The 132,443-nt window shown below is 36.7% G+C and overlaps 7 protein-coding genes, 1 long non-coding RNA gene and 2 other non-coding genes across 14 annotated transcripts; 4 read left to right on the forward strand and 6 right to left on the reverse strand.

Annotated features, from left to right (window-relative positions):
* Nucleotides 1-882: 882 nt before the first annotated feature.
* On the reverse strand, nucleotides 883-47,996 carry LOC139978478 (sugar transporter SWEET1-like). 2 transcript variants are annotated; one of them, XM_071988743.1, is made up of 7 exons: nucleotides 47,674-47,988; nucleotides 44,206-44,308; nucleotides 42,889-42,966; nucleotides 42,041-42,164; nucleotides 39,925-40,086; nucleotides 33,504-33,623; nucleotides 884-3,938 (listed from the first exon to the last, which is right to left on the reverse strand). In XM_071988743.1, the coding sequence occupies exons 2-7, from the start codon at nucleotides 44,271-44,273 to the stop codon at nucleotides 3,858-3,860; spliced, it is 633 nt and encodes a 210-aa protein (XP_071844844.1). In that variant the 5' UTR covers nucleotides 44,274-44,308; nucleotides 47,674-47,988; the 3' UTR covers nucleotides 884-3,857. The 2 variants fall into 2 exon arrangements, with proteins under 2 accessions (XP_071844845.1, XP_071844844.1); XM_071988744.1 differs by lacking the exon at nucleotides 33,504-33,623 and having other exon boundaries at nucleotides 883-3,938; nucleotides 47,674-47,996.
* LOC139978477 (uncharacterized) lies at nucleotides 7,160-12,706 on the forward strand. The gene is made up of 6 exons (XM_071988742.1): nucleotides 7,160-7,969; nucleotides 8,618-8,764; nucleotides 10,581-10,680; nucleotides 11,238-11,523; nucleotides 12,033-12,275; nucleotides 12,402-12,706. Exons 1-6 carry the CDS (start codon nucleotides 7,813-7,815, stop codon nucleotides 12,615-12,617), a joined length of 1,149 nt encoding a protein of 382 aa, XP_071844843.1. The 5' UTR covers nucleotides 7,160-7,812; the 3' UTR covers nucleotides 12,618-12,706.
* Nucleotides 13,439-33,109, reverse strand: LOC139978476 (uncharacterized). 2 transcript variants are annotated; one of them, XM_071988739.1, is made up of 12 exons: nucleotides 29,849-33,108; nucleotides 28,784-28,937; nucleotides 25,984-26,087; nucleotides 22,660-22,959; nucleotides 20,568-20,689; nucleotides 18,331-18,531; nucleotides 18,007-18,117; nucleotides 17,060-17,284; nucleotides 16,147-16,414; nucleotides 15,305-15,459; nucleotides 14,654-14,901; nucleotides 13,440-13,814 (listed from the first exon to the last, which is right to left on the reverse strand). In XM_071988739.1, exons 1-12 carry the CDS (start codon nucleotides 29,912-29,914, stop codon nucleotides 13,525-13,527), a joined length of 2,244 nt encoding a protein of 747 aa, XP_071844840.1. In that variant the 5' UTR covers nucleotides 29,915-33,108; the 3' UTR covers nucleotides 13,440-13,524. The 2 variants fall into 2 exon arrangements, with proteins under 2 accessions (XP_071844842.1, XP_071844840.1); XM_071988741.1 differs by lacking the exon at nucleotides 18,331-18,531 and having other exon boundaries at nucleotides 13,439-13,814; nucleotides 29,849-33,109.
* A 3,477-nt stretch (nucleotides 47,997-51,473) lies between the features above and the next one.
* LOC139978479 (uncharacterized) lies at nucleotides 51,474-54,728 on the reverse strand. The gene is made up of 2 exons (XR_011796966.1): nucleotides 54,091-54,728; nucleotides 51,474-51,621 (listed from the first exon to the last, which is right to left on the reverse strand). It is a non-coding gene; the product is annotated as an uncharacterized lncRNA (long non-coding RNA).
* A 771-nt stretch (nucleotides 54,729-55,499) lies between these two features.
* On the forward strand, nucleotides 55,500-73,802 carry LOC139978398 (WD repeat-containing protein 41-like). 2 transcript variants are annotated; one of them, XM_071988608.1, is made up of 10 exons: nucleotides 55,500-55,766; nucleotides 62,202-62,314; nucleotides 62,842-63,100; nucleotides 64,712-64,820; nucleotides 65,313-65,483; nucleotides 66,156-66,307; nucleotides 67,183-67,304; nucleotides 67,889-68,029; nucleotides 68,677-68,851; nucleotides 70,999-73,802. In XM_071988608.1, exons 1-10 carry the CDS (start codon nucleotides 55,671-55,673, stop codon nucleotides 71,083-71,085), a joined length of 1,425 nt encoding a protein of 474 aa, XP_071844709.1. In that variant the 5' UTR covers nucleotides 55,500-55,670; the 3' UTR covers nucleotides 71,086-73,802. The 2 variants fall into 2 exon arrangements, with proteins under 2 accessions (XP_071844709.1, XP_071844710.1); XM_071988609.1 differs by lacking the exon at nucleotides 55,500-55,766 and adding an exon at nucleotides 60,049-60,595.
* Nucleotides 73,803-75,211: 1,409 nt separating this feature from the next.
* LOC139978397 (junction-mediating and -regulatory protein-like) lies at nucleotides 75,212-90,369 on the reverse strand. Of its 2 annotated transcripts, none has more exons than XM_071988605.1 (10): nucleotides 90,215-90,369; nucleotides 86,374-87,328; nucleotides 85,540-85,712; nucleotides 85,036-85,201; nucleotides 83,622-83,803; nucleotides 82,501-82,587; nucleotides 81,855-81,950; nucleotides 79,409-79,511; nucleotides 78,034-78,321; nucleotides 75,212-77,150 (listed from the first exon to the last, which is right to left on the reverse strand). In XM_071988605.1, the coding sequence occupies exons 2-10, from the start codon at nucleotides 87,293-87,295 to the stop codon at nucleotides 76,933-76,935; spliced, it is 2,235 nt and encodes a 744-aa protein (XP_071844706.1). In that variant the 5' UTR covers nucleotides 87,296-87,328; nucleotides 90,215-90,369; the 3' UTR covers nucleotides 75,212-76,932. The 2 variants fall into 2 exon arrangements, with proteins under 2 accessions (XP_071844706.1, XP_071844707.1); XM_071988606.1 differs by having other exon boundaries at nucleotides 90,147-90,369.
* A 100-nt stretch (nucleotides 90,370-90,469) lies between these two features.
* On the forward strand, nucleotides 90,470-90,543 carry Trnat-agu (transfer RNA threonine (anticodon AGU)). Its single transcript has one exon. It is a non-coding gene; the product is annotated as a tRNA-Thr (tRNA).
* A 2,043-nt stretch (nucleotides 90,544-92,586) lies between these two features.
* On the reverse strand, nucleotides 92,587-110,367 carry LOC139978849 (sodium-dependent phosphate transport protein 2B-like). Its single transcript, XM_071989379.1, has 6 exons — nucleotides 109,889-110,367; nucleotides 103,073-103,169; nucleotides 100,333-100,608; nucleotides 96,602-96,903; nucleotides 96,132-96,225; nucleotides 92,587-95,387 (listed from the first exon to the last, which is right to left on the reverse strand). The coding sequence occupies exons 1-6, from the start codon at nucleotides 109,889-109,891 to the stop codon at nucleotides 94,456-94,458; spliced, it is 1,704 nt and encodes a 567-aa protein (XP_071845480.1). The 5' UTR covers nucleotides 109,892-110,367; the 3' UTR covers nucleotides 92,587-94,455.
* Nucleotides 110,368-119,940: 9,573 nt separating this feature from the next.
* Nucleotides 119,941-120,124, forward strand: LOC139979270 (U2 spliceosomal RNA). The gene has a single exon (XR_011797134.1). It is a non-coding gene; the product is annotated as a U2 spliceosomal RNA (small nuclear RNA).
* A 2,493-nt stretch (nucleotides 120,125-122,617) lies between these two features.
* LOC139978942 (sodium-dependent phosphate transport protein 2B-like) lies at nucleotides 122,618-130,303 on the reverse strand. The gene is made up of 6 exons (XM_071989526.1): nucleotides 130,146-130,303; nucleotides 127,766-127,859; nucleotides 126,504-126,779; nucleotides 126,008-126,309; nucleotides 125,447-125,540; nucleotides 122,618-124,322 (listed from the first exon to the last, which is right to left on the reverse strand). The coding sequence occupies exons 1-6, from the start codon at nucleotides 130,146-130,148 to the stop codon at nucleotides 123,418-123,420; spliced, it is 1,674 nt and encodes a 557-aa protein (XP_071845627.1). The 5' UTR covers nucleotides 130,149-130,303; the 3' UTR covers nucleotides 122,618-123,417.
* Between the last annotated feature and the right edge of the window lie 2,140 nt (nucleotides 130,304-132,443).

Here is a 132,443-nt window from a genome sequence, read left to right on the forward strand (position 1 = left end):
CCTGAATGTTCTTTAGTACTATAACATTAATGTTAAAAATTGTGATTTATACTGCATTTTTCTTTGTTAAAAATAAAGATTTCGAAACTTAATTTCGTTACTTGCGGACACGATTTAACAGATTCATTTCAGTCTGTAAAGATACAAAAAATGAAAATTGAAAAGAGTATTAACAATTTCAGAGCAACGTTGTAAGATGGATAAAAAAGAATGGTAATTTGTAATTGTTTTCGAAATCTAATGTCATACAACTTAGAAGATGAAGATATATTTACATACCTTCATGTATACAAAGCATTATAAAATGTTCTATTCTGTCTTTAAAATGACAGACATAACAAATTGCAACCAGTTTCTCCTTCAAGAGGGGAAATGACGTCGATTGAGAGAAAGAAGTCACGTGTGAAGTTCATCTAATACATTAAAAAATAACAAAATTCAGTTTTAAAATCTCAGAACCTCGTTAACAGTATGCAGTTTTATCACACCAGCAGCATACTATAGTAGACCTACAACGCACAATCCATAACCCACCATGCTGATTCACTGATATTTAGTAGTTAGCCATTTCAGTATTATGTATATACATAATATATATATATATATATATATATATATATATATATATATATATATATATATATATATATGTGTATATATATATGTGTATATATATATATATATGTATATGATATATATGTGTGTATATATATATATATGTATATGATATATATGTATATATATATATATATATATATATTTATATATATATATATATTTGTATATATATATATAAATATATATATATTTGTATATATATATATATATATATAAATATATATATATATATATATATATATATATATATATATATATATATATATATATATATATATATGACTATGATGTGCTGGATTCAGTAATTATGAATTTTCGACATCATGTCAAGCAGAGTATGTATAATGCAAAAGGATATGGCATCGCAGTGAGTGTTTGAAATTATTTCCCCTAATTAAAAAATCATTTACTCTTATGAGACGTGTTGATAAGTGCCACTTCTGAGAAAGATCACCTTCAGCATAAATAAATCAATATCAACAGACAACACAGCTGTCATTCAACCACTAAAAACCGTCTCTACAACGTGACATTGGCAAATAACACACCAACAATATCCATAACATCTGCAATGCCTCAATTGTATAGACATACACTAATTAAAATTTACAATTCTTATAGAACATCATAGCCTGTCTTGCTAGAATGAAATTTGAGTGCATTGAAATGCTAATAAATGTTGTTACACACGTCAGTGCAGACGCTCCTTCAAATGAAAAGGCAGAGAAATGAATACCGCGTAACAAATGTTATATAGCACAACACTTGCATGTACTTATTACTTTCAGCCCCCCCCCCACCCCCACCTCACCTAAAATATATGACAGTTATGAAGAGTAATCCGTACAGTAACGTTGTTAATAAGATAAGGCCATGTCTGCATATAATTAACAAGAACGATTACGTGATTAACAAAACACTGACCAACATCGAAATAGTAAAAACCCTGTGTACAATTTAGATGCAGCATCAATAATACGACCAATGTCTTAGTCGTATGTTATTGCTATTCAATTGTGATAAACATTTAATTAAAACTAAACAATCAACCCTGTAGATGAAAGCCATAGACGTAAATTCAGTGTTTAATACCCGATCTTACAATACTAATACCAAGCCACTTTTATTTCTCTCTATCTCTTTATTTATGTTTTATTCTTTATTAGAGAGGCTGTTGTGATTACGGTACAAACAGTAGATAATTTAAGACAAAATATAGAAAGGTGTTAATTATGTTCGATAAATCCGTTAATATCTGGTAAAGGGTGTATAAGACGAGAGTGATTATTATGTGAATCAAAAACATTGAACCTAGGTGCTCAAAACACTTTATTTAATTTTTTTTTATTATTATTTTTTTTTTTATAGGAAATGCACTTCAGCAAAGCATAAAGTACTGTATTTTACACATAAGAAAGGGCATGCTTTACTAATTTATTGATTAATTGATTTTTGATATGTAAAAGTAACATCAATGTTCAAACAAGGACTCTTTTGAGGTGCATTTTTATGAAGTATTAGACGTTGAACGAAATACCAGTATGATACTGCATTTTGTTTATAATGATACATCTTACTCTTCCTCCACATACAGTCAAATGAAAAAAAGACCCTGAGTTTTGTAATAATTCAACCTTGAAGAAAAAATAGAAATTTCTCAGTGACATGCTATAAAGTACATGTTCTTCTAAATTAGCAAGTCTCTTCATTAAAGCGGAGAAATTCCTGTTAATGAAAAAAGGCATAGTTAAATTATCTATTTACATCAAAGAATTTAAAAACTGTTACATAACTGTTTCCGCCTACACCACACTCATTTCACAAAAGGCTATCATGCTGAATACTACAAAAGTACAATTGAAAGATGTTTTCACACAATGATTATTGCTTGAACCAAAAATATCTGTTTGTTAAAAACCATTTTATTAGATTAATATTTTCAGAGTCTAAGGCTTTACGGAGAATACTCCTGATATAAGCTTCTACTTGTATTTTGCTATATATTACTTCCACTTTGTAATTCATATTGTCTCTATATATATATATATAGTAAATGTAATTGAATGATATATTCCGGTAGTAGATATAATAAAACCTTATTTTGAAAGGCAAAGTATTCCTCACTGTCAGTTGAATATCCCAGATTCAAATATCTTGCTACCTCCTGGATATATAATTGCTACAATGTAACCCAGTTGACCAGCTAAATATTGCCCTTAGGAAGTGAAGCACAGTAAGCCCCTTACATATCTGTGCAAAGGCTGATATAATGTGTCTTGTTCATTTTATCTTTGAAACAAGACACATTTGGAATGTTTGCTTAGCCATCAATATTCTCTGCATTTACAATTTCATCAAAATGCAATTATTTTTGTAGAAAAATTACTTTCCTCTGTGGATAAATGATTTAAATATTAGAAAGACAAACTAAAGACGCTTTATTCTGCTCAAGTGCCCTAATGACATGATTCACTCTGTTGGTACCAGATGCAATCACAATATATCACCAAATTTAAACAAAAAATCGTGACTCTGTCATACAAAATGCTATGACAATGTGTGGGTGTTGATCTAAAGTTGAAGCACATTTCTAGTAATTTTGCTAATAAAAATAAGCTTTAACCACCTGGAGATACATTTCAAATGATACAATAATAATCCCGGCCAGTGCCTTCACTTAATGGCACTAGCATATGTCAAGGATAACATTTCAATATATAGCCACCTCCAGTTGATTAAACCTCATGTTTTGAATTGCTCTTTGCGGTCCAATCCCTATTGTATCTCTCACTGATTACTGCCTGATCTAATTTCACCTAATTATACATAACATTGTAGTTCCATGTTGACAATTTACGTGTCATATTTCGTACTCTCTTTCACAATCTTAGGGAACTAAGCCTTCAGTTGACTTTACTTTCAAATTAAAAGTAAAAACATGACAACACAAATGTTCTGTCCAGATGGAAAAATCCACCATAAGAATCAAGAGACCAAGATGAAAACAAATATATTATAACTGTGAGGATAATAGTTTTTGTGATGGCTTGATGGTATTTGCTTAATAATTCAGACTATTGTGAAACATAAATGTCAATAATTGTTCCTGTGATTTCCGACATGAACCTCATGGGTCTAACTCTTCAGTTGCCTTCAAGTAGGGATGAAACATCTGTACTGGGAAATTCATCCTTCAACACAATTGCAAAACAGTCTTGAATTACAATAACGACTAGAGTTTAGTCAACTTTCTTGGCAGGGTATTTGAAAAGTAGATAAAATTGTAGAAGGCTGGAACATACTCCAGGAAGTGACGGTATCTATGGACAAATGAAAACAAACATCAGTTACAAGCATCTTAGTAATCTAAACTGAAAAACATTACATACTTAATACAAATAAGGAAGATATGAAATAATATGTAAATTCATAGGAGATCAAAGCTGTGTCATGTAACTCATACTGATCAAAATCTGTAAGTTTTAGTTTGTCCAAAATATTTTATAAATTTATGAATAGACTTTGTCAAAACTTTTCTCAATAACACTGAAAATTAGTGCAATATATCTGTCTTACCATAATGGGGTATAAAACAATGGTGTATAAAATTTGACAAGTAAGATAAAAATCCAATTTTTCAGTATTGCACTGGTCAGTTCCTCTAATCATACACACAATTATTATGAGTGTCTTATTGCTTACTAGTACTTACACACACTACACAGGGACGTAGCCAGGGGGGGAGCAGGGGGAGCGACCGCTCCCCCCCTTTCAGTGTCGATTTTTTTTTTAAACTGTCGTTTTTTAGCATGGTATTTGTCAGTGCTCTTTTGATCTTGAATACTCGTCAGCTCCGTTAACTCGATTGTAATCGTAGTAACATTCACGCCTACTGATTCAACTACTTACTTAGTTTGGCAGATGCAATTAGCTAAATTTAGCTTATAGCCAATTACAAGCCTACAGTTGGCCACTGCGTTATAAAATACATATTGCCTACCTAACCGCACTCTATGGAATGTCACGAACTGTATGCACAACAACGTCGACAACGTTCGTTCAATGAGTCGTCCTAAGTTGTTGCACGAACAACATGTTATGAAGCTAAGCTAGCAATCGTACGTGATACGCACTTCCTATAAATAATTATTACACTGCTAATACACTGCGATAACGATGTTTGTTTTTAGGCCACTGCATATCTGGCTGTATTACAAAATACGAAATTTTATATAGACCATCAGTTAAGTTCGTCAAATGTATTAAAGTCCAGAGATTGGACAATAAACAAGAATCATCCTACTGGAAAACTTGTAAAAGAGCACTATGTTTGTCTTTCTGATATATTATGTAAAAGAACGTGTAAAAGAATTTAAACAGGAAAAAAAATCTGCTGATACTGATATTATATGATCAGGGCGTAGCCAGTATGTAGCACGATAGTTTCATTCAACACTCTACCCCCGAAAAAGACTATAGGATCCGATCTTGTCAGTTTTTTAACATGTAGTTAAGAACCCGTTTATGCAGATAATATTTCAGTTGAGAAAACACTTGAGAAATTTGCATCAGATGGCAATCGTCGGATAGCTCTCGCCTTCTCTTATTAGGCTAACTTAAACATTTACTAGCTACAGTTGTATCAAAGACATTTCTGGACTATCTTTGTATCTACAAGTATCAGAAGTTGAAAAGTAAGACTACTCTGTACATGTACCTTGAAGGGCGGCGGAACCGGGGGGCACAGGGGCAAGTACCCCCCACTTTTCCTCAGGTTAAAAATGTGCCCTTTTTCTACATAAAACTTGTACTCTTGATCACCTTATTAGGTCAGCGATATTTCAGTAAGAGATCTAATCCTAATTTAGAACTATCAGGGGCGTAGCCAGTATGTAGCACTGTAGGCCCGGGCCTACACTTTTTTTGGCCAAGTTATCTTTTTTATTAAAACACCCATAATTCAAATCCATAAGCTTGCTGGACGAGTTTAAGAGTCTAGACAGGAAAAACTATTGAAATGAACGTAGCAAGATTATGGCTAAATTAGGTGACCTATTCTTCTGCCATCTAGGCTGTCATTCATATCGTGTGCCGTTTCATTCAATACTCTACCCGCCGAAAAAGACTAGGATACGATCTTGTCAGTTTTTTAACATCTACTTAAGAACCCGTTTACGCAGATAAAATTTCAGTTGAGAACATTCCACAGTCAAATAAGCCTATCGTTGATTAACAGACTTTATATGTATAGAGCTGCAGCACTTTGTTGCCTGTTGTTGTCACGATCGGCGTTCCAAGTTCCAAAACAGCTTTTTCGATAAACATTTACTAGCTACAGTTGTATCAAAGACAAATACTGGCTATGGTTGTATCAAAGACATTTCTGGCTTATCTTTGTATCTACAAGTATCAGAAGTTGAAAAGTAAGACTACTAAGACGGGGGGGGGGGGGGGGGGCGTTGATGGAGTGATGTGTATACGCAAATAAGATAATACAATAAGATTTATAAAGGGTACTAAATATCAGGCTGCATCAGTCCAATCGAATTTCTGCAAAGTGCCCTTTGACATCGGTGCCCCCCCCCCCAGGTTAAAAGTGCTTCCGCCGCCCTTGTGTAACTTGCTAATTTTAAAACATTATGTATTATTGAATTACGTACTATTTTAACTCGTTTGTTTTTAGGGTTTAAAAGTGATATTGAATGAGGTGTCTCAAGTTAGCAAGAGGCCAGGGAACCAGAATGAACACTAGGGAAGGGCCGTTTCCGGCCATCTGGGAGGTTTGTAAAACCAAAAATTTTCTTGTACGCTCCGCGCCAACCGATGGTGGCGCTCCGCTCAGATAGTCGTGCCTATAACTTTGAAAATCCATATCAATCGCAAAAAGTGCTCCCCCCCTTTCAAATTCCTGGCTACGTCGCTGACACTACATACAAAGGTTTATTACATGTATGTGTGTGAGGTTCCTCACCAAATAGAGCGCTAAGTAGTAAGTACTATGTATTTAATCCATCGCAATATTTTCTCATGTATGAGAAACAGTTTCATGCAACTCAAAGGTTCACATCCACATATCCATGAGTGAATAAACTGTACTGGAATGAGGATTCAGTGTGATAAGGAAGTAGCTTGCTTTGTCAATACTTTGTAAAATGAATAAAAACAATAAAATGTCGCTACCAACATATATACTTTAGTTATGACCTAGATGCATAATGGACATGATTTACTGCATGCAAAATCCTCCCATGACCTTCAGTTTTATATACTTTAGTTTTATATACTTTAGTTATGACCTGGGTGTACATTGGACATGATTTACTGCATGCAAAATCCTTCCATGACCTTCAGTTTTCAGCCAGGGTTCTAGTATTCAGTGATTGTCACTAAAATTGACTTCATAATTTATAGGTAGCACAGGAATGTCAGGGTACGTGATTTCTCAGGGGAGACCTCTAAGAGGTGTCTCACATTACCATCAACAACATGTACAGTAACTTACTATGACATTTACACATCTACTGCAGTATAATAAGTGATGCACATCTTTATGGAACGCAAAAAGGGCAAAATCAAACAACAACAACGTTTATTACAATGATGACTATATAAATTCAAATGACGACGACGTGATTTGATGTAATGATGTTATACTTATGTGCAATAACGACATAAATGTATACAGCAGCTACGTAAAATAGTATAACAACGACGCAAAAGTATACATTAATATCGTATTTCAGTATGACAACGTCATTCTTTTCTGTAATGTAATCGTTAATTATTTTATTGACGGGTAAACCGCATATGATAACAGCATAAACACACGTGAAGCCTACGTAAGCTGCACTGATAACAAGCTGAGGACAGATGATGACGGCGCTATTTCACTTAACGTAATAAAGATATACATCGACGTGGTAGATCGCTACGACGACAACTTTTCAAACAACAACTTTTAATCCAACAGCATAAATTCATGCAACAACGTAATATCATGCAACGATGGCGCGCTTCTACGTTTTGAACTGGATTCTATAATTTGAACCAGATCCGAATAAGCGGGTCTGCTTTGAGCCAGAGCCCTTTCCGTATACGTTTCGAACTAAATGTGGTCGTTACCGTTGTTTCCGTGCACGAATTGCGGATCACTTCACAAGAGGATTTCTTACGGCAAAGGTATTATATTCGAGAATGTCAGAAGAAATAAGAAATAAGTTGAGGGGTTTAATTGAGAGAGGATTGAAAAACGCAGAAATTGCAGATTATTTAGAGGTGTCGGAAAGGAAAGTGAAATCTCTTCGCAAGGAATATGGATTGAGGAAAATGGATCTATTGAATGATATAAGCGGTGAGTCATATCCATGGTATTCTTCTATCATTCTGGTAGTCTATTCCGTCAAACAAAAAGAAATGCCTATATGTTAATTTAATTAGTATCATACTGTGTCGTTTGATGTTTGCAACTTACCACACTGGTTGATGAATATATACACATATAAATTATGTAGGCCTTTGGCCTAACTTTCTTTTAGGATATGTTCCCGTTGGTCGATATTTGGCGGTTGTGAGGTTTATCTTATTCTTGTGTGTACGGTGGTACTGCGAATCACTGTACATTAGTAAGGTCACTTTTCATTAATTTGTCTGCACGGGTCACAGTGAGCTGGTCTGAGCTGTATGTATGGGCCTACTACTTCTACTTTCCACATGCATACCGATCCAACCATCTCTCAACTAATAATTAACGATACATGCATTTATTGTTCCATAAATCTATTAGTCATAATTGCTCTGACACCGATATTGTTTATGATAATACTCTCTATACTGACACCTGATATCCGGGTGTTTTGTTGGCTAACGGCAATTAATATTAAATTGTACCATCCATTGTATCAAATACTTAATGTATTTCTCTTCGGATTATCAAAAGTCAAATAACATTATTTTAAATGATAGATAAAGATGTGACATGTGCACGTATTTCTCCATACAGACAACGATCTTGATGAAGCCATTGTTGCTGTAGTGGGGCGTCATCCAAACTACGGGGAGAAGATGATCCGTGGTAACCTGATTGCTAATAGGATCAACGTGTCACGCGACAGGATCAGAGAATCAATGAAGAGGGTTGATCCTGCGGGTAAACTTTTTTTACTTACGAGATGTCGAAAATTAAATAGTTTAGATATGTGTATTTATATGAAGCCTACCATCATAGAAATGTTACGAGTAAAAACCAGTCTGAAGTTCAAAATTCGTTGTGCTACACGTAAACAAATTCAATTCAATTCAAATGCAAATAAACTTGATTAAGCAACAAAAATGGTCAATTAAATGCTCGCAATAAGACAATACAATGATAAGATGGAATAAGAATAATACAAATAGTATATACATGAAAATACGCAAAAAGGATACCATACTATGAAATGCTATATTAATTTAATAGGAAAATAAGAATTCAAACTATTAAGATAAATAAGAATTGCAACTGATTGAAGGAAAAAGAATCAAAACTCTCGAAAATGGTCAAACTATAAGAATCGAAACTAACAGGAATTTAAACCTAAATATGAAAACATAAAAAAAAAACCAATACGACAGTCTAACAGCAGGATCTGCACGTGTTTACTTTGCTGACAGCTCTGAGGGGTGTGCACAGAACTAAGGCATTAGATCCAAAACCCAACCAACTATAAGACTAATACCAAAAAACCAACCATAGCGTAGCCACGGTCCGCCACATATTTCTAAGCCCCCCCCCCCCCCCCAATGAAAAAGTTTGTCTTAAGACTTGGGGTAAAAAAAAATTAAAATGTGCAACAAATGTATCATATGCCTGTATGTATTTTTACTCAATTCATTCTAGTTTTAAGTTACAGAAAACAAGTTATTTATTATTTTGTCGTTCTACATGTTAAAGATGTAGCGCAATTTAAAGGCCATGGCTATATTCATATTCGCAAGTACGCCAAATAGAGGACGACTTTTCATTGCAGAACTAAGGGAAATATCCATCGCATTACAGCAAATCCGTCTACCCCAAACGGGATTTCTATCTTAAAATTGTATGGTTAATAGTAAATGCTGTTGGTAAAGACAATGGTCCCTCTATGAATTATAGAAATGACATGTCATGTAAGTTCAAATGGTTTCAAGGAATTCCATTGATTCTTAATGGTGGGCGGGGCTTGACACTAAATGTACACACACAAGTTCAAAATCGTATGTCCGATCGGCCCCATACTTTGTGCAATGGTGCATCATTGATAGGTTCGTGCTCCTATGGCATCAATAAAGTTTTGTAACGTTGATTTCTGGCTCCTCTGGACCTCGGAATGAGAAGTTAATAATTATATGAGACAGCACTAATAACGACAAGACAAAAATTTCTGCGGGGGCAGTTGACTAGTTTATTTAGAATCAATTTCGTTCTCTGCTTAACGATTTCAGGCTACGTACTATTTACAAGGTTTCACAATTACTAATGGAGCACACAAATAGGCGTTGACCGGTGGATGTCACAAATATATCTATCTTTGTAATCTAATCTCGATCCTTACATGAGAAGGACTTCACATCATCTCGTCATTAACTTCGTTAGATTAAAATACTTTTAGCATTTGTTAGCTTTGCCATGTGCTAAAAGAAATGCTACATACAATTTAAATATTAAATATATCACAAAGTATCGCTCAATGCTAACATTGATAGTGTAACCGATGAAGAATACTTTCAAGAAATATGCATATTTCTTACAATTCTTTAAAGAACTTACCGCTTCACTGATGAAATCAGCGTGTAAACATGAACACTAATAACGTATGTGTCGAACCAACATAATAGTTACAATATTTGCCTTTTTCCAGCTTATCAATTAATACAACCAAGGTAGATGCGTATATACCATACTCGTAATCCGATATATTTTATTATTTCATCCTTATAACTATCAGGTGTTGAATTTCGAAGAAGAATCTCCTTACATCGTCGGGTGTACAGCGTTCCTGGCCCTAATTATCTTTGGCACATTGACGGGAACCATAAACTAATTAGGTAAATAATTAACTTATGAAACTGGATTAACTTATCGTAAGGACATTTACCACCTTTGTTCATCATAGTTCACATTGCCGTCGCCCTACTCTTTTAAGAAAGGGACACCGTAGAACCCCACATAACATAAAGGGCATGAATTTTGTTTTAGAAATTAATGTTCCTAGATAAAGGTAGCATACGCAAGTCAACCTGTTCATCAACATCACCTCATTACACATCTCATTTATGGGAAAATGATGTGTGTGCGAATATTTCACACAATCGGCATGACAACCCATATTCTCTCCATTGGTGACGTCAGTTTAAGTAATCCTATATAACATATACGCGAATCCCTGATATTGTACAGTCGTGTGACGAATGTTTACATAAGGGGAGATCCCAGCCGACTATGACAGTATATTCCGAGTATAGCAGAATTTTCTGCATGTTATTAAAGAGTGTCAATTTGCCAAATAAAATCTGCGATACCATGTAAACATTTACAAACCAATTTCAATGTGACAAGATTGTCCATTCGGCTTTAGCTAATTGCCCCTTTTTTTCGTATTTAGATGGCGCCTTGTGATCCATGGTGGAATTGACGGATACAGTCGGATGCCAGTGTTTCTAAACTGCGCAAACAACAACAAGGCCCAGACGATGTTTGATGCTTTCAAGATGGGTGTCATCGAGTTCGGGTTACCAAAGCAAGTACGATCGGACAAGGGCGGGGAAAATGTTCTTGTTTGCTCTTTTATGTTGCACCATCCGTTAAGACGAGATAACGCTGGATCATTCATTACAGGGAGGAGTGTCCACAATCAACGAATTGAACGATTTTGGAGGGACTTGTTTACAGTATGCTATATTTAACAATTACTAACATCAATGTTTTTTAATACACTTAATAAATACACGTATACCTTTAGTGGGTTGAATGGTATCCATGAATAACTAACCAAGATACAGTGCAATCAAGCTATCATTGATTATTAAATTAATCATGTAACCCAATATGTGCGCAAATTGTGTAAAAATAATACAAAACAATTATATTTACCAACTTCTGTAAATCATACGTGAGCGAACAAAATGTGAGCCACCGGTAAGAGGTATTTACCCCCCCCCCCCTACCCGAATGATATGCTGAAGCTGCACATGTATCCGTGTTTGGCCTTCGCTATATGTTTAAAATATCAGCCGACAGGAAAACTTTGGAGCAAAATATTTTAAAAATTGAGGTTTTGGCACAATGAAACTACAGCTCTCCTAATAAATATCTTTGTCACATGCAAATGTTCGCCAGGTTCTAGCCCTGTGATGTTCCATACCTTCAAACTGACATTAATTAATTAATTCTCTCACAGGGATGCGTCAGTAAATTTTACAACTTATTCTACAAAATGGAAGACGCAGAGGTTCTTTCGTGTGACGAAGAGGTGGATCTGGCAGCGCTTCATTATGTATTTTTGCCAATAATAAGGGACCATCTGGAAAGTTTCCGACAAAGTTTCATCCACCATAAGATCCGCACGGAAGGTAACAGTTCACCGTTGCAACTTTGGCAAACAGCAGTTGATGACGGATTTCCTATTGACTTTATTGAAGAGGTGAATATGGCTCCTAACACACGCATAATATATATATATATATATATATATATATATATATATATATATATTTACATATATTTATATCTATATTTATATATTTATATAAAAAAATTCTTACTGCAGGCTGACCTTTACACATACGGCAACGTATCTCCTCAACCAGATCAGAACAACCATGCACATGCCGTCAATGTCCCCGGTGGTCTTCAATTTACTGAAGAGCAACAAACCCGATTGCGGCAAGAGTTACAGGTCACAGAGGTGGAACTACATAGCGAGGAAGGCCAACTCGCGTACTACAACGTCGTTCGAGAGTTCATTCACAATATTACACAATAAGACTGCTCAACGAAACAGCAATTTGTGTCATTGTTTTCATTGTAATTATATATATATATATATATATATATATATATATATATATATATATATATATATATATATATATATATATATAATGAGTTGGGAAAATGTAAAAAATAGAACAGAGAATAAACTAACAATACTAGTTCTGCTTTTATTGACATATTTGCCTGACCATCAAACATGACTCAAACCAACTAGAAGTCATTTTGATATACAGAAATGAATGTGTAGCGAGTAGAATGACAGATTTATTTATAGTCAATAAATAGAGAACAAAAAAAACCCAGAAAAATTACACTTCACTATATACATATACATATATATATATATATATATATATATATATATATATATATATATATGAATATATATATATATTTATATATATATATATATTTGAATATATATATATATATATATATAGCCTATTTATATATATATATATATATATATATATATACATATAATATATATATATCTATATATTTATATATAAATATATTTATATATGTATAAATATATTTATATATAAATATATATATATATATATATAAAAATATATATTAATATATATATAGAGAGAGAGAGAGAGAGAGAGAGAGGTGGAGGTTGGTGGAGAGAACTTATAGAACTTTCGCTCTGAAATTAGAACGATACAAGCAGCAACACTAAACTACACTAGTGATGTGGTAGAGGTAACTATACTCCTACATAATAAACATATAGATACATATATAAATATATATATATATATATATATATATATATATATATTTATATATATATACATATATATATATATATATATATATATATAAATATATATATATATATATAGATATATATATAGATATAGGCCTATATATATTTATATACACACTCAAATTTTCCCGAATCCAGGGGAACCTAAAATTGCCTCCATCATGTCCCTCTTGAAAATCTCAAGGTCAGAAATTCCTCTGGGTAAATGGAGTTCCAGTCCACAAGTTGATGATGTAGGGAAATTCCTCCTTCCTTGAACCGGTGTAAAAAAGCTTATTTCCAACTGTTTGTGGAATCCAGTCGGTGGCACCACATCGGCTCCTGACACAAACCTCAATACGTGGTTGAGCCCAATGACGGAGGTGGCAGCTGCTCCGTCCTCGCCGATTACCATAGAACATTCACCCCCTGTTGAAAATTAAAACAAATATCTGATTACTTTTCATCTTTGCTTTTCTACGTAACGGAATCTCTCTTAAACTAAGTAGGAGCTTCGATCAGGCTGGACGTGCTACTAGAATTTTGATTTATACAATTATCTCACGGCACCGTGTTGGCAATTCCGCATATTGCAGTAAGTCATGTGGTGATAGAAACAGAGACATGTTAGACGTGATGAGAAGACTTAAAATTCTTTATATTATTGTAAACCTTTTCAATGTCAATTAGGAAAGTTATGTTCAGACACTTCGTGAGCAAAGGGTGCATTTTTAAGCTCAACTAGGGTCTTAGTAAAGTTAATTGTTCCACAGTACATTCACATTTGCACCACACCCCCATCAATACCATTGTTTAATACAAATAGGTTCGATATTCAGTTTGGAGTTCCTAGCGAAAATCACCCTGCCCCCCCCCCCCTCCCGCAGCCATCCCCTCCGCCATTTTAACGAAGATAACTTCGGACAACACACCTGCATACTTAAAACTAAGCAAACACGCATAAACGGAATCAGTTGGATCGAATTGCTATATGAAAGTTTACCTTGCTGCAAGGCATTGATCACTAATTGTTATAGCCAATTGTGGAAATGAAGAACAGTCAAACTATCGAAGTCTTCAACATCTAATTAGTTAAAAACTTTGCAAAATGTAGCGCAATTTCACATCTGAGCTCCCTTAAGGAAAAAGAAAAGCCTCCCTTCCCATACAACTTTTCCCCATGGAAACCATCGTAATTTCATCCTATAATCAGATATTTCGGGAATTTAGATATGGTCCTTTACGGTTATGAAAACTGTTTTACTTACTTTCACTCTGTCGTAGAAACTGTTCCCAACAGTACACCGTGTCTTCTTCCTCCTCCTTTTCCACACGGCGGTCGACATCATCTACCCAGTTAATTGTGAATAGTTTTTTCATCCCCATATACGTCAAGGGACTTGATATTCCCGCCACAAAAAGTTTCTTGTAAGGCCTGCTTTGGGCTTTGCATAGGTCCCAAAGTCCTCCCACGCTGCCCAAGCCTTCCTGCAGCTGGTCTATTGCAGCCTTACATCTAAATAAAATATAAAAGAAATAATGATAATCATGTAGCGCGATTTCCTGGTTCTGATATCATCATTATTTAAATGGGCATGTCTCGCATATGGGGCAGGGGTGGCGGTATATGTTACGCCATTTGACACGCAGGTATAGTCAGAATAATATGAGTTCGGAATCAGAATATCTTCACCGAGACCACCCCCCCCCCTACTCCCTACCTCGCCCTAGAAAGAATGAGGTCAAAACTAGACTCAAAACCCTGATGCACCGACGATCTACCGAAATGCAGCCTCGCACAATGCACTGGAATATAATAGCAAAGGTTGTTACGTAGGGTACATGTGGGTCGTGAGGGCATACTTCATTACGCAATAAAACATTACATTATTCATATTTACCAACAATATGACACATACCCATAAAACACGTGCTGCTGCAAGAGGCGCTGAATAATGTTGTCTTTGTCGGCCACTTTTGCACCGAAAATTTCCGGGCATCCTCGGCCCGCTGCCCATTGGCCAACGTTTTCCACAACGCGGTCCATGTCTTCCTGGGTGGTGCTGTCACTAATCTATAATATACAAAAAAAAAGTTAAACTACAGATTAACAACATTCGTCGGGTTGCCCACTGGCAGCCACCTCACAAAAAAAACTACGCAACAATAAATAAAACAAATTCTAATTTTTCTCTTTACTTATATTTTTATCTGAACAGATTGTGATATCTTGCTTTTTACGTTTTTAGTTTTAAATTGGCTGCCAACTCCAAAAATGCTAACATACACAATTTGGAAAACTTTTTGTCATCATAACAACATGGATACGTAGAATAAAGGCTTCATGTAGTTTTGTATATCGTATAATGTAGGTCGTTAGCACTATGGCGGATGGGCGTTGAATAAAAACAATTCTTACAATCTCGTATATTCTTACATTTCTTTGTTGTACATGGTGTTGTGACACATCCATTTCATAACGAAAAAAAAAAATCATCAGTTATTAGTACTTGCAGAGACGACAACTTACATAGCAACACAGTGATCACACTGTTAACGTTACATATTCAACGATCAGAACAAATATATATTCAACCTTTAGTGTACGGTCTGCTTTGGTTAGCAATACACGTTATGCGGGTACGTAATCACAAATTCAAATTGGTTGAACACCATCCAATACAATTTGACTTGCCGACTGCTGAGAGCCCAGGTCATAATCACACCTGATCCTGTATCATTGTATTGTGTTTTGACTAACCATTTGCAGGTTTTGTACAACTTCTTCATCTGTGACATCACGGATTTTCAGTTTTTCCTCTGATGTTCCTTGTGCGTCACACATCATGTTGTAAACAACAGGATGGAATACTGGACAGCCTGGTCCTCCGTGCAACAAACTCCACGCGATAAATTGCCCAGCCACTCGATATAAACCCCTATTCAGATGATTAATCGAGTGGGTTAGGTACAATTGTGGAGACGTCCCCTCGAAGATGCCCATGTCCGGTACATGTTGCATGAGTAGACTGTATCAATATAAAAAAGGCGGCGAAATCTATTCACAGTTTATGTAACACGTCTTCAAAATAGTGATCAAAATTTGAACGAATATCATTTAAAGGAGGATAGGTAGTTGAGGGGTATATTTTGCTTAACTTCTTGTACGGTGTCCCAGCAAATCTGCTATAAATTTGCATCCTGCAAGGATTTCAATCAAAACTGCCTCAGCAATACCAACTTCCACCAGTAAATTTCGTTGCAAAATAGTCGTTTTTATTTGCTTTTTTTCATAAGACTGGGGACGTCCACTGAGGCAGTTTTATTGTTAATCGTTTCTATTATAAGTACCCTATCTTCCTTTAAGAGTACGAGTTGTCATGGTATAGTGTACTTTCAATTCATCTCAGCCCTCTAAGAAGTATATTCCACATTCATGTTCTGATCTAAACTGAATGAAGTGTCAATTGGAAATTTAAAATGCTGGAAATGTCCAGCACGAAGTGAATCCAAAACCCAAATGCAAGTCGTTTGTAGCCCTTATATATGTGTTCGCAAAACGGATCACTTTACATTATAAAACATTCCAAGCGAGAGATACGATTGATATTAAGTCACTCAAAGTTACTGAAATTGTTAAGATCAACACAAATTGTTGTTGTTGTTGTAACTACCTGAAAAACTCCCTCTTTGGACCACCCAAGTCGTCCGCTTCTTCTCCTGAAAACACAACCTTTGGTTCTTTAAGGAAAGAAAAATCTGGACTTTTTGTAGCATCTATTGCTGACCTCAAAACTTTCCTTCTTCGCACCACAACAATCATAGGTGCCTCCAACATCTTTGCCTTCTGAAAATTTTCAAGTGATTCTTGAAGGCGCGCATCGAGGGAAGGTTGGTCGCTATTTAATGAAATAAATAAATGCAATGATTAAAGAAGTAAGCTCAGCACTTATGTAATTCTGAAGTACATTTTGTTATTCTTCCTCCGACCGCGGTCTTTACACGGTCATTGAAAATAGCGTTGTTCTTTTCCCTTAGCATTGGTTACTTCTTAAGATTTTGAAGTGTGTGTGATTTTGAGGGGGAAAATATGACCACCAAAGTATTGGTGAAAAGACGTCCGAATGGACATGTGGGGGACGCTACAGCCATCATTCCCCAGCCCCCCCCCCCCACCGTTCCACCTTTCCGCGGTCCCTTTCAAAATAACCATTATATACATAACACGGTCAGAGGTCAAGCAATGTTTAACTCAGTGGAGCTATAGAACCAGTACCATCTTTCACTGCATACATATTGTTTCGGTTCTTCACCAAACTGAACATAGCTGCATATTCTTCGACTAACATGAAGTAGTATGATTTTCATTTTGTTGGTAAAGATAGGTGATAAGTAATGAATATTCATATAGTAAGTTACGAACGCCTAGGTTAAATATAATATATGTTTTTATGCCGAAACCGAAGGCTTCACTATGATATATCCAGGGTATGTCAGTTCAACGGGGATTAAATGTGAGCCAGCTGCGAGTGTTTCTATAGAAAGAGGAATGCATACAATCGACTAACACATACATTGTAATAGGGTCTGCATAATATGCTGCAGTTGTTTATCATCTCACCTCGTATCTTGTACTTCCAACAAGCTTTCTTCAATCACAGCATTCAGCACTTCATCGTTTTCCTCCCTGCCATCATCCGGATCTACAATGTTAATGTAGTCACAAATGTGTCTACAGATAATACAAGCGTGAAATATAAATTAGACGTTTGTGACTACGAAGTTATAAACAGAACAGAACATAAAATGTAAACATAAAAGTAATCGTCCTAATGAAGACCAGAAATGCAAAGTTAACAATCAATTCCATTTTTGTCCATATATTGTTTTTTCCACATTTGGGTAACTGTTGAAACAAAGTATCCTTGTGATAAGAATTGCCTACCTATCACAGGTACTTGTGGATGCCGAGCTGTTAGTATTTCGACATCTTTGAAGTGTTGTCACTGAAGATTGACCTACTGAAGTGCCTGACTGCGGCCGTAGTTGGGGTGGTTGGGGTGTTTCGACGGTGTCAGTGAGAACGCTTTCGGACTCTTGGAAAGGGTCAACTTCGAGATCTTCGTCCGTTCTATGATCGCTGTCACTGAATATGTCATAGAAATGTTAAATATTACACGGATGCAATCAATTGTATAGTTTTTGGTGTGGTCATGGTATTATATTAAATTATCAAGTCATTTTAATGTTCATGGATGTAAAACGGTAAATGGGAAAAATAAAACAAAACATATCATATATAAAACAAACACATTTGTTATATATACATCTGTCATTTCAGGGCATTTGGGCAGCTACTTGTAGTGATGTTCACCGAGTACAAAACATAATTTCGGCGTAAGTGCCCATATGACATTTGACTTGTCAAACTTATAACCTAATCAAGGGCGTAGGAACCGGGGGGGCTGGGGGGCGCCAGCCCCCCCAGTGAAAAATATGGGGGGGGGGGCGGAAGTATCGTTCCGCCCCCCCCCCCACTTCGCAAGTCAGAAAACCCCTTTTTCATTTCCAAATGAGAAAAAAATCTCATTTGAAGCACCAAATTGCATCTAAGGCCAGGTGAAAATGCAAAATTCTTTACAAAATGGAGTGGGTGTTGAAGTGTGCTATATTGCACCAAATTGCATCTGAGGCCACCTGGAAATGCAAAAAAATTCCCAAGGGGAGGGGGACACCCCCTCCCCTTAAAACCCCTCCCCCAGGCCGGCCATCAGTCTTCAGCCCCCCCCCCCACTCAAAAGTACCTTCCTACGCCACTGAACCTAATTATTACTAAATTTTCAAGTAACCAATATTATTGCCAATGGATACCACAATAGAAGTTGAAATTGTGGTATGAGCTGGTTGTGCTGTCTAAACTTAAAATTGCTTCAAATGAACTATGCGCTTTTTCCATAAGATAAGACAAGGAGTGCGCTTCGCACCATCACTCATTCACATGCGACGTGACTCTGAGAGTGTTGCATGCGATACACGAGGGCTCAGTCGGAGTGCATCTAGCAATGTCAACCCCCGGAAGTATATTATCCTGTAAATAACGCACGCAAGACCGTTCGTTCATACAATATCATTTGTGTAAAACAAAATATAAAAATCTTTTTGGTTCACCAATAACCAAAATAAAATGTCCAGTGGGCAAACCTTAAAAAAAAGCGTATTGTAGCAAACATCAAAACAATGTAAATGTGCATAAAAGTATAAGTGAAGGTCTTGAATAAAAGATTCACTTTTATATACAAAACATAACAGTACTGGAACGGTAATTGGCAAATTACACTGTACACAATTAGCAATTAACTACTGGTCCCCGTCAGATTTTCTATAGCATGTTGTACACAAGCAGAATTCTTGTGTACAACATAGTATGTAAGAAATGCGCAAACAAACGTGCGCGTACGTTCCGTAAACACATTCATATTAAACTACACTGGTAAAACTGACCAAGTGCGCGTCCTTGTGAAATCAACCTCCTGCAGACTTTCGGACAGGATATTAAATTTATTTCTATCAAAACCTATAACTATGGAACACTGTAGTGTGATGTCCGGCTTCAGAGCACTCGTATTGTCAGTACGAGCAGTATGAATATCATGTTTCTATCAGATCAAGGTTAGGAATTGTTTGTACTGTTAATACCAGTGCTTTGAAGCATGATATTGGGGTACAGTTTAGAGAGGTATTAGCACTAGGAAATTGTCTGTTGCTGTATGTTGCTTGGGAATTACCATTGAACATGTCTGAAGTTTTGGACAAGAATGTTCACTGTGCTTTGCAATCTGAATTTTGGAAATCGTTGAAACGTTTTAGATGGCCTTGGCAGCGGAGAAAATCCGGGTATAAAATGAGGGGATGATTCAGTGGAAATTGATAAGTGTGCACGCGTTTGTTTTTACAAAGTACATATAACCGCACCTATAGCCATATCTGCGTGTACAAGAGATAGCAGTATATCTGCGAATTGGGGGTGTATCGCCGACCCCTTGGGTGTTTCACACTTTGACATATCGTCGAGCGCCTCCGTGTATGGTTAAATATAATAAAAATGGAAGGTATGAAAAACGTTAAACATTAAAGATGTGCAAGCGATTTACAACTCTGTGGGTTGCATGTTCATGCACTGACCTTGCGTCTTGTCCTGGCAGCCGGCAAGATCTCACGTGACTTCTCAGCTTCGTCTGGGGTATCATTGCATTACAGTTGTTGCACTTAATCTTTACTTCATTTTCATCTGTATTGGTTGTTGTCTACATAACGGTAGGAAAAAAGTAATTAATAGATGATGATAGATTGATTTAATAAAGCTACATCACAACAATCATTACCAAAATTTGATTGGAGAACTGTTGTTTTCATTTTCATTCTCAATCGTAATATTATTTTGATCATCTGGTAGGTACATGGTTTGGGGACTCGTTTCGTTCAAATGAACAGAAACATATCTTGCATGCACGGCACCAGGATTGAAGCATTAACGATTATCACTACATATTGGCTTGGGTGATATGTCTTTTGGCATGCATACTGCATCATGAAGCACCGGAAAATACGCTATTTACGAGTTGTTCGGCTTCTATAAACATATTTGCAACACAGTATGAATATGTACGCTAACACGAGAAGAAAAATCAAGTTATAAGAATAAGTAAGACAAATAATTCAGATAAGTGCAAAAAATTTACCTACTGAAGTTTTATGTTTCGAGAAAATATGTGATAAACTGGACTGTTTTTGAAAATATTTTCCTGCTTCAATTTTAGTAGACGTTGTGCTGCGCATGAATAAACCAAAAACTTTAATCGCCTAAACATTACCATATTGTACAGTAGCATGTACTTTATAGACGCACTAAACATTATCATAGGGGATATATAGTAACACACTCTAAATGCACTGAACATTATCAGGGCACACTAACACCATAACTGCACTAAACACATTCAGGGCACAGTAACACTATAAATGAACTAAACATAATCAGGGCACAGTAACACTCCACAAACGCACTACTAACATTATCATAGTGCACAGTAACACTATAAATGCACTAGCTAGACATTATCATGTCACAGTAGCACTATAAACGCACTAAACAGTATCATAGGGCATAGTAACACTCCATAAACGAAAAAACATATGATAGGTCATAACCGAAATTTGTTATGTTCACAAAACATGATGAGTTTTCATTAATCACCATTTCTGACCTGTTATTCCGTATATATTAGGAAATCAGACATTTATCTACCCTGTTTAATTATAACATGGAAAATGTTGTCGCTTCCTATATATATATATATATATATATATATATATATATATATATATAAATTGAATAAATTAATACATTAAAGAAATTGTACAACTCCCTGGATAGTTAATCCAAGCTAATTTTTTTCCATCTAATTAATGTTGCAAGTATGTTGCAGTTGCAAGTATCCCCTGACTCGGGAAATATTCCGTGTCGCAACCACCACATGTCAATGTACCCTCAGTGGTGCAATCAAATGCGGATATTCGAAGGCGACACGATAACAAGGTCAAGTTACCCAAAATAAGTTACTCTCCGGTTTGGGGAAATATATATTACCTCTCATTCATTAAAAGATACAGGATCATTTCTGTTTTATTTCGACTGAATCAATGACTAAAGCTGTTACCACACTAAAATGAAATCATTATGCCATTGTTCATCATGACAGAATAATTTATGAGTACAGCAATTTATTTACAACAAAGAAACATAGCCCACATCAGATTAGGCTAGAAAAGTCAATGAAGTGTGGACAATTAAAATGTTTGAATTGTGAAAATAGAATGTTATGAATATAAAGTAACTATTGAGGAGTCCTACCAATACATATTCACGTGTTTCATACATAGGCTTTCAGTGAAACAGAGGCACAACTCATTTCTATTATTTTTTTTTGGACACGAATAATGTTACTTTTACCTAAGCTGGATGAGCATATGTCTTAAAGTGGAGATGTCATTTGTTAAAGAGGGAATTAAATACATTTAACCGAAAAGAGATGTTGAAACCTCATTCAATTATTCTATATATGCAAGAAAACCACAGGACCAAGTTTCAAATCAATAACACCCCAGTTTACCAGAAATGGCCATGTGGAAATGAAAATACCTTGAACTGGTTTAAGCATAATACCGAATATTGGTAAGTCATTTGTTTATACGAGCAATTTGAAATGTTACTCACAGTGGTAGTCAATTCCAGATCGCACTGGATAGGTCGAAGATATATTTTTGCTTGTTTTGCCACATTTTTTAAATTTGCAGCAGTAAATCCTCCTTCTGGTATGGGGATCAAATGAAGGCGTTTTGACGGCCCATCGGCTTTCATGTATTCGAAACCACCCGCCTCTCTCAGTTTCGGGTAGTAGCGAGTAATAACGTCCATTACTTCCGAAGGAAGCGAATCCGAAGGAATGAGGACCTTCTTCTCCCCCAAACCACACTCAGTGAGTGTTCTCTGAGTAAAAATAGATGGTACCTTCATCTGGAACAGAAAATAGAACAAGTTATAATTCATTTTTTATTATCTACTACAGCACCGATACTATAGGACAATTAACAAATAAACATTTATTCATATGAACGAACTATGCTAGAGATTCAGTATCAAGGAATTTGTCAAAAAGTGCCATAAATAGAAACATCATTTTCGAATCAAACACTATGTTAGCTACACTTGTGTGTTTTGTTGAATTTGGTATTGAGAAAAAAAGCAAGGCGGGAGATTTGCGACAGTTGTGTTATTATCACAACTCACAAGGGTTCATTCTATACAAGTATACATATTGTTTACGTTTTAATGTTTCTAAATTTTATGTTTTCTGAACATCTTATCATATCATGTTATTTTGTTGGTCATCATATGCTCATGGGCGGCGATCATGAGGGGGGGGGGGGGGGCGGGGGACATGCCCCCAATATTTTAGGTGGCGGGATATACTATCTAATATCCCCCCAATATTTGGTAGCATAGTCATTTTTGTGGCTATAAATAGACAATAATGAGTGAGATTATTCATCCAAATCATTATTTGGCGGTGGCTAAAACTTTATCCAACACATGCTGCATGAGGTAAATTACTCTTCGTGGTCGTTTCTGTGACTTGTGACCGTATAGCATGTTGCCACTCATGATTATTGTCATAATGTCTGTATATCTCTCGTGTATGAGTGTAAGTACGTACAATGATATATATGATCCACATCGATATGGGTTCACTGCGTTTCCATTTGGCCTGTTCAACCCTACAAGATTTCTAAGGGGAGACCACCCCCCCCCCTCGAAGATTTTTTTTTTGTATTTTTTCACGATATCGTAGTTTTATAGTAGCCGTTATAAGAGGTTTCATATTTGTACACCAAGAAATTAACTGTCTGAATTTTCGAAAATTCCCTGACCAACATTCTTCATCATACTTCCCTCTACTCGTGCAATTTTGACCGGTCTGTTTGGGGTTGAAGGGTTTTTTCTATATTGATTGTCCATAGGTGAAATTTTGTGCAACATTATGGGTATGTTTTGAAGTGAATTTATTATTCAAATTCTGAACAAATAATGGGCTTAAAACCTTCAAAAGTGGGGCTGACGGGTATTGTGGGGCGTTACGTAGAATTACTACAAAAGCAATGATCCACAGGAGATGCGATGAGGTCGAACATGATGTGTGACTGGTGACAATCTTGAAACGGTTATGGATAAAAAAAAAAAAACTATTGGGAAAAACTTGGTTCTCAGCCAAGTGTACATCGGGTTGGTCATTTTCAAGCCCGAGAAGTGCCATTTCCGCTGATCTGGGGGGCTATCAAAACCGGAAATTTTCTTGTACGCTGCGCGCCAACCAATGGTGGCGCACCACTTTGATATTAATTCGCGCCCGCACACATGCAAATATCCCCCCCCCCCCCAATATTTCAAACAAATCGCCGCCCCTGATCATGCTTGTCCTAGTTAGCATGTGTTACTCATAATTTAACTGACCAAGGATGTATGTCACAAACACATCTATATATATGCTCACACCTAGCCATGTTTATTACCCCTGGCCTTGCTGTACCAGGCTTGCCTAATCTCTGGCTTTAGTTAGGGTTACCTCCCATGGAGTGGTCATCTTTTAAGTATTTTCTTTCTAATGTTGTTAGTCTGTAGAGTTTTTACTGGGAGCTGAGAGTTCAGTTCACTACCTAGCACTTCAGAGTACACAAGTACTATTATCTTCAGTCTTTTGCTTCTCTACTGTTCAAGTTTAATTTCTATTCGGTGAAATGTAATTTACACCCTTTGTTCTTAAAGCATTCCATTGCCTATAAAATATAACCGAAAGGAACTTTTGAAATTAATAAATAGTCTGCTACTATCCACCCTGTGTCATTGCGTTTTATTAGTGAAATGTATAGATATAAATGAATTAACTGTATAGATATAAATGAATGAATTAACAGATAAACAAATAGTTCAATAAAAAATATGGCAAGCCATGTGGGACAAACACTGCATAATATATCCGCGTATTAATTGTAATTTATACGCATATTAATTGTAATTTATACGCGTATTAATTTGAATATATACGCGTATATATTATTAGCCAATCATATGGCTGAAATATATCCGCGTATTAATTCGAATATATACACGTATTAATTCGAATATATACACATTTTAAATCGAATATATACACGTATTAAATAAAATACATATGGGGATTAAATCCAATATATGCACGGATTAATTAGAATATACACGAAAAGAAAATTCCGCTCTTGCTGTGTACATATACCAACGATAAATGTTTTGGCGGGCTCGGGAGATCCCTTCAAAAAGCGAAACTTTTCACATGTAGGCTACAACACATGTATATTCGAATTAATACGCGTATATATTCGAATTAATACGCGGATATATTATGCAGTGTTTGTCCCACATGGCTTGCCATAGATGTACAATTACACTATGGCATGATTAACACAGGTCAGTCTACTGTACCTGACACTACATACCTCCACCAAAAAGAAGCATATATATATATATATATATATATATATATATATATATATATATATATATATATATATATATATATATATATATATATATATATATATATATATATATATATATATATATATATATATATATATATATATATATATCAGCTTTACTGACGGGCGGTGCCGCATGGGGTTTGGTATTTGCCGTTACACTTGATTATACACAGAGTTTTATACACTGGCAATATTACACACGGGTAGAAAGTATCACAATGTTGTTTCATCCCTCTAAAACCATGCCCCTGTCAATTCTTTTTTATCTGGTGCCGAAACTTCAATGCCTCTTGGGTACTTTTATATGAGTGTTCAACTAACTGATGACATCTTAATTTAATAACATGTGTGATGAGTTCATTTTATACTATAAACTGTATATTGCTAATTCCTCTATGGCAATGAAAAAGTTTAAAAGGCGAACAAAATAATGCTTGGAACGGTGTAAACAGATAGTATAACTTACCGTTGCTCGATCACAAAGGCATAGAAACGTAAACGACAGGGAAACTGCTTTCTTTTTCCGATGACCTCCGTAAGGGGAAAACTTATCTCTTGTTTGTTGAGTAACTGCGCAAACAGATTTATTAAATAAATGAATGTTATTTTGTATGAATAATATGCATAAATGTATAGAAATTGGGAAAGTCGTTGAGAAAACACTGAATGAATTTGGTAAAATGTACGAGAGCAGCTCGATATTCATAAGGTCCGATACTCGTAAGGTTCATTGGTCATAAGGTTCGTTAGTCATAAGGTTCATTGTTCATAAGGTTCGTTATCAATTAGAAAAACGGTTATTTAGTCGTTTGTTATTCATAATTGGAAAAAAAGCTTCGTTATTGATAATTTAAAAGAAGGTTCGTTTTCCAAATTGGCAAAAAGGTTCGTAATTAATAAACTTCTAAAATAAGATCGCTATTCATAATCGTTTGGTCGTCACGCCCCAGTGCCCCTGCATTCCACTGCCCAAAAGTTGAGGTACCCACTGGCAGTCTCGAGCTGCGCATGGCCAGGGGAAGAGGGGGTCACTTGCGGCCCAGACGTGGGCTTAAGGGTTAACGAAGGCAACTATCGAAAATACGGCTACCGCATGAATAATTTGCTGACTAGTAACAGCTGCAGCATAACCAGTTGCCCACAGGATACTTTTTTTATTACTTTTTCAGGGGGGGGTGGGGGAGGAGAGGGAGGATCACTCCGCCCTGCTTTTTTGTTGTTGATATTAGTACCGTACTGTATGAATATCGAACCTTCATTCAGATTATGAGTAACAGACCTTTTTTGCTATTATGAATAACGAACCTTATCAACAATGACCCTTATGACTAATGGTCCTTATGAATATCGAGCTGACCCAAAATGTACCCTTAACAAACACCACCGTGGCCATGTGATTTGGGGTTTGGCATTACTTTTAACATGAGCCCAAGCAATGTTATTCGTTCGTTTTGAGATGTTACTGAAACTGTTCAAAGAAACAAGAAGGTTCACATGAAACTTGTCTTCGTTTTTTTAATTTTTATACTAGGTAATTGTTTTTTTCTTGCCGAATAAAATGTCGTAATTTGAGTTTCAGCTATTTCGTCGAGCAGATGGAACGTTCTCAATCCAGCTCGTGGACAATAAATGTACACGTTATTAACTCCTTTTCTGCGGCCTTGCGTGCGTTTGAATAGAACTATAAATTTAATTATGTAAAAGGAAGCGTTAAAGAGATTTATCCGTGTGACAGTTTATTGGTCACAAATTGGCAGTGAATTTTCTGCAATAGGTGGAAAACCACAATCTGTTTAAAAATGTGAAGTTTATAAATGCACCTGGTAACAGTATAGTGAGTCATGTCATCCATGTAATTTCTTTTACAAATGTCTTTGTTTTTCTTTATTATGTAACATTCGTCTATCCAAAGAAAGAAAATTTTTATTGAATAAAATTGCACATTCATGAAGCTTTAAACTATAGGGTAGATTGGTAGCTTATATTGAAATATTCAATAGCATTTTATTTCAACTTGGAATGTAAAACCTTTATAGGAGACATCTTCTAACACCATCAAAGACAACGTATAATGTGATCCATCCTGCAGTAATGTTTATCTGGCAAAAGGTACTGAGTCGCATTCAAACAACCATATAGAGATAACCAGAATATATAGAAACTTTCTTCCTGTATCATGTGTAAAGTTGCACGGAGTAACCCTTTAACACTCTGATTCCCTACTTGGCTGTTTTTAATGTTGTCTGTCGTCGTTAGTAACCATTAATGCTGAACACCTGTCGATTGTCCTTCTGTTTTTACCTCCATGGTTATAACAACGGTCATATACCCCCTTTGACCACCCATACCTAAATCGGCAATTATGTTGAAGGTTGCAGACATCTACTAAGTAACGTAGACCAGTGTAATACGTGCATTGGATGTGTGTGGGGAGGGGGAGTGTTAGAATAGCCAGCCTTGGCACTAATTTTGAGCAATTTCTTTGAATGAGACTTTTGTTTGAAGACATAAGAGCCATTCCGCGACAATCGACTGGTCTAAGGCACTTGTTGATTGACGGGAAAGTATTTGGTAGTTCTCTCCGTTTTCCGTGAATATTTAATAAGACATGCGATATCAATGGCAAATTTCATGGGGTGAACTATAGATGGCCGAATTATAGTGGAACTTCACTATGCATTATAACACATACGGCACAATATTAAACATCAAGTAAGACGAAAAGAATGAATGTGCGTACGAGAATGTTAAAAAGGCGACTACCGGTACGTTCTTTTAGTAGAAAGAAAAATGTGTCGAGGGATTCTACGGGTTCCACTTGAGCCGTTACTCATAAACAGTAATATAATTAATGATATGAACAGTTTGATGTTGGCAATATGTCACTGGGTCGCATTGCCGCTAATACTTTATATCTTATAAACTTAAGCCATTTCCCTATCTTCATAAATCCTAATACATTTACTGGAGTGGTATTACAAATCCGTTATGCTGTTCAAAGTACACCAACATGGGATTTGAGACAAAGGTATGATAATGATTTAAAACATGAGTGCTCAGTTGTCCATATGAGTAAACCCACTAAGCAAGGAGTAGACGGTGACCGGGCCGTTACAGCCTGCTTTCCCATATCCATGTTTGTTATCGATATCAAGTGAAACAGTAAATTTAAACGATCACCCACATATGCCGACTAACAAGCTTATACACATAAAAATGTGATGTGATGCTGACCAGAAATATTAACTAATTAAGCAACATTTTACCGTCATGAAATCTTGCTGCCGTTGAACGTGAGGTGCTTGGTCTATTCATATGCAGCCGACAACTGCGCCTTAGTATCGCCTGTCGTCCAATTCCGTGAATACCAAGGGAATCTAAATCAGACCCGTTCAAGCCTGACACAGCTTCAATGGTTACCTATAATATTAATGAGGAAATAACGTGTAATGATGCAAGTTAATATTAAAAATTAAGTAGTTAAGAGAAGCATTAAAATGCGTGTCTACAAACCTAAGATTTGAGGCCTATAAAACCCGCTGCATATAAAGAGCCAACGAACTACAAAACTAAGCCTCAACCGCAAAACTAAGACCCACCCCCCCCCCCCTTACCAACTGGAAACCAAGACTCCAAAACCAAGATCCTCACATGCATGTAAGGTGGACCACTGCAAGAAGGACCATGCACTAGGAATGTGGGAATTTAAAGTTTTCGATGATGCATATACAAATATTGATCAGTATAAATATTTAAAAAATAGCACCAGTTTTAATAAGAAAACTAGGCGTACTTGATGATTGTGCTAAGAGAGGTAGAGCGCATTTTCATCTGAAAGTACAACACAAAAAGCTATAAAATGTTACTAAATATTTTGCATTAACATCAGCCAATCATCCTAAATATAAACTTTATGATTTAAGAAGAAGACCAGTGTCGCAACCAGAGCGTCTCGGTCGGAAATGTCCCCCCCCCCTTTCCCCATTACCATCATCGACGGTGTCAGTTTGACTGCGTCTCTTTAGTGTAGTGGGTAGTTTATCCTAATGCACTCGGTGGGTTGAAATTCTAACACGTAGAGTCAAGTAAACCTATATAATAATTAAGGTTACCAGACATCCCCAAGGTTTCTCTTAAACCTCCATAGTATACCTTAATATCCTCAAAACGACTGAATATGCATAAAACTCTTATTTAAGCTAACTCTGTTGGACCTAAAAATTTAGCCTAAAGCTTTGAGACCTATTGCTAACTTATGAGCCTGAGGTTGTTGTATATTTCTCCCTAAAAAAAAGATATATTATAGAAGTTCAAATTACAGCAAAACTCACTCCTTCTCTTTCGAAATTAAGAATAACATCTTCCCCATATCCTAATTCTCGAAGAGTTGCTTCCATTTTCGACAGTTATGTATTTTACTTCAATTCCGTGTTGACTATTCAAACGATTATTCGGTGGGCTTGAAACAATAACTCCCGCTAGCTCAAATCAAAGCCGTATACTGAGACAGCTCTTGCCGAGAAAGTAGAAGCGCGCCATCGTTGCATGATATTACGTTGTTGCATGAATTTATGCTGTTGGATTAAAAGTTGTTGTTTGAAAAGTTGTCGTCGTAGCGATCTACCACGTCGATGTATATCTTTATTACGTTAAGTGAAATAGCGCCGTCATCATCTGTCCTCAGCTTGTTATCAGTGCAGCTTACGTAGGCTTCACGTGTGTTTATGCTGTTATCATATGCGGTTTACCCGTCAATAAAATAATTAACGATTACATTACAGAAAAGAATGACGTTGTCATACTGAAATACGATATTAATGTATACTTTTGCGTCGTTGTTATACTATTTTACGTAGCTGCTGTATACATTTATGTCGTTATTGCACATAAGTATAACATCATTACATCAAATCACGTCGTCGTCATTTGAATTTATATAGTCATCATTGTAATAAACGTTGTTGTTGTTTGATTTTGCCCTTTTTGCGTTCCATACATCTTAGTGGGAGTTTGTCACTATATTATCCAGGGTGAACATATATTAAAGTATTAAGAAAGCAGCAGGAGTGAAGGTAACTTGGTTCACTTGAAATTTAAGATCTTCCTTCTCAAATAGGTGGTCCAAATCCTAAGACAGAAGAACACTTTTATCTGAGCTTCTTTGAGTAAATAATTAATGAACATGTAATAATTGTTGCAAACCATGTACATTAAGAAAGCGAAACGAGGTTACTAACTTCTAAGCATGTCACTGGGCTGTACTAGTCTTTTAACTTGATGTCTGTATCCAGCCTGGTGTTCTATTTTCTTTAAGTAACTTAAGTTCTTTCTGTAAACCATCTACTCATCACACTGAAGGCAGCAGACGGATTTGAAACTTGTCCTACTTAAAATACAAATCATTCCACTTTGTTCCACAAAGAAAATAGTACTGAAGGGTTCAATCTTGTTCCTGTGCTTTGAAATATCTGACAATTAATACTTGCACATTCCTTTTAGAATGTTTTACATCTGTCTCGCTTAATGGGGCAATAGCTTTGTAATTGAGTTACTCCAGAATGCTCATTCCACATCACTTTACCATTAGGTGCATTCAACTTTCTAGAATCAACCCATCACCAGCTTATAAACTATACCAAACATATTAAACTGTTACCAAGAATGTTTCAGCACAAATTACTGTACTTGCATAACCATGCAAACAGTATGATGGTTTTACAAAGTATGTGTTGGATGCAAGAGTTCAATATTTTAAAAGTAAAATGCTCTTTCTGATACCAGAATTTTGAATTATCATGTTATAGTACTTTGACATAAGCTAACAGATGACTTTGTAGATAAATAAATACTACCAAGAAATAAAAATGTTATCTCTCATCAGTCATCACAATATCTTTATGAAGTAAATTTAATTTGCAGTGTATTAGTATAAACTAATGACATGGCACGGATAGCATGATTAAGGTCCTTTTAAACATTTCTACCCCGATGATGTGCAAAACTGATTCTAATAAACTTCGTCATATGAAATGCAATCTAGTGAGTCTAGTACAGTACTTGCCATGTTGAATTATGTTCCCAACATAATATTGTTTGCAGCTCTTCATCTCCCAATGAAAAGGAAAACTACACCTAACTGCTTTATGTCATTGCCCTTCCTAAAGCACCAGGCTAACATAAGGAATTGGAAACAACATAATATAATGTTGTTAAGCATCATCAACTCACAGGCCAGGATGGTAAGTGAGTAACCGAATGTGATCAATGCAAACACAGTATTAAACTGATCTCATTGTAAACCATCTAGGTACAGTATGACATGGCATAAAGTGTACAGATTGTTGGGGTATTTTGAAATGCAGTGCTTCATATATTTTGAAGGGGATTTGAGGTCAGTAGATGGCATTCCTCTAAATTCACTAAAAAATCTTCGTCTTTCTCAAATTGTTGATTAGATTGAATGGACATAGAAGAAATTTCTGACATAGATTTATGAGTAAACACAGTTTGGGGATTTTGATAATTATTTTGAAAAGGTTCAGTTTTGTCATACTGTACATTTAAGAATGGTACAGTAGATACATTCAAGGCTAATTATCATTAACTGTCTGATCTGAATACCAGCTAATTTAATCTATTAAAACAAAACTAAGAGCTGTATGTGGTGCATAAAAAACCCATCAATACAATGTGAAGTGAAATATTGCTACTGTATGAAATGCAGCCATATATACTTTTTATGTTTTTACATCTGATATGTAGTTGACTTCTCTCACTATTACAACTACCCTTCAAATGTTCTCTTCAATTCTGTACTCTTCATTTTTGTATTTATACATATATGTACAGTACATCCCTCTCATAATCAAATAAAGCTACATGTATACAAACTAATTTCATATCTTTTCTCTTATCGAAATATGCAGTGGCATAGGAAGGTACTTTTGAGTGGGGGGGCTGAAGACTGATGGCCGGCCTGGGGGAGGGGTCTAAGGGGAGGGGGTGTCCTCCTCCCCTTTGGAATTTTTTTGCATTTCCAGGTGGCCTCAGATGCAATTTGGTGCAATATAGCACACTTCAACACCCACTCCATTTTGTAAAGAATTTTGCATTTTCACCTGGCCTTAGATGCAATTTGGTGCTTCAAATGAGATTTTTTTCTCATTTGGAAATGAAAAAGGGGTTTTCTGACTTGCGGAGCGGGGGGGGCGGAACGATACTTCCGCCCCCCCCCATATTTTTCACTGGGGGGGGCTGGCGCCCCCCCAGCCCCCCCGGTTCCTACGCCCTTGGAAATATGTAAATATGAGATTTCAATCCCCTTGACAAGCATTACTGTAGGAACAAGAGCCCCAGTTATAGAACTCCAGCAGTGTCTTTAAAAATTAGAGAATCATCTAGAAACCTATGCACTAGAATGTACTTCACTATGAAAACTTCCATAAACAGCACTGGTTACTTAACTCTTTATCCCATGTAATATCATATGCACAAAATATGATATTAGATGATACCATAACTACAGTAGTAGAATTCCAGTGCTCAGTGTCTTTAAATATTAGAGAATCACCTAGAAACCTATGCACTATAATGCACTATAATGTACTTCACCATGAAGACTTCTATCAACAGGGGTAACTTAAGTCTTTATCCCATGAAATTTCATATGCACAAGATATGATATCAGATCATAACATAACTGTTACATTGAATTGATTTTCCCCTCAATACCTCTCCTGTTTACTTACATCACATTAAAACTATTAATGATGCCTGTAAGTTTCATATCATCAGTAGGGTCTACTATATATTTTGTGTTGTGATAATGCAAAAGTAGAAAATGAGAGTAACTGCAAAAGCTCTGAAGTGTTGTTCAACTACTCAGCTTTGCCTTATCATCACATATATGTATACTGCACAATAAACCAACATAACTTGTGGATGTAAAGTTACACTAACACTGAAAGTAATACTTTATGAACTCACCATAACATAAACATCTTGTATAGCCATACCATAGAGGCTCCATAGAATGGAATTCATAAATATACCCAAAGCAAATGGAAATGAAAGGGAGGCACTGCATTGATTGTTAATTATATTTTTCTGAAACAAACAAGAAATATGAAATCATGAATTGGATACAATGCTAGCTGCCTGGCATCCTACAGTATGTGTGTTTGGTGCCTGAAGCTTGTAATCCTCTCACAGAATATTATTAAAATCATACTCACATACATACATTGTGATTCATGTTTTATACTACGGAAGAAACAAGATTTACATTAGCTTGTTCAGGAAGTCTTCAGAGATTGGCAGACGTAAAACATTTGGCTCTCTTTCGAACTATTTTAACTTAAAAACATCAAATAATTCACATATGAGTGCTCCAGTACTATCAAATCACTGTCTGAAATACTGAAAAAGAAAAGGTGACCCATTTAAGATCAACTTTGGATTTGCAAAACCACTGAAAGAACATATAGAAAACCTGTGTTCCAATTATTAAAAAAAAACCATCACTTGATCTTTTGGAGGCCCTGTACATATCCCTACAGTATAAATGCACAAACCACTTTTTGCAAATTCAAAAACCCTGTTAGTCCTTTAGAAGCAAAAACATGTTCAGTTGGAGAGTCTTTTTAATTCTAAGTCCCATGTCTAAACTTTACATAAATGTGTCTTATGACTGGCCAGATAAAGCAAAGCTTAATTTAACTGTGGATACAACCAGGGACAAGTAAACTCAAGTCATTTCCTTGGATAAAGCTATACCTGTTTTGGGCAAGTACAAAACTTAGTAAGACCTGTTTGTTCCTGGTGTTTAACTTAAGGGTTAAGTACAACTATTTTTATTGTCTGATTAAACTTCACATTGCTCATACTTGTCTATGATTGAGTATTTTTCATAACAATTTTTGTCTGACAGAAGTCAGCATCCAACTGTATGTTTTAAACCCAGATCAAACTATCACGCAGTGTTTGCAGTTTAAAGTAAATGAAAGTTCTACAGAGGAATGCACATGAGCAGAACGTGACCAATGAGAATGTGACGAACATAATACTCTACATGTGATAAGTGGTCTATATGATCCCTTCAACCTTCATTTTTTTTTCTTGTTTTTAGATGTGATGTAATGAAGGGATGCTTCCAAGAACACAATATGATATCCGTTCAGCCCCAAGAGAGCACAGCTGCTACATCCAGATAATTTCATTTTTATTTTATCGCGGAGCAGGAAATCACGCAGCTTGCATGGATGCTAGAGCAATTTGGTATATAAGCACACCTGACTTAGCATTAGGAGATCTGATAATCTTACATAGGCTATTTGTTGCCTGGGGATCCTGCTGCAGACACATTCAACAAGGTTAAAGTGTTTTTGAGAGGGCTTTTTAAGGGATTACTGCCTTTGCTGATAAATTGCTTGTGGTGCAAAACTATATTCTAAATGTTCTGATGATCGCCTTTTGCTCTAAAGTTTCAATCGTTTTGAGGTACTAATGGGCGACCTTAAACATGATGAGAGCCAAGTCGCCCTCTAGAGGCCCTTATGTCATAAAAGTGCCCCCTGTGTAAAACATGACATGGCATACTTTTTCCTAGAGGAAGCAAGTGAATGTCATCATTTGCATATTCATAAAGAGAGTAAGAATCTTGTCAACAAGAAGTTCACAACAAATGAAGAACCAAGGTTTCTTTAGAAATGTCATCTTATTGCACTATATTTAAAGAAGAAAATTAAATTGATGTCGAAATTTGACAAAAAATTAGCAGCACTTTCTGTGCGTAGAAAACTGCAGCTTTTGGAATTGATCAGATCTACATTTCTATAACACATTCTTAAATCCCAATGATTGGCCAATGATTGGCTAGTCAAGTTTCATAACAAATAATGAAAAACAATGTTTATAAAATTTGGAAATTTTGCTTTAAAAGCCTATTGTGAAGATAATAATTGACATAAACTGTTTCAATTGACTATATGATTAATGCATATCAAAGAGTCCAGATTTATCTTTAGTAACATGGATCACAACCTTCTTTTGATTGATGTGTGGCACATTTCTAAACATTGTCAGAATCTGGAGACCAAACCAAACCCTGCTTTGACACAAGATAGCCAGTTTTGTGGGATACTGTAGTTTTCCACCATCCTGTATGAAAATATTAATGCCATGAAGGTTATACGGTAGTATATGGCATTAATTTTTGTTGCTTTTTGCAAAGTGGCCTTGATGCCATGATGCTGTTAGTCGTCTCTGTAATATTTTCAATACTGTTTATTACAATCTGATACCAAAAATCCCATAATTATAAAGTATATTCAGATTGCAAACAGGTGACCAGTGACGTTTTGTTTCTCAACTCATGACGACAAAGGTCCAAATTCTGCAACACCAAAAAAGTCTGAAAGATTATGCTTGGAACAATAAGAGAATTGATTCCAAAAGATCTGATTTTAGATTTGTGACTCATGTCACCAGAATGCCAAGGCTTTTAGTCATACACCTTGTGACAATTAAAAACAAATATCTATGGCTTGTATATATTTGCTTCAGTACAAGGAGTACAAACACAGCAAAACAGTAGCTGATGAGGTTTTAGAAAAATGTTATTTCAAGAACACAACTTTTACAAAATTCAACAAATCCTTACATATATACCCTGTGCTTGTAATCTTTGTAACAGTGTTTTTGTCAATTCTTGGAGATTAAGAAATTGGTAAAACAAGGCGCCATCTCTCCTGTAGCTTATAATGTAGAAGTATGCAATACTGACAAATTTAATACTTCTTACTAATAAATAAAACATGCCAACTATTTGAACTTTCTACCACATATTTGAAATAATAAAATGCATTCAACTCATTTATGAGGAAAATGAACTCTTGACATTCATATAAATATACACTAAAACAAATTGAGTAATGATATAATAATATCTAATGTAATTCATGTAATCTAAGATTACATATTGCTAAAAGCAATAGAGGAAGCCTAAAGTCACACAAAAACATATTCCTTTCACATAATTTCCGATGCAATCGCTCAGGTAACTTCACTTTAATAGCGACAATTCTTCGGTTAATTTGACATCAAACAAAGAGAAGTGAAATAAGATTATTCAAGCTTCATTATTTCCCTTGTCTGTGCTCTTTTGTTTGCTTGTTGTGATATTAGTCTTTGAAGGGGACTATGTAAGGCTTTGTGTACTTATTCACTGTAAGTTTTGATACTGTACTTACCTAGACATAGTGATGCAAAGAAAGATTATGAATCAATTGAACCTACTTTTAACTGTGCAAATCACCCCCCTGGATGGGTGTCTTTCTTTGATTGTATTTTGATTATTGGTCTCTAAGTGATTTACAAGTGACTAATACTAAGTTTGAAAAGAGTCTACAGCTGAAGAAATCTTTGGAATCCAATGGAATCATTGATTACTGTCTAATTAACTGTCCTTTGAGAAATGGGGGTCTGCAACATTTCAAACACATGGTAAAGAACTGTTGTATTGGTCCTAACAGAGCCGTAAATATACAGATCTGGATAATGTTAGTTGTGTGATCTATACTGTTTACAGATCTATTCATCAACATACAGTAACATGATTGTATGGAGGTACCCACCAGCATGTGAACACACATGTCTAGTGAAATTGGATACACACCAGCTGTGTGACCGACAAGTTCAATGTTTCAGATTATGCAGTTTCAGCAAATGAAAAACTGTTTAAGAATAATGCAAGTTGAGGTGCATAAACCAGTTAGCATGTTTCAAATGATCTATTCTTCAATAATTACAAACAAACTGGTACTGACAGGTACTGTATGTACTCATTGTTACCCCATGCTGTTAAAACTGTTCAATAGCTTGTCAAGTTTCAAGGGATCAGATTACGACAGAGAGCCCTATTGTCTAGTATGTTTAATTGCGATATAAACATAGACATATGGGGAAAAATTGGCAGAATTGGACAATTCTCTGCAACCAAACAAGGCAACTAAAAGATCTGTTTTAATGTAACCGTTGGGCTAGAAACCTTTTCCCAAATACATTGCACGACACCAAGAAGTGTTTTCCTTTCCTTCTTGTTCATATATAAATTGTTGTTTAGGTATCAGAACAACTGCCAGGACTTTGGGCAATCTGCTGCAACTTTCATAACATGTCAAACTAATAATGTCCAAAACCTGAGGCTCAGAAGAAGCATTTGTTTTATTTAAACAATCAAGCTAATAAAGAGAGAGGTTTCACTTGTTCTCTAATAAACTAATACTGGATGACATTTTGGAAGAAATGTCACAAGGCACAATTTATTGAAAGTTCTTTGGACAACTGTCCCTCAACTCCAGGGGCCGATCCACAATTTTATAAGGAGACCATTTGGCCCTAGGGTCATTAAAGCCAACTAAATTATAGTTGCATTCTGAGGCATAATTTGACTATAAATTAGACCTGTAAGCTGGTCTAAATTCTAGGCATCTGCAGAAAAGCTTTCAGAGGAGGGCAAAGCAAACTTCAGGGTTTTCTAAAACTGATCAGCAGTCCAAAGCATTAACCGGTTAAAGAATTTACAATTAAAAGTGACTAGTTAACCTGATTAACCTTCAAATGTATTTCGAAGCCCGGGTGAGTTTCTGGGGGGGAAACCATGGGAAGCCATAACTTTTGAAATCAAATTCATGAAAGGTGTAGCAAGAAGCAACAGGGTCCGTTGCACAATAGAAATGGACCCCAAGGCAAGTCTGCATTCACACAAGCCCAGCCATGATTTGGACTTAAGTGAGCACATTTTATATTTCGCACCTCTAGCTGTGGACACTCTGGGAATCGGGAGAATCAGGTGGGACTGGGAGAATAGGGTGGGAATCGGGAGACATTTTATTGACTATTTTAGTGGTTTTCTTTCATTACTTGTCACCAGTTCACCCGGCACAGGGCTACTGCACTGGTTTAGTTACTCCCGTCTTTCTTCTTGTCTGAAAGAAGGATTACTTCAATGTTTTTGAAATGCATTGTAAGCCCTAGTGGGAGACCATTGGGACTTCAGCTACATGTGTTTTCAGACATTTCTTGTCCTCTTGTAGCAATTTTAAAGCACTACCATGCATTTCAGAGAGGAATTCAATTTCACTGGAATGTATTTCAAAGCCCCAGTGAGGATCCAGGGAACGAAGCCCTCAGAAACACTATGCAATTGAGATATATTGTTTTGTTTCCTTGTAGAAATTTGAAAGCATAAATCAAAGGGAATTACCTTGAAATTGTAACTTACAGTAGGTAAATTACATGTATTAGCTTCACCTTTGTTCTTGTCTTTTTTAGAGGTAAAGACCCTGCTATGGCCTTACCCTTGGTCTCTCCCAGTTCCTACACCTCTTGTATTGTGTAATATATCAACTTGGTGTACAGTGCGATCAGGTGGTGACACCAGATGAAATTTTAGCCCAATATTTACCCAAATAAAAGAAATGTAGAAGTAAGTGAAAAACCAGGTTAAATATTTTACTATTAATGGATCATTTAGCTTGCAATATACAGTTAGGTATCTGCTTGAATTGATTTGAAGTAAACAGTTAAGAGCGGTGGATATTATTAACAAGAGAGCACCTTTCTCTTTTCTTACTTTGATTCTCCCCCCACACTCCCTGCCCCTTTATGGAAGCCCATCTCTTATTGCAGGGTTGTGCTAACAACATCTTTTTAATTTTGTGTGAGGTGGAATGCCCTCTGGCTCTGTGCCCTAATTCATAATGGTAACCATGGCCAGCATGTAAGACCCTATACTGCTCATGATCAATGATTGATGAAATGTGGTAGCAAACAATTTGAAAGAGATTGACACAAACCAACTTACTTATAGAAACAGATTAAACCTTTTCTGTTTTCTATTATATCTCCAAATAATTGGTACAATTTATTTCTGTGTGCTGGTAGGTGGTTATCAATCACTTGTGCTGACCATGACATATAACACTCATTCACATAGTTGGAATTATGAAATGGCTTTTAATAAAGTTTTAGAAAAACCTAATAGGTGTTCAATCAGAGTAAACCCACGGTTAGCATCTTTAGGCTGTGACTTGCATATGCAAGAAAGTGTACAGACTATTGCTGTCATTAAATAATTGAAAATTCCTCACCTCTGTGAAATCAGAATCACAAAACATCGTACTATTTCCTTTGTAAGAAATGAATGCATTATATTTCTTTCACTACACCCTACATAGAGAGCATGCTCCACAAAACAGACTTTCACCGATTTATAGATTCATGTAACAGTCATTGATGGTTTATATTGCTTGTAACTATTTAAGTACCATTTCAGTGCAAAGTCATCTTTCTGTATCCCCAAATTCGAAGTACGACAACCCATTAACTGACTAAACAAGGTACTCACCAGCTCAGCCATAGGAGAAACATTGGCAAATAATATCAGGACACAGGTAGCCAGCCCTAAGAGACTCTCAACTCTCCTGGGATCTACGACGACGTGCGCCAAATACAGATACAAACCCACCATCAGCAAGGTGGCAATGGTAAACTGTCTAAGGGAAGTTGACTGTTGAAATAGGAGAAGAGGATCAATAGGTGACAGCAGCTGAATAACTTAAGTATTCATGTAAATGATCAAAAACAATATCATATGTCAATTTAAAAACTAATCACGAATTTAACCTGAAAGAGATCATTCGGTGTAAGGAAAAGGATTGCATATGAAACAGTAGACCAATTTAATGAAATCAAACATGTAAATTGTAATACAAGACGACAGACTTCAATATAGTTTACGGTTGTGTTGGCCCCACGTAGAATATTGGCAGGAAACCTGTGTACAAATTTGATGCATAGTAAATAGATAGATAGTAAACAGATTTTAATAAATCGCAGAGTGTTTCAGGTAGTATTAAGAGGCATGCAACAAAAATTGAAGACACAAGTCTTGAATGTCACAAAGGCAAGAAATAACAAATTGATGAGCACAAACTCAAAGTATCTTTAAGGGAAGTGAAAGTAAAATGATTAAACACTAAGATAGAGACAAGTTTAATGACATTTTGTAAACTACCACATGTTATAGATCAGGAGAAGTTACTTAAAATTTCTTATAAATTTCTCTAACTTTCTTGTATTAAAAGTCTTGTACAATTGAAACATTAAGTAAATTGTATGGTCACTTCCATCAAACTTTCAAAATATTATATTTATGTTAGAGATCAAATTCACTTGACAGAGGCTACCCAGATTCTTTAATATTCTTCATTAAAGTTCTACAAAAAGAAAACATGACCAAATACGTTAAGTGTTAAATTTTGGAATTCACAAGAGATATCAAACTACCATAGGATATTTGCTATCCTTAACCAGACAGAACCCCTCCCAGCAGTTACTTGCATTTAAATACTTATAATGTAGCACAATTTTTTGCCAGCTAGTAACCCTTGCTAAGTTAAGACTGCATATAGAGGGCAGTATAAATCTAAACAAAGACAGTGCTTGCATGGTTTGGTGACATAATACCACAATGATGAAAGAAAGACAAAGGGAGGATTGTCTGTTGTTGGTTATTTACTTTGCATGCTCACTCTAAAAACAAGGAACTAAATTTGTATCTTTTATAGTAAACTTGTTAACCATGTTGAACCATGTTAACTGTTGAATGGTGGAATAAAACACCTCCAAATCGTATTAAACAGTTCAAAACTGATTTGATGATTGGACAGATTGCAAACTGAGGGAGTCTGGCTACTATGATGGGAAGTCATTTACAATTATTGATTGTTGGAATAAAACAAACCTCCAGTACATATTATTACTAAAGAGCACTGAAGCTCCAAATAGCTAATCAGAAGTGAAGCCAAGACTATAGTACAACACATTGCTCTACAGAGATATTGATTCACTCTGCCCCTTTGCTTCAACTCATGTTATTCTGTGGTCCTCGTAGAAAAATTAATTGAGAATCCCTGCCCTAAGCCTACAATTCTTTTACAACTGACATACAAGATACAAATGAGGGAGACATTGTAAGATTGCTGGTAGGATATGGCATTACACCAGTTAACTTCCATCTTTAACAGTTAATCAAAATACTGCAACCAGTAGGATTCAAACAAATTGAGTAGTTAGAAAGTTACTTGGGTAAATGTAAAGGTAAGTCGAAGTTGATTTTATAAATGGAACCAACTACTTCTTGAGTGATGTTTATGCCCTATTGAAACCCATGATTGGCTAAAAGACTTAAGTCCACCACTGTTTCATGCATAATTCTGTCAAGATTCCTATTAAATGAGGACTGTTCAGTTACAAAAGAGCACTGCAATCTGTGTGAGAAACTAAAGCTATTTTATTTTATAAATTTTGCTACAATTAATACCTTTTGAGTTAAACCAGTTTCTTTTATTATGTTACATTCTGCAAAAAACTTTTTAGAGATGTGCCAATCTGATGGACTTTAAATTGCACCAATACCTGAGAAAAAATTGATGTCTGATGAAGAGAAGAAAGTAACTTACCTTATTTGACGAATAAGAAAGGTAGACTAGCACATAGAATACATGTAGAACGCTTCCAACAGAGTTCACAACTAGTATGGTGAAATCCCACTTAAGCATTCCATACAAAAGACATCCGATATTACTGATGGTAAAACAGAAAAGATGTTATTTAATATTGTATTTCCCAATCACTTTCGTGTTTCTTGTTCATTTACACACTCTATACGTTCACGTTATGTCTTAATATGACTTTTAAGTCCTCATTGAGACTTTTAATTCACTCACATGAACAATTTTCATGACTTGATTTCACTTGATGGCATTCTTGTAACAAATAAAGAGGCAAAGGGAATTTTTAAGGGGAAAAAACTGAAACTTAATGACCACTTTGCCTAGTTACATAAATTGAAATACTCTGTAACTTCCCTTTCAGAACAACAAACTCCATCAGAATTAATGCTTCATTGGTAAGCGTATATATTGAATGAAGAAACAAAGAAGAAGACATTTATCTATCAAGATTACGCTCTGATTAGTCAGAGTCCAGTCAATTTAGGGCAATGCACAGAGGTTGTAGGAGAACGGCAGGTGGTAATCCAAGAAGAGTTGCCAGAATCTAGTCTTAACAATGTGCTATTTTATTTAAAACCTTTTATTGCTACATATGGACTGACAACTTAAAATCAATACAACTCAGAGGGTTTCATATTAATTTAAGGTTTGTTCTTTATTCATCTAAACTTTGAATCTTTTGACATGTTTTCAAAATTCTTGAATTTCTTGAATGTTTTAAGACAGCATTGCAATTATCACACAGAAAGCTTGTTAGAATTACATAAAGTACCCTAAACTAATGGTGTACTTACGTTATAAATCCCATCAGAAATGGTAGAAAAGGAGTACTTCCTGTGTGTTTTCTCTTTAGAATTATGATAAAATCAGGCCTGATGAATATGAAAAGAAATAAGAAAAGACAGTAATTTACAAAGAGGACTAACATACTGTAGCTGACTGGCTGAATGGTCAGTAAACATCTCTTGACTAAAGTAAACTTGAACACTAGCTGCAAATGTCATTGGTGCTTACTATCACAAGTTTTCCCAATATTAAAACAACAAAAACCTAGCCTTAAACTACCATATTTACACAACAGACATACTGAGCAAACTTTTTATGGAAATTTTCTGGTTGCCCCTCAGACAACTAGACTGTAGTAGAGATGTGTAGGTTTGGTGAATAGAACAGCAATATGTACACTATAGGAAAGATGTGTAAGTTTGGTGAATAGAACAGCAATATGTACACTGTAGGAAAGATGTGTAAGTTTGGTGAATAGAACACCAGCTTTGATGATGATACCAACATATCATTTTACCTATTTGGGGGTATGCATTTACATCATTAGGTCATCTTGAACGACCATTACTACTTTGCTCTGTGTAACTAATATTTAATAAATTACACACTGAATCAGGGCAGCAGGTTTAAGTCAATTATCACATATTGAAGAACTGCAACTTTTTTGAACAAAGAAAACTGAATTTGGCACAAGATATTAATGAGGTCCTAATTACTAGATGTTGTTTGTTTGTTTTTTTCTCAGGAAAAGTGGAAATCTAGTACACAAGCTGACACAGGAGTCTGTGGAAAAGAAAATTCATGCCTGAAAATGTGTCAACTGGCCATAGATGATAAAATATACTATTTGCCAAAATTTTCCAAACATGAATACGTAATGTATATGATAATGAAACAAGTACATTTTTGCCTCAAATTTTCCCAAAACATACAAAAAGTCGAAGTTGCCCCCAACAAATCTGATACATACCGTACAGTGTAACTTTTATAAGTGAATTCAGTGGTAAATTATTTGATCATATCTGATCACAGGTACAGATTTCCAAACATTTTCCTTAAAAGTTACTGTACAAAAGGCAGATTGGCTCAGGGGTGCACTGATGGGTTCAATGTACTGATGGTGCAGTGAGGTTAAGGTGCTCATGATGTCAATTTCCTCTTTGACATCAAAGGTTCTACAGTACTTCCAACACAAGAACCAATGTGCTGTTTGTTCCAAAGCATCATCAGTTGGATCACTGAGCCTGTCCTAATTTACTGCCCAGTTCACCACTCTACTGTGATGTAAGTAACTGAAATCTATCAGGTACAACACAAATACTTACATCCCAGCTGTGAAACTGATGATGGTGACTGTTATACAAGCCAGAGAAAGGATGCTTACTGCATCCATCCTTGCCTCTTCAAAGGCACACTGCTGATGAATAGCTGCATTAAAAGGAGGATAAAAAAAACTAAATGATGTGATATCATGTGACGTGATATGATATATGATATGAAGTTCGCAGAAAGAAAGCTAACAAAGTTTAATAGATCTGCTTTTATTAATTCTCAATTTTGTATAGCTTATAAACTATATATATTAATACTAGTTTAAAACTAGTTTAATATTAACATCAAATAAGAGATGATTCAAGTTGCTTGACAAGTGTAATGAAATACATTACAGTACATACCATACAGAGAGACAGACAGAGAGACAGACAGACAGACAGACAGACAGGGTGAGAGAGAGAAGAGAGAGAAAGAGAGGTGGAGGGAATACTCACAAATATATACTGTAACTGTCAATGGGCAGAGAATATTCTGTTCTGTTTAGTTGCATTCTGCATGCTCATTTTCACAGACTTTAGACAATACTATGGAAACTAAACATGTCAAGTTTATGGCAGGGTTAAAGCAGAATTGCTAGAAAAGACAAACACACCTGATGCTGGTTGGTTTGCAACATAATTTACTTTCTGCTATTGGTAAATTTAGCAAAATTGGTGAACATAGATCAATTTAAAGACAGTACTACTGTATGTGTTAGACTGAAAGCATCAGCTATGTTATCATGAGTTTCACTATTCTCTGCATACCATGTTTTATACTCATTATATTATTATTCTACTGTCAGGTCCGTATCCAGGGGGGGGGCATTGGGGCGCGCGCCCCCGGGGTAAAAAAAAGAGAGAAAAAAAAAGAGAGAAGAGAGAAAAAGTGAAAAAGGGGGGGGGGAAGAGGAGGAAGGAAGGGAAAAGAAAAAGAAGAGAGAAAAAGGAGCAAAGGAGAAAAGGAGGGAGCAGAAGAAAAATGCCAAGATAACGGGAAGAGAAAGAGGAACAGTGACATAATTACAGCGCTGATCCCTATTATACACAGGGTAGCCAGTGACGGATCAAGGATTTCAGAAGGGGCGTGCACCTCAGCCTACCCCTTACACCGACAACTCCATTTTTGACATTTCTATTTTTCCTCTCTCACTTATGTATATATATATACTATATATAGTATATCATGAGGCGTGTGTGTATGGACACCTTAAACAATTGTACAATTGTGCTATGAAACCAACTGTGGCTGGTCTTGAACTCGATCGAGTTGTCGGGGAACATGGCGCATTTCGGTATTAGACCAGGTTCTTTATGCGAACTGCACAGTTAGACGTATGTCCTTCAATGAAACACTGCCATTCAGAAATAAAATGTTATACACCCCGACTTGGATGCTAATTGTTACCCCAAACCTAGTACCGTAACTTATACTATGAATCAAAAAATTAAATTCAGCATGCGATTTGAGAATTGAGCACATTCCCTGTGAATATCATGTAGTGGATCCAAGGGCGTATCATTGCAGGGGGGAGGGGGCGGATGCACCCATCACTTCTTGAGATTGTTCCCATCTGCATGAAAACGCGCGCCCAACAACCCTACGCCCACCCCTCTAATCTCTTCCCGATGAGTTACGAAACTTAATTAATGACCTTCGCCCGTAGTACCAAGACTTTTACAAAATCCGGCAACACACCACTTCATCGAAAACAAGTGATCGGGTTGTGTTTTAGTGACCTCTGGAGGTCTTGCACTGACCTACATGGAGTGTGACCTCTCCCGATTTGGCAATTTCCCAAGTTCAGTCCCCAAAAAATCCCAAGAAACCCCAAAGACACTGTACTGTATGGATATCTAGCGATATCTATAGGGATAAAAATCCCAAGATCTTCCCTTAACTGAAGGCAAATGGAGAATCGAAGCCTTCAGTGTGTAATGAACTTAAAACTGTGCGTCTTTCGAAATGAAAAAAATGTGGTGCATTGCCAATAAACAGATAAAGTTATTTATTTCAGTCTCATTTCTTTTATTCGAATTTAAAAAGCAAACAGCAGATATCACATCATATCAGTGAGCATGAAAATGGCGTTCCAGGATGAACAGCCTCCAAACTGTCTATGTTTGTAGTGTTCTGTTTCGGAAATATCTTGTATTTTTTCATTTCCTTCAACGAAGTTTTATAGTAGCCATTAAAAGAGGTTTCAATATTTGTACACCAATACATGGGCGCAGATCCTGGCAGGGACAGCGGGACACGTCCCCACCAACTTTTTCAGTGGCGGGGACATGCTATACAGTACCGTGTCCCCACCAAGTTGTCTTGACCAAACGTTGCATTTAAAATTCCTCTGTATTAAACTTTGGCGCAGTTTGATCCAGCATTGTGCAAATGACATGCTTTATAAGACGAGAATTATTACTATTGACACTGTTAGGCGTGACTTCTCCGCTGAAGTATTAACACATTCAATCATGTGAAACATAATCTATACACGAGACTGGTAAATTGTGGTCAGCAAAACAGGCCGAGTGCGAACAAAACAATCGTTAACAACTCACACTATGTGTTGCCAATTTGAGCTAACTTCACGTCAAGTTCTCATTTTATAATATTTATTAACAGTTGTTAAATATAGGACAGAAATCGCATTTGCGGCAGTCTATAATTGTTTTCTGGGAGAGGATCCCAGACCCATCGTATACAAAAGTCTACTTGGATTATTTGTCCCCTGATTTTATTTCCTGCACACGCCCATGTATTTCCCCAAAATAAATTTCTAAGCCATGAGATCTAAAACTTAAGGAGGTTTGGGAGCATCATTGGGTCTGGGAAGTGTAAGATATGGCAATCTGGAAGGTATATTTGCCCAAAAAAATCTTGTATGCTACGCGCGAACCCATGGCTGCGCTCCGCTCAGATAGTATCAGAGAACAGACACCATTATCCGAGACTGACCTGCGCCCATGCACCAATAAATTTACTGTGTCTGAATTTTAGAAAATTCCCTAACCAACATTCTTACACATACTTCCCTCTACTCGTGCAATTTTGACCGGGTTGAAGGAGGTTTGTCTATATACTGGTTGCCCATAGATGAAAATTTGGGCAACATTATGGGTATGTGTGAATTTATTTCACGAGAAATGTGAATTTTCAAATTCTGAACAAATAATGGGCTTGAAACCTTAAAAAGTGGGGCTGACGGGTATTGTGGGCCCTGACGTAGAAACACATACAAAAGCAGTAGTGTTACATAGGCATATGCCTACGGTAATAGATAGTGCCATGTGGCCATTGTCATTACATTTGCGACATATCATTATCGTGGAACTGGTTTATACGCTGTTGGCAAAAGCTAAGGAAATTTTCGTATTGGCCGAAATTGCTTTGGATCATTTTTGGGTTAACGATGGACCTGAAATTACAAAAGACAGCTTATATGTTAAATATAATAACATGACTTAAAAAATGCATACCCTTTCGTTTGGTCGGAGGAAGGAATATTCGCGACAAGCGTTCACTCAATTCTTAGCTCGAGAGGAAATATTAATTTCCCCACAACTGTTTACGCATTTCTACAAGGTATGCTACGCTAGCTAGGGGCCGCGATGGACTTGACCATTACTGACATTGTGGTTTCTCGCAACACATGTAACACTCTTGCTATTTTATCATAGGATGATGAAATAATCTAATCAAAACAGCAGTGTCAACCTTAAATAAATCAAACATAAAATGTTGAATTTACAACTTATCGAATCTCGTCAATTCGACATTCGAAAATTGTTCAATTGCTCAGTTGGAATGAAAAATGTTGAATTCACGAGATCTGATAAGTTGTCAATTAAACCTTTTGCAGAAAATTGTTCAATTGCTCAGTTAAAGAAACTGACAAGGGCGGCGGAAGCACTTTTAATCTGGGGGGGGGGGGCACCGACATCAAAGGGCACTTTGCAGAAATTCGATTGGACTGATGTAGCCTGATATTTAGTACCCTTTATAACTCTTATTGTATTATCTTATTTGCGTATACACATCACTCCATCAACGCCCCCCCCCCCCCCCAAGGAAAATATGCATACTAGCACTGCAATATCCAATGTGCAAATTGGGAAACAAGGAACAAGTTTTCTATTGAGACAAATGAGGTGAAATCATGCTAGTTGCTAATGTAGGAATCTTCCGAATTAAAGTTTATTTCTTGTTAATATCTTAACAAATTGTTTCCATTCGAAATAGCTTTGAGTTTGACCCACATAAATTCATTAAAAGTCAGGGGCGTAGCCAGGATTTGCAAAGTTGTATGCACGACTATCTGAGCGGAGCACCACCATCGGTTGGCGCGGAGCGTACAAGAAAAATTTTGGTTTTACAAACCCCTCAGATGGCCGGAAACGGCCCTTCCCGAGTGTTCATTCTGGTTCCCTGGCCTCTTGCTAACTTGACACACCTCAATTTTTATGTAGAAAAAGGGCACATTTTTAACCCTGAGGACTCCTAAAAAGTGGGGGGCACGTGCCCCCTGTGCCCCCCCCCCCCAACGGTTCCGCCGCCCTTGGAAACTGAGCAATCCAACATTTTTCTGATTTTGGATAAGATATTATTTTGTTATCTTAACCAATTACTGAAACATGTTGACTTATTTTTGTAAGTTGTTGAAAGTTTGAGAATTTCGAAGAAAGTTAGGAATAAAATAGTTGCAATTTTGAATTAAAACACTGTCAAAGTATGTTTTTTTGTTTTTATAGTTTGCATGAAAAGAAATCAATTATAACGTCGAAGAAAAGTTTGAGATAAAATAAAAAATAGTACAGGTTGAAATTTGGAGACAATAAGTGTATTGCGGGGGAAATTAGAAACATTTAGGATAAAGCGAACTTTTGAGACAATTTAGTTGAAATTTTGAGAAACTTTTTAAAGTAATCTATGACCATCCAGGCCATCACAGCATATACAAAAGTAAAATTCGTCAAGCGAAGATTCTCAAACCATCCACCGGTTTTCTAAATTTCTCCCTTCGCTCCCCTCCCCACTTCCTTCCTATACCACTGTTGACCATGGTACTCTAGTTTACTTTTGATTTCACATAGGAAAAGAGTTCTCCTTGCAAGAAGAATTGCTATTTGATACAACTTTGGTTCAAGTTAATATTTAACTGTTTCACCATAACACTAGAGGTTGTGCTGTTAACCAGAGGTTGAAGGTCCCCAAACAAGAGGGCAGTATTCACAAACACACTTTAGAGCCGTATATACTGCTCTGGTTGTCTTTCTATAAAGGAACTCTAGTTGTCGTGCCTATACAGTAGTACACCACCTAAAGATAGGCTGCAGTTAGGAACAAAAATCACTCATATTTTCCTTCCCTGAAATTAGTGAAACGGACGTTCTCTAACCTAATTTTTTAACCTGTCTCAAATCAAGGGCAACACAAACACAACTCATTGTACCGAAAGTCAGTGACTGTCTAATTTCAGGTCGTTTCACATTGGCTAGACAGTGAAGACTAAGATTCTCTCACAAAGTTATGTGACATGCTCAGTGCCATCGAGAGCTATGTTGGCCGCCGGCAAAAGATATGGTAATCGGGATCCTTCTTGAAGTTTTTCCTTAAACTTCACCATGAAACTGAGAATATAAATTTAAATATGTATAGGATATCTATCACCAGCTTCTAGTTTACAATGTGCATGGAAGTAATACAGTGAATGCTTGCATGAAGTATGACGTCATTACTGGACGTCTGATGTGATGTTAGTAAATTGAATTCATTATGGAGGGAGGGAGGAGGGGAGAGAGGGGGGTAGTTGATGGCACTGCTTGTCTCTCATGGCACTTTGAGGTAATCAGTAGACTTGGGCTCAGCATCTTTATTTGTCTTCATAGGTCTTTGAGAACCTGGGGATTGGGGGGGGGGGGTATGGACGATAGGAAGGTATGGGTGGGAGGGGGACTACCTATATTATATCTACGATCATGCATTCACTGTCAAACAATCTTTTCTGATTTCTCTTGAATAAGCTGATGTATAATTTAGTTAATTGTTCACTAAAAGGCATTGCCAGTGGTGTATCATTTTGGAAGCAACATAAGTGGAACCACACTTAAGATAGTACTGTCTCTATGTGATCTGTTAAGGTACTAGGGCAAGAACAGCTTTCATAGCAGCAACAATCTTTGCACAGCCACTTTGCTATATACTAGCACAACACAGCTACAAAATCATCCAATTCTAACCAGAATCAAAGGCAAACCTTAACCTACCATTCTGTTTGAACAAAATGAAAAACGAAACAAGTATTAAATATATTCACTTTTTCCTGCCAAATTTGTGAATACAGTGTAAGTCTGCCAAAGGCTAAATATAAGATGGACAGGAAGGTGCCTTTCTTGAAAAACGTTGACACTTACTGAAGGAAAACGATAAAACAAAACGGAAAAGGGGGAGAAAAAAAAAGACAATCAAGACTAGTTTATTTATCATCCAGTAGTTTTCTTTCCTCTTTTTGGCTCCAAAGAACACACAACAATACAAGTAAAGAGTATAATAACAAGTCGTCAATTCTCAACGTATTTGGCATATGGCATCATAAGCACAGGTTCTGTGTGTAATTCCACAATTCCACGTCAACTGCTGGCTTGCGGCTGAACCATATGACAACGTGTCGCTGAATAGTTTGCAATATTTCTTCTCATCTGACTCACAAAATACACAGAGTGGTGTAGCACATTTATCTGAAAAGGAAACAGAGCGTATCGTTTGTATCATTTTATCCAAACCTGGACAAAACCCTGGCCATCCAGACAGAGTACTGTACATTGTTTAGTGAGTTCCTGTAAGAAGCAGGAAATGAAATCACTTGTTTGCATGTTTGGTTGATCATTCAAGACTGATTATAAATATAGTACTTGTTATAATGTAAACTAGATGTTCATCTTTATCTTATTTAACAAAACTGATGTAGTGTTGACAGCTGATTCATTACTCATCACCCCAAGGAACAACCTTGATATGAAATTATTGCATCATATCATACACGACAAATGCCCAAACTCATTGCAAAAAGCTGAGAAGTTCAAACCTCCATCGTAACTTAAAGACGTCCAAGTGTTTTCTCTACATAAAGTTACACCGAAGACAATCTCTTATATGAGTTTCGTTCTCCCATTAAAAATTAATGTACAGTCATTTTCGCAGCGCCCTGGCAAAACTATAATAAAATCATTGCTCAGGATTTGAGACAGAAATTTTACTAGTACTGGTCATGCTTCCTTACCCTTGTCATAAATAATTGTCAAGACATCTATTCTTCTGTTTCGAACTTTCCCTTGATGTATGGAACGTAACCCATGATAACCTTCCAGTCTGTCCCATAGAGAAAGACTACGCCCAGGCAACCACCCCAAACTGCAGCAGGGGTTTTCCTGTTGGCAGAGAAATTAAACAAATGAAAATACACAGAGTAAAGCTGGAATATAGTTTAAACAAGTAATTTTCCTGATGGGTGAATCAAACAATGAGATTTATTTTTTAACTCCATGCAACATTAAACTAGTATTATTTAATCTAACAGTTTATTGTGAGCTACTGCAGTACTTAAGTTCAAATTCTCCGCCTCTTCTGAAAGAAAATGGACTGACAGTAATTGACATAGATACATAATTGATTAGATTAATCAAATGACCAGACCTTCCAGGATTTGTTCACCATGAGACTATAAATCACCGCAAGAGTATTTAATTGATTAAATGTTAGACATCCCTTTTCCTTACAGAATGGTATTTCATTCGCCAAAACTGGAGATTTTAGAAAACATGTGTATAAACTTTAATTTCTCAGGTTTGTGAATCCAAAGATATTGGTCAATAATCAAGATGGTGAAATGTCAAAATGGGGTATGCGAGCAGACTAATAATGCCACCATTAAACTTTTAATCATAAAACAAAAAAATGAACAGTATAAAGCTTCCAGAATTATTGAGCTAAACGTCCAGTCAGTCCTATCACCTAGCATTTCTAGATATTTGTGGAGAACAAAATCTCCTGTATTATAGTTCTACACATAAATTTGCCATTTAAACACTGCTAATTTGCACTAGTTTGGCGAATGGCTATTTTGGGTATAACACAAATGTGTCCCATGAACATTCCTATTTGTCAAGTACACTGTGAACATATGCAATATTTAAGCAGACACCTTTAGTGAGGCTGTATGTTAACATACAGTACACTGCAATGTTGAATATCTTTAAAATATGCTGGTCAAATGATCGAAAAACTTCTTCAGAGAAATGATATGACTGTTTTAATGGTAATTGGTTCTGAATGATGGTCGTTTTTCATTTGGTTAAAATAAACGGAAAACAGCAACACTTGAGCAGACCCTACACCTACAGTATATTTACTTGCACTTAAAGTTGCAGCATTTCACTGTTACTTGACAACAGCAACAAATGAAAAACTGTTTTTAAATTGGCTAAAGTTACCACAGGCATTTCCAATCTATGCCAAACAGTGTTTAATAAATAATCAGCAGTTATTTTTACGACGCTTAAGCGACCACAAATGTGGGAGAAACTCGCAAGAAGAATGAAATGCTGGCAGAGGAAGATTTGCAGGATTGCATATAATAACACTATAAGTCATGAACAATGTTGGGTGACCAGACTTACTGAAATATTGACAAATTCCTCTGGGATTGGTTTGATGCCATACAGTATTCTAAATGTGTTACAAAACTCCAAAAATATTAGTTCTTTATACTTTTTATCTCCCAGCCCCAGAAATATCTCAGCTGACACTAGGCCTAGTAATGGATCCCATTGCTTAGAATGTAGCATTTTTTAAGTAAGAAAGGTAAACTTATGCTATACTTCCAGAATAAAGTTTCCATGCTAGGATAAGTCTAATCCTAGCCTTTGCATAGGCTTAAATTAAATGTGGTGGTGTACAGTAACTTTGCGTTGCCCCAATTTGCGCGTACTGTGTTATACATACTGTATGTATCTTCACTGAAAGACACTTTCGTTGCCATGTTCGTAAGTTAACTTGTAATCTCAACTTAAATCTGTACAAAGCCTTAACGGAAACATACAAAATTGCCATATATGAAACGAGGAAACATCAATTTTGTATTTTGTTTGAGACACTTTTAGTGGATTATTCTGCCCATAGAATTGTACAGCAAACTGTAACGCATGAACGAAGTTAAGAAAACTTTTCCTTTTCTCGAGCAATTTGATTCAGGACCTTTTCAAAGGACTTTTAATAAGGCCTAAGCTAATTCTTTCTATTACTGGTGAATCTGATCAAACTATCAATGAAATCCCAAACAAGGATAAAACTAAACCACTCACAAAACTCACAAGAGATTGTCATCACCACAATCATTTAAAAGAACTTTACTATTCCGAAGTTACCATAGAGGCCTAGCCTTGGCCTACCAGCATACTGTACTTCATAGGCTAGTATAATATGTGACAGGTGTTGGGAGAGCCTGTGTCGAAGTCCTGCGCTAATCATATCACACTTCACAGGCTATCCCAACGTTTGCCAACAACAATTATAGAAATATTGTGTGACATAGCTTAGGTCGCCTGTGGTCAATATGCGCAATAACGAGCACCAGGGCCCACCCAACTCTTAGCGTACGACTGCGAATCCTTGGCTAGGCCTACAGCATAGAATTCGATAGACATTGTAGGGTTCCAGCCGATCCATACAAGTACAACATCTCTAAGGCCTAGCCTATGATGCACAGACGACTAATCTAACGTTAGGCTAGACTACGTTACCCGTGGAAAAGTTAACCTGGGATTTTAACTTCTTTAACGAAGTCAAAGAAACTAAAATAATTCGAAGACATAAATGTGACCTTTTTGCATATTATTTACCAATTTTTTGCGATATCAACATATCGGCGGCCTACAAATCTGCTGATGATATTTTGATACATATTTCTGTAGGGCTGATAGACAGCTAGAAGTTTCTACAACATAGACAAACTACTTCTGTAATTGCCCCCTCAATCCCATTGGTCACGATCATAGAAATTCTACTTCACGATATGGAAATGACTTCAATATTTAGTCACGATATTTCAGAGATAATGAGATATGCGTGGATTTAATTAAATTACGAAATAAGAAACATATTGGACAAGCAAAAATATCAGGCAGGATACTTAGTGAGTCAATAATCGTTGAAATTAGGTGGCAGTCTGGCAGACAATATGAGAGAGGGAATATTATACACTTCTATAATTGAAGTCCCCATAACATCTTGTTATTTAAAACTGTATATAGGCCCAATTTTATAGTTATTTTAAGTATGGTTTTACCGGATAAATCCTTCCGTTTGATAATAGGGCTAACCCTGTTCGAACTTCTTGGAACGCCTGACTTTCCTGCCATTGAAGATTGTATTGAGTATTTGTCCTTGAATTGTGATACATTAAATTTGATTTTGTTTGCTAAGTTGTCAATGTTGTCTTCATTTAGAATTTCATCATAAAGGATTTTTTTTGTAAGAATATAATTATCTTCCTCAGCCCATGTTAGCTAATAGTAGTTGTACCAGAGGTCATTGTCTTAAACTACAGAAGTTATAAAGTAGGTAGTAATATTCGGCATAACTATTTTTCTAATAGGGTTGTGGATGAGTGGAATGGTTTTCCTGAGAACGTTGTACTTGCAAGAAGAGTAAATGATTTTAAAAATGCTTTGGAAAGCAATTTAAGCAATGTTATTGGGTCTGATTGTTTGTCTTTTCTGTTTTCTCTCCTAATTATAGAGTCCTTGATAGTGTCCTTCCTTCATGAAAAAGTCAGTGAAGGATAAATTGTCAAAACCATACACAATCCTGAAAACCTGAATCAAGTCACCACGATACCTCCTAAACTCCAGTGTGGTGAGATTCAGCAGCTGTAACAGCCTATAATAAGGAACACCCTTTAATTTAAGGAACTAATCATCTTAGTAGCCCTCCTCTGGATCTTCTCGAGTACTTCCTTATCATACAAAAAAAATGAATGGGTTCCAAGCCTGTACAGCATACTCCAGATGAGGCCTAACCAACAGTTCTTAGTGAAGACTATAACAACTATGACCATAAACTTTGTACTGCGGGGGGGGGGGGGTGGAGGGATTTGGTGGGGCCGGAGTAGTACCAGAAAAGAAACCGCCGGGAGATCCTCCTCCTAATCATGGCACAGACATACATCCTTGAAACCACAAAATCGTGTACCGTTGTTGTTGCGGCTGCTCTTCATGACTGTTAGCTTCGAACCGGTTATCAGCTGTAAACACAATTCGTAAACAAGCTAAACTGAAGAGTCTTACTAAAGATTCACTGCGAATGTGTGTACAATTAATTAGAGGGTCTTAGGCTGAAGTTTCTTGATCATGTCACATGCTTCCATGTTTGCCCTGATGTCTACTGGAAACATATTCTAAGATATTTTGTAGTTAATGGAATGAGCGGTGGTGCAGATTTAGCTATGGCTGCACTTCTTAGGAAGAAAGGTCGACGGTCAGCAAATTACAAAGCAACAAGCAGTGCAGCTCATGAGGTAATTTAGGTCATGTAGCCTACACTGTAGGCTATATGAATACTCTGGTTACTGTCACCTGTAACGCTAGGCATATTGTTTACGACGACCTTACTGTATAACATTGTCATGGCCTTCTACGTATTAAGAGCACTAACTGTAGTCTGTAGCTCGTTATAAAAGATAGATAGGCTAGGCCTACTGATATTGTTAAAGCAAAGTTAACAGTACAAGTTGCTTACCTACACTGTAGGCCCTAAACCAAACCTACTCAAGTTAGGCCTAATTCAGTAATTGCCTGTGGTAGTGTTACAAATATAAAATTTGTTTGCATATTTATTTATTTATTTTCAACTTTATTTTAAGAGGGTAGCTCGTTTAGCAATAGCTAATCTTCCACGAGGCCCTCTGATAAGACATATATAATAATATAAAAAGTAGGAAAATTTAAATACATACTAAGCCTACATAGGCTGAAGTTCTGGATGGATTTAGTGGAAATAAAATAAACATCTCCAGAGTAATTGCCAGGACTAGTTAAATTAATCATGTGTCAAATGAAAATACTTGTTTGCTTCAGTGGAAAGCTTGATTAGGTTAAAGTGGGATCATCTTGCCACTAGATCACTGTACGGCACCTATATTACTTGCCGTCATTCCACCATAAAATAATCCCGCCCTTCATCCACCAATTGTAATACTAAAATAACAAGCTTTGAAATGGGCCTAAATAAGTTTATATTAGGTTCTAATACATATAAATCTTCAAAGTACAGAATGCAGCTTCAATGCACAAAACGTTGTGTGCATTTCATCTTTCCCACAGCTGAAATTGTGCACAAATGCAATTACACTGCCCTGTAATTTATGTTGCCCTCTGGGCTCATTGGCCTCACAGCAGATTTGCAGTGTCTGCAGTATTTTTTATGCCATTCTAAATGTCTTGTCACATACTGACCTGGATGTCATGGAAATATCTCAGCCACCTAAAAGTTATTGTGCTATCATAATTGGCTAGTCCATTCATAAGCTGGTCAAAGTTGATGCCCTGGCGGTTAATTAGCATTTAATATTTAACTTTACAAGTGCTCATGTTGCCTGCTAGCATTGTGCGGTAATGCCAATTTCGCATAACCGGTAGTGTTGCAACATGAAGCCTGGTATTTGTAACTACTACCGGGATTTACCTCAACATTTCATCTATGGTTCAAAGCACTTAGTTATGAGACTGTCAATGTCATTCATTCAATGGCATAGCCTAGGCCAGCTACATTCTTCTACACGCACGGTTGTAACACAAAAACATCCAAAATAGCATGCTACTGTATATGAGGTTTCTTATTTTTTAATATACACTTGCAAAAAGAAAAGCACAAACCTTGAAAAAAAAAACCCACACCATCCTTCATTCATACTCGACGTAGGATATTAGATTTACATGTTTGCAAGTGGATAAAATCTGTAATCCTTACACAAGCAGAAATTGGGAGTTCCCCACTATTCCATGATATTGAAATCGAGCAACCCTTCAAGTTCAATAGTTCACACTGAAAAATTTTCAACTATCAGCAAGTCACCAGTGTTTGGAACTTCAGACCAGAAGAATGTAACATACAGTAGGGGCTATGTAAATACGGGATTATAAACTATATTCATGAGAATAGTACAGAATTATTTATATCGTTAATCGGCTGTTGTTTCTCCAGAAAATATATTTCCATCTTTCCTACAAAAAGTTCTTAAAGCTTAAACAAGTAGCCAAAGATAACTATAAATGGCATCATGGAACCCTCCGTAATAATAAACGAATCTACTCCTTTTAAACAGCATCAAATCTCCAGGACCATACTGCACTTTGTGTACCAGTACTGTACATTAGGCAATAATAATATACAGTCCTGGGCGAAGATGGATTTAATTTGGATATATTCTCCCTGCGGCTTTGGTTCCAAAATTATTAAATCATTATAATTATTATATTTGAAGTGAAATACATGTGGTAAGCTTTTATACATGTATGGGGAGCCTTCACAATCATGGTATGAAGAAAGAATAAATAACAAAAATAGCCCAAGTAACGTTAGATATTTGGTGTAGCCTAGGTCCAAATTATTATGTGAAAAGTTGATTGGCTAAATTTTAGGTCTAGGCCAGTACGTTAATTGATCAGTATGTTATTCAAAATAAGAACACAGACACAAAAGATAACATGTTTTCTGACAAACAGAAAAAGAAATAAATACAGGAAGACAGACATATGCAAAGAATATGGATAGACAGTCAATCCAAATAGCAATGAATAGTAGTCTGTTTAAAGTCTCAGTACGTGTTTGCCAAATTTAAACTTTGACCTTTCCAGCTTACTGTGCACTCAAAGTTCAGTGAAAATGATACCGTTCTATGCAATTAGCATATCAATATTCATTATTTTATTGAGTTATCTGTCGTTAAAAATGTTGAGCTGTATACAATTCGCCAGATTTATTAACGAGTCCGTAGATTCTACAAACTTCAATCAAAATTTACAAACCCCGCCCAACAGATCATGCACCAATCGAATCTCTCTGTTTTGTTTACGACCGTTAGGCCTAAACTTACTTTTACTTTTGTGGCTAGCCTGTCTTAGGTCCCTCTTGTATCTTTCTCTCTTCATCTTGCCGATGTACAGTAGCTTACAAAATTGTGTCATGTCCTTCCATTGCAATGAATAAGAAGAAGTTTTCAGACTTTTCCTGTGTGTTATTGTAAAAAGTGGATGATACGAGTATAGGACTGCGTTAAAATCCTGATCGGGCCGCATGTGTAGACTATTTTGTTTACATTTATGAAATGAACATGCTGACATCCGTGGGCGGTCGCAGTGGTTTTACGGTTAATCGTTCGCGCAATTGGGGCCACAGAAAATAAATTTCTTTCTTTCAATTGCAACAGCTTTTCTCTGGACATTAAACCCACCTGGTCAGAGTGCATTTAGAGTAAGAAATATTGAGTCTACTTCAGAAGTTGGTTTTCTGAAATTCATCAGCAAACACGTATTGAGACTTTACCTACAAGGATGAAAACCACAATCTATTCTACAATTTGGGCCTTTTCAGACATTTTGAAAGCACAATTTAGCCCAACCTTGGCATAGCAACACTGTATAGATCTCTCATCGGAGGTTACATCTAAATGTCAGTCTTGCGGTATGACCACCTTATACAAATATGGCTGCTGATCTTCTAAAATACTCTTTAAGTATATAGCTAATGAAGGATAAACAAGTAAGGGACTTTGAGCAAACATGTGAGTATTGATGATCAAATTCAGACCTGCAGATGGTACTGTGACACTTGGAAAGTTATGTAACTGTGCCAATGTGAAAGTGGCATCCCTCGCTTGCAAGTGACTGACAGATTCCTTACCTGGCAGTAACTTAGACTTATACGCATGTACTAGGAAAACTGATAGATATGAAGCAACACAATTGATTTCCTGATAAAAACTTACTAGACCTACAAATATCACAGTGCTTGTAGTGTACTATGATGCCCAGACTCCTCAGTATGCCAGCAAAGACAGGTATACTGGAAATATCTTAAAAAATCATCCCTTTTTAAATGACTCCCACCTACTGTACAGTACAAAACCTTGCAGTATACCTGTTTTGGTAGTAGACTACAAGCACTATGATTAGTGGTTTTGGGATTCATAAGCATTACTGTTCAAATACAAGTTTCCTTTCGCATGAATTCTTGGCCAATTAACATTACTGAACACATAACATTGATCTTTGAGCTGGTTTTAAGTCTTGTCTCTCTAGCTCTTAATTATAGGCCAGTACAGTAATGTTCAGCTAAACACATGTATATACTGTAGTATACATTCTAGGCAATGTCGATTATTTTGTCAAGTTATTTTGCTTTCAGAGTAAATGTGGTGGATGTTTCTTTTAAAATGATGACTTCCAATTCAAGAGTCAGCAGTTCAGCATTGTTTTGTCTCTGCAATCACTAATTACTGTATGTCATGCATCATTTTGTGAATAGTTTAAAAAAAAGATTGCCCAATGTCCGTGTAGGTCAGTAATTAGATTCTATTAAATAAATTATACTGTACATGTATACAAGCACATTAATTATAATCTAAATATAGAAATGATATTGATACAGATGTACAGTCAGTACTTTACGTACTAACTGTTAATAAGCAATCAAATTTGGACCTTGATACCGTAGTTCATCAATAAGCATACAGTATGTATAGTAGATATACAGACTTAACCTACTGACTTAATTAAAACGCAAATATCTTTGCAGTTTGTTAGTCTGCAAGAAGTTACTGTTAGAGTACTGTGAGTGTCCAATGTTTGTTTTCGTGGCCAGCTGAAGGAGCAGACAAGTTTGTGCTGTATGTACAGTACTTAGCAGTCTAAGTCAACTGTGCGCACGTTGCTCTATGTTTGTGCTGTACCTGTATGTACAGTACTGAGCAGAAGTTTACTGTGCACACTTTGCTCTATGTTTGTGTTCAGCAAACTACAGTGTGCGAGTGATTACTTCGCATTCTAGGAATCTCCACGACTGTTCAGCAGCTCACCATCGACAGATCTGTTAAACACACTACTATATAACTCTCTGGTTGTTTATCAAATTACTGTTGTCCCCAAGGTTCTCTCCACATGGATGAAAACAGATAACACTACCCGGTGTTTGGAATAATGCAGTATTGTATACAGACTTACAGGATGTACAAGCATTCATGCATCTGTATTGATTCTTAACTTAAATGCATGTATGTTTCCTTGATTTATGGCATACACTTATTTCCCTCGGATGTCCTCATTTGGAATGGCTATGCATAGCTCAGAGGTTGGTATGTACCGTACAGTACACTATATTATGTATAGTTGTATTACTGAGCAGGAAGAATAATATGCCTGTTATGCAAGTATATACTTTTAACAAGGACTACATTAATGTGTGGCAGACATTTGAGGTACAGTATGTGACCTCTGTACTGTATCTACAACTTCAATGGAGCTACACTGAATTGGGCAGGATGTTGTCAGCAATTAGGAACCATTCAGTCCTTTTAATATCCCATTCATAATCAACTCAACTGTGGTCTTCCAAAATTTGCATATGAAACAATGAAAATGTACAGGAAAACAAAACATGTGTACATAGCATTTTCTCAACTGGCAGTCAAGAGTGTACTGAGACTTACGACTAAACCTGTTTTAACCAGTTTTAACAATTATGTACTAAACTAATCACAGTGTAATAAATTTGAATGCACTTACAGTACCTGAGCTCTGGTCATAAAAAGCAAGCAGTCATTGCATGTGCTTATCATTGTGGGGGGGGGGGGGGTGGGGGGTCAGTGTTCTGATGTCAACAATATAATTAACTTATGATATTATATCAGATAGAAGTACAATACATACATACATACAGACAGTGTCAGGTCATACAGCCATACTGTACGACCTTTACAAGACCAAGCAATTATGGTTGCTCCCATTTATAGCTTCTTTCTGTCAATGTGAAAGAGACTTGTAAGGCAAAAACACTGTTTTCAATGACTGAATTATTTAATAAACCATAAATTATGTACACAGTTTCCCAACATATTAAATCCTTTTTAATCAGGTGATGCAAGTTTGAGCTGAATGTACGATTGAAACCACAAACTCACAAACTATGTTATCAATGAGATAATGGGCCTGCACTGTAATTTCCAGGAGCAAATTTTGATTATTTTTGTGACACATTTTATTCTCAGTATCAATACACAGGGTTTCCTCTAGTATTCATTTTGTGAGGTGGTCCCATACCTGTTTTCTGCGACCGCCTCTAGTATTCATTTTGTGAGGTGACCCCATACCTGTTTTCTGCGACCGCCTCTAGTATTCATTTTGTGAGGTGACCCCATACCTGTTTTCTGCGACTGCCTCTAGTATTCATTTTGTGAGGTGGCCCCATACCTGTTTTCTGCGACCGCCTCTAGTATTCATTTTGTGAGGTGGCCCCATACCTGTTTTCTGCGACCGCCTCTAGTATTCATTTTGTGAGGTGACCCCATACCTGTTTTCTGCGACCGCCTTGCAAAATTATTACCAACGTTGCCACCTCATTGTTTCAGAGACAGAATAAAAATGATAGCTGTCCAACTTTATAGCAACAAATAAAAGATCTGCCTCTTTAACATAGCACTTTTTATCTCATTTATTGTTAAGATGATTGACATTAGGATGTTTAACATCATTTTCCGATCGACCTGCCCCAAAACCCCCCTCCCCCCACCGTGGTATGCGCAAGCCCTCCAGTGTCACAATCCCAGCTACCACCTATCATGAGAAATCCCAGGGGAAGCCCAGATACAGCTAACCTTGTGAAATATAGATGCTCCAGAAATTTTTACTCAATGAGCACATAACTCAAATTTTGTCTTTCTGTCTTTTTCTGATATCAGATGGAGGTGGAGAGAGCACCAGAGAATCAACCTCAGAATCCATTTACCGAGATCCACATTCTTACAAATCATTCAGATGTTATACGTACAATAATACCCATAGATGGCCACCGGTAAGGAATCCTCTCTCATGCTGTACTGTACCTCTCTCTCCATAACTGACCATGACTATTATTTGGGCCTGCTGTCTGAAATTTGTTGTGCGTATCAAATCTGCTTAAAAATTGTGAAAGGAAATGTTGTATTAACCCTAAAAGCACAATCATTGTAATGAGACTAATGAGGAAGCAGCTTTGCACTAAAGTCTAAAGAGAACCACTACCACCACCACATTAACACCATCAGAGCTGTAAACCATGAATGTGGTAAGCGTGAAGCTAATTTCTTACTTGACAAAATGACTTCTTGAATTAACAGACAAGTAAATTTAATGATCAGTAAACTGTAACTTTTAAATGTTGGAGAGGATACAGCCTGTAACATCTGGGGTCAATATCTGATAGCAGTATGCTATGCTGACAGTAATGAATACAGTATTTGTTAATTCATTTTATACTGTGCATAAAAACTGCACATCAGGTTATATCCCTTTGATCAAAAGCAGTATGTTTTGAAAATGGTGAATTTTGTTTATTTTCAGGTTTGTATCTGTTAGTGATGATCATACGGCGGTCGTATGGAGCACAAACTGCAGCAACCCTCTCTTTGTACTGAATGGTCATGCTGGACCTGTGGTATGTGCAATGGGTATGACCATGGTCCAGTATGATGCAGAGAGGGGCTATGCCCTCAAAGAGCAGATCCTTCTGACAGGGTCGTTGGACAAGACCATCAGAGTCTGGAGTTTGGAGTCTGGTGAATGCATAAACATATTAAAAGACCACAATACATATGTTAAGGTAGGTCTTACAAGTTACCAATGGAGGGATGGTCTGATGGTCCAAGATTGGGAGTGGTATCTCCAAATGACTCACTATTCCTTATCACCTCACCTCACCTCACCTCAGCTACTGTCTTTCTCTCCATTTCTTTTGTCCATTATGGACCCTTTTTGCCTATTCTCTCACTCTTAATGTACTCCTCCCATCCCTGGGGTCATCTTTGACCAGTACAAATGAAGAACCAAGACTTTTAAGGATTTGTGGGATGACTGCTTAGGCACCTTTGTAAAGTTGTGTAGTGCTATATGTTCTGCATTGGAAGGAACATGCTTGCATATATATGTGAAGATCACATCAAACATACTGTCATTCTTGAAGTTTTAATAGGTAACATTAGAGGTCTTGTTGGGCACAAGGAGGATTAACATCCACTGATAGGGCACTGGGCAGCAGACCTACTCCAAAACCCTGTTTCTACTTTAAAGCCCCAACACCTTCCTGCCATTTACTTTGCAAATGTTACATCATTAACACCTTCCTGCCATTTACTTTGCACATGTTACATCATTAACACCTTCCTGCCATTTACTTTGCAAATGTAACATCATTTACAGAGCCCCAAAATAATTAGAAATGTATGGGAGATGATCAACACAATAGCTGGTTGAGTTACTGTACTGTATAGCCTTTTCCCACAAGCCTTTCTCTTTTTACATTTCCTCACACATTGTACAATTAATTTCCCTTTTTTGAATAACATTTCTTCATCCTTCACTGTACCTCTGTAACTACTCTTCTGGATCCTCAAATCCACTTCCTGTTTATGTATTTGTTTTCCTGCCATGTAAATTAAAAAGAAATGACAGCCTTAGGCCACTTGCCAAAACAAAAAAAAAAGGTTGTTAATGTTGTGCAGTATGTAACTAGCTGAGTACGGTAAAATAAAACATATGTAGGGCCTACTGTATGTCTCTCGGCAATCAAGACACTGCAAGACTACAGAGTGCTAAGAAATCACAATACAATATTCCAGTGTGCATTTTCACTTTACTGAAAGGTGAAAATGTCACAGACATCGTCCTGCAGACAACCATGTACAGTAAGCATACTTATAACGGAAACAACATCAGCATTGTTTCATATGCAAAGTAGGTTAGATATTTGCATCTGCTTTGAAGAATGGTTACAGTGGGTCTCGACACAACTGTTGTTTGCAAGTACAAAAAATGTTAGGAAGTTGTGTATCCATTAATGCAACAGACAAAAATTTGCATGATTTCTATACCTTACATAAACCCTCTATTACCCATTATTATCATCAATATTATTGCACATATCCGAACATGTGTGGTATAATGCCGCAAAATGCCAGTGAGAATTTCCAGTCCAGTTTTTTTAGCACCGGCTTTCATATTTTAACAAGTGGCTCAAATTGAGACGTTGTAGGCCTACACTAGCTGCTTCCAGATGTTAATACTCCAAACAGCACAAATAATGTCCCAGCCTCATGTACATACATGTCACAGCATTCAACAACTGATGTATCACACTATGATTAATGTGTCAGAGGCTTATTTAATGATAGTTATGAAACCTATTTCAAAAGAAATGTACTTTTTCCCCATGTAGGTACTCAGTGTTTCTGGAGTGGAAAATCTTTTCTGCGCTGGAGGAAATAATTTGCACCTTTGGAACCTAGATGGGGAACTACTTCACACAGTAATATTAAATGGAGAAGGTAAGCCCTCAGTGTCATATGGATTGGACAGAAGGTTTATTTACAAAATTACAACTTGCCTGGAGAACTGAATACAAGAAATTCAGTTTGCTCTTGGCAAAATAGTTATCTCTTTTCTGTAAAATAATAAGATTCTTGACTTTTGGTATGGTGCATTTTTGGAAGCTACATTTTTCTTTTAATATGTTATTGATCTATAAGTGAATTTTCTACCATAATAAGCTTCTAATATCCCTATTGGGGGACCAAAAGAATGCATTTGCTTCTTTCTTTCTCTTCCCAGACTCCCCTCATTAGTTTACACTGCAACAGCGGATAAAGATACATCATCATTGTACAAGAATGACCCATCCTCTTACACAGCAATATTTTCTATTCTGAGCAAGATATTGATTTTAGTTTTTATGTTTAACAGATTGGAGTATTTCATTATCTGCAGATGGAGATACTTGTAGATACTTGCCTCTTATGTTGATCCTGTTTTGGTTTCAGATGTGAGTCATATACTTGATGTAATAGGGGGAAGAATAGTGGTCGCTGCGGCTAACACCTTGGAGGCGTTCAAAGTTCCAGATACACCGGACATATTACAGGAGCTGGAGAAAATAAAGAAATTGGCTCCGAATCACAGAGAAATGATACTAAGTTTAGAAATGGTTTCTGGTAAGTTAATAAAAACAGCATCAGTGGTGGTAGGCATGGAACTCTTGGATTAAATGTGTACATGAAAGATAAGGGAATAGTCTCTCTTACACTTGAGTTTACAATTACATATTAAATAAACATTGAATGGCCATTCAGCTCACTTTTGAATTATCTTATCATATTTCCAACAAGTTTCTTACTCTAATTTAGATCTTAGAATATTTAATTAAGTTTTTTTAGTTGACTTTGCCATGGTCAGCTGTACCATAAAGGAGCATCTGGAAATAATTGTCTTAAAAGAAGGAGTAAGTTGCACTCAAAGTATTCTCATTATTTGGGACACAGGAAACTTTTGGTTGAAATATAATGAAGAGAGAGAGAGACAGTGTATGTGTGTGTTGGGGTAAGGGGGGGGGGAGGGTGGTGGAGTGTTGGGCGGGGTGGTGACAAGAAAGGCTGCTGAGACTCATACTTTAGGGTGTGACAAATGATGGGAGATACAGCATTCATTTATTCATCTCTTCTTTCAGTATTTATGTGTATCAAGCTATTGAACTGATCATGTAACTCAACATTCATCACCTATCTTTTGCCAAGTTTGGTTTGCAGAAGTCTTGTCTAACTTTGTTGACTGTTATCATAAATTATTGATGGTTTATTTTTAACTGCCAAATAATTTGTCTCCAATAGGTTCGTTTTTTGCATCTTCTTCTTTGGACGGTACCATCAAGATATGGAGCGTGGCAACTATGACCGTTACCAGGAGTCTGAACCAAGAAAAAGATTACCTTTTAGATCATTCTTATCCGTACTGCGTCCACCACTTCCTGAGTATTGATCAGGTAAATCATGGGTTTCATGATCATTTATAATATAAATTTGACTTTTACTCAGTTGTCAGATGATGGGACAATGCTACCATTGTAGCTATTATGTATTCTACAACCCTGTAGGCCATCACTAATGTAGACTGAACCCTCCACTATCTTTAAGTACCAGCAATTCACTTTAATACTAATTGGGATGTCTACTTCTTTGTATGCTAGGATGATAAGACCATTCTGTGGGTGCTACTAGACTGAGTGTTACTGCTAGTAATGTACACTTGGATATCTGCTACAACTACTTTATATTCAGTACTTAGAACAAGAATCAAACCGTAAGTCATACACCAACCTTGTTAAGAAACTATAAGTCACAGACCTTGACAAAGAACTAGATTGTCTTTAAAGAATGTACGTGTTGTTCGCCCACCACATACGGTGTCGTCAAATAGTACTGTACTTACATAGCATTCCCCATACTTCTCTCCACTCCATTTTGCATCATGTTGAAATACTCAGTTAGTATGAAATGTGCATCCTACTTACTAACTGTACGGACTGACAAGACCTCCAGATACTTCATAGACTGGACATTAGAAAAACAATCATGCTGCACTTAGGGTGAATAATTAGCACTGTTTCATACTAATTGTTTACAATTCCTCCCTTATGTCCTACTACAAATTTATACGTTCTCTCCAAATTCATAGCATTATCGATACATATTTTAAGAATGAAATGGTCAATTTATGCAGTGGGCCGTTGTGTGTAAGACTTCCGGAATCTGTGACATATTTAAGAAGAATGTATAAAATTACACCATATTTCAAGATTTGAAGAAAATAACTGTTTAATGCAATTTTTTTCTGTTTTTCCCATCTTGTTTTCCTCAGAACTTTTTATTTGCAGCAGTTGGAAGAGGTATAGCATTGTTTTCCTTATCAGGGGATTGCCTCTGGCATAAAGTCAATGCTCATCATTCAAAGATACTGTTTTTATGCTTAGTTTACAATGGGTAAGTGTTTCTTCTTAGTGGTATGTTTATTTAACGACCATTCAAAGCATTTAGTTTAGTTTGGTCTGCTATTTTCCAAACCTGCTGAGTATTACTTCAAACTTAGATTACAATTGATCCCACTTAGGCACTTGCTACGATCATCCACCAAGTAAGGGTTAGTGAGTAGGTAATTAGAGAACTTGATTCAATCCTCAACGTTTTGAGTTAGGTTATTGACCAGCATTCTGCTGAAAATTGGTCAAATCCTTAGCTTCTTCTTGTTTAGATTCCTGTAGTGTTTAGCCTCCCAGCCTGTGTACTGTGCAATGAACACGACCAAATAACATGATCCAATTACTTCAATATAGAGAGAGTACTGCATTTGTTGCCATAGTGAACTGTTGACATGGTGTTGTAGTGAGTGGGCACTTTCCTCTCTCGAAAGCCCCACACCTTCTCCAACCATTGAGTAAATCCATCAGGTGTGTCAAAGTTGTGCATCACATCCATGGATAGCCCTGCCTATGATGCCTTGTGTTTTACCCATGTTTGTTCGTTTTTAGTCCTAATTATTGATTGAAATTTGCCTTCATTCATTGCAGTATGTTTCTTGCATCATGCTCTGAGGATGGTACGATACGTTTATGGGGAGCAGAAGAGTTTGCAGACCAACCCTTGGAGGGGAAATCCTTACTTAGCAAAGAGATCCCAGAGAGTTCATTAGAACGGTTGCTTGGGAGAAGGTAAGTTGGTGAATGTTAGTCTTTGATTTGCATTAAAACATTGTGTGAACAGGTTTGGTCTGATGTGGTAGTTAATTGCATAGCAAGCCCAGGTTGCTACATATTTTAAATAAATATAAAAAATAAAAATAAATAAATTGAAACATATCATGCAAGACCCAACACACCCTTTGTTTCAGCACTATAATTACAACCGCTCTGGACTGCGTTTATGCCCACCACGTACACTTAGGGCCCGCTACAGATACTCATTTGTGCCTAATGCTATCCATATATTTAATTCACGAGTGAGAAGATAAGTTACTTATTTGTAGGACTTGCTGCATATATGTTTGTATTACTGTATGTGTATCGCAGTCTATTGATACTTATACTATTACTTTTTTTTTGCTTTTTTTTCGTTTACGACCTGTGTAAGCCAAATTTCCGATTGTGGACAATAAATTCAAATTCAAATTTTGGCATAGCAAGTGAAAGCACTTTTTTTTGGTTATTACAATTATATTAAGTGTCAAAAGTTTTGCTAAAACTTTATAATGTATCTGGCAACCACAGAGAGGTGAGGGGCATCATTATCATGACAATTCAAGATATTCAGTTAAGAATTCTCTAGTTTAGAAACTGATTTTATATCTTGTCCCTGACAGCATTACTACCAGAGAAAAGAGAAGGTTACTACGCAAAGAAGAAAAGTATAAGGTGCCATCACCAGTATTGTTAGGGGAGTGCGTGTCTCACTCTGGTGCCGTCCAGAAGCTGTTGACGTTTAATGACAATACTATGGTGTCATATGGGAGTGATGGCATTGTTATTTTATGGAAGGTATGTTTATTAGAATAATTGAGTAGTGCAGAAAACTGGACAATCTTAATATAGTGCATTCCAAGGGCAAAACATGTATAAATAAACCATAGTGTATCCCACAACCTAATAATAGAGATGTATCCTAAAATATAGTGTATTACACAACCTTAATAGAGATGTATCCTAAAATATAGTGTATCCTACAACCTAATAGATAGAGATGAATCCTAAACCATAGTGTATTCCACAACCTAATAGATAGAGATGTATCCTGAAATATAGTGTATCCAACAACCTAATAGATAGAGATGTATCCTGAAGTATAGTGTATCCCACAACCTTAATAGATAGAGATGTATCCTAAACCATAGTGTATCCCACAACCTAATAGATAGAGATGTATCCTAAACCATAGTGTATCCCACAAAACTAATAGATAGAGATATATCCTAAACCATAGTGTATCCCACAACCTAATAGATAGAGATGTATCCTGAAATATAGTGTATCCAACAACCTAATAGATAGAGATGTATCCTAAAATATAGTGTATCCCACAACCTTAATAGATAGAGATGTATCCTAAACCATAGCATATCCCACAAACCTAATAGATATAGATGTATCCTAAACCATAGTGTATCCCACAACCTAATAGATATAGATGTATCCCTAAACCATAGTGTATCCTACAACCTAATAGATATAGATGTATCCTAAACCATAGTGTATCCCACAACCTAATAGATATAGATGTATCCTAAACCATAGTGTATTCCACAAACCTAATAGATATAGATGTATCCTAAACCACAGTGTATCCCACAACCTAATAGATATAGATGTATCCTAAACCATAGTGTATCCCACAACCTAATAGATAGAGATGTATCCTAAACCATAGAGTATCCCACAACCTAATAGATATAGATGTATCCTAAACCATAGTGTATCCCACAACCTAATAGATATAGATGTATCCTAAACCATAGTGTATCCCACAACCTAATAGATAGAGATGTATCCTAAACCATAGTGTATCCCACAACCTAATAGATATAGATGTATCCTAAACCATAGTATATCCCACAACCTAATAGATATAGATGTATCCTAAACCATAGTGTATCCCACAACCTAATAGATATAGATGTATCCTAAACCATAGTGTATCCCACAACCTAATAGATATAGATGTATCCTAAACCATAGTGTATCCCACAACCTAATAGATAGAGATGTATCCTAAACCATAGTGTATCCCACAAACCTAATAGATATAGATGTATCCTAAACCATAGTGTATCCCACAACCTAATAGATATAGATGTATCCTAAACCATAGTGTATCCCACAAACCTAATAGATATAGATGTATCCTAAACCATAGTGTATCCCACAACCTAATAGATATAGATGTATCCTAAACCATAGTGTATCCCACAACCTAATAGATAGAGATGTATCCTAAACCATAGAGTACCCCACAACCTAATAGATATAGATGTATCCTAAACCATAGTATATCCCACAACCTAATAGATATAGATGTATCCTAAACCATAGTGTATCCCACAAACCTAATAGATATAGATGTATCCTAAACCATAGCGTATCCCACAACCTAATAGATAGAGATGTATCCTAAACCATAGAGTATCCCACAACCAGATAGATAGAGATGTATCCTAAACCATAGTGTATCCTACAACCTAATAGATATAGATGTATCCCTAAACCATAGTGTATCCCACAAACCTAATAGATATAGATGTATCCAAACCATAGTGTTTCCCACAACCAGATAGATAGAGATGTATCCTAAATCATAGAGTATCCCACAACCAGATAGATAGAGATGTATCCTAAACCATAGAGTATCCCACAACCTAATAGATAGAGATGTTTCCAAACCATAGTGTTTCCCACAACCAGATAGATAGAGATGTATCCTAAACCAAAGTATATCCCACAACCAGATAGATAGAGATGTATCCTAAACCATAGTGTATCCCACAACCGAGAAGGGAAAAAAAGACAACATTATTGTGACATTTATGTTTTCTTCAAGAAAGTGGTTCACATTAGTTTGGGATATTGATGTCCTTGCTTGTTTGGATTCTTCTTTAATTCAATCATAAGATGCTCAATTTGATTTCTTCCAGGATGGGGCCAAAGAATCAGAGCTTCGAAACGACCAAATTCGGAAAATACTACATTTCAACAGTCAAGTTGACCAGTCTAAGTCATAGCGAACATTGAGACTGGCAAAGTAAAAGTCTAACATGTTTGGTCACGGTTTCAAGACAACTACGCAGTTATCTGAAGCAATTTCCCAAACAATTTCAGATAAAAGAGGAATCCATTTCACATTGGAACTCTTTTCTTTATGCAATCATGATGCAGTAAAGGAGAATGTTGGCTGTTCATTTTCTTGTTCAATTAACGTTTACCAAATAAAAGCTGTGAAGAGGTTTTCGTCTTTTTAGTGTCTATACACTGTTTTAAAAGTACTTCAGTTTTAGAAGGATTAATGTGAGGTTTCTACATGTACAATCAGCTATGTTGTAAACCTTTTAAATGCATCATATTCCTGTTTTCATACATCCTTCATCTTGGTAGGAGTGAGTAGGAGGCTACTCTCCTGCCCAGTGTTACAAAGGGCAGTACAGGGAGGGGAGAATCTTGAAGCAAACAAGTTATCAATTAATAGCATTTTCTGCTGACAGTTAGTTGACAACTAGATGAAAAACAGCTAGTTGAAAACCCTAATGGAAAATTTGCTTAGCTGTCAAAGTTCTATGTATTTAGAATTCCATAAAAAGTATCATTTTTGTAAAAATATTATTTTCCTCTGTGGACAAATGTTTGGCATAGTACATAATAAAACAAAGAGATTTCCAGGTGAAGTGCTGTGATGCTTGTTGTTCTGCTGTTACCAGATGTACTTGATGTACCAGATGTCTTCACGATACAAAAAGCTATAAGGATCTGGTTTTGCCATTTTCAGCAACTTTGCTAAGCAATCAACCTTAGTAACCAGAAAAAATCCCTTTAAATCAGCCATAACATTACTAGTACTTATTTGGACATATGGAATTTTGTTAGTTTTTCGTTTCTGCTACTGCTGATGATGTAAAGTGTTCAGGAATTTTTTAACCACTATTTCCTAAACTTGAGAAATACCATTTTTTTACCAGTCTTGCCAAAAAGCACTTAAAAAACATTGCAAGAAGCAGCAACTCACCTTTTGTTTATTATTAATGCTGTTTGATTATTCTATTTTGTTCTAAGGATGTACAGAAATTAGTTTATTTAGCAAAAGTGCAATATTCATATGTAGGTAAAAATAGCTTTATTTTAACATGCTTTCACATGCTTGTTTTTTTGTTGGTGAAAATTTTCAGAGCTTATCAAATCTCCAAGTCTAACAAGAAATAATATGTATTTGTAATTGATCGAAGTAAAGGACTCCTTGGTCTGCTATATTTTGTTTTAACACTGCATGAGCATTAATAAGCCAGTTGACAATTATTATGTGTCTCTAAAAACTTTGTTTCCCAAGAGACCATTTATTGACCTTATGACATACTATAAAAATTGACCAAACTTGATGCAAATGCTGTGGTAAGAATAGATTCCATGAAATAGACCAATACTTTTAGATAACCAATGTTGCAATGGTTGACAAGTTGCTACCATTATAAGGATTTACCTGTGATGGGAGTCTAAAGGGAATAAAGTTAGGGGGAGGGGAGGTGATGGTAGAGGATGTTCATCTCATATAAGCTATGTTTTTACACTGTAATTATTGGTTATGTGGATGAGCACTAGTTTAAAATGAATCTTGCCCAGTTCTTTTGTTTGTCACTCCACAGTATAATTGATGAGGGAAAGGAACAGTTTTGTTTGTAGTCGACTGTATATACAATACAATTTGTTTCCTCTCAGTGTGTGTGATTCAATGACATCAAGCCTAATTACTTTATAAAGTTAATATTTTAGTAACTGAATATGACTATTTAGCAGTGATATATATGGCTTATGATGGGAACTAAATAATTGTTTCACCAGGATAGTTTTAGCTATTCTTTTGGAGGTAAGAAGCAAATATTTACCTCTGAAAGTTACCTTTAGTTAATTTTGCAGCAAGCGTCACTACATTTGTATCTTTAAACTAAATAAAGGTACAATTTTCATAATGCTTTTAGACTTACAGATATATACATATTAATTGTTTTACAAATGCAAATCTAATAATTGTTGTATTTAGCTCATTTAGATGTTGTGTAATGTTTCTTTATGTACGGTGTATACTACGTGGTATGTTTAGTGCAATTGTTTGGTGCTTGAACTAGAAAATTAAAAAATAATGTCTATCCTTGTTTTACACATTCAAATATGTTTGTTAATGTTCCATGTTAAGGTGCATTTAATGTCTCAGATGGTTTAAGTTTTTAAATAGTTTTATAATTTTTGACAGAATATAAACTTGAGAATGTCTGGAAGGTGCATAAACATATCATCTTGATTCCAGCATGGACAGGAGAAACAATTTGTTATATTATATATAGAATTTGAAGTAAAAAATATTGACACTTTGCTATAGCCTTTCACAATACAAGCGGAGACAACTAAAAATAAATAATGTGTATGAAATCTGAAATTAGTACCAGCAACTCATAGACTGACAAAATATTTGTAGTTATAAAATGCAACCAAGTTTTTTAAGCATTCTGCCAGTCATTTTAGTTATTAAAATGATTTCTGATGCTGACATAGCTTACAATTTAAAGTTAATGTTATCAGTTCTGTCCAAATATGTCTAAATATTTAAAAAAAAAATGAAAGGTGTCACTTCTCAAGTGCTTCCAAAATAGGTTGGTTAAGAGTTTGACGCTATCATGCAGAAAAATTCAGCAAACTTGTTACTTTTTCTTTAGTATTATATAAAAAAAAAACTGAACCATACAGAGAATATTTGTCAGCAGTGAATGTAATCTTTCTTTGAGAATGTTGAAGAAATGTAACTCTCCATTTTGGTTATGGCATGAGGCTGGAATAATAGATTCAGTGGGTGGGGGGGGGGGTGGGTACTATGCCAACCTAGCAATCTTGTCTTTAGGTTTGTAAATCGCTGATAGTCACTACATATTGGTTTTAATGGTATTTGTTACTGAGCCATTATGAAACACATCTACATACAGTTATGGTATGGGAAGACAGCAGGGGGGGGGGGGGGATTCCATGAGAACTTAAACTTTTCCATTTGAATAATTGTATTACTCTACATATTACTCATACTAGTCTAACTATTACACAACTCTTGGCACTTTCCTAGCATTTATGATGTACAGTAAATGAACAATTCAGTCATTGTGGTTGAACAATTCAGTCATTGTGGTTGGACAATTCAGTCATTGTGGTTGGACAATTCAGTCATTGTGGTTGGACAATTCAGTCATTGTGGTTGGACATTTCAGTCAGTGTGGTTGGACAATTCAGTCATTGTGGTTGGACACATTGACCAACCCTAACATGCTGCACACCTAACCAAGATTACATTAATAAAGGTGATGAATATCGCCTAATCTTCATATAAAGTGAATTAAATCATTTCTAATTATTTATATGAGTGTTTATTTTTGATGTATTTGAGTATTTCTTGAAGGCTGTTTATCCTCCCAGACTTTTTTGAAATTTATCCAAGATTAAAGTTCAGTAGACAATAAAGGTCATGTATGGGAAATAAAATGTGTTTGCCGTTATTTGTCACTGTTGTTGTTGTTGATAGTGCAGAGTTTATTGTGAGTTGCAGAGAGGTTTCTTGTAACCATGGTCAATGGGGTGTAACTTCAGGTTTGGACAAAGACATGAGGCAACCAAAATTACCTTACCTTACCAAAGTCTAGTATGTTAAAAAATTTTACTCTCACATTAGTTGCTATAAAATGAATTTCATGGACCAGAGGCTAAAGGATCAAACTCAAAATTCAATAAAATTACATGTAGGCATTTACTATCTAACCACTATTGAAGAGCTACTTTGAATATGCCATAAACCCTGTTTGTGTGGGTGTATGTTGTGCATAACAGATGAAACTGTAGCAAAGATTGAAACAAACATTGACCTTTAAACTTTCTCAAAGTGTGCAACATTTCAGCTGTTCAAAGTCCTGCTTACAACAACTCTTCTGTTTGATCAATTTGTGACTAAAACACACATGATCAGCACACTCATTTAATTGGGGAAAATTTGTGAATGAAGAACATTTATTTTGTTCAACTATTGTAGGATTTGAGCAAGAAGTGTTTTTAAATTTGGCCGATTCCTTCACACAACACAAATTCAAGCAAAAAAATAAAGTATACATTGCACACCCTGGTCTCCATTATAGTTATAATTTAAATTTCATCTATATGACAATATGTACAATGAAAACTAAATACAAAAGAATAATTGTCCTTATTCATACGTTATGACCTCTACTAGTCATTGCACTGTATGAATATTTTCAATTATTGGTCATTTGTTCTTCTAATGCTTTTTCAAGATCTGTAATCAATTTTTGACAAACATTCATGAATGGCAATTAAGATTTAAGTTATGCCTCCTCTATAAACAGCACTAGAATCTTCCTACCAAGGAAAATCTTAGAGTATATTATATAAAAGCTAATGTTCCACATAATTTTTGTTGAATTTCCTTTCCACCTATTTATCAAGAATTTTATATTACAGGTACAAGCTAACTATGATAACATTTTCAAGATTACATTGAGATTTATTTAGGTTGTTATGGCCAAAGGTCAAAACTGTTTAAAGTGACAATCTGGATGTTTCTACATGATGGATGGCATACTATAATATGAACTATATATACTATAATATATGTACTATAATATGTATATACTATACAATATATACTACAATATATATATACTATAATATAATACTATAATATATATGTTATTTATACTATAATATATATTATAGTATATATAGTATAGTATATCAAGTATATATATATATTATAGTATAAATAGTATTACATATATTATAGTATATATATTATAGTATATATACTATAATATAATATATTTATATATACTATTATATGAACAAATATATCTGACGTTTTGCACCTCCACACTATTGTAAGTTTGTTCAGAAAGTTCTTATAAGTTAAGTTTTTAATTCTCAGTTAATACATTCTGCTGACTGTACCATAATATTACTATATAAGCTGAATCTACCACCGCTCTCTTCCAAAGGATTAAGTTTCTTTGTAACACAATTTTCATAGTAAATAAAATCCCCAAGACCTGAAAAGAAAACAGGAAGTATCTAATAACCTATTCACCCTTACCCCAATCCCATGAATACACAACAACACAAAATGCAATCCTCCGAAAGTGAGAACCGCCAACAACACAAAGCATCACTTTTGTGTGACGTTTGAGTAGATTATGTCCTCTCTCATCTTAATATGCGTTGACAATTGTCATTGTTATTGAACTTGTTTAATCTTGTAAATTATGAAAGGTTGAAATATACATATACTATATATTAATCTCTACTGAAACATTAGCTACATCATTATTAATCTGTAATTGATGAAACCGGAGTGCGTCTTAGTTGGATAATTGCGATATTACATCTAGTAATACTCTGGCAACTAACACACACACCCAAGAAGGCTGCTTTAAATTGCGATGTCTTCCTCAAATATAAACTATAGGTGTCACAGGACTTATTTTAGCACCAATTCTTCAACCATTCATACTTAGCAGACTTGCTTGACAATGAACTCTGAATCAGACATGTACACATGATGGACCACTCTAGGGACTGAATTAAAAGCCCTCTGCATCCTTTATGTATTACGTTCCATGCAATTGCCCAACATAGGGCACAAAATTCATGAAACTCTCTCATATATCAGTTGCTCAATTTTTGGACAGACACTGCAATTTGAAATGGAAGTTGTTACATGTTATAGGCATTCCTTTCCTGATTGCATTTGAGGTAACCCACCTGGATATTACTGGTATTCAGTTGGGTATTACCACATATTATAAATGCAGCTGTCATAATCTTCAATCATCAAACTCATTATCACTATCACCTCCACAATCATTAAGTGTAGGTGCAACTTGAAGTCGGACTTTCTGCAAAGCCTGAAATAACTCAGAGTTGTCCCAGTCAGAGCTCTTCAGTCTCTCTTCTTCGCAACTTTGTTGGACTTTCTTCAACTTCACACCCTCACGAATGAGCTGCAGAGCACCCATCATTGGGTCACCACCACCTCCTACGACTGTGAACAAAGCAGCAATACCATGGTATAAATTAATGGGGGATATTTAGGAAGTAATGCCATGGTATAAATTAATGGGGGATATTAAGGAAATAATGCCATGGTGTAAATCAATGGGGGATATTTAGCAAGTAATGCCATGGTATAAATTAATGGGGGATATTAAGGAAATAATGCCATGGTATAAATTAATGGGAGATATTTAGGAAGTAATGCCATGGTATAAATCAATGGGGGATATTTAGGAAGTAATGCCATGGTATAAATCAATGGGGGATATTAAGGAAATAATGCCATGGTATAAATTAATGGGAGATATTTAGGAAGTAATGCCATGGTATAAATTAATGGGGGATATTTAGGAAGTAATGCCATGGTGTAAATCAATGGGGGATATTTAGCAAGTAATGCCATGGTATAAATTAATGGGGGATATTTAGGAAGTAATGCCATGGTGTAAATTAATGGGGGATATTTAGGAAGTAATGCCTTGGTATAAATCAATGGGGATATTTAGGAAGTAATGCCATGGTATAAATCAATGGGGGATATTTAGGAAGTAATGCCATGGTATAAATCAATGGGGGAAATTCAGGAACTAATGCCATGGTATAAATTAATGGGGGATATTTAGGAAGTAATGCCATGGTGTAAATCAATGGGGGATATTTAGGAAGTAATGCCATGGTATAACACACTACACTTCAAAGACAACATGTGTCAATGTTTGCCCTGACTTAAATAAATTTGAAAATATATTCTAAAAATAAATCGAAAAAACACATAAACATACAGATGCTGTTTGTTACTAAATTTCAGAACAATGAGGATAAAAACAATCCAGCACGAACAATGACATGATATACAACATCCAAGCATTTACCTGTTTGTCCCTCTTTGTTTGTTGTTTGTGCTCTTTGTAATCTGTTTTTCGCAGCAGCAATTGCACTGAGGTCAAGCATCACACTAGCAGGCTTTTTTCTCTCTGTGTTGGTTTGTGGTGTCTTCACTTTCATGAAGGAAGCCCCTGATGATTGTTGCCCTGGGGGTGGTGGAGGAGGTGGTGGTGGGGGTGGTGGGGGAGGAGGTGGGGGTGGTGGTGGAGGAGGTGGCAAGTTTGTTGGTGGTGGACCTAGTGGTGAAGGAGGAGGCACTGCTTTGGTTTCTCCATCTGCATTAAAAATGTTCATTTTGAGAAAGATGCAAAACAATATTCTGGAGCAAGTTACTACACATTTTTCGTTGCAAAGGAATTCAGAACGTGTGGAAGGAATGAAATGTACGATTTAATTACATGTATTAACGAAGCCATGAAGTCATAAGTATACAAAACTGCCACATGAAGTCTTAACGAGTGATGACTGCTACTAACCCCTGTACAACAGTATGTATACAATTGACTGCTACTAACCCTTGTACAACAGTATGTATACAATTGACTGCTACTAACCCTTGTACAACAGTATGTATACAATTGACTGCTACTAACCCTTGTACAACACTACAAAACTGCTACTAACCCTTGTACACAGTATGTATACAATTGACTGCTACTAACCCTTGTACATTAGTACGTGTTCAATTTGATTAAAAGGTTTCACATGATAACAGAAGACTATGAATGCTTTTGACATAACCTCAATCTGAAACACACACTATTCTGTATCTATCCAGACAAGCCACATTGATCAACATTCAAACAGTACAATATGGATATAAGATTGAGGAGGAACTCAATTGAGGCTCAGGGGAGCTTATAAGTATGAACCGACCCTTCTATAAGTGGAAGAGACAAATTAAGGGGACAAAATCAATAAGAAAACAAACATGACGGAAACAAATGAGAGAGAAGAACAAAAGAAATGAAACAGCAAACTGCAAATTATACACAGTTATTAATGAAGTATAGTGGTTAAATTAAGAAATATGGCAATGAATGTGACTAGGAACTGAAAAAAAGAGTAGCAGAGTTCTGGCCCAGTCTAGCCCATTGTTGTACTGAGAGGAGGTAACCCTATGGGAGGGTGCAGATACAGTGTTGCGGGAATGAGTACAACAGGAGTGCCTAACGCATCAAGACTGAAGAAAACTTGATTGAAAGAATACAGAGTGGAACCTTGTATCCAGATATCTATAGTATTACCATCTTGATGTATATAAATGCTTACCTAACATTATAATCCAACTCATTGGTAGAAAAGAATTTAATACCGCAAAGTTACTCTACTTCAAGTGTCCTTTGTTATTGATAATCTTACCCTTCCTGGTAACCTTGGCTTTCTTAGTTCTGGATGACTTTGACTGGTTTTTTGCTCTTGGTCTCAACTGTTCAGGAACGATCGTCTTAGACATAGGATATTTCTGAATAAGAGAGAGTAAATGCAGTCGTAGAATGTTGAAAAGACAGACATGAATGTTAAATTATCAAATAATTCTATCATGATGACAATGGAAGGTGACTGACTTAGATGCACAAAGGTTTCGATGGCAGTATTAGCAAAAGTACAGCATTAAGTCCAAAAGTTACATGATTTCTAAAGTGTGTTACACAGACACTGATGCCAGTTAAAATGAAAACATTTGCACTGATAAATTGGTCAAAGAATGTCTTTGAATGTTACTGAATGTTCTGCTATGAAATGAAACAGATAAAGGCAAAGTGCTCATTTGTGACCAAAAAAAAACAGAATGCATTGTGGTTTCGATGATGTAACATGAGCAGTTTTCATAAATCTGACGTAATGTATAGTGAGAATGTACAACATACTTGATCTTATTGATACAGTAGTAAAAAGCAGTGTGATGTGACAAACAATAAATTCACAAAGACACATGCTGTCCTGAAATGACCATTGACCTCAACAACAGGCTTCTTGTACTAAAGGTGATAGATACATCAACGTACTAAATATGACATCTGTTCTTGTTGAAATGTTGCGTTAAACATGGTTTTCACAACTTGACCCCTGGTAAACTCTCAAACGGCCCACATTAGGCTTCTTGTACTCAATGTGGTACAATAACATTCCAAATATGCCATCTGTCCAAGCTTCCCTTGCATTATTATGTTTAGGGAGGTGTGTTAGTGTAGAGAGACAGGTAAGAGGGGGGCATGGTAAATGTTTGGCATTTGTTGACTTCAAATGACATATGACCTCCACCAAAAGCAATAACAGGCTCCTTAAATTTGATATTATACATCTACAAACCAAATAGGAGATCTGTCCAAGGTTCCCTTCTTGCACTATAACGTTATCAAGGTTTTCACAATATGACCTCTGATGACCCCAAATGACCTTTGACCTTCACCCTAAAAAATGTGGTACATTCACACATCACATATGAAATTGGTCCGACCTTCCCTTCTTCAGATGTCATATTTACATGCTGGGCATCACAAATGCACACACACATACACCATCATGAATGCAAAGGTTACCATTATCATCGAAACCAAAAACCTGAAAAGGGAACACTTGCATCAAATATTGTTAATGACAGGTTTTAAAATGTACTGTAACTGAATTTTCTTCCATGACATCAAACATATATTAAGTATATTACAATCCTCTTAACCAAAAACACAAACAAACTTATGATCAGTAAACTCTAGACTTTCTAACTTATAATTATTTGAAATGTTAATCATTAGAAATCCGTATTCATATATTGAACCAGCTAAGATTCAGTATATAGATGATGTGACTAAATTCTGAGGCTCAGCCACATATGCCACTAAGTAAAGGGAAGAGCAATGTGTGGGCATGTTAGCTAGGGCTTTGTCTATCTTTGATAAGCACAGCTGCAGTCTTTCCAAAGTACTACATATTTTTCTTATTTATTTGAAATGGTAGAGCTTTGTTTGAATAAGAAATGTGAATCTTTCTTAAGAATTTACCTTCTTTGCAGAGGATTTTTGAAAATCCAACATCAAAGGCATTTCATGTTAGGTTTGAAGACCTAGTATGGTTCATGCATAGAGCAATGTAACTTCATTATTAGGCTAGGCCATACGAAATGATTTTAGCCTTCAAGTAACTGCCGTAGCAACTGATTCCAAAATCATGGTTTTCGAAATAAACATAAAATTACCAATTTCAGCCTCTTCAAAAACCTGTGACTTTGGCATACAATGAATTAGAGTTTCTTAGATTTAAGTGGACTGTCATTCAGTTTGTTTTAGTCTCACAACCTTAATGGTGACTTGTCAGCAGAATTGGTTGAATCGGTGCAAAGAAAAATGAAATGGGTTCAAGAATAGCGTCTTGGGGTAGTGTTTCGGTTAAGAAAGGCAACAGTTTGCTACTTGAACAAACAATCATAACATTGGTATGCCTCACTGATCTGTACACTGTGCCGTATGCCTACTGCATCAAATTACAACTGGATAGAGCAGATACTATAACTTAACCGGTAATCTTGGGTCGCCATAACTCCGCAACCATTCACATTACATTTATTAAGAAAGCAAGAGGGATTGAAGAAACCCCGGAAGAAGGATTATTCTTAGGAACGCACACAGACTTGAAGTAAGAGTACGCGAGCGTTCACACCAAGGGAATTAATCACCCTCGTGGAATTAAGTACAGTTGCGTTCTTAAGTGTGAACAGGGCTGTTTTTGTCAAAAAAGGGGATTCGGGTGGTCTTTGCTTTAGGCAGGGAGGATCGTAATGTAATAAGTTTCTCAAAAAAACATTTCTCACCAACTTATACATCTGTAATCTCTCTATTGTTTTCCTCCTTTCAGATTGTATGTAATCTTTCTTTGCATCTTCTTCTGCAACTCTTTGATCTCGTTTCTTTGTTGAAAGGGAAAAGAAAGAAAGAAAATCTAATTTGACGAAGATTCTTATCCTGTGGAAAGCTACCGGTTTGGATCAATAGGTCAGAAATGACAGAAAACAAAGACCAATAGCTTTACAACAATCATTATTGAAGTGATCTATATCATTGAACACACGGTGAGTTGAAAGAATCACAAGGTAATGAAAGACTGAGGCAGACATTTTTACAATGCATTAACACGCATGCCATCATGATTGTAAAGGTTAACCATCGAAACCAATATCACTCCAGCTGGTCATTAGTTTCATTACATGGTGTGGGCTAGTCTACGTTTTTTTTTTTTTTTTTTTGAGGCAAGAAGGGGTTGGGGGGGGTTGGGAGAGATAAGGGGTTGGGAAAGAGAAGGGGTTGGGAAAGGGAAGGGGTAGGCAAATTAAACCCTTGCAATAATCTTATGGAAGATTGCTTTATTGATAGCCAACAAAGTTTTGATTAAGTCAGCTGTAAAATGCACTATGATTTTGCAGCTTTCCTGTGAAAATACATGTAACTGGTGATCCTTACCTGCTGAACTTTATGGTGTTTCTCTTGGTCTTGTTCCACCTTCATCTTAGACGAAAGATCTGAATCATGGTGCTGGATGCAGAGTTGCTGTTACATGAACAATCAAACAAGGAAGACAATGAAAATGAAAATAGACTTTCTTTAACAATGGAGGGGTCTATGACCAACTAATTATTACCTTTGTTGAGTACAGGAACCAAAGGGGATTAAGGTTCAAGTACATTTCTTAAAAGTCATCCTGACATTCTGTACTAATTGAATATGAACATGGTCCATTCATTTCTAGTGATGCATAGAAATTAAAAAATAATTTCCTTTTTACTTCAATGTCAATACTTCAATGAAACTGCCTGACCTGTTGTAAATCACCAGAGTTCTAGACAAGCCACTTATTGTACAGTGTATCCGCTCTAATCCATTCGGAAATGTCAACTTCTAAAGTTTATGAAACCGTGCTATGTTTCGAAGTCTCTTTCTAAGAGTACACAATGCCACACATTTGCACTACATTTTATAAGGAACTGTTGGTTAAACACAGCAGCAGTGAAAATTGGTTCACTTTTTTCCTTCATTAAGATAGGTATCCAGTTTATTATTGATTAACTGTACCAAAACAAGTCTGAGTGTTGGTTATTTACCATCTCATTATATTCTGTTACCTTACACACATTCTGGTACTGCACACAAATTTTAATGTTTCTTGATCATTTTCGTGCTGGCTTGTTTCTTTTCCTTCCTTTCCGGCATGGCACTCTGTTCTACCTTACAAAGCCCTGAGGCTATGCATGCTGTATTTTAAACGTCATCACTATATTGTGTATATTGGATATTGTTGTGCCAAAACAAGTAAATGCAAGGAAAGGAAAAGAATGAAGATTTGGTCATAAGCTGACCAAAACCACAACAACTCATCAAAATGAAAACACTGTGCTTGCAAAAAAACACATTAAAAGAACAGAAGCAAATCCCTCCTCTCAATTCATAAATCAATAATTATTAAACTTACAGAAGACTGGTTTATCATGCACCTGCACAGATGCTATTCTGAGTAGGCCAAGATGGATTAAATGGGTCTTTCTTCCTTCAATACAATATCCCAGTCTAGTCTCCTATAATGTTACCTTTTTACTTCTTAGCAGTGCTTTCTTCCTATTCAGTCGGGTCAGTTTCCCCGAGAGTTCTTTCAGTCTTTTCCTCGTCTCCTCTTCTCCTTCTGGTAATCCTCTGTCCTCATTGAACTCTTCACCGTCCATCTCGTAGACATTCTCAACAGCATCATAGAATTCTTCTTCTTCCTCCAGATCTGAGAAAGTCAGTCAATCAAAAATACAGAGACATGAAATATTCAGAATAAGTGAAATCCTTTAAACTTCCACACCATTCTGAAATATAATCAGCTATTAGAATATTTCATAAAAAGCAGAGCACTAACAAGAATTAAAAAACTGTCCACGTTAACTTTTTTGTCCAATGTGGCTCTTTTTATTTGTTTTTTATGTTCTGATTGAGTTTTCTGTAACCTGTCACCTTCAAATGTATTTTTAGTCTGTTTCCACCATCAGTTTGCCTTCAAACTTCAAAGTTGATCCTGCTAGGATTGAAAATTCAGGTCTACTAATTTTTGTATTTACTGTACTTAAACAGGCTTTGGCAGTAGACAAGCAGTTTGTTACGAGTCTTTTTCTCACTAAAGAATTGCAAAACATTAGACCAGCTCTCTCCTCATCCAGATCGATAATCAGGAAACTTTAGGGCAAAAGTGGCAATGCTCTCCTTCTCTCCAGACTAGGGTTATTACTGTAGACTTATCAGAGAACCTAAACATTATGAGAGTTATGAAACAACAAATTTTAATAGATAAAGAAAGGAAACATGTTAACCCAAGTCTGTCCACTTTAGTTGATACTAATTTAGTTTAACAATCATAACAGACTGCTATGCAAATTGTCTGTCATAACATATCCAGATAAATGCAAGCCTCTGTTCAATACATAGGTTGACATGTATTTATAGAAAAGAATACAATGTTGCCTGTCACTCACATCAAATTACAAACATGTTATATCTTGTAATTTTTAAGTATTTGTTTTCTTTGTTGCTAAGTTTGAAAAGTTTTCTCATATTTTTTTATCTTGTCTGTTTTTTGTTGTACAGTATATGCATAAAACCCCAGAATTTCTACAGATATCCATATATACCTCCTTGCTTGTATGGGATGAAAATGGGTTAGGATCCCTGGTTACACCTAATGCAAGGTAACTTGGCTTCTGACTGGCACCCTAAATTTAAAAAATGATTATAATAGGAATTGCCACCACATACAGAGCTCTACGTACTGTAGCTCTACATAGGATGAACAAATGACTTGAAATCCTGAGATCTCTGGTTTGAATACTGGTTTAGCCTAGAATGTCTTTGCTCTTGTCAAATTTGTGTATTTAAATTCACAACCATTTTCCTTTTTTACATTTGATCCTTTTTGCTAAGGATACATCTCTCCAATATTCTCTGTTGTTTAAATGTTTACCCACTAACCTGCTACTTGTTCTTGTAAGAAGTCCAGTTTCATCTTGAGATTTCTCTCCTGTTCTTGGAGTATTCCCAGTTGGGTATCATAAAGTTTAAGCTGTAGCATAAAGACACCTTGCTGGAGTTCTTGGAGACGTTTTTGCATGGACTGGTCATCTTCCAAACATGCCAGCTTAGTAGGAAATGACAACAAATAGGTACAGTAGTGAATAGACCTAGAACAGGGAGCAATTATGTTCTGAAAGTTGATTACATTTTACTAAGGTAGGAGTAGTTAAGTACTGAACAGTCTGTGTATGTGTTCCAATCAACAAAAGAAGGCAGAGCCCAACTATAAATACTGTAATGGATGGAACAGTTTGGTGTAAAATACTACCACAGAAAATGTGCTGCTTTGTCCTATCAGCATAAGTATGTTGATGAAAACACTGTTAAAGTCTGGTTCAAATATTCCTCAATATTGATCAATGCAATATGATTGATTGCTTTAATGACAACTTTGAAAAGTACCTCTTGCTGTTTCTTGCCCAGACCGTGTTTCAAATACTCTCGCTTTGCCTGTAATAGTTGTATTTTCTCCTTATAGAGAAGCTCTTTGAAGTCTTGTAACCGTTGCTCCCCCATAGCACTCCAAGTAGCTCTGCCAAACCTTCCTGAGTCATCTTCCATCTGCTTAACGATCGCTGATTGTAAAGAAAGTACAGTTACATGAATGGTTTTAAATTAAATATGAATATAAATTCAAGATTTTGGACTGTGGTTGTAACTGTACAAGGCACAATATCAATCCTTTTAGGGTTGTTATGAATTTACCATGGTTATGTCTGGTATTGCTCAAGCTTTGAGATGGTGAGGGGAGGGGTCAGGGGTGGCAGTATGAGAGTGGGCCAGCAACGAGTTACTGTAGGTAAGACTTGTCTAAGTAGACAAGGACTCATAAAGGAGGAGGGCCAATGACAAGCACTGTCTATGAGAAGAACCATATTGAATTAGGATGGATGGGCAAAACTTTGGCATTCCCTTTAGTGTACAGATGTATTCTAGAGACAGAAATTACTGTGTTTATATACAATCATGTATTAAGTTTTACATCAGAAATGGCCACTTATGGAGAATTCTGAATTTCATGGAAGAGGGAGAAATGTGTGACAGTTAAATTCTTGTATTCCTGGATAATATTTTGTATTGCAAGGATATCAAACATTCACTGTTTACTGGCATAACACACTAACATAATATATAACACACAAGATATATTGCATAATTTCCACATGAGAAAGTCTTCAGGGTACTTACAATCTGACACATACAGTATGTTTACAGTTACATTGGTTATTTTCTTACCTTTGGTTGTATCCAAACACTGGTTGAAATACTTGAGCTTGACTTGTAAGATGGACTCGATTGCATTCACGTAACTCATCTGCCAGTCACTGTAGGCGATGGTGGATTTCTTCCGCCCTTCACTGCTGATGTGCTCATCTTGGAGGAAATCCTGAAGTTTAAGCAGTTCACAATAAGCCATCTCTCTCATGTCCAAGAACGGCTGAAGGAGCAGATTAAACAGCTCTGCCCTCGCAACCACCAGAAGTGAGAAGGCTTCCTCTTCCTCCAAGAATATCTGCTGTAATGCAACCATGTTTGCAGCATCGTTATGTTTCCTTAAGCAATCCTTCAACCTTTTCTCACATTTCTCTAGGTCAACTTCAAATGCTTTCTGCTTTAATTCACTGAAGCTCTCCAGATATTGGTCAATCCCCATCTTGGGTTGGTAGAGGGTGTCTATCAAGAGAGTCTTGCCACAGATCTCCAAGGCAATGTACAAGTACCTTTCAAGGTCACTGGTAAAATTTGGAGGAATAGTCACACTGAAAAATAGACTCCAAATCCCTCTCGGATCAAAAGGCAATTCCAAAGTGTGATCTCTCAATAAAGGCCTCACTAAACACAGTTGTTCGTGTTTGTATTCTAGCTCTTGAAGTGAAAATGTTCCAGTCCAACTATTTTTGTCACCTACATTGTTAGAATTTCCCTTCTTCGTTGGCTTGTCGGACTGTAGAGTAGATTTAGGATTCTGAAATTGCACATTCTGATTCAGTCGTTTTGTTCCCTTTTGTGATTCCTCGTGACAAGTGATGATGACTTGGCGGATTGCTTCATTCCACTCTACTAAAAATCTAAATTTTGTTTTGATGGGTTCATTTTCAAATGGAGATACTTTGATAGCTACCCATTCGTCTGGGGATGATGAGATGGAAGCAGCCATTACATAGTCAGAAGTTAACAGGTCACTCACAACCTTAAAGAACAAATGGAGAAAGGAATATCAAATAATAACTTCAATAAATCTATGTGAACTGGCTGGAGAGGGCACGGGCAATGGAGCCAAACAATCAGTTACTTTACCAAACTTTGGCCCCTGGGCACACAGATGCATTGGCCCCAAAATTAGGCCTAATTTAGCTCCAAGCATGACGTTATTGATATTGGCAACATTCACATCCATAGGCGTACGAGGCGGGGGGGGGGGGGGCAGACTGCCCCCCCAAATTTCCAGAGGACAAGAAATTCTGGCAAAAGTCCTGAAAAATTCGGGCAGCCTAAGAGGAGAAATATATATATACATGTATATATATATTTTTTTTTCTTTCTCCTCTTAGGTTGCCCGAATTTTTCAGGACTTTTGCCCGAATTTCTTGTCCTCTGGAAATATATATATATATATAAATATGCAGTAGTTTGCCCGAATCTTTTTCAAATTTTTGCCCGACAATTCCATGATTTTCTTTATTTAGCATCATGATGCCCGAATATTTCCGTGTAACACCACCGTAAGCGCAGTTCATCTGGGCTACCACGCTTTTTGCACGATCAATTTTTTTTCTAACTAGTCAATTGTATACCTGGACCAAGGGCGGCGGAACCGGGGGGAGGCACAGGGGGCACGTGCCCCCCACTTTTCCTCAGGTTAAAAATGTGCCTTTTTTCTACATAAAAATTGAGGTGCCTCAAGTTAGCAAGAGGCCAGGGAACCAGAATGAACACTCGGGAAGGGCCGTTTCCGGCCATCTGAGGGGTTTGTAAAACCCAAAATTTTCTAGTACGCTCCGCGCCAACCGATGGTGGCGCTCCGCTCAGATAGTCGTGCATACAACTTTGCAAATCCTGGCCAAGCCTGTGACTTTTAATGAATTTCTGTGGGTCAAACTCAAAGCTATTTTGAATGGAAAAAATTTGTTAAGATACTGTATTAACAAGAAAAAAACTCTAATTCGGAAGATTCCTACATTAGCAACTAGCATGATTTCACCTCATTTTGTCTCAAAAGAAAACTTGTTCCTTGTTTCCCAATTTGCGCATTGGATATTGCAGTGCTAGTATGCATATTTTCCTTTAGGGGGGAGGGGGGGGCGTTGATGGAGTGATGTGTATACACAAATAAGATATTACAATAAGAGTTATAAAGGGTACTAAATGTAAGGCTGTATCATTCCAATCGAATTTCTGCAAAATGCCCTTTGATGTCGGTGCCCCCCCCCCCAGATTAAAAGTGCTTCCGCCGCCCTTGACCTGGACATCCCCGACATGAGTGTATATAAGAAACATTTTCTTTTTCATGGATGGTGGGGGGGGGGAGTACAGGTTTATCATATTCTTTGTTATATTTTATACTTTTTTTGTGAGACTAATTGCAGTCTCACCCGACACAGCGACATTATCCCGCCTACGTGTCGTTGAACAATTTATGTTTTTCTGGAGGTAGCTGAGTACTGTGTTAAAATAATAAATAAGGTAACTAAATAGGAGCTTAAAAAATAAACTGTCCCACTTTTCCCCTTCATAGTGATGTTACCATTTTTTCTTCTTCTTATTTACCAAATTTTTGGGGAAGTGTAAATTTCTAAAACATGAGATTATAAAATAAAGAATGTTTAGATACAACTTGCAAGGCCTCAGGAGTGCCGTTTCCGGCAATCTGAGAGGCATTGTGTGCCAAAAATTTTCTTGTACGCTACGCGCAAACCAATGGTGGCGCTCCTCTTAGATAGTGTCACGGGAACTTTCGGGCACAAAAAGTTCTGCCCCCCCAAACTGAAATGGTCCCGTACGCCTATGTTCACATCAGGGTCATTATCATTGTTTTGTCACAAGAATATGTTCCTATAGCCTAGCCTATATCTTTAAATTCACTAATTTTTACCAAAAAACTCAATGGGATATTTCGCATAACCTGGAAGGATCTATTCGGTTGGCGGTACCAAATCCATGGGCATTAAAGGGAGTGAAGACTCGCACACAAAGAAACGTCTCATGCCAGTAATCTGACCTAGTTTTGAATGAGGTGTAACAGAAGTGTAAGACACCACCATAGATCCCAGAAAATACACACACAGCTTGCTACCGTCGGTAATTAGACACTAGTGTACAGTCAATACTACGGTCAATACCCACAACACAGTGTACATATAGCAGCGATGGACATCTCAGCAGGGTGTTGTTATGGAACTCCCTGATCTCAGGTCCTGATAAAAGATAACAAGGTATCACATTGCATTACTGTCTGCATTTTGTAGCGACAAGAAGAAAACTTCACTTGCAAGCAATGGAAAGTTAACTTTTTCAGAGCGCGGCACGTGGTTTGGGCCAAGTCTTGAATGCCTTTAACAGCCTGTTAAAGGCGTGCGGTCAATGATGATTTTACTCTGGTTTAGTTCTATTCTTCAACTGAATGATTGCATCAGATTTTGAAAGAAATAGAAAGAATTCTATTCGTAAGGTAAAGGTTGAGAGTCAAACTGCTCGAAGCAAGGAAACATTCCCTTATCTTCACATTGACGTTAACTGTATAATTCCTTTGGACCTTTGGTGATTGAATTTAAAGCACAAGTGTATCAAAATTAAATACAAAATTGATCTTCCCTCCTTTCACTGTCACAACTTTTGTTCTTTTTGTACTAACCATGTATATAGAAATTGTAGCAGTGCCAATAATATTGATGGGCGAGGCCTAACTGAACGATCACTGAAAATAGTGAGTAGCAGTAAGGCCTACCGTAGCCTAACGTTAGCCTAACTTATTTTAGGGCCTAGCCTAGGCATAGCTCAGTTTGGCCAACCTGAAAAACGACTTTATTATGGAAAGCAGAGATGGATCACCAAACTTGTGAATTCTTCATATACTCACCACGAATGAATCGGTGGCTGAGGTCTTTTACACTCTCTCCACTACAGTCGGAGATAACTGTTAGATTTTACATTAGTGTTCAGCCTAGGTTGGATTCGGCAATTTCGCCTAAATCGACGTAAGTTCATGTTTACATGGCTAGTTCATGTCTAGGCCTAGTAGTGCATAATAACAATACATGACATACATAGGTAAAAATAGCGCTGATGTGTGAGAATTGGTTTATATATTTATTTTCCCTCAATATTACGCAACGGCGCCATGGCTTAGTTGGTTAAAGCGCCTGTCTAGTAAACAGGAGATCCCCGGTTCAAATCCGGGTGGTGCCTTTCTTTTCACACTTCCTCTTTTTGCAAAACAGTAGAGGGACAAAAAGAAGAATGACAGGGCCATTTTTTTTGTGGTGGATTTTTCGGGCCTAGGTAGTCTGAAGCGAAGCAATATATAGGCCTACAGTTCACCCACAATAATGTGCTCTTTCGCCATACCGCCATTGTGATTACATGGCGGAATGGCCGTTTTTCTATGGCGGAAAGAGCACATTTTATTATGGCGGAATGTATAGGTGGAATGACACGGCCCCCGGTCTCAAACACTGACCAGTGATGTTTGGGTTATGTCTTTAAGCACTGGAGGCACTTGGACAAGTAGCAGCTCCCTGGTTTAATGTTAGAATGCCTGTATGAACGCACCGACTCGATCTTTAAATGCCAGTGTGATGATGCTATAGGCCTATAACATTGTACATTGTTCTATAAAGTCCTTAATACAGAAAACAGAGTGAATTTTTAAAGAAAGTGCAGAGATATACCAACATCCAAAGTATATTTATATTGTTCGTAGCCAGAAGATGGTCTTCTTAAAGTCTCAATACGTGTTTGCTGATGAATTTCGGAAAAAAAACTTCCGAAGCAGATTCAATGTTTCTTATTCTAAATGCACTCTGACCAGATGGGTTTAATGGAGAAAAGCTGTCGGAATTGAAAGAAAGACATTTATTTTCTGTTGATTCAAGTTTATAAAATCTACGGACTCCTTCAAAAATATGGCGAATTTTATTCAGCCCAAAATGTTTAACGACAGAAAACTCAATAAAAATAATGAAATATGAAAATTGCATAGAACGGTGTCATTTTCACTGTGCTTTTAGGTAAGTAGGCTGGAAAGGTCGAAGTTTAAATTTGGCAAACACACATTGAGACTTTTACAAAACATACTAATTAGTATACTAATTAGTATACTAATTAGCATACTAATTAGCATACTAATTAGCTTACTAATTAGCATACTAATTAGTGAAGACATCACTCATTCTTAAGAATGAGTGATGTCTTCACCGATCCGGTCTGTTTTCTGGGACGTAGGACGGTGCGTGATTGTGCATTTTAGTTCTAATTTTCATTGCATTTCATGCAGCCTAATTGTGGATAGAGCCTAGAGTGGTGTCGACTGATGTATTTGATTCAGGTCATGTAATTAAAGAAGAAAGAAAAATGTTAAAATGGTGACAAATATTTGCTTTTGCCTTTACCCATTTTGCCGGTTCAAATCCACATACCCTTACCGTGACCTTAACAATAAAATGATAATTTTACTGAGGGCGTGGTGATTCTTTTCAAATGGCGTCATGACAGGCTTTGTTCTTACCCTCAGTCAAAATACAAAACCAATGCACACATACGCGCGCGCACACACACACACAAACCCATAGGGCAATGTAATGATTTTCTCTCTCTGAATCTTTGTATCGCTATCATGAAATAATATGGGATAATTATCTTAGACTTGAAAAGGATCGTTCATGTGTAAGTTTATTTCTCACACTCGACCATACATGCATGATCACGTTCCTGTTCACCTACCGGACAAAATGCACGATTATATGAATATGACTGCGTATATATACGGTAGTCTTGGCCAGGACGTATAGTAAGTAGGCCTCCCGATTATCGTTTCGCGATTTCAAGTCTGTTTTTTCTCCCATGCTCGAATTGCTAGCGGTCCCAACTTTTTACCCCGAAATTCTATTTCTATTTTTCTCGAAATGTCGCCTTTATTCCAAAATGACAACTTTTGTGTCAAACATGTCGATTATTGGTATCAACATTTCTACTATTGACCCACAATTTATCTTGGGTAGTTTTCTTTTTTAAAAAGGCGACTTAATACGATAAAATAGTCAACATTTCAGATAAAACAGACGAAAGTTCGATTATTTTCTACTATTTTCACTTTATATGCAAAAAAAAATGCGATCTGTAATGTTTTACCATCGGGGTCGAGGGGGGGGGGGGGGACATTTGAAAAACCGACTGTTATTATTGGCCCCTTCACTTAAGATTATTTAAAAAATAAAATCGGGGAAAGCAATATCAAGTTTTTCTGCATTATATTGAACAAATAAAATCCATCATTATTAGTTTTATAGATGTACAAATAGCTTAAACAGTCTTGCCCAAAACTAATTATTACAGCTGTTTCTTAAAGTAGTGCTTTGAACTATGCATGTGAATAAGGCCATCGAATTAGCCTTTTAAAGCAATTTAAAAACAATTATTATTGTCCGTATAAACATACTGCAATCATAAAGGCCGATACATAATTGAAAACGGCCCAATGAGTTTTTTTTTATAAATAATGCATCAGCTATTTCAAGGAAATAAGATAATCATGGAATTTTGTTGCTGTTGTTGGTTTTTTACTGATAAATGATAGTTCAAAAAATATTAAAAAATATAAAACCTAGTTATGTAACTTTTTAACACGCTGTCAGTTAGATAAGAATTAGAATAGTTAGAAATATTATTTTATGAAACAACATAGGGGCCTACATGTAGTGTAAGCGTAGATAATTTTATACATAATAAGAATGCCCCCGACCCCCCCCCCCCCCCCCTACAAAGAAAACATTATGAAAGTCAAATAGAATGTTAAATAGATCCTTAGAATATGATGAAGGTTATATACCATACTGACTTCTGTTAAAATCATATTGATGTATATTAGAGTTGATAGCTGTGTAGTACTTTTATACGTGCAGTACTTCATTGTGTACATTTTATTATGTTTATAACCTGCGAACGATACATGCAAATATTTGAACTTACAAAAAAAAAGGTTTTCTTTAAATTAAATTAGTAGGCGTTGTATTTGTGGGAAGGTAAGAATAATGGTAATAAAACAAACAGAATAACATCGTGTGACTATATAGGATTCCATCCATATTGCTTGTATACTAGCCTACTCCACCAAGAATTATTGGTTGGGGTGTGGGAGGGGATATTAAATAGGAACAGGTGGATGTGAGGCAGGGGGCTTTCATTCATTACCTATAAGAACAACTATATGCCAGCAACACTATAAAAGAAAGTTATATATACGTACAGATATAACGGTGAGGTTTGGGTGGAATACCATATATTATTTGTATCGTTCTTTATATGATAATCGAATGTTACAGCTCGGAATCAATTGAGATTACACTGGTCTTGATGTTTTGAAGTGGGTCGTAATTAATATTGTGTGGTCAAACTGATTTCATTTTTTGTTTTGTAATCACATCGTAACATGTATGCAAAGAGTGAGAGAGAGAGGGGGGGGGTAGGTGGAGAGAGAGAGAGCAAACTGCTCCATTTTGTACTCGATAGGTACCTTTGTACTTGCATTGTCTTGAATATACTTTTGAGAAGCAGCAAAAACAAGTGAATAGAATGTTTCAATGAAATACAGTATTCGCTTCGCTTTCGAAGTCAAGCGAGGGCATGACAACTGTCCAAAATCCAATTTACAATATTAAGACTCATCAAATATCGGAAAAAAATATTAAGTTTGACCTTCAATTCAGCCATGCCATATTCGACATGTTTTTGATTAGTCAGTTAGCATTTCTTGTTGCTTTCAGATCCGGTTCAGTGGAGGTATCTAATACAGTATGCTTCCGGTGATATAGATGAACCTGTATGATCATATACTAACATATATAGAAGCCACACCAGAAATAGCTATTATTTCTGAAGAACTCCAAACACACAAATACACCATGTATACACACGTCTTGACGGTATTGCGGTTAATTACAGGTGCGCCGTATCAGAGTTATTTCATAATCATGTCATATTAGAATATTCTTGTAAGCCTGGCTCTCAGATGCATGTTCTTTTTGTTTTCTTTCTTTTTTACAGGTTATTACTCTAACAAGATTAATAAAGAGCAATATACAATACGTCATGCTTTTTATGACGTTATTCTCCCACGTAAGTAGGATTATCCTTTCCGATACTTTCAATGTCATCCATTTCTGTGTTACTGTTAGCTTTAAGTGTCTCATCATTATGGTTTCCTTCGCCGTCATCGGAGTGACACTGCATCTCGCAAGGCTTGCAACATATCATCAGCCGGTCATGATATGGTCTCAAAGAATGCAGAGGTTTTGGTAACCAATCCCAGTTGGCGAGTGGAGTTTCCTTCATGCATTTACACTTTCTCTGTAGTACGTTGATGAAGATAACAATGAGAAGGAACAGGAAGATGGGAACACCTACTCCGATCAGTACGTAACCATCATCATTCGCTGCTGATAAGGCAAACACCATCGCCGGTAGCACAAAGAAAGCCATGATGAGATAGAATGTCGCAAACCATCGATACTTTGCTGTCGTGTTCCCCAAAATCCGGGCCATCGGGATTGGGAACCGGATCCAGGGGATAGGGTACCATATTAAAATACCAGTGATATTAAACATCAAGTGGCAAATAGCAATTTGAAGAGAATCTTTGAATTTCTCTCCCGTTATGGCTAACGCTGCAAGCAGTCCAGTCGCGGTAGTACCGATATTGGCTCCTAGGGTCAACGGGTACATACGCTCTAGTGAAATGATACCTATGCCAACAAGAGGGGTAATAGCTGAGGTGAAGATGGAGCTACTCTGGACCAGAAAGGTACATAAGGCCCCCGCAAGGATGGCGATATATCCGGTGAAGTAAGCTGCGCAACCTGGAAATTCATAATTGACGACTTTGTGGACAATTTTGGCGATGCTACCTCGAAGGAGAGAATGTAATGTTTTAACGATCACCACCAGGCAAATGAGAAGAAGAGCAACTGATGCAAGGAGGACGAGAACTCCGGCACCACCATCCGAGAGGTTGGAATAAGCAAACCAATGCCAGTTACCTGTAAAAGTAGATAAATTAGTGAATTATGAAAATTGTGCCATATAACAAGATGCTTTCACTCACGATACTTATGAGACATGAGTTGAGTAAAGCGCGTATGAGTATAGCATTCAAGGTTGGATCACACCAGACTGTAAGTCCCACCATGCAGGTCAAAGGTATCGGAATTAATTCTCGCGTGACCTCAGAACTTATAAAACCAAACTAGTTATAAGGGTGTTTAAAAACAGATTATAAAACAACATGAATGAGCAAAGGTTGGGTTATAAAGAAGCGTTCTGGATATTCAATATAGGTATACAAAAAGCGCAGACTTCAAAGCATTTCTATTTTCATTCTTCAGTACAGACACATATCAAAACAAATATCAAACGAGCGCCATCTTTTAGTTGGTTTTTCAGGACGTGTATTATGTATGTCACTGACAATGATTATTATATGTGTTTAAACTGTTGGAAACCATTAAACTTGTCTGGTTGGATATTTATGAACAACGATACTTACATGTCCATATACAACACATGCACTCCAATCTAATTTAACCTTCCCAAGTTGGTAACATTTTATAGCACTGCGCCTCCATTGACCCACTTCCGGGTCAAGGGTCACATTCTCTTCCATCCTGATCAACCATTCTGAAGACCTAAGCAGAATTCAGCTGCTAGTTTCGTCCAGGTTTTTTTTTCATTTATGAATTTTTGGAAGACAAATTGTCATTAGTCAAGGAATACCGTATACTTACAATCTTCCTTATCCAGGCATGTTTTCAGTATTCTGTAAGTGTCATTTTCACCTAAACCTGTCTCCGCAATTTCTGTGATAACATTTTTGTCAATCTAATGTTTATTTAGAGAAGAAGAGGAAGAAAAAAAAACACCAATAAGTAAGAGAATACCACACCAGGAAATTCAATCAAAAATTGTTAATTTCAAGACATAGCGGGAAAACAGGGGAAATCACTCGATAGGAGCAGTACGGTTTATCTTACTGGAAAAATTCTAAACTGAACGGTCATGGTAAGGTAGTGCATACGTTCCGTGGTATTTTCAAACCGTAATATGGTAGGTAGGAATTGCCATTTGAAAATGTTAATCTATTCTCTGATGAAAATACCAAATTGAGTGTGTAAGTCAATAGAGCATATGTTACTTATATCCTGTAAGGTAGATCGTAAACAAAGTTTTGTTTTCAGAGACGTGAATTGTTACTAACCTGAATCACCCATTTAGTAAATGGATCAGTTATTGCTTTCAGAATTTCTATTTTAAAGTCTTCGTTTGATTCAAAGTCTCCAATAATAAGACCGCTGATCCAATACAAGTAACCCGTGGCGACTTCCAGTGGCAGTAAAATTAAGACGGAGATCCAGTTAAACATATCGTGTACTGTTGCGCCTCCAAACGCCCGACGAAATTCGTTCTTCTCTTTGATTTGGCCCAATGCAACAATGGTATTTGTTACTGAAGTACCGATGTTGGCTCCCATAACAACTGGTATGGCAGATTTAACTTCAACTGTAATACAAGTCCGAAAGCAATTTTTAGACCAATTTAAATGTGTATGTATTATTCTTAAAATTATCCAATTATTCCGTACAATCATTGGTGTGCGGGGAAGTGGCTTAGTCGAGGGACTTCCTATATACACTAGTGGAAGATATATATCACTCCTTCTGATATACTGTACACATCCTACTTATCAACTCCCCTTATCGTCACACAAATATTTAAGAGTAACACAACATTGCGTTTATACATCATTATCAGGCGCGTATCCAGGATTTTCTAACCCGGGGGGCGCGAATTACTATCTAAGCGGAGCGCCACCATCGGTTGGCGCGGAGCGTACAAGAAAATTTCTGGTTTTGATACCCCCCAGATCACCGGAAATGGCACTTCTCGGGCTTGAAAATGAGCAACCAGATGTACACTTTTGCCTGAGAACCAAGTATTTCCCAAAAGTTTATTCCATCCATAACCTTTTTGAAGATTGTCACCAGTCACACATCATGTTCGACCTGATTGCATGTCCTATGGATCATTGCTTTTGTAGGTTATTCTACGTTACGGCCCACAATATCCGAAAGCCCCACTTTTCAAGGTTTTAAGCCCATTACTTGTTGAGAATTTGAAAATTCACTTTTCTCGTGAATAAAATCACTTCAAAACATACCCATAATGTTGCACAAAATTCAATCTATAGACAACCAATATAGAAAAACCTCCTTGAACCCCTAACAGGCAGGTCAAAATTGAACGAGAAGAGGAAAGTATGATGACGAATGTTGGTGAGGAAATTTTCGAAAATTCCGACACAGTTCATTTATTGGTGTAGAAATATTGCAACCTCTTATAATGGCTTTTACAAAACTTCGTTGAAGGAACAGAAAATAGCAGATGTTTCCGATATCAGGTATATCGAAAGCGAACACTTCACTCATAGGCGTAGGTCCCGTAGGAGGCGGGGGCTGCAGCCCCCCCCCCCCAATTGCTTTCCCTTTTTTTCGGGCACCTACTGAAAGAAAAATAAATAGCAATGAATAGCTTAAAATGATCTCGTTGGTAATTTAAATAAAGTTCTAAGCTTGGCCGACATTACTACTGTAAAAGAGAGTTTTGACATAAATGGATCTGTATGCTTTTTCTCCATCTACATAAGACATTTGGTTGTTTACATTAGCATCCGGCGGTATACTGTGCAACTTTGACGGACCGTAAGGTACACGATGCCATACAATGTAATGACCGATCTTGCCTATATGATATTGGCATCGACATGTTGAATGCGCGCTTGGCGCGCGAAAAATTTTGGCTTTTTTTTCGGGCAAGTCATTACAGCCCCCAAATCCAATCTGGCTCCTACGCCTTTGACTACACACATTGACAGTTTTTGAGGCTGTTCATCGTGGAACATGCATTTCAATGCTCAATGATATGATGTTATATCTGCTCTTTGCTTTACAAATTCGAACAGGCGTGTAGCGAGTAATTGCCAAGGGAGGGCGAAGCCTGTAGGCAAACTATCCAAGCGAAGCGCCACCATGAGTTGGCGCGAAGCGTACAAGAAAAATTTTGGCCGAAAATGCCTCCCAGATCGCTGGAAATGACACTTCCCAGGCCTTGTAAGTTGCATCTAAGCATTGTCTATTTTGAAATTACTAGCGATGTCATAAAGAAAATTTGCTCGGGGGGGGGCGGTCACCCCCTTCCCGAAATGCGTTATGTTCCCCGACGACTCGGTCGAGTTCAAGTACATTAGTGAGAGAGGAAAAACGGAAACGTCAAAAATGGAGTTGTCGGGGTAAGGGGTAGGGTGAGGCGCACACCCCCTCCGTAATCCTTGATCTGTCACTGGCTACCCTGTGTATATAATAGGGATCTTTCTCTTCCCGAGGTCTTGGCTATCTTCTACTCCCTCCTTTTCTCCTTTTTCTCTCTTTTTTCTTTTTCTTTTCCCTTCCTTCCTCTCCTCCTTTTCTTTTTTCCCCTCCTTTTCCCTTTTTTCTTCTCTTTTTTTTCTCTCCTCTTTTCCTTACCCGGGGGGCGCGCGCCCCCAACGCCCCCCCCTGGATACGCACCTGATTATAGACCTAATTTATAGTTTAAATGTGCCTCGAAGAGCACTTTTTGGCGTATAAACGTCTAATTTGTTTCGGGGCCTACATGGCTTCAATGACCCCATGGTCACATCCCATGCGTTATCAAATCCTTGATTGCCCTCTTGCCCTTCCATAGAGGATCGTGTTCCTTTAAAGCTTATCTAAATCAGTCGAGTAGGGGCAGGGAAAGGGTAGACGAGATTCCGACCCGTGCCCTCCAATGTCTACAATCCACCTTATTCTTTCTTTAACGTTAAGTGAGAGTTGTTCTACAAGATGGTTACGCATAGCGCACTGCATTATACAATGAATTAATCATTGGACGCATGACTATATTATACAAAAACAAATCCGACAACCTACTTCCTCCAAACATTTCAAGACGTTCCGTTTCTTGTCATAAACAATTTTCAAAACTTGAAACATAACATCATGTTAGTATTCACATTTTCACTAAAAATGACTGTGTGGTAATGTGCAGGGGGTATACATAAACATGTTGCTGCAGTGAATGTATGTTAATGTGTTCTTTCCGGTTATTCTGACTTAGCTGGATTATGGGATCAACAATACGATTGGTTTGCGCATGCCCAGAGTGCCTATGAGAATATACGTTCCATTCCAGATGGAGACATAATGAATTGATTTCTACACATCATTTGATCTAGACGAAACATTCATCCATACATTTTGACTGATTCACGTTTTTGCTTCAAGATATATCTGCTTTGGTTACTATTACCATAACCTCCTCACATGACATACAAAAACAAAAAACGCCTGATCTACAGATATTTCGTGACCAACTGTTGCTGGAAATAATCCGTGATTGCTCTTTTGTTATATGAAACCAGACGGCTAACCCATATTCCAGTTTATACATTTCCTAACAGGGTTTATAGAGACTTACAGTTTTTCTTTTTCTTGGAGGAGCAAAACAATTAGTAAACTTAAAAGTGACAGAATATTTTGCGAGCCCAATGAAGTATTAGGTATACATAGGTCTATACATATAGGATAGCTACAAGTAAATCTAGCAATAATGACCTACGGTATTGATATTTTGGCCTTTTCTAAGTCATCATGATCATTTTGATGCTTGGATGTCGAAGAGGACGAATATAAATTACTGATGGTGAAAAAAAGTCTGGAGGATTGAAGGTGATTTAAGGAATTTTGGACAATCTTAGGTGAAACATGAAAAGTGCGCAACAAGAGCTGGCAGATGGGTTGTTGAGCAGTATGCTCATCTTTGAGCTCTTCTAGCCACACCTGGTGCCACACCTACATGGACTACCCCCTGGTCCCGCGCCTTCATCCATTTAGAGATATATTTAATACTCACTGATTCCACTCCCAACCATTGCTACAACAATGGAGGTTGAAGTACTGGAGCTCTGTACCAACACAGTAACAAGCACGCCAATCATCAGAGCTGCAACCGGATTGCCCAGTAGTGAATGATTATTCAAGACTTGACCCGCCGTGACTCCGCCCACCAACCTGAAGGCGGTGCTAAGAAAACTCAAGGAACATACGAATAAGTACAATGTAGCTAAAAGAATCAAAAGTCGGATCATAGTCCATGCCACTTTCTTCACCTTTTCCTTTGGTCTAAGGTCTGTAAACAAAATGGGGCAGAAAAGAAAAACAGCTTTTATTATTTATTTATTTATTTTTAATCTAGCTTTTAAATGTATAAGTGTAATGCTTGATAAGAATTAGCACATCTCCAAAATTTGGATGGTCTTGGTATGTAAGAAAGACGATACCCTACCTGTCTCCATTCAACATTTGCACTCCAATGTACAACAATGGAGGTTGAAGTACTGGAGCTCTGTACCAACACAGTAACCAGCACGCCAATCACCAGAGCTGCAACCGGATTGCCCAGTAGTGAATGATTATTCAAGACTTGACCCGCCGTGACTCCGCCCACATAACTGGACCAATAACGTTCTAGCTCTACGCACCTAAAAAACCCATTTGGGAGTCAACCCCCATTTCCATCTTAATCCTTTCGAAGCTGCCAATCTACAGTTACAATATCATGACTATGACTGTGAATATATGCCTATGATGTAAGAGTACGGGGCCCAGAATTGGCTCAGCAAGAAATGGGAAGTAATATCTGTATATATTTGATCGACTTTTCTTTCCTGTCAGTGTTTTAACTCTCCAAAAAAAGTTTTTGCAACACCTTGAAAACGATATTAAACGTGTCGTTTTGTTGAAAAACGTTGAAATACACTCCTTTGTTTAAATTGTGTTATAAATGCAATGAGGGTCCAATTCGTTTGGATATCTTGAGGTGATTTATTATTCCTCAAATCAAAGCCACAACATGGCGAAGTTTGTATATTCACCCCCTCCCATAAGATTAAACCCTCGTCCACCGCTTCTGTGACGACGTGCACCTTCAACCAGGGAGTTATTATGGAACAACAACAACTCCCTGCTTCAACTATGTTTATCCGGGATTGAGGATCGTAATCTAAACATGATACATACGTCAGTAATTCTTTGTTTCACGCGTTGAGCATGAATCAAAGGAAATACCGATAGATGTATTGTCTAATATTTTTTAGATTACGTGTTGTCGTCGAATTGTATTTCGTTAACTGTGTTTGGATATTTCTTAAATGTACCATGATGTTTGAGTTAACAGCTTAGATGACAAGGAATGTCGCACCCTTCATAGATTTAACTTCCTTATTCTGTCGATAAGAAGACTGATTTTGATGGATGAGTAAAGATATATAGTGAAGCATCATATTCATTCTAGACATGTGTTAGCATGCCCATTTCCATTGGTATAACGGAACTTATATTTATGTGTATTGTAAAGACAGTAAGTGCTAGATAAGCAAATAAGTTTCCAGCTTTACATTTGATTCGAACCAGTGTCCTCGGCTTTGTAGGCCCAAAATCATGTGCTATGGTCTCTGGTGTAAATGTTATGTTTATAATGCATCCCGTTGATAGGATGAAGTTTAAAATCTTGAAAATTAAAAAATCTTTTCACTGTTTTAACCAGGCCTTCCACTCCATACGGTATGGGGTTAAAGAAATTCACGTTCTGGTTTTTTAATATTTTTTATGATCAATTGTCTTCACAATACGACAAAAATAAGTCAGCAACAGGTTTTGATACATAACCATACAAATGGCCACCCGATACACATAGAGAACACAGTTACTACTGTAAATCTTACAGCTTTGTACCACAGTAAAAACTGGATCGTGCTATAATTTGGTAGCATGAGCATGCTATTAGGATTACAGTATAAGAACTGAGGATATGTGTAATTCCAACAAATCCAGTTGTTTGGGATTTGTTGGAATTACAAATATCCTCATTTCTTACTGTAAACTTAATAGCACATGCTACCGATTTATCAGATTTGTCAGCACGATCCAGTATTTACTGTGGTACAAAACTTTAGATTTACAGTAGTTACTGTAATCTCTGTGTGAATCGGCTGAAATGGCAAAAGCAACAGTGAAATTGCGACCTTCTCTACAACGGGACATATAATATTAAACTCTATTGAACAGTAGACCTATGTCAATAGAGCGATAGTCGCATTCGTCGAGTGGGAGGCCCACCGAATTTCGATTAACTTTAAAAATGCTGTTTGCATCACTTTTTAATATGCATATCCACACTGTTGGGCATCTATGGGCATTATCCAATAAACCCTGTTCAGTTTTCATCTTGCCAACATTTAATTGTGGTAGTTAACCCATATATATATATATCAACACATTGTAATAAAATATTGACAATTCAACGTACACCACTAGAGCTTGTCCGGTCTGGGTATTTATGACTTACGATACTTACCTGTCTTCATACGACATCATGCCCTTATGCACTCCAATCTATGGATAACCTTCACTAATTGATAATATTTTAGCACTACGCCCCTATTTTAACTTCTGGGTAGATGCCCACCCCTCCTCTTTCCGCTATTTTTAACCTACTATAGTTCCTAGTACCACTGGTATCGCTGTGCATTCTTTTCACCACTTGAAACAAGCACATGCTTTTATAACCCTTCTGATTATTATAAAATATTTACCTCTCCATTTTGTTTTATCGCCAAGTTCTGGGAGCACGACTTGCCAAGGATCCTCTGCGTCAACCAAAGACCTTTTATCGCCACGTTTACCTTGCGACTGAAATGACACAAATAAATAACCATAGTAAAACCACATATGAGTTATAAACTGACTCAGTTGCTCAGCTTAAAGATGGTGTAAACTAGCATTACATGTCAACGTTTTAGCTTTACGTTAAATATCAGAACAGGTGCTTTCATATATAAACGACCCCCAAAACAGTAAACTGGTGAATTAATCCCTTCTTCCGTATGGTTAATAGAATAAACCCATTACACTAGTTTTAAACAACTAGTACGTGATACTGTATGGTTTTCCGAAAGGGAAAACTATGGAATCACTCTTAGTCTCTTACCGACCTTGCAATATTGTGAGGGGGACCACGGATTGTAAAGTCAGCAATGACTATAACGCGGATCACAAAGTCGTTAAAAGGATTGTCTGGTGGCCCAAAGAAGTTACCTTAAAAAATAGTAAATAATTTTCCAAACATGTTGTCAAAGTATGAGAACGCTAATATTGCGTTTGACAGAGAAACGATTTTTTAATCGTTAAGGATAGACATTTCAAATATGATTTGAACAGTACAATACGTGACGTCAGCTATGCTAATGCAGATTGCGTCATAACCCACGCTCCGCACAGTACCTATACGGTAATCACAACAAAAACCGCGTTTGTATACAGATAAATAGCTTCCTTAATTTCTGGTGAAATTTTTTATAAATTAGATATGATTTAAAAAACTCCTTAAGCCGCCATATACGTAGTAGATCAGTGGTTTCGTGTTCTTTCTGTAACACAAGATAAGTTTTAACAGCAGACTCTTCGTTGTTTATACATCGCGCTATCCAGCTCCAGCGCGAAGAATGTTAGCGCGTATAGGCTACTCTAACGTTTACAAACGGACAGTTCTGCGAAGCCTTAGTTAGCTTCCCCGTGCTACATTCTGCTCTGAAAACGATTCCGCCAAGTTTCATCTTTCGGTGTAACAAATACTTTTCAAGTTTCCTTTTACTGTTAATTTGATCCGTGAATTTTATTTCAGCGATTTCGAAGAACAGTTTATGAACTGTGGTTTGAGTGTGAGTGTACTATGTGTAACGCTATACAAGTACACCAACTGGGCATCGTAGGATATACGAGTTCGCGAGTATGTACGTTATATTAGGCAATCCAATGTGCATACACGTGAGAGTGTATTTGTTGCGGAAATGGGAGTGCTTTCTTCAAGTCGCCTGTTTTGCCTATCTGCAAGCACTACGTCATTCACCATATTGAAGCGTTCGAACAAACGGTACTTTTGGTGAGAAACTGGTGAATTTGAAAACCAGATTTCTACAAGAAGAAAACGTCGAATGGGGACAATTTTTACATGGTTAGAAAGAGAAAAATAATAACTTCAAGGACAATGTATCAAAATCTTCCACCAGACAATTCCTTTAAGTACTATTACGGTTAGATTCGTTCAACACAGCAGCATACAGAAACGTTGTACTCAAAGCCAAAGTGAATTAATCAGGTCACACATTTGGAATCTATGCATACTAAGTTTTTAAATACCGCCATTATTCAGTCGGGGAAACACTTTATACTACAGTTTTGATTCCTTACTGTTTGATTCTCTGCATTAGATATAATCAGCAAGTGCTAAACATACGATGAGTCTATGGTGTGTAGAACTGTATGTGTTTATAGTCTAAATTTACCCACATCATTCTCAGACACAATGTTTTGTCAATTTATCAATTAACAATTGTTTTGTCATAAGGAGAAAAGCTTTGACAAGAATATTTGGTCGCAATTTAGTCCAACTTGTGCATTAGATCATGGCTAACCATGTAAGTTGTACAATATAATTTGACAATAGAGGGCGGTTTGGTTATGCGATGTGACAGAAAATTTGCCTAGGTGTTGGCCTACGTAATACATACATATTCCACATGTATTGCGTGTGGAAGGAACAGATTATTGTTATATACCCATATAAAAACAAATTGGGGGATACCCCCCCCCCCACACACACACACATGCAAACACGCACTAACGGACAGAATGTTACAATATATGAATGTAATTCAGGTATATGCAGTACAATATAAGCAGTCGACAATTTGTCTGCATTCTTCAAAAGGTCTAAACACCAAACAAGATCAAAGGGGAGATGGCGCGCCCCCCCCCCCTCTCCCCCGGTTTCATCATGGCCGACGTCGAGGATGCCAACGGGTCGGAAATACTACAATAAACGGGAACAGCCGTAAGGAGACGCAATGACGAATCCTACTTAACTATATATACATCTGGGAAAACGTCCCTTAGGCGACGAAAACAAAGTTTTACGCCAAACTACAACGGCTGTGAAGACCAAGCTACCGTATGGCAAGCCGTTTTAACATTTACCTCGCAATTAGACTTAAGTCGAATACATTTCACTTAAGTGAAATGGAATTCCACTTAAGTGAAATGTATTCCACTTAAGTGGAATTCAATTTCACTTAAGTAGAAATGGACATTTCTATTTCACTTAAGTGGAAATGCATTCCACTTAAGTGGAATTGTATTTCACTTAAGTGGAATACATTTCCACTTAAGTGGAATTGTATTCCACTTAAGCTAAATAGCCCATCTATTTCACTTAAGTGGAATACAATTCCACAATAATAAATAAAAATACTACAATAAACGGGAACAGCCGTAAGGAGACGCAATGACGAATCCTACTTAACTATATATACATCTGGGAAAACGTCCCTTAGGCGACGAAAACAAAGTTTTACGCCAAACTACAACGGCTGTGAAGACCAAGCTACCGTATGGCAAGCCGTTTTAACATTTACCTCGCAATTAGACTTAAGTCGAATACATTTCACTTAAGTGAAATGGAATTCCACTTAAGTGAAATGTATTCCACTTAAGTGGAATTCAATTTCACTTAAGTAGAAATGGACATTTCTATTTCACTTAAGTGGAAATGCATTCCACTTAAGTGGAATTGTATTTCACTTAAGTGGAATACATTTCCACTTAAGTGGAATAGCCCATCTATTTCACTTAAGTGGAATACAATTCCACTTAAGTGGAATGCATTTCCACTTAAGTGAAATACAATTCCACTTAAGTGGAATGCATTTCCACTTAAGTGGAATTGTATTCCACTTAAGTAGAATACAATTTCACTTAAGTGGAATAACATCTTTTGGGCGTCAATTTCACTTAAGTGGAATTCTATTCTGCTTAAGTAAAATACAATTCCACTTAAGTGGAAATGTTGATATGTGGCTTACATATAAATACAATTTAGGGTAATGTTCGTCGTAACGCATTCAATTGCTCATCACATATGATGATTTAGTCGATCCTCGTTGCACGTGTACATCATGGCTACGGCTAATCATTCACATCTAACATTGCTGGAAAGCGATCAAATAATTGTTGTTGTTAGAGACACAATTCGAAGTGTTGTTTCCTCACTTGCACAGGGGAACAATCAGTATGATGCACAACAGAGGCGACTTACATCTTGTTTAAGTAACATAGGCAGAATTCGTAACTTTTTAGATAGTGAAACTTTTGACGAAATAAAAGATTCCATCCAAAACCCAAATCCACAAAAAGTAAAACGTTTTCTTGCCCTTGTCAATGCGTTTTCGGCTGTAGCTGCAACCACTTATAATGTATTTGCCATGGCTTTATTTTGGTAATGGTATTCGTCAGGTACCAGGTCAGGTACGTACGTACACACCTTGCACGGGTGTTAAGTGCTAGCTGGATCCCGATGGACAGCCGATATTCATTGTGCACATATCGACACCACGTGCGTACGTACACGTATCGCGGCAAGTTGTTTAGAATGGCGCGCAAAGGCATGGGCAAAGTTTGGCGGTAAATGTACTAGCCAATCACATTCCACTTAAGTGGAATAGACTAGCCAATCACATTCCACTTAAGTGAAATAGACTATCCAATCACATTTCACTTAAGTGGAATGCATTTCCACTTAAGTGGAATTGTATTCCACTTAAGTGAAATAGACAGGACATTCCACTTAAGTGGAATTGTATTCCACTTAAGTAGAATACAATTCCACTTAAGTGAAATGCATTTCCACTTAAGCGGAATACAATTCCACTTAAGTGGAATGCAATTCCACTTAAGTGAAATAGAATTTAGCTTAAGTAAAATGCAGTGACAAGTTGATGAATTCAGCTTAAGTAAAATACAATTAAGCTTAAGTGGAATGGTATTCCACTTAAGTGAAATAGAATTCCACTTAAGTTAAATAGTATTCTGCTTAAGTGAAATTGAATTCCACTTAAGTGAAATGTATTCGACTTAAGTCGAATTGCGAGGTAAATGTTAAAACGGCTTGCCATACTACCGCCATGGTAAGCGATTGAGCTATTGTCAGGCCCATTACCTCCAACAAAGCATATTGATAGTGACCTGGTTATACCTGACCTCACATACTAATCTGAACAATACTCGCCTGCTCACATGACGTACGCAGCTAAGTTATTCGTGGTTAATGCACTGTGCAGTCATACGTTGAATAGTTAAAATAGTAAGCATGCATGCATATATTATTATTTGCTGCAGTGTGAATTCCTTTACGTATTATTTAAAACACTTAATTGTTAAGCAGTAAATTCATGTTTGTTTTTCTTTGTCTGTTTCTCTGTCATAACGTTTGCCCCTTAAATTTTCTTTATAAAAAAATAATAAAAATATTTATATAAAGATATAAGTTTCCAAAAATACTCCCCTGGAAGAAGGCTACTTCAGTTATTTCCTTTGTCTATCAAATAGGGATATTCAGTAAGACAATAAAAAATAGTGAGGGAACATGTAGACGTGATCACAACAGTAGCCTATAATTATAGGGTAATGGTGACCCGCCTGTTAGATGAGCCTTCTAGGATATTTGCAGTCAAAACTTCGTTCCAAATTGTCAGCCCTAGCAACACGGTCCTTTATCTGTGCATTCACGATACTTCGTTACACGCCTTAGCTGTGGTTTCTGATTGCGTAACTTGATGGTGCCGACAGTACAATGCATCTTTTTGTTCTCTTTATAATGAACTTCAAACATCTTGTGTCTATTGTTATCGGTCATGGTACCGTGTTATTCTAGATAATGGGATTTGCAATCTTAAAAGGATCATACAGCTTACCTCAGATCATGGAGGTAAAAACAGATGCTCAGATTAAACTAATTCACAAATGTTTCAATCGATTCGCTGCACTCTGAAATTGTTAAAACTTTCCCAGCGGGCATTGTTGACGTTGAAAGTAAAATGCACGTAAAATCCCCTGATTAATTGTATGGTCAGCTTAGTGCAACAATTCCTTTTTTTAAAGCACATTTTATGGCTATAACGAAGCACGTTACTTCGGAGTTCAAGTATCAGCGTTGCTCAATAAATTTTCTACGAGGACTATAGAGACCATTAAATAATTTGGAGCATATGACCAGAATCAAATTCTCTAGATTTGAGCAATGTACAAAGCTGCCAATAGGCAAACCCGATAAGGCAGCAAATTGTGGGTCGACTTTTTTTAGGGCGGATTTGACCAGGGGGCCCGATTAAGAACCCCTGCTTTTTATGGAGACCTCAGACTTTTGTACATCGGTCAAATTTAAGCCGCTGCAATGCTGCCAAAAGTACCAGCGCGCTTCAGAAATTGTTTTTGACTGCCATGGTTTGGGCTAATTGTTCAAATTCGCAAGAGTCGACCCTTGGTAGCGGCTGAGCAAAGGACCCTCTCATTAAATGTCGGTCCCATCCAACGATGTTTTCTTAACTTCTCGATACCGAAATTTTCCGTATAAAGTATAATATTTGCGATTTTGTAATTTTCGTAAAGAAGGAGGGGTTGGGGTGAGGTATATGTTTCAAATACGAAATTGTTTTGGAACGGTCGGTTGGATATTTTTATCGACCCAAAAAGCATGGAAATGCTCTGAATTATTCTTGTAGTTATAGGGCATAACAGGATCATGTTTCTATGCTCTGAATTATTCTTGTAGTTATAGGGCATAACAGGATCATGTTTCTATGCTCCGAATTATTCTTGTAGTTATAGGGCATAACAGGATCATGTTTCTATGCTCCGAATTATTCTTGTAGTTATAGGGCATAACAGGATCATGTTTCTATGCTCCGAATTATTCTTGTAGTTATAGGGCATAACAGGATCATGTTTCTATGCTCCGAATTATTCTTGTAGTTATAGGGCATAACAGGATCATGTTTCTATGCTCCGAATTATTCTTGTAGTTATAGGGCATAACAGGATCATGTTTCTATGCTCCGAATTATTCTTGTAGTTATAGGGCATAACAGGATCATGTTTCTATGCTCCGAATTATTCTTGTAGTTATAGGGCATAACAGGATCATGTTTCTATGCTCCGAATTATTCTTGTAGTTATAGGGCATAACAAGATCATGTTTCTATGCTCTGAATTATTCTTGTAGTTATAGGGCATAACAGGATCATGTTTCTATGCTCTGAATTATTCTTGTAGTTATAGGGCATAACAGGATCATGTTTCTATGCTCCGAATTATTCTTGTAGTTATAGGGCATAACAGGAACATGTTTCTATGCTCTGAATTGTTAGTCTTATAATCAAACGTTGTAGTCAACATTGTACAGGACGTTTATACAGCTGATGGGAGTATAAATGTTATTTACTCGAGATTAAATTAAAGTACATATTTGAAACAAAAACAATAAAGAGAGAGAGAGAGAGAATACAAAAAGAGAAACTCACCATCTTGATGTTCGCTGGGGCTACGGATAGGAGTCTGGTAAAAGATTATAACAAAAGAAATACACATACAGGTCGATTGGCTAATACAATTCTAGGAGGATGATGAATCTTCTGACGGAACGAGCACGTATCCATTGACTTGTAGGCCCTATCAGCTTAACTCACACCACTAAGTAGTTGCGTATAGGGGCGACAGATATGCAGATGAACTAAGTCGCTACAGTCTACAGTAATACGGCTAAGAAGTCCGGGAACGACTGACTGAACCAATACTAGTTCTAACAGTAACAACCCCGCTCGACAATTTCTCCCTTTTCTATTCCTCTGTTTGAGATGAGAATTAATGCAACGTTAAATAGTCGTCGCAAACAACTTTAGAACGGTACTTATAAACACAAAATCCTTCAAATAACTGATTGTGAACGATGTGATCCCGCGATCTTCAGCTTTCACCTAAACAACGTGTTTTTTACTTTTCTTTTCAACGTAGGTCATGGCGATAAGATTGAATTAAAGGATCCGATCAATGGTAACCCAGTGACAATAAACTTTAGTTCTCGTCAAGCTTGAATGAGTTTGGTGGTATAGATGCAGGGAAGGAAGGTATCTCATGTGCATCACATGGGAGGAGTTTAGAATAAAAAACAGAGAATAATAAAAGTTGGGGATTTTTACAGTGTTTAATTCGCACAGTCTTAATACTGCGATGCAATGTGAGAGGAGACGGGTGAGAGGGGGAGGTAGGGGTGAGAGGGGAGCTTGTCGGGGTTAGCAATGAAGTTAAGGAAATGGGTGAGAGGGGGAAGGAGGGGTGAGAGGGGTGAGAGGGAGGAGGAGCTTGTCGGGGATAGCTGTGGTGTTGAGGAGACGGGTGAGAGGGGGAGGGAGGGGTGAGAGGGGAGGGGAGCTTGCCGGGGTTAGCAGTAGAGTTAAGGAAATGGCTGAGAGAGGGAGGGGTGAGAGGGGGAGTGAAGGGTAAGAAGGGGGAAGCTTGCCGGGGTTGTGGAGTTGAGGAGACGCGTGAGAGGGGAGGGAGGGGAGGGAGGGGAGCTGATCGGACTTATGTGGAGTTAAGTCTTTCCCCCTACTTTGTTTTAAAGGGATATTCCAGCGCCTAAAGTTAATTGCTTATCAAAATTAATGAAATTTTCTGCATCTTTAGGTTGAAACTGGATTCTCATGACGTTTTGTAGGGCGATGGCATGAGTGTTCCAAAATTTAGTGGTGTAATGTTAATGCATCAGGCAACAGCAGTATGAGTGATCTAATCATGGCAATTCAGCTAATAGCGTTTTCTGTGTAATATTTGACCAACTTATTCATAACAGGAAATAATATAAAAATCTAAATGCCGTGAGAGAACATCAACATCTATATGCAATTGTATTCCAAATGCGTCACATTTTGAAGATAAATCTATAAAAAATATAATAAAAGGATAGGAAAGCTCTAGATTAACGACTGTAACGACTTGCGTTTAACATGTTAATGTACATATCATATAGACATGCATCGGTTATTACATCGCATGTCAATTACATACAATCAATTGCCGTGTTATTACCCTTTCATATTGGTTATCATTTTTGGGGAAGTCGTTACAATAATTGCAATTTATTTTTCTAGGTGCCCGAAAAATTCTCAGCATATTATAATACCCGAATTTTCTCAAAAATATTTGGTTGGGGGCTGCAGCCCCCCAGCCCCCCTGCCTCATACGCCCGTATGCCGACTTCTTACTACCATGGTGTCCACTTCTTGAAAGAACCAGGATTTAGCCAGCCGAAATAGGTTATTCACCCAATTAAGCATATCTCGAGTTAGAAACAATGTTATTTAGATCAAGTTTTCAATAAGCAGTGCATGGAATAATATATGGAAGAGAAAAATACATTTTCTGCCACCGGAATAACGCTTTAAAAATAGCTTTACCAATAATGACTCAAGTTAAGTAGAATTGCCCCCAAATATGATAGAAAAGAAAGCTAAAGGTCAGCCATGCTCAAATTTCAACAAACACTTTACGGTTACGTTGGCATAATTATCAATATGGGTCATATTTAATTTTCCATTTTAATTCTCCAAATTGAAGGCCTACTGAATGGGAATACTTGGAGGAGGATCGAAGCCTTTAGTGAAAAGTTCTGTGCAAGTTTTAGCACGCTAACATGCATATGTGGGAGCCTCCACAGGGGTTCGAACCCGGGCCTCCCGCTTTGTACGCAGACACCCTAACCAACTAGGCTATGGACGCTGATGTCCAGAGGTTCGAAACCGGTAAGGAAGGTCGTAATTTTACTGTAGGCGTTTGACACCTGTAACGAACAACACTAGTTCTGTTTTTGGTGACATATTTTGCATTACTCTAGATATCAAACATGATGCTAACCAACTCGAAAATCATTTGTGATTCCTAAAGCCGGATCTCGAAAGAGGTACTTTGAACAGACATATATATATATAGGCTATATATATATATAGGCTATATATATATATAGGCTATATATATATATATATATATATATATATATATATATATATATATATATATATACATATATATATATATATATATATATATATATATATATATATATATATATACATATATATATATATATATATATATATATATATATATATATACATATATATATATATATATATATATATATATATATAGCCTATATATATATATATATATATAGCCTATATATATATATATATATATATATATATATATATATATATATCTTTGAACAGACATATATATATAGGCTATATATATAGTTATATATATATATATATACATAGTTATATATATATAGTTATATATATATATATAACCCTAAAGTGTACAGTACCAGGACACCGTCAAAAAACCCACCTTGGATGGACTTTCCATTTAAAGCCACATATAAGTCTTAATGCAAATGCGTCGTTAAGGATAAATTCACCGCAGACTGGAGGGATTGATAGCAGTGCATGGAACTTGGATCGCATCTATTATGCAACTCATTGACAGATATATCAGAAAATCGATAGTAACTGTGTCTTCTTTACGTACTTCAAACAATTTTTAGTACGATAGAGGGACACTTGCATATGTCCCCCTATTCACAGTTAAGAGTACAGTACATATGTTCACATAATGTGTGCATTTATACAACTCTGCGATCGGTATACGGTTTAAGTGTGTGTGTGTCATTCATTCATTGCATGTCATAGGAAAGAATCTTATATAAAAAAGTTGACTGCATTATCGGCAATTTTAAGCAATAAATTTGCTCAAAATATAACCAGCTAATGTAGAACTTTCAATTGTCAGTATACACATTTTAGTAGATTATAACAACACTATTTTCCAATGTTACGGTGTGACAAAAACCTAAATTATGGTAAAGATTTCTTGATTAGAGTTCGACCTATTAAATGATAATCAGCTTTACCGAGTACCGATTAGTTTCTGTGACAATCGGGCCGATGCCTATTACCTTTAGTGGATAAGCAGTTTTATTTTAATATTTCATTGAAAAAGATAACACAATCCCGAACGTTTGCTTCAAGTTTTGCCATATGCAAGGGAAACCTTCCGATGGAACGTTGTTTAAACGATCATACACAGTAAGTCAATGGCGCTTCTCCATTGACATTACTACACGTGGGAAAACCACACACTAAAGTCCCATTGACGTTTTCGCTGGAAATCAGACATGCTTTAGTCGGTAAGTTTAATTACTGCAAAGGTGATATTTAAGCAGGTATAGTACATTAGGTCAGGGGAAAAAAGTTGCTTCGGGTTTTTCGCAAAAATATGCGTAAGAATATTTGCCTAATCAGTGATTAGTAATCACAAATGGTAATGCAGTAGAACTACCGAGGACTGTCGCCAAACATTTCTAGGGAAGTTTAGGAGTATTTGGCGCCTTTGCATAATTTTGCATAATTGCATAATTTTATGGCATTTGTAGAAAATTGGGCGTATTTTCAAACTAAACAGTTATTAAGCTCAACAGTTCTCTAGCCAGACTAGCCTAATGTGCGTAGAACTCACAATGAACAAAGCGTAACGTCACTCTCACTTTCCAGTTTTCACCTACGGTGAAATGGCCAAAGTGGTTTAAAAGTATATTGATTTGGTTTTACATTTACTCGAAACAATTAATCTTTCATATCAATCGTTAATATTAAACCTGATAACAGGAGGTTTCGTTAGATGCAAGAAGCGAAGTGAAAAAAAAAAATAATAACGTCGTCCCTCTAAGCTTATCGCGAGTATACTGTATGATGTTAACTGCTAAAACTGGATAGTATATCGAACAGCATTAGTACAAACTCGCGTGAGGGACTTGCGATACCGCTTCACGGTAGATTAGCGCAACTTCCCCGGCTATGAATAGCGCTGAATCGAACTTCTCCCGTTGTAGTTGTGGAGAATCAAAAGCGCGTAAAATACAATCCTTGATGTGGAACTTAATAATCGGTTCCAAATAATCGGTAGCGCAATGGATTTTGCCGATGCCGGTTACTGATTGTCTGATAATCGGCCTAATGCCGATTATCTAACCTATTATCGGTCGAACACTATTCTTGATCAGAAAATGCTGTCAATGTATAATTAGCAAAAGTTAGTCTTTTACGAAGTTCTAGTCTTAGCAGTCTGTTTGTAGTGTTCATGGCACACTTCTACCTCTCTTATCTGTGTAGCTTTAACCTCAAACATAGCTTGCTCAGGTTTTTCCACCGAGGAAAACCTAATTAGCTTGGTCTTTTACAAAGCCAGTATACTTCAGGCATACTGTGGTCACCACATGACATTAAATTAGGGTACAAGTTGCATTATAAGAGGCATTCTTTTGTTGGTGGGGGGGGGGGTGGGGGTGTGGGCGGCTGTATTTATGGGTGTGAAGGTTTTTTTGCCACGGATTTTATTCAGTAAACTCTTGGCTCTATTGTTGAACCACTAGTGTGCATAGGGAGTAAAATGTTGGGGTTGTGTGAGTGGAGGTGGGGGGCAGACTTGTGACTATCTTGACGGATATGGCTTTAACCCATTTGGCTAGATGGAAGATCCATGTCTAGCATATTCAATGACATTGGTCAGCAATTCATCAATCATACATCCTTTCCCACCCCCATCACAGCCTATGTTCCCTAAGCCTTTTTCAATGTTACCAGAAACACAATACATATGATCACATTTTGCACAAATTGTGATTGGTAATCAGCCAGCTGCACAGGGAACTGAGGTCTACTTTATACTATTACTGATCCTAGGCTAGTCAATAAAGCATTTGGTAAACGAATTAATATCTAGCAATTGCAAGAAAGTATTACGGTATTACCTAGGCTTCCAAAGTCAATCTCGACGGCTCTCATTTTGATAGTGCAACATGGATACCGCGCCGATTCGCGAACAAAAGTTAGGTTTACCGTTCTTGCTTGCATACAGTGTGAAAACTTGCGGCCATACGGACAACACGTTTACCTGTACACACGTCCATATGAGCTCTACATTACACTTAGCGACATTGCGCGGTGATGACGTCACAAGGTTTGTATACCAAAAGAAACTGCGTCAATATGAACATGGATATCAGTATATGTATCACCGAAAGGGATAGGGATCGAAATTGTGACTTTCAAGGTCACAGTTCCATTGGTCAGTTTTACCAGCATTAAAAGAGCATCGATAGTAAAACATATACCGACAGGACGATAAAATAAACGAGATATATCTTGATGGGTCCCTAATAGCTAAATTTTGCACAGGTCACATATACTACTACAAAATTTGCCAAGCTATAAATATCCATTCAGATGTATAATCGTCCAATCAAAATAAAGGGGTGTAGAGGGCAGCATCCACGATCAATGGGTACTAATTACCTGTACACCGAAGCCCTCATAACAGAATGAACATACCCTTAAACATTAGGGGAACACGAAAATGTTCCCCTAACGTTACTGTCCCTCTAAGGTAGCAATTTTCAATATGCAATGGGCACCTAATGTGCACTTTATATAAATATATAGTTATATATATATATATATATATATATATATATATATATATATATATATATATATATATATAGTTATATATATATATAGTTATATATATATATAGTTATATATATATAGACTATTTTTGCCACTCTTTCTCTATTTTTAGGACAAAACCTTGGAATTTTCCAGTTGAATAAATTTAAAAGAATGTATCAATGGCTTCGGGTATGTATAACAATAAGCTAATGAGTGCAATACATCGAAACGTAAACGGGCATGGCACAAACTTGTACAATAGCTAGCGTGATGGTACAAAACTTTGAAGTAAATATAATGAAACCTATAAGTAAATTGCCAATTCTTTTACGTAGATATCAGTTCGTTGTAATCGTGACGACCGAAGGCCGAATTTTTTTGGCACAATTGTTTAGTTTTAATTGAGGTATTGCTGTAGGGTCTGTAGTATGGATTGAATGTTTTCTGCTTGTAGGCCTACCAGCCTGCAGAAAGATGCCAACCAACGTTCTACTCAGACCATGTAAAATCAAAATTTCATGTATGAAATGTTTCACGAAATTAAATGAGGGCAGTATTGAAGAACTTAGCATGCATATATACTGCGGATGTGTGACCTGATTTAATTCACTTTGGCTTCGGCTTTGAGTAAAACGTTTCTTTATATGCCTCTGTGCATAGTAAAAGTAATTACTGACTTTGCGATCATCGGTCCCAATTTTGAATGGTCGCGATCGGTAAGTGTGACACCATAGTTTTCCTTCCGGAAAACCAAAAGTTAACCGAAGTAGCCTTCCTTTTTGTTTACGTTTATTATTATGTGCGCGGTGTAATCAATAAACATACAATACCGTTTACAAGAACGTATATCATTACCGAAGAGAAGAGTTTAGGTTGAAAAGATAGACACACCCCTGTTTAAATAATAATAATAATAATAATAATAATTCTGCCAGATAAGCCTGTGCCATGTCATAGAAGATTTTGAATGTAAGACTCATAATTTTATATCAATCCGCTGCTGAATTGGAAGCCAGTGTAATTCTTGCAAGACAGGGGTAATGTGATCTCCTTGTTTTATTTTAGTTACAAGGCGATCAGCGGCGGAGTTTTGAAGAAGTTGAAGTTTTTGAAGTTGATGCAAAGGGAGGCCGAAAAGCAAACGGTTGCAATAATCCAATCGAGAGGTGACGAAGGCATGCATTAATTTAAATGGTAGAATTTTGATCGAGGATATTTCGAATTTTGGCAATTTTCCAAATACTATGCTACCAAAATTATCGAATGTTACACCAAGATTGCGAACAGTACAGGAAGGAGCAATCCGTATGTCACAAGGAGAAGCAGAATCTCTGACACTTACTTTGGATGAGAAGTGTATAATTTCAGTTTTGTCATCATTTAGGGGTAGGCATATTATCACGCATCCAGTTTCAGTTTGGGGTAACAAAAGTTCACAAAGGATATACAAATCAGTTCCGGTATAATGAATCAGATATATTTCGTGGAATCGGTACACGCAACCAAATAAAATCGTAGCTAAGTGTTTGTTTGTTTGTTTTTTGTTGTTGGTTATAGTGAACCATCAAGGAAGGGTCAAATCCTCATCCATTGTGGACAACGGTTTAGTATAGTGCGCTGATCAAATATTTCTGGAAAGTCTGTGACCATTATCCCAACAATCATATTTACACTATTAAAGATCATTGGCTTTCCTAACTCACCATAACCAAGAAGACGAATAAAAATATATTACACTGACGATCAACACACCAAAGCATATGTACATAGTATCCAGTGTATATATTATTAGACTATCGGTATGTAAACCGGTTAACACATGTTGAGAATCCTGATCATTTTGCTTGCGTTGACATTTATACTTCTCGGAAAATCTTTTACCAAAAAGCAATAAGAAAAAAAACATATGTTGACGATTTAACTACACTTCACCTGTTCTTTCAAATGTTAACAACCACCGAGCCACATTTCAGTCGAAAAGAAAAGAACCGTCTGTTGTGTAGCTGTCTAAATATCTCTTATATACGCTTACATGTGAATTGATTTCTTACTTAAAATGGTCAATATTGTCATGTTAGGTTAAAGTTATGTTAGGACTATTAATGTTGCGTTCTAGGAATATTAACCGAGGATTGGATATACAAATCATAATTAATCAAATCAATCAATCAATTTGTTGGCCATAATGTTATCACAGTAGCTTTAAAACAGTTCTGCTGAATTACCCTGTTGTTTTTATACGTGATACGTATAGAAGAAGATGTGATAAAAGAAGGTTTTTCAGTCACGTTGGACCTTCCAGTAACACCTGATAGAACCTTGAGGAAATAAAAAGAAATAGAAGCATAGAAAAGAAAAAGAAGAAGAAGGAAAGAAAATAAAGAAAATGGGGAAAACGAAGAAGAATTAATGTTCAGAAGGTCAGACAAGTTTCATTATTAGTGTAACCTTGTCATTTTATTCATTTTGTTCATTTTGCAAAACTCGACATATGACGTATCATCCTAGGTTTGTATTTCAACCGTTTGTCAACAGAAGTGGTCAATTATTGTTTGAATTTGTATTTCGACAAAACGAACTTTCCAGTTAGTGGCTATAATGAGCAAGATGGTTAACGTTTTAAGTAAAATCAAATTTACTTTATTGCTTAGTACGTCATCCGAACTTTTGACCTTGGAAATACGATTCCAGTGCAAAGAGGGTACAAATAACGTACGGTACTTTACATTGCGCCATCAAATTGTCAACCACATATAATAGTCTACGAGAAAGACGACGTCCGCTCTGTCGATTTGTGTTATAATGATTCCATAAGTTAGAAACATCTGGAGCTAAACAACACACATGTTTCTAGAGACAGCAACATAATCAACGATTGATAATAATAATAATAAATGACAAATCCACAAAAACAGTAACAGCACCACAAAACAGCATAACCACCAAATGAAGAGAATAGCCCAGAAGCGACCACATATCTGAGATACAAAGACTGTTCCCATTTTGAAATTTACAGCAGTATATACACTTCCGAAGAAATGTTGGGATTGTATTTACAAAGAGAGGTTTTTTTTTCTCTTTTTGTTTTTGCTGTGAACTCGGAGTAAAAGATGAACTGCTGATGATGTCAGCATGGTCTGACAACTGACCTCTCCCCTCCCACCCCCACCCCCTGCACATTGGACGGCTGATATGTTACGACACGACGTTAAAGACTGTTGCCCGTTTAGGTCACATGTTAAATAGCTTTCTCGTGCTTGGCTAGATATTTTGTTAAGACAAGGCAGTATTAGTCATAACTCGCCGCGCAAATGCCGATTGCCAGGCGGGAAAACGCTACATGTTCAGTTTCCCCAACTAAACCCGACGTGAATTAAAACTGACAAAACCTTACTCAGTCGTAGTCTCAAACACACTACTATATATTACTTCCATGATAGTAAAGTCACCCCCCCCCCCAAAAAAAAAAAAAATAATTGACTTCGACCAGTGGAAAAATTGAGTACAAAATTAACTTCCTGGAGTTTTTTTTCCATCAAATATTGAATATAATGAAAAAGTTATCACTAACATTAAACGCAACCAATTGAATAACCCATTGTTAGCGCAAAAAAGCCGATCTTATGCTAACTACCAAAGATTTAGTCTCAAGGACAATGATTCAGTGTTATATCAAGTAGGGAGGTGGCACTTCTGTAACACGTGCCACTGCTTTGAAAACTGCTTTGTAAATTTAGACGATTGTAGTAGTTCGCTGTTGCAGTACTGCGAAAGGGATCACTGAACATGCATTATAAAGCATGGTAGTTTCAGCCAGTTATTTCAGGAAAAAAAATCGCTGTGTCTAGACAGTTTTTCAAAGGAAAAAAAAATTAGCCAAATTTCTCACATTTTCTCAAGACAGAAAGAAACAAAAAAAAGTTCACAAACACGCACTAAATGGATTTATAAACTTAATGTATGTATCTATAGATCAAGCCCACACTACGTCATTACCGGTTATGCCATTCGCTTCTCGGCCTTTTGGCTAAGATCATGTGTAGTATCTGTTCCCTTTCGATGGGAATGGTGATGCACACCTGACGATGATCACAGTCACAGTCCCGATGCAAGGGGACTGGGGTTGAGAGCGTATCAGTCGTTCGGTAGTTTGGTTTTGTATGTCATTCGATATTGAATATCGAACACTGTATTCAGCTTTCAAATGTGAACAACTATGCGGATTTGGGATGGAAACCCAAATCCGGGATGACACAATAGGCTTTATTAGCTTCAGTATGACGACTAATAAGTACATAGGCCTATAAACTAGATAATATAAAGCAATCTCCCAGCTCCAAATATAATCCAAAACAAAACACCCTTCACCCGGCAGATTTGATATTTATTAGATTCAAGCCTTTTTATTTCCTTTTTCTTTTAGGTAAATACTTTATATCATACACTCAGAATATTGCTTACGAAACTTTAAAAGTAGGAATGTTGATATAGTATGTTAGATATGACACACTATCAGCCAATGTTTATAACCATAAAAGTTTCATAGTCTCTTGAATTGACGCATCCGTCGCTTTCAATCGGTTGATGTAAATGAAGAAAAGGGGGGAGGGGTGGGGGGGGGGGGGGCTATGGAGGGGAGCTGGGTTTTTTCCGTGCTGTGGAAAGTTAGGTCGTTAGATAACCCTGCATATCAGTGGCGGAGATTTCTTGTCAGAAGTGGGGGGGTTGCAGGCCATTGATGAAATAAAAAGGCATAACTGCTGGCTCACTATCTAAGTGGAGCGCCACCAAGAGCGGCGGAAGCACTTTTAATCTGGGGAGGGGGCACCGACATCAAAGGGCACTTAGCTTTGAGTTTGACCCACAGAAATTCATTAAAAGTCAGGGGCGTAGCCAGGATTTGCAAAGTTGTATGCACGACTATCTGAGCGGAGCGCCACCATCGGTTGGCGCGGAGCGTACAAGAAAATTTTTGGTTTTACAAACCCCTCAGATGGCCGGAAACGGCCCTTCCCGAGTGTTCATTCTGGTTCCCTGGCCTCTTGCTAACTTGAGACATCTCAATTTTTATGTAGAAAAGGGCACATTTTTAACCTGAGGAAAAGTGGGGGGGGGGCACGTGCCCCCTGTGCCCCCCGGTTCCGCCGCCCTTGAGCGCCACCATAAGTTGGAGCGAAGTAAACAAGAATTTTTTGGCAAATATTGCCTCCCAGATTGCAGTAAATGGCACTGCCCAGGCCTGGAAAAGCTGCATTTAACCATTTCATATTTTGAAAATTGAAATCTCATGTTCTGTCACTGATATGTTACTATAATGAAAAGCAAGATTTTTCGTTTTGTCATGTTGTATTCTCAACTTGTAAATAAACGGTCACCATGGATTATATAGCCTATTGGCCGTATCCAATCAACTTTTTCTGAATGGCATGCGCTCTACCAGTGCAACATATAGGATACAGTAAAATTCATTTCAATGCAGTTTTTCCCACGTGGGTGCAATGAAAGGGGTGTGTAGGCGGTTTTACACTATCTAACGCAACGTAGTCGCCAAGAACCTGAAGTATTTTTAAGGGAGGGCCCGAGGAACATGAACTTATAGCATGCTCCTCATGGTGAAACATAATTGCACCTATTAGGTGAATTGAGTGTACTGTTAATAGTAGGAGAGACTAGCGTAGGTTCTTATGACCAACTAGACCGGTTTCTGCTCTCAAACTTTATAGGAGGAGCTTCATCAGTAGTAGCCTTTGAATATTTTATATTCGGCCTGACGTTGCGTTAGATAGTGTAAAACCGCCTACACCCCCCCCTTTCATTTCGTTAATTGTTGATGTATATACCAGGTAAAAGGTTGAAATGACTTTAACAATTTCAAATTTAATAATTTGATTTATTATGCCATTTGGAGCACATAACATAGGCTAGTATAACAGAACATTACTGGCAAAAACTAGGGGGGGTGATTGTGTGGGCCAACCCCCCCCTCTTCAAAAAGTGGGGGGGTTAAACCCCCCCAACCCCCCTGTTTCTCCGCCACTGCTGCATATGACATCTTGATCATCATATGTTTCACAATATTTGGTAAATGATTTGAAAACAGCTATTGATACATAAGTGAACTATTTGAGGTAAGTGGGGAGTCTGCCGGTTCGTTATCGGTTTCTCTGTACAGAAGTTACTACAGTCCTATGAAATGTTCTGAAAAATTATAACGTGAAAGACACTACTTGAACTCATGATTACCTCATTGTTTATATTTCAGTTTAATACATGTACAACTTGTATATCTGCCAAATAATCAAATAATTCATAAACATTTAATATATCAACTGCAATAGACTAAGAAAAATTCAAACAATATTAGACACTGGATGAAGAGATAGGATGTGTACGGTGTTTCTGAAGGGTCAAGCAAGTTGAAGACTTTACCTTATGCGTATAAACATCAACACAACAAATTTGTCGTAATAATTCGGTCGAGTTGACAGTTTACGCAATCATGACAAGTTGACGAACAATACCAGATTACCAAGGGTTGCTGTATTGTACGTAACTTTACAACCCGTAAAAAAGTACGATATTTTTCAATTTTCGTCATAGCTTGTCAACTCGACAATTGTTTTCATTATACTAACGCAAGTAAGTCTTTAACTCGTCTGTCCATCCAGGCCAACCATACATTAGAACAGACACATCGCATTCAGTGCTGGAGTTGGAGTGGTGAAGAGAGCAAGGATGTAACATTTAAGAAAACCTCTGCAAGACAATGTTTGTTCGGAATGCAATTATTTTACAGGGTGAAGATTATCACCTTTATCACGTTCCTATTTCTACATCATTTGGTACGAACATTGGCGAATGTGCAAGCAACTTAATTATATTAAGCCTTAATATAGTACGTCTCAATTAGGCCTTAATTATATTACGCCTTATAGGCCTTAATGTTATGATTAGAATTCTAAAGCAATATTATTGTGAATAAACTGTACAGTGTAATCCACCATAAGTTAAACTTCGTACAACTACATACGACTAGAAAACTACATATCATACAATAAGAATGTAATTAGAAAATATGTATGTACGCATAAAGTTGACTTAAAGAGGACCAATTCGTCAGATCTTTCAGTTAGATAAAGAAAACATAACAAAGTTTCTCATATATAAAACCTATACGAAGATGTGAAAGGAACACATTTCACTTACTATACTGTGAGTCTCGAGGTATGTGAATATCCGCACGATACCCCACGTGGCAGCAATTTTGGGGAGCGATTTACATATTGAGAACTAAGGGAAGTTAGAATTCATGTCTTACAACAAAAAATCTATGTAAGCCTAACCTATTATCAATCTGTTGTGTCCATTTTGGGTACTTTGCTCCTGCAGCGTTTCTGAGCAGGTTTTTTAACTGGATAAAAGCGCTTTACAAATTCTTATATTATTATGATTAATTTGTTAAGAATGTTCACTTTTCATAGATGTTACTCATAACCGAGATTTTCTGCTCCTTTGTTGACCTGAAACTCTTCCATTTCGTTGTCTGCCTCTTCCTTTTCTCTGCAACACTTGCAATACTTCTCGCACGGTTTGCACGTGTAAGTGAGCACATTATGATATGGCCGTAGAGAGTGCAGAGGCTTTGGCAAACAATCCCAGTTGGCGAGGCAGGTGTTCTTCAAACAGGTACATTTCCTTTGTATTATGTTAATGGTGATAATAATAGCAAAGAAGATGAATATAGGGATACCGACACCCATTAGGACATATCCTTTGTCATTTGCTATTGACAGTCCAAATACTGCTGCCGGTAAGCAACCAAATGTCATCAACAAGTAAAATACTGCAAACCAGCGGTACTTGGCGGTTGTGTTCCCCAGGATTCGAGCCAGTGGAATGGGGAAACGAAGACAGGGTATGGGGTACCATATGAGGATTCCGCTAATGTTGAATAGCAAATGGCAGATGGCGATCTGTAGCGAATCTTTGAAGCTTGGACCTGAGACTGCTAATGCTGCAATGAGGCCAGTAGCGGTTGTCCCGATGTTTGATCCTAGGGTTAGCGGGTACATACGATCTAGAGATATGATTCCAATACCGACGAGGGGTGTTAAAGCAGATGTAAATATGGAGCTACTCTGTACCACAAAGGTACACAGAGCACCCGTTATTATGGCGATGTAACCAGTGAAATAGGCAAAGCGGCCGGGAAAGTCGTAGTTGACAACTTTGTGAACAACTTTCGCAATACTTCCTTTGAGGAGGGAATGAAGTATCTTGACGATGAAGATTAGACAAATGAGTAAAAGAAGGACTGACGCAATCAAGAGGATGATCCCGACCAGAGTGTCAGAGAGATTGGTGTGGGCGAACCAGTGATTCAAGTCACCTGTCAATAGAAACAAAAAATACATCAGTGACACCCACCAATATGTAACCTTACACCTCATCAATATTTAAAACTTCTTGTGTCACTTGATCAAATTGTCTTGATGTGTTTTAACTTTTCATCCTTCTGATCAAACCGCCATGTATATGGATCTCTACCACTCCACTTTCCAACACCACCCCAAACAGTAATTTAATGAAATATCGATGTAGTCATATCATGATTGCTTATTCTTATTTCCGAGTTATGAACAGGTTTATTAAGGAAAGAAATGTTTGTGTCTCATACACAATTTTAATCCATGCAAGTTCTTATCGAATGTTTAATATACGATCGTGTCAAGTTACTTTTTGACCTCGTCTCTTCAGACGATCTCAAGCCAAGTAGTTCAACATGTTTGTGCTCCAAGAAATGACTCAGTTACCTATACATACTATTTTTAAATCTGTTTACAGCACAACATGCTATTTACAACTTCTACTCATTACTAACACAACCCATCTCCCTTGTCTCTTTTATATACTACCATCTTCCTTTCAAGTTATTATTTGGTTTCTTAAACAAATGTTGAGCTATTGTGACTGAGAATGGCTGAAGGAACGAAGTGAAGAAACAACTTGACAGTTACTGCATCACTCCCTCTTCAATATGTTAAGGCGGTTCAAATATTTGTTAATTAAATGTTAGTGCATTCGTGGCTTATAACGTCGTAGGGTTAATTGTCAGAGGTCAAAGTTTATGAAACCAAAAAAGTTCACACATTTTAGGTCATTATATACTCGTACCAAAATGACCTTTTGAAATAGTTTGTTATTAAAATGTCTATCGTTAGTGAACATAATTATATCCGTCCAGTGTCTCACATAGATAATAAGTAAAGGATCTTTCTAGTTAAGTCTGTTTCAGGCATTCCACAGCTATATTTACGAAAAACACATGATTACATTGCCAACAACATATATGACAAAGCATCGCGATATGCACCTTTACAATTTGAGCGAAGACTTAGAAGAGGCAGAACTTAACACAGAGTGAACAATTTAAAGATTAAAGTAACAGGCATAACTTCATATAGATCACACTTGACTTGTAATCACTTAAAACAAAGGAAATATAGAGCTTACACTCGTCATCGCCATCGTCACAGACTTTAAGGATCCTCAATGTATCATTACTCTCTGCATTTTGAGCAACTTTGGTGATCACTTTCTTGTCAATCTATGAAAGAAAAATGGACACAAATATACTTCTAATTCATTATTTTTTACAAAAGACGTTGCGGTATTAGCGCTACTAAGAAATTCGATCATAAATTGTTTTGCATCATGTTGGAATAACAAATCACTATACCTTCTTATTTGTTTTTAATGTGAGACCATGCTTTGTACGCGTATTCAAACATGTTTAGACTCCAAACTAGTCATTAGTAGAAACAGCTTATGAGTAAACAATTCGTCTATTAGTCATTCAGTTACCACTGTAGCAACTGCTGACAGGTCTAACAAGTGTTACGGTGTTATAACACACTTAAGTTTATATTGATTAACGTTTGTCTCTGATGCATATTACAAATTGATCAAGTCATATTTAGGTAGCCTCTTTTAGCACGTACCGTATCCTTTAAATTTTAACCATAGCAACAAAATGTATTGGATTAATTTCGTTTTGTTTTTAAGAAATATTACCTGTATAACCCACTTTGTGAATGGATCCGTAATCGCTTTCAGAAGTTCAATTTCAAAGTCTTCGGCAGAAGAAATTGGCTTCACAATTTTCCCGCTAACTATTTGTAGATAATGGGTTGCAAGCTCGAGAGGTAGCAGGACCAACACAGACAGCCAATTGAACATATCGTGGACGGTGGCTCCTCCAAACGCCCGACGGAATTGGTTTTTATTTTGGAACTGACCAATAGCCACGATAGTGTTTGTTACGGAGGTTCCGATATTAGCTCCCATTATGACCGGAATAGCGGGTCCAACATCGACTGTAACAAATACAAAAGAGTGAATATTTGCATTTCTTGGTCGAATACATGACAATTGCAATTCTTAACGGTAAGTTTGAATGGTTTTGTCCGCTGTACATTCAGTCTGAATAATTGAATATCGATGTAAACATTTGAAATTCGATGATGTTATGTATAGATCTTTATATTACATTCATTATTATGTAACTTACGTAAACCACTGCCGACGAGTGCCACCACAATAGATGTTGAAGTACTAGAACTTTGGACAAGAACTGTGACCAGAACGCCTACCATTAACGCGGCTATGGGATTATTTAACAGTTCGTGGTTGTTAAGTACCTTTCCCGCCGCAATTCCACCGACCAGACGGAAGGCGGAACTCAGGAAGCTGAGTGCACAGACGAATAGATAGAGGAAGCCCAAGAAAAGGATTATACGTACTATCACCCATATCAACCTCAATGTTCGCTCTGTCCAAGAAAGTTCTGAAAAAAAGGAAAACAAAACAATTAAGAAAGAGATCTAAAATATAACATTGCAAAATATAATTAGCAGTGAATAAACCGGTATTTTTGGAACGTAATGCTTAATATGACGGAAGAGGAGATGGGAATGATGTACATTTACCGAAGGTTAAGTATAGGTGTGGTATACCCTATGTACTGGTGATCACAACGCACAAACGTTTCAGTTTCAGTTGAGCTCATCATGACTATGCATGGTGTCGAGTAAGTAAAGTATTACTTTTGTTGCTACACACTCCCCGACTTAAATTTCTGTAAATTGATTGACATACAATTGATTCTAAAATCAAACATTCAAAATTTAGTCATTTCCAGCGATCTGTAAGGTGAAGTTTTGACTGTCACGAAAGATTGCAGGAGATAAGTTATCCAAGGAAAGGATAGAGAAAAACGGATATTAAATGCTACGATTATGAAAATATATTATATTATATTATATTACTTGCAAACTCTCAAAGGATCGGTTGAATAACTGTAGGTACACAACATAATGCAAACATTTTTATTCCTCTAGCACATCCGAAACGTTGGGATCCTATAGGCATCTTACAGTAAAACTACGGAATACACATTGATTTGTACATAGACATGATGGCTCGATACAATGTTACAAACCTACTCAACATATACAATTTTAATAACGTGGAAAATGTCAGTAGACTACTTGATGGTTTTTCATCAATTACTATGGCCATCAAATATGTGTTCATTCCGACCGCACTGAGTCGTTGAAGGGACGTTCCGGTGACAGACAATATAACACTTATATATGGTAAACATTTAAAACGCGGAATCGTGTCATTTCTAGTTTAGTGTTTCGAAAACTGAGAATCTACATGCTTATACTTTTGAGAATTTGGTAAGATTTTAAACTGATGAGAGTTTGGGTCATGACTGATGATATTTAAATGAGTTAATATTTTGTCTCATTAATATTGAATGATTACCGTGCCATGCTGGTCCATCGTTTAATGCCGGAAGAGCAGCTTTCCAAGCATCTTCTTCCTCTTGCTTCTTGTCATTTCTACCCCTCTCAACATCCTGTCAAAATTGTGAACGGAATAATTAAACATTACTTGTCTTTAGTTGTCTCCTTATTAGTTTTAAATTTACAGAAATTCTGTTCGTACAATTATGAAAAAGCTTGATAGTTTAACGACGAATAAAGCTCATCATATTATGGAAAGTAGATCAAGTAAACACAGTTGTTGATGTTTATTTTCGAATACAAGGGAACTTGGGATCAACATATTATAGAAAGAAGATAAAAGTAAACATAGTTGTTGGTGTAGTCGTGGTGTAAGGGAACTTGGGATGAGAATTGTTCAATTGTTTGTGTGTAACACATCCAGAAACATAAGACAAATACATTTCAAAGTATAGTATTCAATATAGCTAGTATACAGAAAATAAGATCCAGTTAGAACCAGATTAACCCAGTGTAAGCGGACTAACTATACTTTACATACAACTCATAAAATAGAGGTCGCTACACAATTAAACACATAACAGTTGGGTCTTCGATCTTGGGTGATTTGTTATAAACCATTTTTGTTTGTTGACCTATGTCAAAAGTAGTTGTACAAATAACTCTTATATTAAAATAAAATGAAGAAATTTCAAATAAAGTTATAAATCAACAACGGAATAAAGTCTTCTTAGCTGTCAAGTGTACCAATTTGCTTTGTTATATACTCCTATATTCGTTAAAGCCTTAAAATACCGCTACCGCACTTTTCGCCATTCGATTCCATTTATTTCCGTGCAAAGCCGTGTATTAGAATTCCCCTTGATATGAGAACTGGTATAAGAGTACTAGGCTCTAAGAACAAGCAAGAGTGTTTCATCTTGCAATTGTATTCAAAGCACACTGAGAAGGAGCACGGGGACAAACTCGTACAAGCTAACATTGAGTACAAGCAGCTATTCTAGAGTACCAACCTACCACGGACTCACATGCACATGTTATCATCATTTTAAGTATTCGCAGTTGATTGTTTCAAGCCCCGCCGTCCTTCTATTGGGAAGTTCAACCAAAGTGTGACAAGCTTTTATTTCCTTGATCTAAATGCTACAGTATAATACAATTTTAGCTCATGTATGTTCTCGTATGCTCTACACTCCTAAATTGGCTTAAATGTCAGAACTTCGTTATAGCCTTAAAATACCACTACCGCACTTATCGCCATTTGAGTCCATTTATTTCCGTACAAAGCCGTGTATTCGAATTCCCCTTGGTATGAGAACTGGTATAGGAGTACTAGGCTCTAAGAACAAGCAAGAGTGTGTCATCTTGCAATTGTATTCAAAGCACACTGAGAAGGAGCACGGGGACAAACTCGTGCACGTTAACATTGAGTATACAAGCAGCTATTCTAGAGTACCAACCTACCACGGACTCACATGCACATGTTATCATCTGCAAGCAACTATTAGTCATTTATCTTGTTAAAGAAACGTAGTATCGATTTTATGAAGGAGTTACAGTTTGAACCGTTTTTTCAAATTCCATCAAAATGAATAAATTTGACATTTTTTATTAAGTTATTAAAACGCTATCAAGTAAGACATCACTTGAAGCAACCTTTCTTGTTATATTATATTACTATTAATATAAAAATAGAAGAAATAATGATGATATTTCATGTTCACATTTAAATTGATAAAAGTCGTATTACATTTAAACCATCTCAAACTCTCGCGATCTACATGCATTGTTCTTCTTTGTGAAGAAAAGTAAGTATATATGTATATAGGTAGTGTATTCCTTCCTTCCATAGGATATACCCTTAAAAATAATAATAACTGTTGACTTAAGCGAGGAGGAAATATTTGTTAAATGTTTTCCCCTTAATATGGACATTGTATGATGTACACATGCGAGTATTGGTCCACAAGTGAACGTCCGTTCAAGTCGACAGCTTGGACGCCATTGAAGAAATAAATACTAGAAACAATAGTACAAATATTAATATTAATACCCGTTTGATCTTATTATTACAGATCTCTTTCGATAAGACGGCGCCTCGATTTTCTAACTTGTATATTTTCGTGATCATTGTATAAATATATAAAGGACGCAAATTATGCAACAATTAGTCCAAATCGTTTCACAAATATCATCATGGTGTTGTAGAAATGCCTGTAAGTTGTACCTAGATGAATACTGTAGGGTGGAATTGGGGGTGGGGGTGGGGGGATGGAGTTACCTTGTTGTTTCCACAACCTTAGATTGCCCATTGAAGGTATTATAATGAAGCTTTCTATCTTCACGATCAAAATATTGAGAGAGAAAAAAATCACAGTTTATTGAAGTATTTTACTTACCATATTAAATTGTAGACAGACAGACAAACTAACAAATGTAAGAGAATTGTTGAACAGATTTTACAGCTCCAAATGTGGCAATGAAGAAAAGATGGCACCCGCTAGTTGGAGAAGTTAACTCCAGAATGAATTAAAAAATATATCAAGTCAGCATAAATGCAAAACAGCCTATTTACTGAAGTGCCTATTAAAACCAATTTGACAATAAAATTATTTAAGCCCCGCCTACCAACCACCCGTAAATGGCGTGATTACTTTTTATTTTAAGTTACCTTCGCAGTTAATTGTTTCACGCTCCGCCGTCCTTCTATGGTGAAGTTCAACCAAAGTGTGACAAGTTTTTGTTCTTTCCTTGATCTATAGCTACAGAATAATACAATATTAGCTCACGTTTGCCATTGTCGATATCACATGCGATTCACGTGCGTGAAATGGTACCGTACTCGTGGCTCCCTGTACAATCATACTATGGCCATCAAATATGTGTTCATTCCGACCTCACTGAATCTTTAAAGGGACGTTCCGGTGACAGACAATTTGGCACTTATATATGGTAAACATTTAAAACGAGGAATCGTGTCATTTCTAGTTTAATGTTTCGAAAACTGAGAATCTACATGCTTATACTTTTGAGGACTTGGTAAGATTTTAAACTGATGAGAGTTTGGGTCATGACTGATGATATTTAAATGAGTTAATATTTTGTCTCATGAATATTGAATGATTACCGTGCCATGCTGGTCCATCGTTTAATGCCGGAAGAGCAGCTTTCCAAGCATCTTCTTCCTCTTGCTTCTTGTCTTTTCTACCCCTCTCAACATCCTGTCAAAAATGTGAACGGAATAATGAATTAAACATTACTTGTCTTTAGTTGTCTCCTTATTAGTTTTAAATTTACAGAAATTCTGTTCGTACATTACTGGTATGTAACTCATAAAATAGAGGTCGCTACACAATTAAACACATAACAATTGGGTTTTCGATCTTGGTTGATTTGTTATAAACAATTCTTGTTTGTTTAACCTATATCAAATTTAGTTGTACAAATAACTGTTAGTATCAAAATAAAATGAATAAAATTCAAATCAAGTTATAAATTAACAACGGAATAAAGTCTTCTTAGCTGTCACGTGTACCAATACGTTTGTTCTCTTATGCTCTATACTCCTAAATTCGTTTAATTGTCAGAACTTCGTTAAAGCCTTAAAATACCACTACCGCACTTATAGCCATTCGATTCCATTTATTTCCGTGCAAAGCCGTGTATTAGAATTCCCCTTGATATGAGAACTGGTAAAGGAGTACTAGGCTCTAAGAACAAGCAAGAGTGTTTCATCTTGCAATTGTATTCAAAGCACACTGAGAAGGAGCACGGGGACAAACTCGTGCACGTTAACATTGAGTATACAAGCAGCTATTCTAGAGTACCAACCTATCACGGACTCACATGCACATGTTATCATCTGCAAGCAACTATTAGTCATTTATCTTGTTAAAGAAACGTAATATCGATTTTATGAAGGAGTTACAGTTTGAACCGTTTTTTCCAATTCCATCAAAATGAATACATTTGAGAAATTTTAAACATTTTATTAAGTTATCGCTATCAAGTAAGACGTCACTTGAAGCAACCTTTCTTGTTATATTATATTACTATTAATATAAAAATAGAAGAAATAATGATGATATTTCATGTTCACATTTAAATTGATAAAAGTCGTATTACATTTAAACCATCTCAAACTCTCGCGATCCACATGCATTGTTCTTCTTTGTGAAGAAAAGTAAGTATATATGTATATAGGTAGTGTATTCCTTCCTTCCATAGGATATACCCTTAAAAATAATAATAACTGTTGACTTAAGCGAGGAGGAAATATTTGTTAAATGTTTTCCCCTTAATATGGACATTGTATGATGTACACATGTAAGTATTGGTCCACAAGTAAACGTCTGTTCAATTTGACAGCTTGGACGCCATTGAAGAAATCAATACTAGATAAAATACTAAAATTAGAAATATTTATACCCGTTTGATCTTATTATTACATCTCTTTCGATAAGACGGCGCCTCGATTTTCTAACTTGTATATTTTCGTGATTATTGTACAAATATAAAGGACGCAAATTATACAACAATTATAGTCCAAATCGTTTCACAAATATCAATTTTGGGGTTGTAGAAATGCCTGTAAGTTTGTACCTATATGAATACTGGAGGGTGGGTTTGGGGGTTGGGGGGAGGGGAGTTGCTTTGTTGTTTCCACAACCTAAGACTGCCCATTGAAGATATTATAA

Source organism: Apostichopus japonicus, chromosome 13 (assembly GCF_037975245.1).
Source record: "Apostichopus japonicus isolate 1M-3 chromosome 13, ASM3797524v1, whole genome shotgun sequence".
In the NCBI taxonomy this organism is placed as follows: domain Eukaryota; kingdom Metazoa; phylum Echinodermata; class Holothuroidea; order Aspidochirotida; family Stichopodidae; genus Apostichopus; species Apostichopus japonicus.

Coding starts and splice junctions, on each gene's coding strand:
- LOC139978477 (XM_071988742.1), top strand. CDS start 7,813: ATGTCAGAAGAAATAAGAAATAAGTTGAGGGGTTTAATTGAGAGAGGA. Junction 10,681..11,237: donor GGGAACCATAAACTAATTAG/GTAAATAATTAA, acceptor TTTCGTATTTAG/ATGGCGCCTTGTGATCCATG. Junction 11,524..12,032: donor TTTGGAGGGACTTGTTTACA/GTATGCTATATT, acceptor ATTCTCTCACAG/GGATGCGTCAGTAAATTTTA.
- LOC139978476 (XM_071988739.1), bottom strand. CDS start 29,914: ATGGAAGCAACTCTTCGAGAATTAGGATATGGGGAAGATGTTATTCTT. Junction 22,960..25,983: donor GCCTTTGTGATCGAGCAACG/GTAAGTTATACT, acceptor TTTCTGTTCCAG/ATGAAGGTACCATCTATTTT. Junction 20,690..22,659: donor ATCTGGAATTGACTACCACT/GTGAGTAACATT, acceptor ACCGTTATGTAG/ACAACAACCAATACAGATGA.
- LOC139978478 (XM_071988743.1), bottom strand. CDS start 44,273: ATGGATGCAGTAAGCATCCTTTCTCTGGCTTGTATAACAGTCACCATC. Junction 42,165..42,888: donor TTTCTGATGGGATTTATAAC/GTAAGTACACCA, acceptor TTTTACCATCAG/TAATATCGGATGTCTTTTGT. Junction 40,087..42,040: donor TTTCTTATTCGTCAAATAAG/GTAAGTTACTTT, acceptor CTATTTCAACAG/TCAACTTCCCTTAGACAGTT.
- LOC139978398 (XM_071988608.1), top strand. CDS start 55,671: ATGAGCGGTGGTGCAGATTTAGCTATGGCTGCACTTCTTAGGAAGAAA. Junction 63,101..64,711: donor ACCACAATACATATGTTAAG/GTAGGTCTTACA, acceptor TTCCCCATGTAG/GTACTCAGTGTTTCTGGAGT. Junction 67,305..67,888: donor TTATGCTTAGTTTACAATGG/GTAAGTGTTTCT, acceptor CATTCATTGCAG/TATGTTTCTTGCATCATGCT.
- LOC139978397 (XM_071988605.1), bottom strand. CDS start 87,295: ATGGCTGCTTCCATCTCATCATCCCCAGACGAATGGGTAGCTATCAAA. Junction 85,713..86,373: donor GTGTTTGGATACAACCAAAG/GTAAGAAAATAA, acceptor CTTTACAATCAG/CGATCGTTAAGCAGATGGAA. Junction 79,512..81,854: donor GATTACAGATGTATAAGTTG/GTGAGAAATGTT, acceptor TCTCTTATTCAG/AAATATCCTATGTCTAAGAC.
- LOC139978849 (XM_071989379.1), bottom strand. Junction 100,609..103,072: donor CGATAAAACAAAATGGAGAG/GTAAATATTTTA, acceptor TTTTGTTTACAG/ACCTTAGACCAAAGGAAAAG. Junction 96,226..96,601: donor TTACTAAATGGGTGATTCAG/GTTAGTAACAAT, acceptor AATAAACATTAG/ATTGACAAAAATGTTATCAC.
- LOC139978942 (XM_071989526.1), bottom strand. Junction 126,780..127,765: donor CGATGGACCAGCATGGCACG/GTAATCATTCAA, acceptor CCTTTTTTTCAG/AACTTTCTTGGACAGAGCGA. Junction 126,310..126,503: donor ACTCGTCGGCAGTGGTTTAC/GTAAGTTACATA, acceptor TATTTGTTACAG/TCGATGTTGGACCCGCTATT.